The following is a 143,638-nucleotide window of genomic DNA, read 5'->3' on the forward strand; positions in this document are numbered from 1 at the left end:
ATAATGAATGTTATCCACAGGCACCATGAACAGGATTAGGTGATTAAGAACCAATGGTTCTGTATCACCTAATCCTGTTCAATATACATATATTGGGGGGGGGCATAAGAGAGATTGAAATTCATTTTTTTTATTCAATGTACAAACCTAGCTGCAAACAGTGTACCCCCGTCTGCTGAAGCTCCCAGTCATCTGTTGTCAGCATGGGTTGCCTCTGGTCCTGACTGGCACTGCGATGACTGAGAGGTCCCAGTTGATTTATGGATGACTCTCCAACAGACTGACTCACATCTTCATCTGCTGGCAACTGAGGAGACACTTCCATCCTCTGTGAATCGAATAACCCAACAAAGTAACTCGCTGTCACTGTCCTCTTGTGCCATTTAACACTGCCTCAAAAGAAACTGAACAGTTTCTTTTGAGGCTTAAAACAACTTCTGGTAACAACTCCATAGCCTCTGGGATTAGCAGCAGAGAGGAGCATGCTGCACAATCCTTTATCCATCCTGGAAAATGTCTCACACCTCCTCTACAACCTGTCAGTCAAACAGTAGAGTACACTCAGCAAGGAACTCATTCAGCTCCCGTGTGACCACTACAGGATGTTATTCCTGACAGCTGCCGTCCCTTTGTATAACGATTCTCCTCTATGTTGGAAGAGGGTGGAGTAAAGCCTGAGGTTCCTCATATAACCAGAACAGACTGATCAACAGGACTTATGTTTATTTAGTATTCATTAAATCTTTTATATTACTGATCATCTGTTGTTTATTTTTCCAATACTGTCTGTTGTTCTCTTGCACTCCTCAGATTCTCAAGATAACAATCTATATAAGTATCTTTAATTCGATTATTGTCACTATCACATTGTTGTTCCTCTCTTTTATAGGACCTCTTAACTCTGCATTTTTCTGTAACAGACTACTATTAGCGTACACTGAATATATACTCAGCTGGCAGTTTATTAGGTACACCTACCTGAGATTAATGCTATCTAATACTACAGTCTTGCAATTAATCCTTTCTTTCTTGGAGGTTATAATGTTCAGTTTTTGTTTAAACTGCTTTAGAGAGGTGTTGATTTGACTGTATGGTATAATGACCAAGAAATCTCAACGCGCTGCAACTAAAGAGAACACATGCAAATTAAGAAACCATCTTCATCACTTTGACAACACGTGCTACACTTGCCAATTATGAGACAATGTGTTTCCTATCTAGATTCCTATATAATATAAATCCTTACCTTTACATGATGCATTTTCTTATGTAAATTTGTAAAATTCTGAACAAAAAAATTACAACAAACATTGGGGCAGTAAGGGCCTACAGTATAGTTTTGCTCCAAGGTATCTTAGATGGTTAATCAGGTCGTGGATAACAGTGAGGAAAAGAGATTTTAAACCATTTAGAAAAAACATTTCAACCTTTAAAAGGGAATGCATACTACTGTTAAAGTAGTTAGTTAAAACATTAGCTGCGTTCTCCTTTTTGTTTTAGAAAATAGCGATCCACTGTGTATAAAGCCAAAAATAGCTAATTAGGAGCACCACTTACTAGCACAAATCTCGTAATCAACACCTGACAATGGGATAATTTCTGGGTGTATGTCTCCATACAGCCGGCAATCATATACAAAAACGCATAATTAGAGGAAATAATGAAGACTTTTGTTAATAAAATTTCAGACTTTACTTCTAATGCTCTATTTGAGGAAACTGAATTCAGTGCTTTTTAAGACTTTTCAGGCCTTGCAGGTACCGTTTCATATGAACCACCTTTTTGGCAATGGTTGCTGTCGCGAATAAATTACTTCTCCAAAATTTTAACTACATTATTTTATACATCGCGGATGAACTCGTTGACAAGCATAGTAAAAAGGCAGCTAGGGGCAACAGGTTTTGCCATTAGTTAGCTTGGTGAGAAACACATGACTACGCACTGTACAAACGGCATACATACTGTTAACGTTAACTTGGAACTGGGTAGCCGGCAGGCACTCATGCTACCATCATTATTAACACCAGAAACGAAATATTTCGTCCGACAATGACATTACGTTTTAAAGTTTAACAGTCTCTCGGCCGATAAACTAGCTAGCCGGCTAGCAAATCGGTTAGCAGCTAGCTAGCCGCTGACAACCGCCAACGCTGGATAAACTTTAGCCACACTTCCGTACCTAAGGACGGAACAAAAACTCTGCATAACATAATTTTCACTCCAGGAATTAAGCCAAAGTTACACAATTTACCTCTGGGGGCTCCATGTTGATGATGATGATGATGATGATAGTCTTGACGGTGCTGTTGTTGTTGTCAGTCCGCCACTGTGAGCGCGCTTCCTTCCTCCAGCTCGTATCCAAGGAGCGTTGCTAGGAAATGTACTCGCGCGAGAAGGGATTTGAACTGAAGACCACCGAAGATCGTGTGTTGAAAAGATGGCTCACTCTCCCGCGCTAAAGAGAAACGTGAAACTCCTCCGCTTCAAAAGAGGTGGGAGTTCCTCCCGTCCAGAGCCCTATGGACGACCCCACTGGCCCCACTGACCCCGTCCGCTCTTCTGGTGTCTGCAGTCACTGTAACATTTCATATCACTATTTTTACATGTTGTTCCTCTGTTTTTGGCAGCTGAAGTCATCGACGGATTATGAGACAACGGGCCCCTGGGCACAGACATGTAAAAGGCCCCCCACGGCTCCTATATTACAGCAAGTTAAAGCATGTTGTCGATTTTCAAATCTTCATGGGCATCTTGTGTCTTGTAATGTCTCTTTGTGGTCATTTTGAGCATCTTTGTACTTGTTTTTTGTCAATTTTTGTTCATTTTGAATCTTCTTGTAGTCATTTTGTGTGTTTCTGTAGTCATTATGCGTCTCTTTGTGGCTGTCCTGTGTTTCATTTCGTGTTGCTATCAAGTAATTTCAAGTCTTTATATAGTCATTTGATCAAGTTCCCAACAAGGAATGTTAACAGACACTTCTGACAGAGGCTCTGGCCCAGTACCCCCCCCCAACCTATTGGGCCCGTGGTCCTGTTCCCCGTGGGCCGGTTCAGTTACCTGTCCATGGCTGAAATGCCGAAACAGTGGGGTCCACTTTTCCTATCATATCTCAGAAATAAAAGAGAGTTGAAGCTCTCTCTTTTATTTGCCCTTCTCAGAAATGAAAAAATGTAGTTTCCCCTGACTGACCAGCAAAAATAAAAAGTCCAGTACAATCTGGTGCAATCCAATAAAACAGCCCAGTAATAAATCCTGTCACCAAGGAATTTATTTACATGGAAACTGTGTGGTAATTCTCTATTGGGATTTCTGAGGAAGCAGTTTGTGTTGTTGTTTGACATGAATGTTTATTTAAAAAAAAAACTGTCCCCCAGACAATGGTGGTCAAAACATGTAAATAAAAATATTAGAAAAACGTTCACATATGATGCAGCGGAATGTGTTATCACCACAAACGGGCACTCAGAAATGACCAAATCAAACAGAATACAGTAAGCTTCGTAAAGGTAGAATTGATTGCTAAGATTGATTATGATGGGTCATGTTTCACTTTACACACAGATGTTTCCATTTAGTTTAAGTTTGGGAGTTATTGCCAGCTCTGGGCATCTAGCCAAATGTATCTCTGAAGTCTCCAGTGTGGAAATGCTTTGTCTGCCTTGCAAATGAAAAGAAACCGAAGCCGGGGCCACTGGTGTTTGTGGTTTGCTCACCAATACAGATACAGTCCAGTACAACACCACTTTTTAACTACGACCTTGGTAATAAATCAACATAATCCAGAAGACGTCACTAAAACCTTTCCATTATAAACTTTGTAAAGGTAGAATTTATGGCACAACAGTTTTGCTGAATTGCATTGGATTGTGTTGGACCAACTAATAAAGCAATAAACCAAATACCTATAAACCACCTGACAGACAATGAATATGCAGTCCCTGAGGATCTGAGGCACTGGGCCAGTTTCCACGTTTCCTCGTTGGTAATAAAGCCCTGCTGGTTTTATCTAATGACGTTTAATATAAATACAACTGATAGATATTATATGCATTTACATATTTGAATAAAATTTTGTACAAAACTTTATATCACTCGTTTGTTTTCATTAGTAATTAATTATTCACATTGTTTCAAATTTGGCTAAAAGGCAACACTAAATTTTCATCATAGCATTTTTTTTATAATTGTTCATACCAGATATACAGCATACATAAAAACAGAAAAATAAAGGAATACACTAAAACAATACACTGCGTGTTATAGACAAAACAATGAATGAAGAAAATAACTGGCCGATTAATCAGTTAGTTGCAGCCCTATTTCACAGCCTTCTTATTTTTAAGGTCTCTATCATCTTACCATATTGAAGTAGTTCTTGACAAAAGTGTCCAGAATCCTGTTTGGGGTCAGTCCTTTTCTTCTTATGAATACGGAATTTTCCCACTGATGAACCAATTGTACAAAGAAAATAAAAATCCTTGTCCATTTCGTTGGATTCAAAACTAATTGAAAATGTCTTTAGCTTGTCAGAGCCTGATTAACCTCCTTAGGGGCCCCAGGGCAAAAGATTTGTTGTTGGGCCCCTATTGACCTCACTATACATATATGTGTTCATATATGTATATGTATAAACTAGTACTCTAGATTAGTGAGTTGACAAAAATTAGACTGAATAATTGTTTATGTAATTTTTCAATCATAAAATAGCTAAAAATTCGCTGGTAACAGCAAGTTTTCTACAACAATTAACTCAAAATTTTTGCGTTTTTGACTGATGGGTATATTTCAGTTTTGGTTTTTTTTTACATTAAATACAGTAAACAATCACTTGATTATTAAAGAAAATAACACCTACTGACCTACTGAAAATAATGGTCGGTTGCAGCCTTACAGCACTTCTGTGATAGAGTAATACTACCTCGCCCGAGGTTTTCTCTGTGTTAATCATTGTAATGATTTGATACAACACAACTTCGCAACAAATGAGCTCACTATAAACTTAATAAATGAAGGTCATCAAACTAGATTTTGACACAAGACCAGGGCTTCAAGATGTAGGATCGTTCAGTGTTGATAATCTATTTCACTGGTGCAAATTCCGTATAAATTTGCGATTGATCAAATAAGGTAAATAGAAATAGAGTAGATTAAACCTGGGACTTTAGGGGCCCCTGAGGGTCTGATGCCAGCTGGTAATCCAGCCTTGTATCTTTGGATTGTTTGCTCAGTCTTCCTCTTTATAAAGTGTTGGACCTCCGCCCGGGATATTTTGGCATAAAATACAAAAACAGATGGCTAATCGTTTCTTTTTCTAATCCACAGAAATCACAAAAAAATTTCAATATCAAGTCAGGACCTCTCCAGTATTTGTTTTAAGGGATACATTCGATGAAAAATTCCCAACTGATAAGAAATGTTTTTTTTTTGTTTGTTTGTTTTTTCCCTCAATTTTGGACTCCGGCACCGCGGGCGCCCAAATCCCGCCTACTTTACCGTGATTGACGGACGCCAAATCGAATCAGTGCCCCGCACCAAAACAAAGCCCTGCCATTGGTGGGCATCGCCTGGAGGCGGGTAGCAGCCTGTGTTGTTAAACTCAGGGCAACAGAAGCTCCACGAACCCAAACGCGGAAAGAGGAAGAAAAACAGTCATTGTGGTGGTCTAACACTCGCCCACAAGACAGTCACATTCAGCGTTAAACACAGCCGAGAAATAAGTTAACACCATGTCAAGAAGGAAGGACCTTGTTAAAGGTAAGAATAACGCAGCAGTCGTAATTTGTTATCCCGATAGCCCAGTCATTGGGGGAAGTTTCATTTACTGAGGACTCGACCTGTCCCCGCGAATGTGCCACCAGTTAGCTTTCCAAGCCAGCTAGCCGACGTTGTGGCACCCGACTCAGTCGTGATGTACGAGGGTCAACCGAGGCTTTATATCGTCACGGTCGTACGTGTCATAAAATCCGCGTCTTTCTATGTACCTCAACGACACCTCGTCTCTACTTGTCAGGTGGCGCTCCTATGTCCAGAGCTCGTGAAAACGCTGGGCTTATGCGCACACAGGTGAGTATGATTTTCGCGCACCTGAATACTTAAGGTTTTTTGTTTTTTGTTTTGTTTCTGTCGTGGCTTAACTGGCATTTCGGGCCGTGACAGCGCTGCTGGTAACAGGCCGAAGGGTCTACGTTTCCTAAAACAATAAGTGATGAGAATGTTAGCCGCCATGGTTCCCAGGCAGGGCATCTCATTTCCCCAACAGTCAGATAAAATTGGCATCCCGGAATAAAGAAAAACACCAAACTTATGGTATTATTAGTATATATTACAGTAAGTGAAATCGATTATCGAACTAGTTGACGATTGATTTTTATCTTGATTCATCTAGTAATGTTTCCAGCTCTAGCTGCATTTAAGAGTTAAATAACTGATGGATTGATTGTTTGGTCTATATAATCTCAGAACACTGACAATGCTCAACACAGTTCCCTAAAGTCCAAGTCCAAAACAGTCGCGTTTACAAAGACTTAAGACAGAGAAAGGCAGCAAGTCCTCACATTTGAGAAGTTGTAATCAGAGGATGTCGAGCATTTTTGCCGGATGGTTTACAGATGACATCCAGTCTCGACATTATGATATGAAGATTACCTCCCAGCAGCATCTTATGGTAGCTGCAAACATCACACACATTGAATGATGGAGGGGAAAACACAGTTGAGGCAGTAAGCAGTTTACACTTTGACACAGGAGACAAGCTTTTGTGTGCCTACAGCGTGGGTAGTCATTATCATGATCATGTTGACGAATCATTTCCCTATTATTAATTGTTTGGTTTATAAGATGTTATAATATAGTGTGAAAAGCTCATTTTCACAATTTCTTATGGCACAAGTTGACCTTGTCAAACATTTTGATCTTTCAACTCTTGCTTTAAAAAAAAAATATTTAAATGATTAATCAATTGCTGTTTAATTTTCTTTCGATTACGTCATCAACTGCATTTTAAGTCCCTGATCTTTCTCCATTTCAGGACACTATGGTAGATTTTATAAAGGCCACCGCTTCCCCCATAAATGGACGTCATCACACGGACTCCTTTCTGAATGTCTTAACTTCTGGCTTTTTAGGTAAGGGTTTTTCTGAATTTGCTGTTAAAGTTTATTTCAAAGTGACGGTGGAGAAGAGAATTGTAAATAATAATGGGTGGATAAAACACCACCCATTATTATTTGATTTAAAACCACTGAAACAAAATGGAAAATTTAATTTACTCTCCATTTCTGTGATTATACAGTTGGGTCTATAAGTTTTTGGACAGTGACACAATATTTGTAATTTTTCCTCTGTACACCACCACAATGGATTTTTAGTGAAGCCATCAAGATGTAATTGACGTGTAGACTTTCAGCTTTAATTCAAGGGGTTTAACGAAAGTATTGCATTAACCATGTAGGAATTACAGCCATTTTTATATATTCCCTCGTTTTCAGAGGCTCAAAAGTAATTGGACAATTGACTGACATTCAAGGTGTGGCCTGTTCCCCTTTTATTTCGTGACAAATTAATCAGATAAAAGGTCTGGAGTTGATTCCAACTGTTGAATTTGCATTTGGTAGCTGTTCATGGGAACTCTCAATACGCGGTTCTTCACACAACTGGCCAATTACAGCGCGAAGTGGGTGTTAATGTCAGATTGACGGTTTCAGAGAGTTACAACGATGGTCAACTACAGCCCCCTCGTAATCCAGCGTTGGAAAGGTGCGGGTGGAGGGGGTTTCCGTAGCTATAGGACCATCTGAGAAATAGTTTTGATGAAGTGTACAGGTGCTCTGCAGAGATGTTTTAGCACCATGCCCCATCAAGATCAGACTTGTTGGAAATCTCTCAAGAAGACAGAGAGAAAACAGATTTTGCACTCTGTCCTTTTTAATATTATGATTAAAATCTCTTTGGGGGTTCAGATGATGTGTATGTTCACTTGAAATTAGACCACTATAGTAAATGAATGGCCCTTTCTGTGTTTTTCATATGTATCAGGTTTAGATTTTAGGACGTTTGACTTGCAAGACGACCTCATATATTCCGATGATGATGAATATGATGATGATGATGATGATTTTTACAATGCTGCTCAAAGGCCTTTAGAGCCACATCCGAGAATAAGGCTACTCACAGATGAGGTAATGCACTGTTTAAATTTTTTGAAAGTGAAATTAAAAAGTTGATATCATCATTTATCCCTAGTTTTTAAACCGATATATAACTTTCTGACTGACTCATGTACTTTGTCGAGAATACACTTAATAACTGTAAACAATAGTATATCTATCCTCAAAACAGAAATGTAGCACTTAGCACATTAACTTGTGTATATCCTCAGTGTGACTTTTTAAAATTAATTTTTAATTCTTGAATTGGCTCAACACAGATTTTTTTTTTTTTTTTTTTTTTTAGGAGGCTGATAAACATGAAAAGGAACTTATAGCAGAAGATAAGCGGCGTAAGGAAAAGACGGAGAAGAACAAGCGTAAAAAAATGGTCAGTGTTGAAAATCCTGAATTTAAATCAATGTTTTGTTTTGTTTTTTGACAGCGCCTCACAAGTGATTTTCTTCCCTCTGTTATAGCGTAAAAAAGAGAAGAAACGACTAGAAAAACAGAATGCAGTTAAAGACATTTTACCTGTGAGTCTTGGTTACTCATCGCTGTGAAATACAATTAATCTACAAAGAGTGTTATAGTCTGGAAATAAAACTCAGACAGGAGAGTCTGTTCAGGGCAATTCTGATTAATGCAACGTCTCTTAATTTATTTTATTATAATTTTTTTTTCTCGTTATTTCAGGAGGAAGAGAGAGGCAAGTCTGACTCCTCCAAAAAACCTATAATTGAAAGTAATGCAGAAGTAAATGAATCTCCTGAAAGTAATATGACTCGAAATGCAACCGAGGCTGCTGGATGTGATGAAAGCAGTGGTAATATTAAAGAAGAAAATCTTGTGAAGATGTATAAGAAAGAGGAGGAGGAGCAAAAGGTTTGTGGAGAATTTACATTTCTTTTTGTGTCACACTGTGGAGCAAAATTACTGTGTTGATTTTCTTTTAATGTGCTTGTGATCTTGAAAGGAAAACGTATTGAGTTGATGGATGGTGTCCAAATCGAAAGTTGCAAGGTTGAATGTCCAACTCAACAAGGAAAACAATTTGAGAATGTGACATTATGACAAAGTTCACTTTCTTAATAGCTTTGGAAAATGTTTGGAAGTGATGTGAGACTGATAGTTGTGGTTTAACTGATTCAGGGTAACATGTTATCAGGCTTAAATGATCCTTCAAACGCAGTTACAGGACTGATTGTTTCATCCTGCATAAAGTGGGCACTGAGTGTAATTTGCAATAAATCCAATTACCATAAACCAACTGGCAATGAATGTGCCAGTTGACTGCTTTGCCCTGTTGTGGTAATTCAGCACTGGTTTTATCCAGTGAGGTTGAATGGCAATATATTGTGCAGGTATACCAAATAATTGGCCACTCAGTGTAATGTCTAACTTTTTGTGTTTCAGAATTGTTACTGGCGTCAGTGTTTTTATATTCCACAACGTTTCCACACTTCCATTGTTGCTTTCCAGTACATTTTTACAAGTGAATGTGGTTATAGCATCGGTGAAGTTGTGTGCAGAGTTAGAGAGATTTAGTACAGAAGGCAAAACTAACCTAGGTTTGTCCAGTCTGAATGCGGTCTCACTAAATGATGCAGGAAGCAGCAGTGGAAAACCTCAGACAAACATTGAGTCCAGTTGCGTCAGCATCTGTTTGACGTCATAAAGTTTGCGGTGTCAGGTCCATTTTGTCTGGACGCCGTGCTGTCTATTCTTAACCATGATTTTAGGAATGACATGACATTACCTTACAGAGGATTATCCTCAAACGACTGCCTTTGTCTTATCGTCCACAGGATTTGGATTTAAATAATTCATATGCTTCTGCTGCTAAATTGGTGCCTGAGGAGAAGTGTAACCAGAAGACTGCGAAAGAAAGAAAAAAGGAAAAAAGTAAATTACTGGAGGTTCAGCTGCTCAAGGAGACAAAGCCAGAAGTTGTGGAAAAACCTGAAGTTCAAAAGACAAAGGAAGAGAAACATAAACCCATTAAAGAGGTGGGAACACTGAAAACATAGTATTTGTATTTTATTATTCGCAGTGTTATACAAATAAAGGGCTGAAATTCAGAAACCTACTTTGATTTCTTTCTTTGACTGTTTTCTTGTATTATTGCAATATGTCAAGATTTGAAATGATCAGTTTAGAAACACAAAAACCCAAATTATCCTCAACAAGTCTGACCCTTTTTTAATTTTATATGTGAATATACCTTTTATGAATAATAACTAGCTGGACCCCAAAATCATCATGACTTGTCGTTTGACAGAAAGCTACATGCAAATTCACTGTTTTCCTCTACTGCTCGACATGTTTCACAAAATAATGTACTAATACTAATTTTAGCATTACACACTGGATCCAACTGCAGAAGAGTATGCAAAAAGAAGCAGAGAGCTGGCGAGTAAGTTTTTATAATTTTTATATATAATAATTGTGACTTTTACATAAGACACACACTTGAAATTCCTGACTCACCAGCCACAACTGTCCTTCCTCTTCCTTCCAGGTACAGGAAATTGTTTAGCAGCCTCTGGAGAATATAAGATGGCAGTGAGGTACTTTACTGACGCCATTAAATTCAACCCTAAGGAATTTAGGTAAGAACATGGATTTAAATCGATTTCAGCCTTTATTAAAGCACCAAGAGGCAGTGACTATTAATGAATTATGTTTCAGGTTGTTTGGAAATCGATCCCTCTGTTATGAAAGAATGCAGCACTATGAAAACGCTCTCAGGGATGCTGATCTAGCACTCTCCATGGAGCCAAACTGGATAAAAGGTTTATTTAGGAAAGGGAAAGCTCTGTGTGGGCTGAAGGTAAATCACTGCACCTGTATCCAGTTAACACTGCTTATACTGTACTGCTACTGTTTTTGTTATCTCTGCTGCCAGATACTTAGGATACTTGTAATGTTTTCTTTTCATTTATAGTTCCTCTAAATGTTGCAACAGGCTTGACATTTTCACAAAGACACCTGCACTGTAGATTTACAGTGCAGATAAAACTTAACTTGCAATGTGCACAATATGTCCCTATTCCCTGCTCCATGATACTTTGCATGAACAATGGGCACAACTTCTGGTTATTTCTCGCACCGAGTCGGTGTCCACTTTAAAAGGGGTAATGTTACGTCTGATGTCTACTACCGAGTGATGGGAGGACGACCTGAGGCCTGTATCACAGAGCAGGCCCTCTTTGGGTTGAGCCCAACATTGACTGGCCTGGGAAACCAGTACGACAACAGTGGATTTTTAGAGGCCAGAGTAGTTAATTACAAGTGACACGTTTCATTCACAGTCACGAGAAATATCTAATAATGCGTGGGTCTTATTTTTCTAATAAGAGAACAGACGATTCTTATTTTCAGTTATCACAAAGTTACCTTGTTATTCTGAGCTGCAACAATGAAAAAAGTGTGAAAGCATCAAGACTGTAAGGAATTAAAGAATCTTTGCACATTTAAAATGTAATATTCACTAAAACCTATATTTAGTGTCAAACTATCCCTCAGTTTGTTTTAACACCAGAGTGGACACATAACCCTCCAACAGTAAAGAAGTTGTACTGATCTATAAAAATATCTACTGCTATTTATAACTTGTCCCTTTTTGTAAAGTTAGTACTTTTGTCCCTGTTATGATCATGTAGGAATGATAACTCATTGTTTTTCCGCTGATCTCAATGGCCAATAGTTGGGCTGTTGACAGGATTTGATCTGGTCCTCTGAAGTGCCGTTCAGCATAGGTTGCCATGGTGATCTGCCGGGCCAAAAGTGAGCCAGCTTTGTGATGCTGGAAAACCCGGGTTAAGTCCAAATAGAGCTGGATAACTCACTACTCAGTTGTGTAACTCGTCTCGTCTATTCAGTCATTAGCAACAGAATTACTCAAGTAGTTAAACATGTGACTGTACATTATCAGATGGCACTTCTTCAAGTCGTCCTCCCATCCCTTGGTAGTTGAAGGCAGAGATATGATCACATTATCCCATTTAAAGTGTGATTAGGTTGCGTGCACACATCATTTATTTCCCAAAGATGGCATAAGATACTTAGAAAGCTGTAGCATAGCACTAGCTTTCACGTACGCCGGTTCAGTGAAGGAAGAACTATGTAATTCACGCAAGGTTTCATGGAGCTAGGAATAAGTTGGATTGGTGTAAGGTTGCTACTCAATATATTTATTTTCAAGTCAAACATTTTTGTTTTGTTGTCTCTGCGATGGAAATTCCGAACATTATCCACACTTCAATAAAGGTTTATGTGCTTTATTACTTGGTCTAAGACTTTCCTTACTTATTGCTTGTGATTCCTCCTTAATATTTTTGCAGAGATACTATGAGGCCTCGCTGATCTATAGGGAGGTTCTGAAACTGGAAAGTTCGAGCGCTGAAGCCACGCAAGAGCTGAAACGAGCACAGACATTGCACCTCATGGTGGGAAAACTCACGTACAGCAATTTAACAAGCAAAATGTGTTTTGTTTTTTTCAGAAGAGAGGGGTAAAAATTCTTAGTTCCTGTTAAAAGGAGTTAAAGTTAAAAATCGTTACTCACCATAGTGACGGATGGAGCTGAAAACCTGCAAAACTTGAAATTAAAACTTTTTTTGGATGCTTGCAAATCAGTACCGGTAATCGCCTTCAGGTAAATACAAAAAGATTCCAAACTGACACAAAATCTGCCGTTGGAGTTTTCATTAGACAGAACGCTGGTTGAGGAGTTGGATTTCATGTGTTTCCTCTGCCCTGTTTATATTGAACAAACCAGTTTCACTTGCTCATGTCTTCCTGGTATTTGGAGAAGTGAACACACAGCACATGGATTTCAGTTAGTGTAGAGGTACAGGGTCTGACTTTGAGGCAGTTACATGCTTTTTTTCTAATAGTTTTTGTGTAAGTTTTATGTGCTAATGAATAAGTCAGTGTATGAGTCATTTTTGGCTTTAATGTCTGCACGCTGGTATTATGTCAGCTTTAGAGATTGTCTTTGCACTTCCATTTTAGGAAATGGGCTTCACCTGGGCACAGAGCACTGAGGCATTGAAAACTCACACCACATTAGAGGAAGCCGTTGAAGCTCTGTTTGGTGGTGACAGCAACCAGGGTCCTGGAGGTAAATGTCACTAAATGTTTCTCAAAGATGAAAGCTGTGAAGATGAGTCGCCTCAATGATGTTCTGGCACTTGAAGTTATTTACTGTTCACTCTGCTCAGATGCCAGTGCCAGTGGGGACAATACGGACCAACCGGTGGTGCAGGAAGAAGAAGAAGACGACGACGACGACGAGGGAGAGTGGATCGTCCTACAAACGAGCCGCCCTAGAACGCAGCAGGTCAGACAATCTGATGCTCTGGTCCAAAGCAGATCGAAATCTCAGTCTCCAACCCCTCATTCAAGGAATTCTGTGAAACCGTAAGTTCACTGGTTATTATTTGTCAATAAAGGTCTTCAAATAACGTTTAAACTCTGCGATAAGCTGTGAGCTTTGCTGCATGCTAGCAGCAAGTTTACAGGTCTCGGTTTCACCTTTGTCAGTTATCTTGTGTCTCACTTTTGATAGTGGAAATGTTGAAATATGCACAGATGTACTATAGTTATTTGTTGCCATTTATACTGTATTTTGTCTTTAGCAGTTGTTTGCAGTCTTGAACAGAGAGCGCGGTACTTGATTACAATACCAAAATATTCTTAGTCATTTTACTTGTTCTGTAACAAGTGATTACTTTCTATCGTTCAATCTGAAAATGATTTTCTCGAATAATGGTTTGGTCTATAAATCTTAAGAAAATGGAAAATTCCCATCACATTTTCTTAAAGCCTAAGGCGACGTCACATATTCAACTCATTATCAAATAAAACAAAGCAAAGCAGCAAATCGTCACATTTGAGAAACTGGGACCAGAGAATTTTTATCATTTTTACTTGAAAAACAAATGCTATGATTTATTGATTTTAATAAAAGACAGTCATTTTACCTCAGATTTTTCATTTCAAAACTGAATTCAAGGTCATTGCTTCATAGAGCAAGGGTGAGTCCCTGACTGTGCAGGAACCAGACAAAGTGCAATATCATTTTTAAACTCTCTCTTCTGTTTTGCATACAGGGAGCTTTTCTCCATTTGGGTTGGATCCTTGGCTCCTGCTGTCACCTACGCAATACTTCATGAGCTCTTCAGCAGGTGAAGTAGCACAGTCTGAGCTTCTTCTGGCCTCTGAGCATGTTTTTATTTGAGGATCTCATTCAACACTTTGTCAGAATTAGATACTATCCAAGTAAAGTTAAAATAAGAGGCAAACATGATTTTTTAAAAATTTAAGATGTTTAGTTGCAGCTTGAGTTCCTGGGTTGTTCAATGTCAAATGCCTTTTTGAATTTGATTCAATCACATATTTGAGATGGAGAAAAAAAAATCCAAACAAAATAAAATGTGAACACAATTCCCAAATTTTCAGAAAATTGTCAAAAGACAATGCATATTCTGTGGAACGTTGAGTTTTGTTTTTTTTTTTCTCCTTTTTTTTGGGTCTCTTCAGTAGATGTGAAAGTCACCTGCGTGTTTTGTGATATCTTGTTTTTTAGAATTTTGCAAATTGAAAAATTTAAATATGCAAATTGAAAATATTTGCATTAAAGACAGGTTGACACAAGCACCCTTATTGACATATGCTGTGTTGTTGGTATTTGACCAGCACAAGGCTGCAGTCTGTTGACTCTGAGCATGTTATTCATTATTGCTGCTGAACTGATGTGTTGTGTGTTTTTTGCCCTTACTGACTCCAAGCCACTTTGCAAGCTGCTCCGCAGGCATATTACAGATTTACTCCAGTTTGCTCAGCTCATGTACTTACACTCTCCCTTTTCGCTCAAACAGAGTCGGAGCGATCTACAGCATCAAGATGCTGCTGGAACACCAGTGTGCCTTTGTGAACTACACAAGAAGGGAAGACTGTGACAGAGCCATCCAGTGTTTTAATGTATGTGTCTGTTTACTTACTGAAGCCCCACTTGGATTGGATTAACATTACAGGCAGAGGTGGGGAATGAAATATTCACTGTGCTCTATGATAATTTAAGTCACCTTTCTGCACAGCATTTTAACCATTGGGAAACTGCAGGATATGGACTGCAATAGACATGGACATTCAGCAGCACAAAGCCAAAAGTGAATGCCGGTGCTTACCTGTAGCTGACACTACAGCAGCATAATTGATGAGCTTTTGAGTCACTCTTCACACTAAGCTCATCTATTTATATTTTTAAAAAAAAAAGAGAGAGGAAGAAAAAGAGAGGAAGAAAGAAGTAGTGGGACAAGCAGGGTTTTTTTTTTTGTTTTTTTTTTAAAACAGAAAAAAATCAGAGATCCAATTTAAAATACAACACCCTCGTTCCAGAAGGGATTTAAAATTACAGGAGGACCAGCGAGTTCGCTGTAGGTAATTGTGGCTGTTTATAAAAGCTCTGGACGGGATTAAAATCTCTGACCAGCAGAGAAAATGTTAAAATCAACCCACCTACCCTAGAGAAATAAATCCAGTTCGAATGGGGCTTTACTGATATTTAGGTATAATATGTTTAGGTATTTAGCTGATGTACCAACAAGAAAAGTAGAATGAGCTTATGTCATGTGATATGTTGTGATATTTCTTGTTTTAAACCATAATCTTCATTTAGGGAGTGGTACAGTATGACCAAGTTGAAAGGCATGTTGTCTATCCACTATCGGCTGCAAAGTGTTCATTACACTGAACACTGACCAAAATCTTCAGCTGGAGCCACAAACATAAGGTTTAGAAAAAGACTGTACATGGGTAAATTCCGTAGATATTAGAAACAAAGCTCAAAGGCACTTCAGTCACACGCACATGAAAAATATTCCTGGAAGAAGGAGAAGTAAACCAGAAAATATTTGAAGTTGCAGGAAGTTGGAGAAACTTATTTTGATTGTGTTATTAAAGCAGTGACGGACAACTACACCACTTTAACTCTGTAAAGGTTTTCTTGCTTCTCTAAAACTGCAGCAATATTTCCCCATTCACTTAAAGCAAGTATTTTTCATCACTGATTTTACACTATGCAAGGAAATATGTTGTGAAAAAGAGGTAAATGACAGTTATCAGAAGTCGAGCTTCTCTTGTACTTTAGCTATCGGTTCAACACTTGTTAACTTACACTCTTCCACTGTGACTCACTTCCTTACACTGCTGTGTAAATTAGCACAATAATAGTAATTGTCAAGCCACGATGGATAAAACTAGAGGTGAAACAATTAGTTGATTTAGTAAACAGAAAATGAATCGGCAACTATTATGAGAATTGATTAAATGTTGAAGTAATTTTTTAAGCAGAAAATATCAAATTCACTGGTTGCAGCTTGCATTCTGGTTTGGGTTTTTTTTTCTTCTTCTTTAGTTCTCTATGGCAATAAATTGAATATCATTGGGTTTTGGACTTTTGGTCAGATAAAAACACATTTAAAGGTGTCACTTTGTTCTGGGAAACTGTTATGGATATTTTTCCCTATTTTCTGACATTTTATAGACCAAATGATTGCTAGATTATTTGATTAAAATCATGGCCAAATCAGTCGATAATGAAAATAACTGTTAATTCCAGTCCTAGAGAAAACACTGTAAATAATAAATATGCATAGTTGCCATTAGAGCTTCAAGAATAAGTTGATTAATCGATTAGTTGAGTGACAGAAAATTAATCAAAAACTATTTTGATAATCAAATCATCAATTTTGGACAAAGCTAAAATGCCAAATATTTACTGTTCCAGTGTCTAAAATGTGTTTTTATGCTTTACTTTGTCATACATTATAGCAAACTAAATATCTTTTAGGTCTTGTTGGTCAGGCATTTGAAGGCATCGCCTTGGACTGTGGGAAATTATAAAGGACATTTTTTAAAAGTTTCTGACATTTTAAAGACGAAATGCTAAAGGAATTACTCTAGAAAATAATCACCAGATTAAGCAATGTAAAATAAAAATAATTGTTAGACATAATATAAATAGCTAAATATTGACAGAGTTTTGAAGCGTTGTCAGTATAATGGGAATTTTTTTTTTTCCAGGCCTGGCCAGGAGTTTTACTTTTAGAAACATGCTCGAGTACACAGCAGTTGAAATTTGTAATTTTGCTCATTTAGTGCATAAATTGACAGAAACTGATAAGAAGTACTGCAGATCTTATCTGTGTTTCCTCTTCAGGGAATGGTGTTAGAGGGGACTCCGCTGTCTGTGCGAAATCCCAGTAAAAGCCACACTGGACTCGGCATGTCCAAATCAGCCGCCACTGACCCCTTTTCACGCCCTGGGTAAGAGCATGCTCGTCATTGTACATCGTAATGATAAAAGCACTTTTTCACTGTTTAGATTTTTACTCATCTTCAGCTGTAAAATTTATTAAAAGCCAAGGAATGGGGAAAAATCTAGATTTTTCTCCCCATCCCCTTGACTTTGTCATTTTTTAAAATTTTTATTCCTGTTATACAACTTTGAAACATAGTGGATGGAAGTGGCAGTCATACTGTGGAGCAGTAGTTGCCAGTCCTGGCCAAGATTCTTGTTAAACCTTGTTCTAAAAACATACTCCTAATTTCAACAAATGCAGAGTATATAAGAACTAATGTTACACTTTCTCTGTCCATATTAGTTATTTTGCTTATTATTTTTTACCATTATTAGGAAAAGAAGAATCCTGTCATTTCAGGGCTCCTGCTCTTGATCTTAAAAGTAAAAATAAAAGTAAAATTTTGCTTTAAAGCATTTAACCCCACTAAACTTCTACATATATCCCTAAAATTTAATCTTAAATTGACCAGTTGGTTTTTTGTTTTGTTTTGTTTTGTTTAAATTGTAGCCCATACAAGAAGGAGTGCTTTTTCTGGAGGACCACAGGCTGCACGAGGGGGGACTGCACCTACAGACACGTCCCAGAGCACAAGAACATTGACAGGGACAAATTCACTAGTAGACTGGGACATATTTAACATGTAGGATATCAAAAATAACAAAACTCTGAGGTTTGGCACTGTGGTGGTGCCAACCACGGCTGTTCTATAGTCACCTCTGTTTTTGTCTTGACTTTGGTACTTGTGACAGTTTGACCGCAAAAAAGAAAATTTGTGTTTTTTGCACCGTGATGGTCCACTACTGTTGTATGAATGCAAAGGACACAACCGACCTAAATTCTACTACTGTATTATAGTAATAATTCATGTGCCTTTTACAGATACATTTAGACTGTGCATCAGGCTATGATCATTCCTTTGCAATAGGATTTTGTCAGGGATTATTTGAGATCTAATCTGTTAAGATTGTGTTGAAACACTTGTTTTTTTTTTGGTTTTTTTTCATTGTTTTAAAATAGATTTAACAGATTTTTCTGTTGACTTTCAGTCACCACTAGGTGGCAGCATTACCTCTGTCCCTTAACTTTAGGGCAACAAACTGTTCTGCTTTCATTTTAAAGGCTGTGATTGATGAGTAGTTATGCTATAGGCACATTTAATGTGCTACGTTTAATTTCGAATCTGTGCTCTGTAATCAGATTGCAGGGACACTGGGTTTGTTTTATGTGTGGGGTGACTAATGGTTCAATTCAGTAGTTATGTGCATTATGTATAAATTTTTAAATGCCCAGGCTGTTAGAGGATCTGTTTAAGTGGAGTGATGTTTGGACACAAACAATAAGTGCCTTTTAGTATCGCTATGGCTGTAGTTTTATCATGAGTCAGCCCCGAGGGAATTAAAGCCTAAACTCTTGTGTGTGTATATTAATGTGGAGCAGTACACATTAATATACACAGTACAAGACCTAAGACTGGGCGTAGGTGGAACAGTATGCATGTGATTCACTACATAGAATAAATAAAGTCGGTCTCAAGGCTACAGCACGATTCATGAGCAGGATTATTCAAGACTCAACGTGCGGCTCGGTGTAATTTGGGATATCACTATGAGGTCAGAGGAAGCCATGACTTGAGAATGAGAGAGGCTGTGGGGTTTTTTTTGCTGTCCCACCAACAAAACATCACCGGATTAATCCGGCAGCAGCTGTGTATCCTGTTGCAGTGTCCTTGAGTGAGAAGCCCTTCACAGTCGTCTTAGGTTAGCCTGGGTATTAGAGTGCCAGTTAAATGCCTGAAAGTAACTATTGTCCCTGAGATTTTATCTAAAGCGAGGTTCTTCTAAGCCCAAAATGCCTCATTTCAGTCTCCCTGGCTGTGTCTCCTCGCTGTTAATGTGTGTGGGATTTGTGTAGATCCCTCTCTGCTAAAGCTCAGCAGGTTTGTTGTTTGACTCAAGCAGTTCAAGGTCACTTTTGTGACTCCTGTTACGCAATGTTTGGGGTGTGAATTACAAAACCTTCGCAAAGAGTTGTATAATTACCTAAAAACGAGGCTGGAGCAGAGAAAAAAATTGAGGTATTTAGTTGCGAAAAGTGCTTAGTCTCGTTCTTACAGGCAGAGCAGCTGTACTCGTGGGCATTAATTGGCTGATGGTGGCATACCTCACAAAGCCCTTTTGATCTGTGTGAGATCTGAGAGCATGGAAGTTTTGTAATACTAATAACATGAACTCTGGTTGAACCCATAGGCAGCACTGGGACATGCGGTTGATATATTACCAACTTGCAAAGTGGGTCTATATTTAATCTTATTGGTCCGCTTGACTTTCTGCCGCTAGAAACCTGTTCAAATGCAGATAAAGACCGATAAGAGCTTAGGGTTCACAAACTGGCTGGAATCAACATCCCGCCACTCCAGGCCCGGACAAAGCCAATCCCTTACTTAACTAAAGCAAACACCAGGAAGATTAAGTGCATCTTGTTAAAAGGCTGCCCAGTTTGTAGAGCTTTTAACAGATTTCTCTCTTTTTCTCTCTCCCTACCAACAGGAGGAAAAGAAAAAAAGAGAGAAAACACACACACTAACAGAAATTAACCAGCAGACATTACATGTTGCTCTCCCACTCTTTGCTTTGTGATATATGGCTATGCAGTAAAAATCCTCCTCACTCCCCCTCAAGAGAAGTTTTCAGTCAGAGTAATTGAAAGCATTTCTTTTAGAGCTGGGATACGTAATCTAATTTTTATTCTAATTCTGTGGTTTCTCTCCGCTGGTAAATAAACTATTGATGTGACGAGAGGGAGTAGATGAGTCATGCTGTATATCAACAGCCTAATTTGCTTCTCAGGAAGCCAAAGTAAATGCTCCACTGCAGCTCTACAGCTGCTCAGCTTACAGGCCTCTGCTCGAACCCCATAACCTTCCCAGCAGGGGTTGCTGCTGTTTGATTGTCTTCTTTAAAGGAGTGACACTTCAAACATGAGTGTGTGTGAATTTTAGAGCAACACGCCAAAGTTTTTTTTTTTGCTTGTCTTTTGTTCCATCTTTTATTTACCCACACATTCATGCAGGGACTTGGCCTTTGCAGTTTAAAGGCCCTGAAAACTTATTTTCTCAATCAGCTTCGTACGACAGATGTGACCCAGCATGCTACGCAATTTTCAGCCAAAGTTAGAGCTGTTTTGGTTATTTCCCAGGAGAAGTTTCTGTCTGAGCTGTTTTGTCACTTCTTTTCTCACTGGTTGAAGTTGGCAGGGTATTTCTGTGCAATAATCAAGATTTAGCAATATTTAAATCTATATCTGATGCCTGCTGTAGGGGTATTACCTACTTCTTTCAGTCAAATGTGATAACATACCCATGCAGTCCTGAAGAGGATTAGCTGGGTGTTTGAGTGTTCGGATCTTACATATAGCACCTTTTATGTATTTGTATTTTTTTTTTTTTTCTTTTCTATCGATACGTAGCCACCGTTGGCATTAACAACTGGTTACTTACCAATAACTTCAGCCATCATTGCATTTTTAGGAGACTAGGTTAGAAGACGCCCTCTGGGCAGCGCTACTTCTTCATCCTCTCATGCTGAACTGAGGGCAGACTGGACGCTACAGTGACTCACTATTGCAAAGTGGTATTATGAGACTGGAAAGGCTGGGGCTAGCCGGTTAGCATGCTAACTTCAGTAGTAGAAGAAAAGCAAAACAAAGAATTAACATTGCCATAGCTTTCCACTGCTGGAGACAACTCCAGCTTTCTTCTAGACTGTTAAATAAACAGCTGTTAATGCTAACGTTGGCTATGTAGTGATAGCAAACACTTACATATAGCACCTTTTTTTTTTTTTTTAAGGGTGGGGTTTTTTTGTTGCTCCAAAAAAACTTAACTTGAACTTATTTAATAAGGAATATTTACTGATATAGAGAAATACTCGAGACTTGTTTATATTGCCAAGAGTTAGCTTGGAGTCTGTGTGTACACCAGAGTAATCCAAGACCCTTTTGCCCTTTTTTCATCAGAGCTATCCTCACTCTTCCCTGATAGAGGAAAACATTTCAAGAATTTAATATCAAAAAAAATATCAAGACTTAAGTTTGTTGCTGTCAGAAATTCTGCCAGAACTGTCTCATAAAAATGCCAAGATGACTGATGATTAAAAAAAGTGTCCCATAATGTCCTTTTATTCAAAATGTAGATAAATAATTTTGGGCCAAACCATTGTGTCTGAAGATCTTAATGAGCATAACTGAGATCAACAAGATGTTGTGGCGGTGGTAGACTCTCACAATGGGGAGACATCTGGTTCTCTGCAGTCTCTTCCCACCCCTGGTTGGATTCCTTTGTTGCACTGTGAAATGAATACAGTAATTGTCACAATGAGAAATTGACCTTCCCTTTAATCTAGACAGAGGCCCCCTTAACAAGTTAAAATAGCACAAACCCAATTAGAGAATTGATTGCTTGCTTTCATTTTCCTCATTTGCATCAGGGTCATATAGAGAAGATAAATTAATGTCTAGTCTTTTGTCCACACTGTCATCCCTGCTCGCGGAGTATCTATTTCCAAGAAATGAACAGGAGAAAAGTCTTTTGTCTACACTTGACAAACTCATCACTGATAATCTGCTGTCAAACAAAGACCTACAGAAGAGTAAAAAGTCCTCACTCTTTCATACTGCTGTACATATATTGAAGTTTTTATGTTAATGAGATAATCTGATGGATAATTAAAAGGACAAATCAGTGTTTATGTATATTTTCGCTCATTCACAGAGGTATGCTTAATTTGCCAGCCATGTTTAAAGGCTTATTACAGGTTCCAATGTGGCTATCATGTTTTTTATTGTTTTTTGTTTTGTTTCCATTCATTTCACTATGGTAAGAACCTCAGCTTATAGAGACTTAAAGGATAAGGCTGGTGACATTCAAGATATTTGTTACTGTCGTCAAATCCCATAAAAAGCCCAAAACCAACAATGCATCGGTAAGTCCTCCCTACGTTGTCTGTGGCTATGACCCCTCAGCCTATGGGTTCCTACTAAACATTTCAGTCTTTAAATAAAGCTCACAAATGTATAGTTTTATTTTTAAAAATGCTCAGTAATTTTCTAAAACAGCTGTGGACTGTAGTTTTTAGGAAATGCTCCTCCAATAGAAGAAAATTGTGCATTTGATGGGAACTTTTTTTCCAGCAGCAGGATAATATATGTCAAACTGAGTAAAAATAAATGACAGTGGCCATGTTCATCGCAATATGGAACATATTCACCCAGTGCAACAGTGCGGCTCACTGACGTGTTTTTATTCGTTTTGTCTGTTAATAAAAATGCAAAGAAATGTGGAATCGCAATAAGGCCAACATAAAGTGATACCCAAAATTATCAACACTCAAAAGTATGATAGTTATGATGTGAAATGTAAATGATTGGCATCTAAGATCACAGCTTCTGTTCTGTTACTTTTGGTTTGCATGTTTTTCCAAAGTTTTTCCTTTGCGCTTATCAATTTTTTTATGACTTTGGTCATTTTGGTAAATGGGGGAAATGTTTCAGGGGTGGGGATTTTTGAATTCTAATTTTGGGGTGTAGTGGGTTTGCTGGTTTTTATTAACTGGAAAATCCAATATAAATATTCATATAAGCAGAACTTGTAGTTTATCAAATTTTGAAAACCACATTTAAGCATCCCTTCAATATAAATTACTCACTGTCTGTGTTATAGTTCCATTACAAAACAGACTTGTCCCTCAAAATCTTTACTGTGTGGGTCTGCAGCCCATCAACAACTCTCATCAACTGTTCATAATGTCTAGAGGAATATCAGATAATGAAAAGGATTAATAATCAGCTCCCACTGAAATGTGTCCAATGAAACATTTCTTTAAAAAAAAAAAAAAAAAAAAAAGATCAAACCCACAGTCAGTTTGGTCTATTAGATAACTTTTATAATAGCTGGTACGGCTGATAGAGGTCAGCCGGCAGTAATAATGCCAGAAGATCAGAAGAAGGAAAAAATATAGAATATCACAAGAATTATCCTTTTAAATTTATAGATTTTTGCCTGAAAAGAGAGGGGGAACAAAAAGCATTTAAACCACAACACTAAAGAATGTTTTAAACAGTGGTCAGCAGTAATATAAAGATTACAATAGTTGACATTAATGGGATAACATTAAAAAAAAATCAAACAAAACAAAAAAAACATTTCTACAGTCCTCTCCACACCCATGTTTTGATGTTTCTGCACATACAGTATGTTCAATAAAACCCTTGGACTGCATCCATAATGTGCATCCCTGTGTATATTTTCATATGAATAAATTATTCAAGTGTGCAGGTTTTCATGTGTATATGTGAGCATGTATGTTCACACTGGCAGGCGCGCGTGCACAGTCTGCAGAGCGACAAGAGGATAATGGCATTGACTCCCTTTGTTGTCTTCCCTGATAAATGGCAGTTTAAAGGTTGAATCTCCGCATCTCTTTCATCTCCTTTAGACGTGCACAGGCACAAATTCTGAGTGTTGTCACTTTATTTTGGTCTTTGTCACTCTGATCGATAGAGAAATGGCCTGTATGGGAGCACAGTGTCATTAACATGATTAGAGGCTTGTAAACAAAAAAGGCCTTTGGGTTTTCAAGGCACCACTGCACACAACGTGATGTAAGGCTGGGCATGCCTCAACTTGCGTTTCTTTCAAGTATTTATGTGACTCAATGGGGGGACAAATATGTGGCCTGTGTGCGTTGTAAACATTAAAACCTCCAGTCAGGTTGTATTTCATCGTACTATCGACCCGCATATCTGGAGGTAACATGTTCAAGGGCATGAAAAATGTGATGGCCTGTAAATCCTCTCATTGTTGCCTCAAGGAGTTTGACTTCCAATAATTGACGCCCATTTCCATACATCACCAGTCCTTGTTCCTGCAGCACTCTTAATGCTAAATCTCACATGGGCCTCTTTCACACATTGTCCAGTGCCTCTCTTCCGTTTTGCGTTATTCATTTTTCAAAAACCGTAGATTAACCTCTACAACACTGAACAAAATAATGTCGCCATTAATCTGCGGGTTATTCCCTGGACAGTGATTTATAACAGGAGACACTTGTAATAAAACTTTGCCCTCCAGGCTTCACCAAACTGTGTGCTTCCTGTACAAATGAAACCTGCTTCCTTTAATACAGATAATGCTGAGTGTTGTGTCAGCTCGGTTAAAGTCTTCTATTAAAAAGGACTGGTGTTTATGAATGGATAAGGAACAATGATTCACTGCAAATTTTTGTCACTCATTCCCGAAAGGAATAAATCAAGTCAAATTAATCTTCATTACTTAACCAGTTTGCACCACGCCAAGCTCTATTGTTTAAACACCTTGTGTATGAGTGAGACAAGGTAAACAAGGCGGTCTGCTGTGTAATGTTTACCAACCATTTAAGAAGCACTGAGGAGGCTGTTTATCTCTCTTCTGGTTATAGAGGCTGTGTAGCCATCAGGATGTCTGGGACAATTTAAGACTTCCTCCTGCTCGCCTGCTTGCCTTCCCTGTTTGAAAATGCTGCAGAGGATCCATCTATTCCTCCCGTTGTAATGAACCTCCCTGGGGGCCCGGGCGCACCATGTGAAGACGCCTTAGTACCAGAGCGATTCATTACCTTGGAAATGTGAGCTTTTGTTCCGTTTTCAGCAGAGCCCCATTAATCTTGGGCTGCCTCCTGGCATGCAGGCCAGGTACTGCTTAGGTAATTACAGTTAATCATCATTCAGACGTGCACATGGACTGTGGGCTCCTCAGTGGTTTCTGTGCAGGGGCAAATCTACCCCAGTCCACCGTTGTCCCCCCCCCCAACTGTAGCTCTGCATCCCAGTTGCACCATAAAGAGACCTCATTTCTTTCTTTTTTTCCCCTCTTTCGTCTTGGTAACCAAACCGCAAAAGTTTTGGTAATTGTATCCAGTAAGATTTGGCTCCAATTATGCAGCCGCCTCACCTGCAAAAACAAATAAACATCCCAGCTCCGCCTCCCTGGCCCCAGCCAAACATTTACACTATCCAGCTGTCAGTGTTGCACCGTTACAGGAGCCTACTGTTCACCAGCCGATTATGATTGTGATTAATGGACAGACTGTAAGGAGGATGATTTTCAGGAGCAACAAGCAGAAAGAGGCCATCTGTATCTTCCTGCGGCAGAGGAACACGGAGAGATGGATAACTTCATCATCCAGGGTTCCTACTGTCTATGAAAACATGGAGAGCTAAATATATATTTAGAGCTGACACAATAAGTATATTTGATCAGCAAAGATTTAACTGGCAACAATTTTAATATTTGATTAACTGTTCAAATCATTTTTAGATACACTAGCGGTGTGGCTCTAGGAGTAGCAATGGTGGGCTGTTGGTCAGTCCACCACTTTAGTCCAAATTGAAATATCTCAACTACCATTGGACGGATTACCATGAAATTCTGTACAAACATTCATGGTCCTCGAGGATGAATCCCACTGACTTTGGTGATCCCCTGAGTTTTCCTTTAGCGCCACCGTGAGGTTGGTATTTATGGTTTTAAGTGAAATGTCTGAACAGTTATGCCAGGAAATTTGGTTCACACATTCACCAAACTAACGACATTCCCATCAGCCTCAGCTGTACTATGTGTTGAGTGCTTATTAGCAAATGCTTGCTGACACACTAAACTTACATGATGAACATGGTAAACATTACACCAGATAAACATCAGCATTCTCACACAGTCACTGTGAGCATGTTAGCATGCTAATGCTGTGAGTGTGGCTGTAGGCTCTTAGTCTTATTTTAAGTAATGATGCCCAAAATTAACTGGTTCCAGCTTCTCAAATGTGAATATTGGCTTATCTAAGTCTTAATATATTTAGGTTTTCAACTGTTACTTGGACAAAAACAAGCAGTTTAAAGATGTCAATTGGAAAATTCCAATGGTTTTCACTATTTTCAGACGTTTTATGGACCAAAGCATTTAAATGAATGAAAACAATTGTTAATTGCACCTACTTTTATACTCAAATGTCAGTAAAGCAATGGAGGACAATAGAAGCTCAGCTGGATGTAGTTGAAAGTGTAATAATAACCCAAATTGCATTATTATATAATTCCATGGGAGTGAAAAGACCGTTTCCATTCTGAAAATAATAAAGCACGACCTTAAGTTTCTTTCAATATCTACAACATTCAGTCAGTAAAGCTTATGATTTTTTATGTTATGATTTGCAAAAAAAAGGCATAAAGAAAAGATTTACTCAGTACATACTGTGTTACGCTTCATCACCGTACATGTTTTGCTTTTTGGTGTACCCATTTTACTTTGCTTAAACTACCTCACCTACTTCTGCTAAAGTTAGTGATTACCCGTGTTTCCCAAAATCCCTTTTGGTAGGTTATACTCCACGTACATGTGGGATGTACTGATAATATACTAAGAGAAAGAGAAACAGGGAGAAATTCATTTTAGAAGAGGTATAGAAACCAAGGTAACGTAAGCATGAAAGGAAGAAATGTACCAGAATTTTTTTTTAAGGGTCACAATGGTCTCATTACAGTTAAATGTTGATGCAAATGTGGGCAGAGGCCTTTCTGTTTTGACTAACTAAATGACAGATATTTATTGCTGGTAAATGAGAGATTTCTTAAGGACATATTTTTCCTTTTGAAACAAACCCTATCTTGAAAATTCAACCTGCTATATTGGTTTTCGTTCCTGCAATGAGTCACCTTTGTAAGAGTAGGTGTCACTTTTTAGAAGCGTTTTTTTTTTACAACAAAACCCTTCAGCTGTGTAGTTCCCCAAAAGAACATTGAGTCAGTCATCCATTCAGCAGATTAAAAAAACACCAGCATCTAGGGAAACTGTGAAGACTCTTGATCAGCCTGCTGTTCCACATTCCTCTCAAGACCAGCCACAAGCTCTTGGGGTATTGATTAACATTTTAGATATGTGCAAAGAAGAGAATCAATGTGTGCTGTTCTATTAGCAAAACATGCCCTTAGCGGTTTGTTGTTTGTAATTTGAATGAAGATAAACCAAGCGCTTAAAGGCCGTAGCAGCAAATGAGATAGTTTTAGTCTGGTTGACCTCCTTCAAGGAGAACAAAAGCCAAATCAAACAAGACCATACTGTTGTTTGCTTTGCTTTGATTAAAAAAAAACAAAAAAACCCTGAGATCGTAGTAATAGCAAAGTACGCTGAAGACATCTGGGTCTCGTCTGTAGGAAATGAGAATTGAGTGAGGGCAGCAGCCTGTTATCTGATGTCAGAGGAGGGGGGAAAGCTTTTCTCAGGGTTGCTTACACCTGTTGGGTTGTGTACCGTATACAAAGTAGGAAGAAGCTAGAAGATGTACTGACAGTGCCGTCATCCAGTGTTGCAGACACACGTGGGCTGCGGCTGTTGCTCAGGAGGAAGAGCAGGTCGTCCCACTAACCGGAAGGTTAGTGGTTCGATCCCCGGCTCCTCCAGTCCGCATGTCAAAGTTTCCTTGGGCAAGATACTGAACCCCAAATGGCCCCCACATTGATGTAACATGTGTGTGTGTGTGTGTGTGTGTGTGTGTGTGTGTGTGTGTGTGTTTGTGTCTTAAAAGTGCTGTGTGAATGGGTGAATGTTGCAGTGGTGTAAAATGCTTTGAGTGGTCAATAAGACTAGTAAAGCGCCATATAAGTGCAGTCCATTTACATGTATGCACAAAAAAAAAATTAAAAATGGTACAGATTTGGTCTCTTTTCTCCACAAGGACTTGCTGGAAGCCAATGTGAAGCATTCATATTCCTGTGCATGTCACCCAACGGTATTGCTTGGACATCAATCTTTAGATAAAGTGACACCTTCACTCATTTGGGTCAGTGAGATGAGTCTGTCGATCTTCTATATTTTAAATATTGTCCAAAAAATCAGCGTGCTGAATACAAAAACATCTTTTTTTTTGTTATTTCTGCCAAAGACTCACAACAACATTGAATGCTAGCTTTAAAATTTCTATTACATAAAACTAGAAAAAAGTACAATGCTGCCTCTTTGTCATGTACAGACACGTCAGTACCTCAATACATTCGCATCTGACGAAGAGCCAATCTGGGTCCAAAACATCGTACCTTTTCCTGATGTAAAGTACGACTCCACAGTCATGCCAAGTCATTCCACATGGGAAGGTGCATGAATTCTCCACTGGTGGAGTTTACAGCCGTGGAGTGCCAGCCATGCTATCTGCGGAGGGAGTTCACCTCTGTTCTCATTGAAGCAGTCTACCTTCAAGGGCCGTACAGCGGCATCAGGGATCAACAAACAGCACAGTCTGGCAGATTTTTCATCATCGCCAGTGTCTACAGTCAGATTTAGAGACTATTTTGCCAAAATTCCACCAACATGTTAAGTTTGCTTCAAGAGGAGAAAACGCACTGGACCGTGTTTACATCCAAGTTGTTAATGCTAATGTAAGAGTGGTCACTCTTACCCTTAAGCGGTGTTTGTATGTCTGTTCTATGTCTGAGCTCAATGAGGAACGAAATTTCGTTTCCCTGTATGTACGTCAAGGATGTGTGGAAACGACAGTAAACCTGAACCTGAACCTGAACTTGGACGACACTGACGAACCGACTTGCCCTACAGCCATGCTGCTAGCATTGCTAAGAACTAAAATTATAAAAGGAGCTTTCAACAGTATTCTAAGTCCTTGGAAGACACACATTCAAGTCAACAAACCCGATGTAAGGACAACAACTAACAATGACTTGATCCTACTAACAGCTATTGTCTGGGTATCCAAAGCCTGGTATATCTTCTTCCTATGTGCCGTAGAGCTCCATTGTTGTCTGAAAACTATTACAAGTCACACCGTTGCACTGGGTGACATGTTCCTTCATTATCATGAATACACACACTGTAGTTTATTTTGAGTCAATCCCACATAGACGGTCCTGCTGCTGTAAATACTCACTGGGGCACCAAATGTGTATTAATCTGGAGATGAAAATAATCCTCAACAAATACACTATTTACCTCCATTTTGAGTAGTGTTTGCTAAATACTCCAGCGCCCAGCTGCTTTAGGAAACGATTTTAGCTTTTTAAAAATCTAACCGTGTATTTGTGACCTGTGTTATCTTCAGTAAGAACCAATGGTCTAAGGGAGAGGGAAGGGAAGGCAGATAGTATGGAGAGACGAACTAACACATTGTTGTGTTTGGTCTTTTCATGGGGTTTGTACACAGCAGGAAAGATAAGGAATAATGCCAGCCTTGTCCTTGAAAGTTTTAGGGATACTGGATAATCTTCTCTTCAGGTATAATGTTACTTTGATTATGGTTAGTATGTAATGCAGAAACGAACTCCAGATTCTTCCACTGATTTCAGAAGAACACCTTTCTCAATAAGGCCTCACTGATTGTTTGCTTTTACCTTTGTATTCTCATCACCCCTGACACCTTAAACCGCAAGACACCTGTCCCTTTGTGTGACACTTTCCACACACACACACACACACACACACACACACACACACACATACAGACAGTACACACACACACACCCATTGAAAACCTCTGGGGTTTTCTGCCCAGTCATTTGGCACATTTTTGATGTTGAATCAAAAAAGACAAAATGAGAGAGCGAGGGGGGAGCGGGGAGGTAGAGGGAGCAATCTACGCTTTCCACTCCAGTGAAAGGCACTCTTTGTTGAGCACTCCTGTGTCAACCCCCACCACCACCCCTCCCTCCATATCCACCCTTCATCCCCCTCCCCTCGCCTCACCTCCCCTCCCCTCCTCTCCAAAGCCCGGGTGGATTTTTCATTAAATGCTATCAGAAATGTGACTGGTCCTATTCATGGGCAGATGGAGGGCTGGCTGTGCGGCTGGAGACCAATACCTTCACTGGAGAATGACAGGAATCTGGGCTGTAGGTGAAGGTCCGGGTGGACAGACCAGGCAGACTTTAGAGGACCTGACAGAGGAAGAAGAAACGAAAAGAAAGCTGCAACCTTTATTTGCCTTTTATTTCCTCCTCACATTCTTATTTTCTTTGTGTGTAAGAGCCCCTTTTCCCATTCTAAATATGTCCAATGTATTCCTCTGGACCGATGTGTTCTTGCTCTGATTTTCTCCAGTTAGACCTCTTTTGTTAGCAGAGAAAAAAAAACAAGCTCATATCTGTTATGGGCAATGGCTGCTCAGTGTTTTCTCTCGCTGCTCTGTGGGTCCTCCAAATAAGACTTCCCTGTCCTCATTTTCAAAAAAAGCTACTTAAAGAGTTAAGAGCACTCTGCCTAAACAAAACAACATATTGTGCCACTGTTAAGTCAGACAAACAAGGTGACTAGATCCATTCGATGTTCATTTCCCTCTAAAGGGACAAGATGGACCTCTCATATTGTTAGAGACCGGTTGATTATGTCACAGGACAATGGGAGGCAGCGGGTTGGAAGAAAACACAAACAATGATTTCCGCAACAGCAATTTAATCCTCTGGCGTTAAAACCTGACACAAAGTGGACAAAGGCGGGGAGGCTGGCACGAATAAACCCCCAAATCTGAAGATTAAGGGGGAAAAAAAAAAAAAAAGAGGATCTTTTGGATAAAAAGACCCTTTATCTGCTTTTGAAGTTGGTGAGACCTGCCAGCCATCCTCAGCCTCTCTTTGTAACCGGCCCCCATGTCCCACAGCAAACCACCACCTCACTTTCATCTGCCCGTCATCTTATGGGGCAATTAATGCCATTCAGGTCTACCCACTACACAGAAGGGGGGGGGGGGGTTGTGGGAAGGCTCATCTACTTGTTGAATCAGGGACTTGACAACAGTTTAGTGTAGCCTAATTTGGTGCATATAAGGCAAGTGACATTTCTTGATCTGATAAAATTCAGCGGCGCTTTCCTCTCCTGTTATTATTTATATTTGATTGGGCTTCTGTTTACAGGCAGGCAGTGTGGAAACCAGCCAGGCTGTTGCTTAATGAATATTTCACTGCCTTCACACAATAAGCCTCCCATGATAGTCCTGTGAATAGCGTCCCGCTCTGCAATTCTACCGTGCAGCATGCAATAACTCCAACTCATACTTGATAAAGCTGCATGTGAGGAGAAGCTCCAGGTTTTATCGTTGACCTTTTCACTCTCTGCTGTAGTTCCTTTTCTCAGGGGACTCCCACTGTTTCTCCTTTGCTGTTCTAATACAGTGGCCCTGGCCCCAGCGTCTGCGAGAGGCAGGGGAAATAAAGCCTCCATTTGCATTACGTAATTTCATGCATTATTCAGAGCTTCAGAGAAGCATTTCACCTAGACAACTCCTCAGAGGGCAGTGAGGAGATAACTGTTAGTGACAGGACTGGCTCATGAAATGCAGAGTGACTTAACCACCCAATCTTCAGATATTACCCCAGCCTGAATTGGAAATAGAAACCGGCAAACTCACACAGATGCGCTCTTACAAAAGTACACACTCACTGTTATTTTCACTTTTCTTTTTTTATCTCTGAGGGCGAACAAGAGATATCAGATGCACATTTTTATGGTATATCTGTTTTATGATCCTCTTGATATTTCAAAGGATTTCAAAGACCATGGAAAACTACAGCACAGATGAATAGTGCTACATGGGTAGGAGTTGATCTGCCTTTTTCTTCCTCACACACCAAACCACAAAAGAGGCAAAGATTTTGAATTCAGATACTGTTAGATAATGATGTTCTATTTCTGCTTGAGCTTGCTTTTTTCAACGCAGCTCTTCTGCAGCCTGCTATGTTGTAGTCTTTTCAACGTAGGGAACGTATAAAGATTTTATTGTCATAATCAGTCTTTTTTTTTTTTTTTTAATAGGCTGCATTAGTTTGGAAGCAGAATTCACAGCAGCAGCGAGACCATCACAAGACAAAGACAGCACAGACAGGCCAATTAGTGCAATCAAACAGCCACTGTAGCACATAAGCTGCATAGCAAGGCTGCTCACAGCAACTGGACATTGTTTCTTTATTGTCCGAAGCCCACAACAGAACAGAGCCTGAAAGAACCCACAGCTCCAATGGTGGTGCAGTTGTTATCGTAGCTAGGGAACACTGCAACACAAGACTACGGAGAAATAAAGCTTTCTCCTTCTAATCATAGACAATAGAGTGTATTTCATTAAGCCAGATAATGGTGTGTGCATTTCATTACCATAGATAACTAGGAATATTTAGATGAGGGATGAGGTGCTCATAAAGCGCCAGTTGGTAGCCATGGTAACCTGGATCTTGGCAAACAAAAGAGTCGGGGAGAAATGTTTGCTAGGGGATGGAAAGAAAAGGAGAACCAGAGAAAAGAGAGAAGGAAGCAGACTGAGAGCAACTGCAGAGCTAAACACGGTCCCAGGCCAAAGCAACCAGGCCGAACACTTCCATTTTGCCTTTCTCTCTGCATCCAAAAAGAGACTCAGGTGACCACTGTGATCCTCCTTTGTTCTCAAAAGTTAAATATGCTTTTCTCTGTAGGATACCAAGGATAATCACATGCTAATGTAACAGTGGGCCAAATAATAAACTTAACCACCCAAATGTGGAAATCAGTGTGCAGTAAGAAAACCTATCCATCCATCTTGCTCCGCTCCTGTGAATATTACAACCCCCACATGCCCCGCTTGTGGTGACAGTCAAACCTGGCTTTATGTCGTGTGAATTTCAAATGAAGATGCTTTCTGACAAATAAGAAGGGCCTCGGAGCCTAAATCACCCCAAACTGGGACCTTGACCTTGGGAGATGGTTCTCATTCATCCTGTTTCAGAGCTGTCAGATTGAGGACAAAAACCAGGACAGGTTATATTACTGTGGATGACACTAAGGCAATGGAAATCCATTTCATTTTGGCAGCATGCAACATTAAGCTCCGCTCCTCTGTTATGAGTCTATCATTACTAATGTAAAAACATAATTTGGGGCTGCAAAATGAAGGGTAAGAGTGAATGACAACTCAATACAACTGGTTTGGTATTTGCAAAATGTATCATTGATTACAGTTGCTCACATTTTTCATCATAAATTGGCCAGTCAAGCTTCCTTACACTGTAATTACAAGTCAAGTCACAACTGTGTCATTTAATTTAACAGATTAAAACACATATTTTACACTATCTTGACATACTACCCAAGTGATTGAATACTTTTCTACTAATGACAACCGAAAAGACTTGGAGAAAAAAATACTACTGTTTCCTTTAATTTTCCATTTTTAATTAATTGCACTTCTTTTTTCAGTTTATTTGTTTATTCTTTCTTTTTAAATGCTCCTTTTTTACTAATTGTTTTAATGCCAAACAAAAACAGTTAAGAGTATGCTAGTGGCTCTGTGATGTAGTAGTAGTAGCAAGACTAACGCTAACATGAAGTTCTCACAATGACAGTGCTAACATGTTAATGTTTCCCAGGTATAATGTTTGCCATGTTCACTATCTTAGTTTAGCATGTTAACATGCTAATTAACACTAAACACAAAGTAAAAGTTGATGAGAATCATGTCATTATTTAATAATGTCATGTCATTAATTAAATTTCTGATCTGATAGTTATGACGTTAAGTTAAAGGATTTCCAAAGTTATAACAATTAATCCTGAGGGAACATGAAAGCGTGTACCGCACTTTACAGCAATACATCCTGTAATTCTCGAAACATTTATATCTAAATGTTCAACCTTGTGGCGGTGCTGATGGAAAAGTCAGGGGATCACCAAAGTCCTTAGGATTCATCCTCTGGGAACCATGAATGTCTGTCCAAATTTTGGGCAAATCCATCTAGCACACGAGATATTTTTTTAGTATAACTCAAAACTTTGACCTGTTGGTGGTGCTACAGGAAACGTCAGGGGATCATCAGGATTCATTAGAATTCATCGTCTCATGGATATCTGTACCAAAATTTCTTGGCAATCCAGCCAATAGTTCTTGAGATATTTCCATCTGGACCAAAGCAGTGGACTGAAATGCAGACCGCCTGACCTACATTGCCATCCATAGAACTATCTTGCTAGCATGGCTAAAAACCCTACAACAGATGACACACAAAACAGAAAATAACTACATATGACCTGCAAATGGAGTTCAGCCATTAGCTGAAAGCAGATAGGACTCCATATGGACAACTGTGTTCTTGTTACCCCCATTACTCCACTTTAACAGGAATGTAGCACTGCTGTTAGACTTTTGATCTAAAAAAAAAAAAAAAAAAATCAGCTTTTTTGTTCTTACTAACACACTGCTTGACATTCACCAGTGCCATTCCATATTTGGGAATCTCAAATTCTCAAGACTGCAACCTTGATATGAAAAGCTCCAGGAGCAAATTCATTTTTTAGAGTTTTGTTTATTAACATTTTAGGACTGGATTTAAAAAAAAAGGGGGGCTGGCATTCTGACTATGTGTTGAAGTATTGGCACTGTGAAAAGAAAAAACAGAATAAGGAAATAAGGAATAAGGGTTGGACTGACTATGAGTTTGCAGATATTGTATTTTGATATTTATTGGATATCAAATATCATCCAGTGGTAGTCCACAGCTAAAAAGATGCAGGTTGCCTCACAGAAAACATTCTGGGGAAAGCAGCGCTCACACCCAAAAACAACAGTAAACATGGGCATGTCTCAGAACAAAAACATATCAGTTTTGGCCTTCAAAGACCTTGTTGGAAAAATGACCTTTACTACTATGTAGCTGGTTGCACGTCCAGCCTTCCCCTATCGCAAGAAACCTGAGAAGACACCGTATTCCAGGTACAAGAATTCAGTTTTTTGTTATCTAAACATGGTCCCCCACATAGAACCTGATTTTTCCAGTTTGAACAGAAATGAAAACATCTGACAAACCACATAGGTGAAAACACACACACACACACACACACACAATGGGGTGAATCCAGCCTACAACAGTCAGGCATGATAATGTGGATTCCCCTGATAATGTATATGTGTGTGTATGTGTGGAACCAGACTCCAGTCTTGGCCCACAGTAATAAGATCAGCCTGTTTGGGCCTGACAGGCTGAGCCTCTCTCAGGGTGGCCCATCTGGCCAGCGCCCAGGTTGCGGCGCCAGCCACCGGCTCCACTGTGTGGGGACCCATCTGTGGTCCTATGTTGTATCGACCATTACACTGCCAGGCCTGTCCCAATCTGCACATGGGTCCAGTGGTCTGTGTGTGTCCTGCAGATGGGATAGTGGGTCAACCAATTGCAGAAAATCACTCTTAGTCAATGTCTTAACCTGCCTGAGGTATACAGACGGGCGGGATTTATAGCAGCAAGATGTTTCAGGCAGACAGTGTCAGGTATGTTGTCCAATGCAAGAACCACAACTGGTAAAATTTGGTAAAATTGGTAAAATTCACTCGATTGCTTTAAAAGCAATATGTTCTTAAACAGTTAAAGGAATCTTTCTACACTTTGGGAAATAAAGTTATTCTATTTCTTCGATTTATGTACAGATTAAACAAACAAGCTATAATATGTTAATTGCTGAGCTTTGGAGATGCTGGTAGGCAGATTTTGTTACTTTGGACAGAGCCAGGCTAGCTGTTTCCAGTCTTCATGCCAGCATTGATTTCATCATGGCGAAAAATAATTATTATTTTTATTTTATTCCTTTTTGTTATGACAAAAACACGACTAAATCTAAATTAAAAAAGTAACCTTTGAAAATTAGAACTATGATGAGATTTATAACATTAAATTTATTACATAAAAAATAAAACTAAATAAAGTGAAATATGGACGAATGGACAAATGAACTAATTACTGTTTCAGTGCAACGACCTGTCCTACAGGCATCTGCAGTATCACACACTGCAGCTCCTGCTTAGTAAAACCGTATCATCCGCTGCTGAAAATATCTCTTGTTCAGAAGTTGACAAGCCATCTGACTTGTTGCAATGCCAGCGAACAGCACAGGTAGCTGTAATAATGCTAGGTGAGCAGGATCGACAGAGAGAGTGTGGTTCTGTTCAATCAGCCGGAGTTTGAAAATGACAACTGGATTTACTGAGGAGAATCAGTCTGTTATATTACTGTAGAGCAGAGTGACATCGACGCTGTGTATGAAAATAGGTAAACGGCAGAAAATGTCCCAGTGATCGAAGATGCCAACAGTAAATATCAGGTTTTGGGTTCACTTCCTACGAATCTGAATATTTTTAGTCAAACCCATTCCACACAATGTCCAATGAAGAAGGGCAGGAAGAGAAAAACTGGAAATTAAAACACTTCATCAAATGAAATAGGCCAATAAAATCAGAAATTTTCCCTTTAGCATTTTTTTAAGTCACTGTATTATAATCACTGCACCTGAGGTAACATTCTGACAGACAAATACATTTACGAGATATATATATGATATTCAGCTAAAACCCAAGCATGTAAACCTCATGTTGACACTAAAGGAAAAGTCAAGGATCACCAAAGTTATCAATATTTGTCCTTTGAGGACCATGGATGTCTTAACCGGGTTCAATGGCAATCCATACAATAGTTGTTGAGATTTTTCAGTCTGTATCCAAGTGGTGGACAGGCTGAGCGATCAACATTGGAGGCACACCAATTGCTTGGACAAGTGCAAAAGGCAAAAAGAGCACAAACGAGGCTTGGGCTTGAAGTTACTCCGGTTGTAATGTGTTTAAAGCTTGGTGCTCTTTCTCAGGCAGCATCAGGACATTTATGCTGTTACGTCTCTCTTTGGAAGCCCATTCCCAGAAGTAATTTTACTAAAATACAGTTATCTCTAAGAAAGTTAGCTAACAACTTTCAAAATGTATGACTGATTGTAAACTGTAGTTGGCATTTGTTTTTCATATTTTGAGTAGTTACTTATGAGGTTTGCTGGTTAGCCATGACTCTTTGGCTCCGCCTGTTGAGGTTTCAGCCAGTAAGAGTATTTCTCTGCAGTTTAGCTCTGCTACTAATGAACGTTTCACTTATCATTCAGTCTGCAGCCTAATGTACAGCACAAGGACAATGGGACACCACAAGGGGACAACGTAAGATAATTTTTGGACAGTATCTATAAAAAGTTTTACATTTCATATACACATTCACCACTTTAATCTCTGTTATAACCCATTAAGCTCCATACTACTCCGTACATATTTCAGGTATGGATGGTCACAGTGGCAATTAAAGCCCTGGCAGTGCTAGTGTTAGCATTATGCTCCAACCATAAAGTAGATGAAGATATCAGCATTGTTTTAGCAAAGGTTATTTCTACCAGGCTAAAATACTACAAGTAGACTTCAAAACGCCTTGCAGTCCACTCGCCTGGCTGCACAGTTTAAAAGCTCGACATGGTGTGTGGGACAATGGTGGCTCTCGAAAGCATTGTGGTAATCAGGGCCAATGGAATTTTCCCTGCATCATTAAAAAGGGATTGGTCTGTTCTCTGCGTTCATGGGAAGTGCCGTTAGTTAACCCAACAAAGGTGCTCTGGCTGTGGACCCCCAGAGATGAAGGGCATCGCGGGGGCTCAGTGAATCCACTTTTAATCCTCTCGGCCCCATTGTACCGATACACTCTAAGCCCTTTGACCACTTCCCGCTCTAATCTCTGCAGATTTGGGTGAGTTAACAAGTTCCTGATCCATGGGCCCACAACTTCCCCCGTCGTCGTCGTCGTCCTCCTCCTCCTTCTCCTCATCTGCTCTCCTTGCTTTGATGACAAGTTTAGTTACAGCAACTGGCCTCAGCAGAGAGTTTTTAGTCCCTTATTTAACAGTAATAATACAAGTAATTTATTGAGACCTTTTTAAACCAGTATTACACAGTACTTAGCAGTCTCACTCACAAAAAGAAAATGATTCAATCTAGAGCTGAAACGATGTAGTTGATTTATCAGTTAGTCAATCGACAGAAAAATATATCTGCAACTGTTTATTAATCGTTTAAGTCATTTTACTAGCAAAAATACCAAACATACCTTTTCTAGTGTGAAGATTTGCTGCTCCTCTTTACCCAACGTGATGGTAAATGTAATATCTTTAGGTGTTGGACGGTTGGTCAGACAAAAAAAGCCATTTGAGGACATCATGTTTGATCTTAAATATGGAATGAGCTAAAGTGTGTCTTTTCTGCATAACTGACAGTCTTGTTGATTTGAAATAGGGCTACACTTAATTTATATTTATATCACCGAGTAACCTGCTGATTATTTCTCGGTTAATCAGTTTATCATTTGGATTATAAAATGTCAGAAAATAGTGAAAACGCCCATCACAGTGTCAGAGGAACTAAACAGTGCTTCTTCAAATCACTTGCTTTTGTCCGACCAACAGTTCAAAACCTAAGGATATTCAATTTACGATTATATAAAATAGAGTAAGGTGGCAAATCCTCACACTGGAGAAACTGGAACTAGGGAATGATTGGTATTTAAATTATTCAGAAATTACTGAAATGATTAATTGACTAAATAGTTGCTGTTTAATTTTCTGACAATTGACTAATCGATTAATCAACTAATTGTTTAAATTTTAATTTGCAAGGATCTAACATGGATCTGACCCAAATCAAGATTTAAAAATATCAAAATATTCAACATTACATACATGAATATACAGTGTAAATATTCAAGCACACACGTCTCTAGCTCTATGGATGATGATCTACATTCCTCTCAGTCCCACCACTTCTACCATGTCAAGAGTATATTGTGTATATGTGTGTGAATACATGAATGCCTAGCTGCCGGGCGGAGGGGGTGGAATTTTGGGGTAAGTAATAGCAGGCCGCGTTCAGGGAGCTGGTGGTCGTGACAAAGCACTTGACAGGCCGAAAGCCACCCCTAATTTCTGGTTGACCTTGGCTTGTTTAGCATTCCCCATTGCTGCTGGTGACACTGACACGTGTCTGGGGTTGGGCTGTTTCTGGGAGCTGGGGTCTGGGGGCGGCAGAGGGTGTGTATGCATTTGAGTGTGTGTGTGTGTGTGTGTGTGTGTGTGTGTGTGTGTGTGTGTGTGTGTGTGTGTGTGTGTGTGTGTGTGTGTGTGTGTGTGTGTGTGTGTGTGTGTGTGTGTGTGTGCAGATGGACGGACCGTTAGGGATGCAGTCTTATATTCCCCAGAGAGGAGGCAGAGGTCAGGGATCAAAGCCCCAACTGACTCCCCATCCAGCTCTGTGTCTGGGGAGGTACAGAGATCCAGAATGAACCTCTGCTCAGGCTGGCCGCATTATGCAGTTCATGCAATTAATGCAGCAGGGGTCTGTGCGTTTGTCTGTGAGTGTGTATGTTAGCATCGAAGTGAGTTTTGTGTGTGTCTCTTGTGCCAGGCCATTGTAGCTTGCTCAATGTAGCAGTGCAGCTGGCACGTGGTGCACGTGGTACACACACACACACACACACACACACACACACACACACACACACACACACAAGCTCATTTGTGCAGCTATCCGTATTAGGACATCGCATTGACTTTCTTTCAATGTGGACAGCTTAACCCAAACCCTAATCCTAACCTTAACCTAACCTCAATTCACACTTTAGGGCTACTGGTCCCGACAAGGTTGGTGTTTATACTGGACAAGGTCCCAAAGAGGTAACAAAAACGCATACAAACACACACACACACACACACACACACACACACACACACACACACACACACACACGCACGCACGCACGCACGCACGCACACACGCACACACACCAGAGTCTAGAAGGGTCTTTTAATTAAGGGATTTGTTAATTTTCTATTCAACTTGACAGTGATGAATGGGGGAGCAGTGCCTTCCCATCTCAGCCTCGCCTGCTCAGCAGACAGAGCTGCCTGGGAGGGCCTCTGGGTGCGATCATCACACTCTGAAACCGTATTTACACATGAAAATTTTTAACCCTTTGGAAGCCAGAGTCACTGCATTTATTGAAGCGGAAAAAAAAAAAAAAAAACCCTACTAGATATGTCTCCCGCTCTGTGGCAGCCTGTGTAGATTCCAGATAGAACTGAGAAGTAAACAGAGTTAAACAATGGCCACACATTGTGTGAACAAAGAAAGATTTGCTGCTGCTATTTGGCTGCAATGGAAATAACTCTTAGACTCTCTGCTCTTATCTTGGCGAGTCACCAGTTTAAACTTATCATGGACTCTCTTTAAGTGCCTCTGTGAAACATCAGCTAAATGCCTAAAATGTAAATCATACGTTTCATTCCTTTGTGTTAAAACTTGAGAAAAAAAAAAGTCAACATTTTTTTTTTTTTTTAAACACTGATAGTTATATACTCAAATACCAACCCTGTCCCCTACAAATTATATTCATATACTACTAGTTTGCAACAGCATAATCAGTTGAGAGAAACATAGTGTCACCGTCACCTGAATTATATTTTTCATCAGCATAATTAGGAAACGTTTTTAATGAGCACATCTGCCAAGTCACAAAATGCTTGCAAAACTTTCACTGCCAAATTATTCCCTTTTGTTTCCCTACAATATGTATCCCTCTTGTAAGACAATCTTATAGCAACTAAAGCCAGAGTAAAGTTTTCATGGTTATGATTAGCACTTGGTAAAGGTGAGAAAAAGACTGCTGTGTAGAAAAACCAAAGTCTTTCTGTTGCCTAAACCTGACCGAATGTAGGATTTACCATGCAAATCGCGGTGTTTGAACTCATAGCCTGCACATCAACTTACAAACACAAAGCTGTTTGCAGGCAACTCTGTTAATTCAACCAGTCCTGCTGAAAGCCTTTTTTTCTTATTTATGTTTTTTTTATATGTGTCTGTTATACAGTCTTCACCTTGTGATGCAAAACCAATTTCAAGGAAATCTGACATTTAAGTAGATTCTAATCTGATTTCAAATTTGGACAATCAGGACGTATTAGTTTGTATACAGTAAAATTACCATTTGACAACAGGAGCACGTGCAAAATGAATGTCAGTGTCTGCAATTGACTGCCATTTGGTTTTAAGATAGAGTTTAAAGTGCTGCTGCTGGATTATAAATCACTTAATTGTTCAGTGCCAAAAACATTTCTGATATGGTTGAAAAATATAAAACTAGTGGGCTCCTCATACTGCATCTATAGGGAGCAGTCAGCAAGTGCCATTACCGGTGACAGTGAAGCCGCAGTTAGCTACTATGCTGCTGCACCCAGATGAGATCAACTTCCTTACGATCCTAAACATGCCCCAACTTTGGTTTCTTTCACATTTAAATTTAAAACTGTCTGGTTTCCGTATGTCTTTGACTGATGAATTTTTTTCAACTGCACTTAGTTTCATTTATTAAATTTGGGGTGATTTATTACTGCACTGTAGCTACACTGAAACAGTTCTCCCTCTCTATTATTGTTGTCCATTTTTATTTCAAATTGTGTTTTTAAATGTACTTTGGCTTATGTAAAGCACTTTCTGAATTTTAAAGGTGCGTTTAAGGCTGCTGGTTTTTTGCTAGTGGTGGGACCCAGAATGAAAGTCCTCAAATGTAAAACTGAATGTATTTCATATTCATTATCAATAACTTCTTTGTTGCTGCAGAACATGTTTTGCACTGAAAGTAATACAGGTACCCTGAAGCAACAGAGCCACATGTCAAATTGGCCCTCTTGCAATTTATCTATTGTGATATGGCAGCCATTCATCTTTTAAATGCTCTCTCATGATTTCCTTTGTGCATGCAGAGCCGGAGGTGACCTTGAAAATGGACCATGTGGTGTATTCTGATGATAATTTATTCTCACATAGAAGAAACTGTCTCGCTAACATGATTTTCTTCATGCTTTGTGCCATCTACACCCGCTGGAAACTTTCTATAGCAGCAACAAATGTATTCTCTTCTCAAAGAATTCTTTTCAGGATTTATAGGGACCGGCAAAATTTTGGACACACACTTTTTCTCAAAGATTTTGACATGATTTCAAGTCAGATTCATTCCATCAAATACAGGTCTCTTTCTTCAAAATTTATAGCAACTGCCAATGTACAAAAAACCAAGAAACAAACATGCTCATAAAAATTTGATACATTGATGTGAAAAAAAAAAAAACTGAATCCAGAGGACAAAACCATGAATTTAGGTTTTCAGATAAATTTCCCTATAACACTGAATCACAGGCTCGTTTTCAGAGACTCACTCTAAAGTCTGTGATGGACTGATACTGATTTATTTCATCAATGAAAACCCCCACAATGGCAGCAAACTGGATATTAGCTCCAGTTTTAAAATATAAGACGTGCAAATGACTTTTGTCTCAACTTTTACTGTCCTTAATATTTCACTCGGGAGTCTGACAAAAATAGTAACATAGTCATTGTCCTGGCAGTCAGGTCAGTCATCAAGCTTTTTTTGTGAGTCTGTCTTACTGGGATTTGACTGACACACACACGCACGCACGCACGCACGCACGCACACACACACGCACGTACACACACACACACACACACACACACACACACACACTGTTTTAATGCATATTAATGAAGTTAAACGGCCCGCTGTAGAGAGGAGACAATGGAGCAGAGGAGGCCTGGTTGTGAGCACAAAGCCGTGGGCTCAGGGGAAGCAGAACAGGTGCAGGGAGGACATGGCAGCTCCATGTGGAACGACTCACTATAGGTTCATCAGTGGAGGAAAGGATCTGTTTAAGTGTTCAAATGCACAATGCAGATTTTTCATTCTAATGTTTCTGTGCCAAAAGGTTGTTGTTATTGTGTTACTGCACTTTGTGCCCTAGAAATCTCCTGTCAACCAAACACAGACGGCTGTGCAACACTATTTACGTGAATTTTTATTGTCGGTGAACTTTGAGTTTCTGTAGATGGCGCCCTTATCTTTGTCTTGTCGGCAATGGATGTTGCTGGGGCTAGGGCAACTAACGACTATTTTCTTTATGGATTAATCTGCCGATTATTTTTTTTGATTAATCGTTTGTTGAATCTAATGTCAAAAAGATAGTGATAAGATGCCAACCACAACTTCGCAGAATCCAAGGAGACGTCTTCAAATGTCTTGTTTAGTCTGACAAAGGGTCCAAAATCCAGAGATTTACTATTATACATGACAGAGATAAGAAGCAAATCCTGCCATTTGAGAAGCTGGAACCCCGAGAATGTGTAGAATTTTTCGCCTTTTTTTTTCTTTTGTTTTGCCTGAAAAATGACTAAAATGATTAATCAATTATCAAAATAATAGCCCATTATTTTTCTGACCATCTGCTAATCGCTTGAGCTCCAGATACTGCTGCTCATTTTATCTGCCTAGCTCTTATATGTGTTTTTGTTTTATCCTGAAATACTAACTTCCAGGACTTTTAGGATGCAAAAAAGCATTCATCTCAAAAGATATGCTCAAATATTTCACTGAAACGGTTTTAGGTCACCGTAATTAGTCCTCCTCTCCATACTGGCCATGAAGACATCCTTTCCTAATGTGATCCCAGTGTATGAATTGTGGGAGAAAATCTCTTCTGTCACAGGTTGAATATTTCTACATGTTTCGACCAGTTCAACGGTGTGACTCTACCTTCTCAGATGGTTCCGTTTGGATTTTGTTTACTTAAGAAGCCAGGTAAGGATGACTTTTGACAATGATAGAAACAATCCAATGTGATCTACCGTACATGCATGCGTTACTGTCTATGATGCGATCAGGGGTGCAAGAGACTGCAGCTGCAAATTCTTACATTCTGTTGCTATTGGTTTTAAGTTATCTGAAGATCTTTACTGGGAAACCTCACAGATTTTACACACGAAGATCGGTTTACTAGTCGTGGTTACTGTTCAGCCTGTGAAAACAGTTTTATGATGTTTTCTGTCTTTGAGTCAGAGAAAATAACCCTGATGAGGTCGTCAGGGTTATCTGAGTTTATCCCTAGACCAATATCTGGACCTGCACCAAACATTTACGATCACGTAATATGAGAAAAATGAAGGCTGCAGTGTTTTTGGAGTGTGGAGTAGGGACAAAAAGTCAAGGTGTCCTGGCCTCTGCTTACTACTCTTTTTAAATCCATCCCTTGAAAGTCCTCAAGCTTTATACAGAATTACGGGAGTTTCCCTTCACACAAACTGCTGTTGCGGCCTCTGGAGGCAAACAAAGCATCTGGTAGCAAACACCAACAGGGTGTTTAGACACATTAATACATTAAAAACCCTTTATGTCCTTGCTGTGAATTAAATCACAGTTGTTTTCTATCAAGTAGCAAAATAGACATTTGGGCTGATTTCTATCCAAACCTTCCTCTTAAATTTAAAACTGCCAAAAAGCAACAAAAAAAACAAGGACAAAACAACCTAAGAAATAATCATGGGAATCAGGGAACATGTCAACATCAGTCTCCCAACCGGCAGGATAAATAATGCACCATTAACACAAAAAGATACCCTTTTAGAGGTGATACTCAGATTCTGGGAGGGAAAATGATTTTCCCAGCTCAGCGACTCCCTGCTGGGCTCTGTAGACGCTCCTATCATGGGGCCAGAGAGATAATCAACTTGAACCAAACCACGCCCCCCCGTTTTATTCTGGGGAACTTATCAGCGCCTACATGTTGAGTGCTCTGCATACTAGACCCAGCGAGAGAAGAGAGTAGATCACCTCCACAGACTACCCATGCTGACAAACACATCCTTCCAAACACCCATTCAGCTCTGTGGACATTAAACTCTGCAGCTCTGACAGGATGGATTTTCTGGACCGCGGCTACCTGGACGCGCGGTCTCCGTATGATTACACTTTCAATTTTTGGAACGACTACCTCGGCCTGTCGACACTTGTCGCCAAAAATAAGATTACCAGCCCGTCCTGCAGCCCCAACTCTATCACCGAGTCCCTGAAGGCGACTCTTGGCTTGGAGGACGATTCCCCGGTTTGCTCCTGCGTAATTGGACACGGCAGGGACAGCGACGGACACTTGGACTGCTGCTGCGCGGCCGCCGGCTCTCCGCCGATCTCCATCTATGATCTGAAGGAGCGCATATCGCTCCTCAGGCCGTACGAGCACCTCGCTGGTGACTCGCCGCTTGGAGACAGAGATTCACCCTCCTACAGGGGTAGCTTCGCCGGCCTTGACTTGCTCTCCATGGACCGAAGGCGCAAACAGACTCAGAGGGGAAAGCCGGAGCCAAAGGTGTGCGTCTTCTGTCGGAATAACGGCGCACCGGAGGAGGTTTACGGCACCCATATCCTGAAGACAGCGGACGGTAGAGTCCTGTGCCCCATCCTCCGGGCGTACACCTGCCCCCTCTGCAGTGCCAACGGCGACAATGCGCACACCATCAAGTACTGCCCGCTTTCTAAAGACCAGCCGAGCCAGAGAGTGGCAAGGGGCGGCAGAGCGATTGGTAAAAGGCTGAAAATCTTCTAAGCGAAGGAGATGAAGGAAGTTTGCGTTGCACTGGCTGAAATTACCAGAGTGTATGGCAGTCATTTTGCCCCATTTCATGCACAAGACAACTCTGGAGAGAGATTTTAAGAAAATAAGATTTTTATTGATTTTTTTGGTACGTGTCACTGCTTCATTTGTAATGTTTTCGTCTATCTTGTAACTCTATGGGCACATAGTTTACATTCGGAAGCATTGCGCGCAATATATAACCCCCCCCCCAAAAAAAAAAAAAAAAATCCCAACCCCAGCACTCTAAGGACTTGGTGATCAAAAATGAACCAAAGTACTGTACAGATCGACCTGTGAATGACCACCTTCATGCTGTAATCAGAAGTTGCTGTGTTTCAAGAAGCGCAGTGCCAGTGCAAACAGCCCCGTGCATGTCAGGGGGCTGCTTTGGGTTTATGAGATGCCAACGTAAATGAATATGCAGCACTCCTGATATGAGATGAATGTTTAGTCCCCATGCAAGATGCAAGATATACTTCTCAATGTCGAGCACATTTTTTTCTTGAGATAAATGTTTTCTACCAAAGGAATAGACTTTTGTATTTAGCCTAAAGTTCATTTCTGTATGTTTATATGTTGGATGTCTTATATTCTTTATGTGACTTAATGTGGATAGCATTTTACAGATTTTAACGGAATGGAAAACAGTGGAAGGTAGACCTGACAGTTCACCTACATCCTCTTCGAGTAGCTCCAAGCTCTATTATATGAATTTCCTTAGTTCAAAAAACACAAATGCTCAACTGATCTTTTTCTTTTTTTCACGGTGTAATGTGCACCTGTAATTCTTGTAAATGTGTAAAAGGGGCAAACAATTTTAGCAATGAAAGCCTGACATTCCAAAGTCTTTATCTGTCAATAAAAATGTTTTATGTACTTATTTTTACCTTATGTATCATTGGGAAATATATTCACTGTAAATAACCTCTGAATAAACATGTAATTTGCATTTTCCTTTAACTAGAACTGACTGCAACTGATTTTTAACATCCTGCCATGAATCAGTCACCTCACGATGGTACCTGTAGGTATCAGAGCAGGATAGAGCCGGACACATGGTAACACCACTGAATGTCACTTCGAGTTTAGAATATTTTGTCAGTCATGACCGAAAAAGCATTTTCACACAACTGGGGTTCATCTGAAAACGTCCAGCAGCCACACTGACGTGCAATGCTAACACGCCACCTAGTGATCAAAACGTTCAACGACAGCACCCCTTTAAAAATCTTAACCAAACAGATATGCACTGGCTTGTTTCATACAGATAAGAAGCAGTGGTGGAAAGTAACTAAGTACATTTACTCAAGTGCAATTTTGAGGTTCTTGTACTTTTTATTTCTACTCCACTACATTTAAGATGGAAATATTGCACTCTTTTTTTTTTTTTTTTTTTTTTTTTAAATGGCACTACATTTATTTCAAAGCTATAGTTGGTTATTTTTCAGATTAACCCTGTAACACACACAAAAAACAAAATTAAATCTATAATGAGCACATACAATTCATTGTTAAGGATGAAACTTGCTATATACAAGCTCTTTGGCTTTTGAGCTATTACAAAAAAGCAGCATTGTCACATTACAGATGTCTATGAGTTGTTAACAGTTCCACCAAATAATGATTTTCCTTCTAAACCTCTCCAATGGTTTTTCTTTAAGTAACCATTCGATGTTCACAGAGGTGAAATGATCCAATACTTCACAAAACAAAGCAAAAATTTGTCTAAAAGTAAAAAAAAAACAACAGAACGTTTTTTTTCCTCTCCTCTCCCATTAATCATTTCACGACCCCTGAGATTTATCTGATGACTCTTTGGAGGGGCTCAGCCCCTAGGCTGGGAACCACTGGACTAAACTACCTAACTGTATATAAAGTAGTTAAAAGTAGCTCAGTCTCAACCAGCAACAACAGTAAAATGCTGCCTACACACTGATGCATCTTTATTAACATTTTAATAATGTCGTATATAATAATGTATCGATGAAAGGGACGACACACAAGGACTTCTACTTTGATACTTAAAGTATATTTTACTGCAAACACCTCTGGTATTTTACTTTAGAAGAATTTTTCATGCAGGACTTCTACTTCTAGTGGAGTTGGTTTTTTTTTTTTTTTTTTACATTGCTGTATTGGTACTTTTACTTACGTAAAGAATTTGAATACTTTTTCCACCACTGTAAATATGATCTGTTGTAATGGAGGGTGTAGATTAATCAAAATTTAGTACACACAATACTGATTATTATGATTTAAGATTTATTGAGACGAGATCGGGAAGGTCTTTTAAAGTCAGCTCTGATTAGAAAGGTATTCTATTTGAATTGTCCAGATGTGTTGAACCCCACAGATGTGGGACAGACAACTGCCTTGCATCTCAAAGACTCTGCATGTTTGCACGTCTGTAAATTAGGTTGATTTAGTTTGCTTCTTAAATCATGTTTATGCGCCTCACTATCTCATATCAAGGAATGGTCCACCAAAAAAACATAATAAAATATTTCCCCCTTTCATATTTCAAAAGTTAAACATCGTACATGTTAATTCACAGATCTTAATGGGGAGAGTTTCTTCTTTCTGTGCATAGAAAGGCATCTGGTGGTTGGCTTGAAACATTCGTTCTACATAAAACTTTTCAAAATGTGAGTAACCGTGTCATATTTGGAATAAGGCTCTGCTGTTGGGAGTTTGTTTTTAAGTCACTTGGTTTTTGGTGCTTAGAGCGCGAAAAAAACTCAGATTGTTCACTCAGGGTAATTGAGTGAACTACAGCTGATGGTTCAAATAAAAAATAATCAGGCAGTGGCACCAAAACTCTCTTAGGGAATGTAAAATAAGTTTTATTGTGTTTCTGGGCGAGCTGTCCCTTTAAATGTGAAGCAATCACTGAGTTTCATTGACCTCTATTGGAAACTACTAAGAACTGCAACAACACAAACAGCCCTCATCCCCCTCCTTGAAGCCTTTGGATGTACTGTGAGGATCTGCTCCAGCTCTAAGTTCTTCTGAATCAGGGCTTGAGACTTTTTTTGGTTTACATCTGTCTTTTATTAAATCCAATTTGGGACTATGTATTCATCCCCTGCACTGCACTGTAACTGCGCTCTGATTTTTATTCACCTGTTTTATCTGTTTTACTGCATTGTAGCTTGTTTTTATCTTCTATCTCATTCAACTCTTTTAAATCCTATTTAAAATTCTCTTCTTATTTTTCCTCGTGTTTCTTTTCTTAATGCCTTTTCTGTAAAGCGCTTAGAATTGCCTTGTTGTTAAAAAGGTGCTATACAAATAAACCTGCCTTGCATAGATCTGTGGAATGCTGTGAGTAACCGTATCGTATTTGCAAAAAGACAAGCCCATCTGAGTTTATTAAAATAATTTGTTTGGCACTGTTGTCACCACAAATCAAATGCCACTGAGACAAACTGTATATGAGTGAACGACACCTTTAATAATCAAGCAGCTAAACTGAAACTACCCCAGCCACCACAAAAACCAGGGACAGGAGCAAATTGTTTATCTGTATTGTCCCTGTTAAATACCCTGACAAATCAATTAAGTAATTACTTACAGCTGTAAGAAGAGAGAAAAAGTGTTTTACCTTTTTAGGTGAACTGATAACAAAAAAACAAAAAAATGTTAAGCGATCAGTGAGCTTCATTGACCTCTAGTGGCAGCTGCTGAGAACTACAGCACGATAAACACAACAAAAGCCTTTGGCTGGAACTGACACAGTAATGTCACAGGAGTCAACTATGTAACAAGACCAGAGACAGAAAGGAATTTCTCATCTTTGGCAGAAGTGTCTGTCCTGTCTGGGGACAAGAACCTCAGCGATGGACTCTACCTGGCTGTGTGGTGTCACCTACTGGCACAATAACTCTGCTTTATCATTTGCTTTTTTTAGGCTTGAGAACAAGTGTTTGTACCTAAAGAGTGATGTTGAAAATACTGGAGGCTGTGTGGTAGGGGCACCGACAGAGTCACGATACTCTAGGGGAAGCTAACATTTTCTTTCCCGGTCCCTTCTCCAACATGCCACACCTTATTACCCCAAAACGAATTAAGCATGTTGCCCATCTTTCTTTTACGGGGAAGATAATTTTAACGTACTCACTGTGTGTGCATTCTCAGTGTTTGTTTCCCAAACAGACATTTCAGCAGCTGGTGGGACTTTGGTTGAATCATCAGTATTGATCAGGAAACTACATCGACGCTGCTGATTAATTATGGTCATTTTGTGAAACGCTTAATAATACAGCCAACGGTTTACAGTATAATTTCATATATATCAGTCACATACTAATAAAATACTGACTGGTTCGTATTGGTACTTATATGTAGGTACAGTGGAAGGAGGGATTAACAACTGGGCATTTTGTTGAAAAGGAGAAACTTCAAGTATTTTTGGAAATACTGGGTACCTACTGGGTGCAGTACTAGGAAACCAAATTGAAGTTTGGGGAAAATGGTGTTAATAACAACGTTTTTCTTACTGTGTAATTAAAAATTTAAAAAAGGGAGAACAGCCACAAGTTATACAGCAGCCCACATATTTTATTCATTGGAATAATGAAATATTTTTTTAAAAATTTAAGAAAAAAAAATTAAAAATATATTAAAATACAAAATTAAAAGAATTAAAACAATTACTAAGTTCTTCATTAACCAGTAAAGATTAGCTATGTTGGATCCACCTGCATCTATATGTTGTGGTACTAAATTACTCATTATTATGTTATAGTGTTTTCCTGTTGGATGACAACAGAAACCTTCTGTAGCTGTACACCCACCAAAGGTATGTTTGTGTTCTGCTCCAGCCTGCCCGTTATGAGCTGCATGCAGGGCCCCTTTTCTAGCCTCGTCCTTGCTCCAAATCACACAGCGAAGTAGAAGACATGATAATAAATCCCTGCGGTGTGGGGGTGTAAGTGAGCTCCCCTCTTTTATATTGTGTTTTTCTCCCACACTGCAATAACGTGTTAATGACCGAAACTGCAACGTGCATTTCACATCACACAGTAATGATAAGGTATGAGGTCTGTAATACAATGTGTGGCTGGCTCTTCGTCTTTTTATTCTTTTATCGCACAGTATGAGAAAGCTTGTTAATACCATGTTTCCCAAACATACTACCCTTGTACCCTGTAGGTACCCAGTACTTGAATAAATACTTAGATTAATTTATTTCTCTCGTCCTGTAAAATGCCCAGTTGTTACTCCCTTGTACTTTATAGTCTTGTTTGCTTCCACTGTACCTAAATTTAAGTACCAGAGGGAACCAGTCAGTATCTGGCCTGATATCTGCAGAGACAGATGTGAGCCAAGGGTCAAATAGTCAGAGCTCGCAGAGCAGCATGATGACAAATCCGGACACCCTCCAGGAGTATAATGTTGGCTTTAAAGAGACTGTCTTGCAACTATCACCAGTTTGTCTCCCAAGATATGTCCTTGAGCAAGAATCTAAGCCGCTTGCTGGTTAAGAACACCAGGTTGATGCCCCCGTTTTTCCCAAAAAAAAAAAAAAAAAATACTAAGGATGATTTACAAGTGCCCTCTGATCTCATCTCTGGATGTTAAACAGCAGGAGTGTTTCTCTGTGTCGGCAGAGAAACACATACTGTTGCACTTTCTTCCTCTGTGGTGCCTCCCACACACACTGTTAGAGTCAGGACAGCTCAAGAACACCAGTGACTCATCAGTTTGCAAACTAAACAGATCAAATAGATATGTCTGAAGACACTCTGGGAAGAATAGCAGTATCTAGGGCACTACAAAGGGGTATATATCTAATACCTATATCTACTATCTAATTAAGTGAGAAGGTGATCAAAAAGAAAAGTGGACAAAGAAGAAAATGCTATTTTTTTTTAAAAAAATATCTCAAAAAGTTACAAACTAAAGTCAGAGTCATTGATGTAGACTTCAGTTTGCAGGAGAGGATTTTGGTATCTGTAGTACAGTATGTAGGTTAATGTGGGATTGTTCATCTCTCATATTATTCAGATAAAGTAGTGGCCATCAATATACCACATCAATCTATCTAAGTACCACGTAATCTCTGTGGTAATTCATTTCTAGTTTTCTAGAGCATTAAAACCTTTAAGTGCCTGGCTGTTCAGGTTTATGCCCCCCCCCACTCTTTCTTTATGCACTATGTATTGATTCTCTGCAAGTAGGTTGTGGAAAAAGACTTTGTTTCAAGTCATTTTCACCAGGTTTGCCCCAGTCTTTTTTCTCACTTTATGCGTGTGGTTGTGTTCATTGCTTGAGGAATGCATCTGAGCCTGCATTGAGGGCATAAAACAGAGTAAAATATGCCTCCAGAAACACAAAGTAATGAGCGTAATTGATTGCAATGCCATTTCTAGGGCAGATTAAACAAAAACCTGCTCTACCACATGTACTCTGCCTGCCACGGCTGAGAGTGAGTCTGAAACCCAACCTCTCCTCTCCTCACTGCAGCAGTCTGCTATTGGCCCAGTGGATGCTGACAGTGCTGATGTTTTCTGTGGCAGATGGGGGGGGGCAGCCTCACTCTATAAAAGCCTGGGATCCGCAGCATCACTGAGCTGGTGCAGTGCAAAAACGCTCGCTCATCCTCACCGATGGTGTGCAGAACAAGGGGGACATAAAAAAAAAACCTTCTGAAACTAAAAAACATCCATATCCTTTTCTTAAACAAACAAAAAAATCCACAACAAAAAATTCATCATGAGCTACGATTCCTCCTTATCCCACCGCCGCCCTTGGGATAGCTACAGAGGCTCCCGAACCACCACCAAATCCTCCATGTCCCCCTCTTTCTACTCTTCTCGAGCTCCTCCGTCCGGGAAGAGGATCGTGAGGCTGGCCTCCTCTTCCCTGCCAGATGGGTCAGAGAGGATGAACCTGGCTCAGACCAGCTCGCTCAACACAGAGCTCCTGGGCCTGCGTTCCCAGGAGAGGGAGCAGCTTGTGGACCTGAATGACCGCTTCGCCACCTACATCGAGAAGGTGAGACACCTAGAGCTGCAGAACCGAGCCCTGCTGGCCGAGCTGGAGGCACTGAAAAAGCGGCAGAATGACCCGTCCCGTCTACAGGGGCTCTACGAGGGGGAAGCGCGGAGTTTGAGGGCATTGATAGATTCGGAGAACGGGGAGAAGATGCGGATGGAGGCAGCGAGGGACTACCTGCGTGACGTGTATGAGCAAATGAAGGAGCGCTATGAGGAGGAGGCAAGACGGCGTATGGATGCTGAGGAGGCCCTGCAGAGGGCCAAAGAGGAGGCGAGCAGGGCCGTGCTCTCCAACTGTGACGTTGAGGCCACCGTGGTCTCCCTGTGTGATGAGATGGTGTTCTTGAAGAAAGTCTTTGCAGAGGAGCAAGCAGAGCTGCAGGCCCAGTTGCAGATGGCTAACATCAGCGTGGATGTGGAGGTGTCCCGGCCTGACCTTTCCACCGCCCTGCGAGATATCCGGGCACAGTACGAGCGGCTGGCGAACAAGAACATGCAGGCCGCCGAGGACTGGTACAAGAGCAAGTTCGCGAGTGTGGCGGAGATGGCCAGCAAGAACAACGAGGCCGTGCACGCCATCCGGGAGGAAACCATGGAGTACCGGAGACTGCTTCAGACACGCTCCTCGGAGATCGAGGCTCTCCGGAACGTCATCGACTCCCTAAATAAGCAGCTGGAAGAGCTGGAGGAGACGCAGGCCAAAGACGTGGCAAAGTACCAGGTGAATGAAGGACATGCTAGTCTGCATTAATGTTCAGCTAACAGGAAAATGTGCACTGGCCGAGAAGTATTCTGCTCTCAGATCAGAGGCAATCCTCTTCTTATGCTTATTTTTAGAGCCTCAGACGGAAGCACAAGGATAAAGGGGCAGGAGAGACAGAAAGATGAAAAGATGGTGTGTAGTATAAGCTGTCTCTCCACAAGGTTAGACAAGGAGCTGAGATTGAATAACGTTAATCCATCCACCCAGAATACAGGAAAACACTCCACGTACAGAAAAGTAGAGAAACAGACAGGATGACACTTAAATATATTCTCTGCAGCAGCTACACCCTTGACACGCTGTAGTTCTCAGCAGGAAATGATGGCAGGGCTTACAGCAGAAGTGAAAATCTGCAAGTTTACTGTCTGAAAGAAACTGAGACTGCACGCAAGAGCCACGAACACAAGGGAGAAAAAACCAAAGAGAGAAAAGAGAGAAAAAAGAGACCAGAGATTTCCAAAAACTGTGTGTATTCATTTAGCCCTTTCTGATCAGTTTCGAATCCTTTTGGAGCAAATCTCTTCAAAGAAAAAAGAACATAAAACACTTATTGTGGAGTTGGAGTCTTATATTCTTGTATGTGTCGACACTGAACTGCTGTTTTTTTTTTCTTTGCATTCACAGATGAGGATAAGTGAGCTGGAGCGGGATATCACCGAAGCCAAGCAGGAGATGGCGCGCTACCTGAGGGAGTATCAAGACCTTCTCAATGTGAAGATGGCCCTTGACATTGAAATAGCTGCATACAGGTAAGACGTGGGCTTTGTCTGCTGATCTCCAGCAACACAAAACCCTAATTACATGTAACTAATATAGTATAATTGATACTGCTGACATTTAGTTTAGGACTTTCGCCGGGGCAACATGTTGTAAAAAGGCCAAAGTTAAGTTGTGTAAATATGCAAATAAATGAACAGTGAGCTCAAGGAAAATCTGTTTTCCTTTCCTTTTCAGGAAACTTCTGGAGGGGGAAGAGATTCGCCTGGCTTACCCTTCCCTTCCTGCCCTAAATTAAAACCTAAATGCCACCAGCCTGGCATGAACCTGAATTCTTCATATCCCTTCATTCCCTCCCTGACCTAAACATCACCCCTCTCCCTCCCCACATTTCTTTTACGTTCCTCCCTCTGTCATCTTTTCCCCCAGAATACTACTTTCTTTACTCCTCCCAAAACCAAACCGCAAACCAAAGCTCATTATTCTCAAGACAGATGCGCCCTTGTGCTCCACAAGAGGTCCACTAGAAGTCCCCCTTCTTCTACACACGATCTGACACCACACATCAAGACGACGGCAAACTGTAAAATGCAGAGTGGCTGCACTGCATTAGTTCTGTGGCTATGTCGGACAGCGATATTGTTTTGGCTGAGTTCCTGTCTGTCATACGTGTTAAGATCCAACTAGCAGAGTTAACCACTTGACTATTCTGACCCCTCGTTGTGCAAACATTTGACCAATTGTTTGTGAAGGAGGACAAAAATTCTTTTTATCTCTCAGTGCTTGGCCTTTATCTGTGTTTGAACTGATGCAAGAACCCTGCAGCATTACTGACCAGGAACTCTACCAATCAATTACGCAATGTCCTGCACCCGGTTCTGTACTAGTAGTAGTCAGTTAACCAGTAACCTTAAAAGTTTTTTTTCACTATACCCATTTTTGTCCTTTTTAGTTATTCTTCCTCTGCATTTACATCTACACAAATACTGCAAGCTTTGGTTTGTTTGAAAATCAGTGCCAGTCTGGGTCATCCTATTTGGCTAGTTATTTAAATTTCTAATTTCTAACAAAACTGTGTTTTTTCTTGCATGACCTTCTGGATGTGTAAATGCTTTGGAAGACTAATTGTTACTGGTTTCTCCTTATAATCATGCAATGTGTCTCTCAGCATATCTGCATTAGATTTTTTTTTTTCCTTTTCTGTAAGTTCATTCAACGCTAAACAAAGAAACTGGAAGATAACCGCAGTAGCTCCTTGTTGTTTGTCTGCTGATCTTAGAGCTGATGGTGCTTTACATCTGTGAAACTATTACAAAGCCTGCACCATTATGCTTGGTGTACCTGTAACAGTCGACAACAAGCTGAATAAACATATAACTGACCTGCAACCTGGTTCACATGTTGAGTTTTCCTTTGACACGTTTCAGGATATTTAGTAGATATAACAGCATTTCTAATAAAACCAGGCTAAACACACTCGCTGAGCACAAAACATCATTTCAGTGTTGCTTCTCCACTTTAACTTTAATGAACACTATTAATATGCAGGGATATTCTAAAACAGGATACGGACATGAACTGCAGCCTCACTTTAGGTTTAATGTATAATTATTAGCCGCTTGCTCAGTGGGAAAGTTATAGAAAAAAATACATTTTACAAAAGCAAAAAACAGGCCAAAACAGGGATATTTTATGACCGATGATCACACGGTGTGGTTAATCAGTTACGTGTTTTCATTAGACCTTTGTGAACTTTGCTCTAATCACAGACCAGGTGAATTTTCACAACATTATCGGCCCAGTTAAGTGTAATTATGAGGCCCTCTTTACGACATCATTCAAATTAATATTATCTTTTATTATTGAATTTATTTTAACAGTGGACCTTATCCTGAATGTCAGAGGTATCTTTAAGTAATAAATGTGTAACTGAAATATAGGAATTATTAGAATAATTACTAATAATAAAATTCACTGCTGAAACAGTGAATATTTTGTTAGTTGGATTTTTGACTTGTTTGAGTTTAGGAGGCTGATGTAATTGTTTTTCCCTTGGAATAAATATAATAATACTGAAGCAGGCATTTTTTCATTCAGACTTAAATTTCTCCTTACTTACAGCTCTCAATGTCACCGGAACAACATGCAGCGGCACTGCACCATTTCCCATCACTCCATGTTCCTGGCAAGCTGGCTGTAGCTGTAAGGCGGTGGTGCGCTGCCTCAGCAGGATCGTCAGTCAACCGGGCTGGCAGCAGGCGTCCCACCGAAACCCTGAGGAAGCACACAAAACGTTTAGTTTTCAAAAATTAGCCCACCGTGAGCGCAAATGCAGTAACGTAGCCTGTATAATATTAAGTGACGCGTTGTGTCACTGTCTCGTCTGAACAGTCACACAGTCTTTTCTGCACATCAAACGCGACATCGGTGAACTGAATAGCTTTTTACGTACTTGTGCTTTAGATGGACAGATTGATATTTCTATTCTTACCTTAGTGGTTCTCAATACATGTAATCTGACTTCTGACTGAGTAACATATCTGTGGACAGCACTAACCTGCTTTTGCCGAGGTAGAATACTCTCGCATTTTTCCATCCCAGCTCTATATTCTCCTCCACACCTGGGACTGGGTCGTGGTGGGGTCTAGAGGTGGGCGACATGTTGATACCTACCATGACGTGAAATAAATTTGTCAGCTGTCGGAGAGTTTGCCATTGCGTTTATGCCATGGTAGCTATTCCTAAACACCTCTGTTTGCATATGACTATTTCAATCCTCAGGACTTTTATATGGTCATACTGAACATATATACGATATTTTGATTTTATATGAGATCAAATACATAACTTTGATTGTCAGGAATGTCAATAGCTTGATTAGTGAAAACACACATTCTCATCTAATATCTAGTTGTCTAGTTATTTTACCCATTAACAATTATTCAATTGATGTTCTAGAAAAATCACTCTATCAAGATCTATATTGATGCAACATTAAATGACACGTAATTAACTAAAGCTGTGATCATTCTTGAACTGGCGAACATTGGTTGGCAAAATAATGTCACCACAAGGTCCATTTAGTTGCTTTCGATCAAATCTTCTTCAGCAACTAGAGTTCAGCCAGTTGTCGTGGAATTGCGGATGGTGAAATTTCCATTTTTTTTCCTGAAGGGTTGAAATTGAAAGTTCACTCGTGACCTTGGAAACAGCAGTTGAGAAAAAACAGTCTCACCACAGGTTGAGGGAAACCTGTTAACTACCATCCACTACCTTTGCCACCGGAGTACCACAAATACGGATTACCCCCTGACAAGGTCTGTGGTGGCAGTATGAGAAAAACATAAACATTAAAGGATGAGTTCACAATTTTTCAAGTCTGTCTTAAAACAATAGTCAGGTGCCTGTTCATACCGGACACTGAAAGATGCCTCGTCTATGTCATTAAAGGTGGGCACAACCCTTATTCTGTGCCAAAGTACGCTCATGCTAATACAAGGCTTCGGTACTCAAGTCAAATCAAGTGGCATCTTCCAAGGTTACAGCCTTTCTAGTGCCAAATTTTGAAAAACTTTTGAACACATTTTACCACAAATACAGGCCTTTTCCCCCTACATCCCTTACACTGACAGCGCGTTGGAAAGGGGTCTTTAAATGGTCAGCGTGAGCAGGAGGAATGACTACAGCAAAACAAAAAAAACAAAAAAAAACCCTGTTCCATTGAACACATGGGAACCTGACAACCGCTTGAAGACAGATTTGAAAAAAATTTGCGAGCCTGTCCTTTAGTGACAACACAGGAGAGACGCGAACCGGGGCCAGGGCCAGGACATCATGCACCAACACGGGGATGTGTAAGTGTTCGACCGCCGGACAGTTGTAACAGCGGCTTAGCTACCTAGCTGCCACTAAAGCGAGTTACACTGGAGTAGAAAAGTCATGGACTGTAAAAAAAAATATAAATTACATTTTAAATGCACCCAAGAGGAGTATAAACTGCTACAAAAACGCCTCTTCTCACCTGCAGATGGCGGTAGCTTCTAAACAACGTCCCCCTTTGCTAATTACTTCCCCTCGGTCAGAGGACAACAAAATGGCCGCTGCTTCACGTCGCTAACACTTCTGCCTCAATGTTACAACGTTAAGTGCAACGGCGTGCGCTTCGATTAACCGTCGCATTTTTTTTTTTTTTACCGTTTGCGGACCCCCGCACCTGTGACCACTTATCGACGCCGCCATGCTCCAGGTTTTCGGCGGCAGGAGCGTCCGGGCGGCCGGGCTCCTCGCGCCCAGGGGCGCCGTGCTCGTGGAGGCCGTCCGCGGCCGAAAGTCCCGCAGCGACCCGGTGGCCAAGTCCAAAGAGGGGCGGATCAAGGTGCCCCCCCCGGTCGATCCCGTGGAGATGGTGGTGCTCAAGGAGAGGTACACGGAGTACCAGATGATCATGAGGGCGCTCCGGTACGTTGAAAGCACCGGCCCAGGGTGTGCGCGGGTTTTAAAGAAGTGCTAAACGGTGTTGAAGTCAGTTCTCACAAAAAGGGTTAAATTTTATTATCAAATGTATTCTTTGTGTTTCTTCTCAGTCCTTTCGAGTAATTTTCGCGGTCGCTTTGCGTCTCTTTTGTGATCCTTTTGGGTATTGTTGTGTCTCCCTGGGTCCGTCTAGCTTTTCCCGTGTTTTTTTTTTTTTTAGTCTTTTAGCTGAGCCTCTTGCGATCTTCAAACGAGAAAAGCACGACTCGCTTCACACCGAGGTTCAGCGTATTCTATTACTAGGAACTGCCATCATGTCCGCCGGGAAGCACTGACCGCGATGTGATAACAAATGTCAGTAAATTCGGAATCGTAGGCCTCATGTTTTTTTTCCTTTCCATCGTTCTTTGACTAGTGTGACAGTAAAAAAAAAAAAACAGGTTTGAATTGCATTAAATTATGAATCTTTGATCAAAAGGGAATTTAAAAGTTCTTAAATTGAACTTGGTCGACACTGGAGAAACCCTGCTGGGTCACCCTGCAGGTCACCTGGTGTTGTGGTAAATTAAAAAACTATAAATACAGTTTTTAAATTAAAAGAAACAAACAAACACATATAACAGATTCCTATAGAATTAAACGCATCATCTTTAAGTCCAAAGAATTGAAATCGTAGTGGTGTCTTTCAGACCGCGGGGGTCTCGATCCAGGTCTGTTCCCATTCGGTGTTAATCACTCAGCGGGGTCGACTTGACTGAAATGCGCTGGCTCTCTCCTCTGTTGTTGCCTGTCAGTCTGGAGTTTAAGGAGGAGGTGCTGCGGAAGAAGTACGAGGAGGAGACGGGCTCTCAGGCGGAGGAGAGGGCGAGGCAGGAGGCGGAGGAGCACCGCGCCCTCATGGCCTGGAACGACCAGGAGAACCTGCGCGCGCTCAGAATCAGGTGAGAGGAAGTCAAAGCCGCGGGATGGGGAACGCGGACCTCAGATAGACACACGGCGTGGAGAGCGAATGCATTTGGGTCTGCACTGCTGCTCTGGGGGGTTTTTTTGGTGTCTGGTGTCCATCGATTTCGTGTGGAGACAGTGCGGATCACTCGGCTTCTCCTCTCTGTCCTTCAGAATGACGAGGATCCGGAGGGAAGAGGAGGAATCTGCGCGCGAGAAGTTAGAAGCAGCCGTTAAGCGTGAACAAGAACAGCAAGAATTCATCAAAGAAAAAGAGAGGGAAATTTTGCAGTTGCAGGTACAGTATCTTTAAGATGCTTTTTTTTTTTTTTTTTTCTGGAAATGGTATTGCACAAGCTCCTTTGGCATGTTCTTGTAGTCTAAGAATCACGGTTATAACCCTAAATACTGACCCCGGGCTCACTTTGACTGTTGCACTCTCACCGTCCTACAGGAGGACGCAAAGAACTTCATCACCTTGGAGAACTTGGATCAGCGTATCGAAGCGGCTCTGGACAACCCAAAGAACTACAACTTTGCCATCGACAAAGAAGGCAGAGTTGTCAAACAGACAGTGCTGCAGTGAAACGGCGGAGCAACCTGTGCGTGTCTGTCTCAGACGAAAAACAAAGGCTGACGCCCGTGTTTGGTTTTTTTTTTTTTTTTTGTTAACCCTGGAAGCGAATTTTCTTCAAACACGAACGCTGGAAAAAACTCTCGGGGTGAGAAGCTCTGCGGTGCCCGTAAACTAAGAAGTATTTTTGAAATCATTCATCAGCAGATAACTCAGATAATCTGCATGAAATTTGAAGTGATTTAAAGTAGTTGTTGTTGGTGGTGGACAGGCATCGTGTCATCAGAAGAGTATATGAGCTTGGACTCGGTTTGGCTTTTGACAGAATGAGACCATATTTCCAACTTTACCCGGACACTTCTGTCATGTGACCAGCCGTTTAACCAGGCTGCCTTTATTTTTCACACGTCTCCTTTATATTCTTCCTTATCACCACAGCGTGTTCTTTTGATCGTTATCTTGATATGTAATGTATATAAAGTAAATTAATGTTTCTTGGAGTTTCCTCTAAATCTTATCGGATGAAAATAAGATCACCTTTTTTTTCCTTTTCTTTTTTTTTTTTTTAATCTACATTTTCCGTAACTACTCAGCCTCTAAACCAATGAATACTTACTTAGGAACTGTCTATTTTCATTTTCCTTTTTACAACATAACGTCAAAGTGCGAGAAACCATAGCAAGACAAGAGGACTCCGTTATTTTACAATGTCCATTCAAGAGATGTTCCACAATATGCTCATTGGGTTCTCAAACTTTCCACCTTTAAAAAAAAAAAAAAAAAAAAAAAAAAAACAATAGGAAAGATAACATAGGAAACTAGTGAATTTCTGATTCTGTTTCAAGTAAAACTGGATTACCACCTGAGCAAAGTGGGAGACCTCCTCTTCAACCTCAGGCGGAGGTGGAGCCTTCGCCTTTAAGATGACAGAATGGATTAGGGCCCCTTAACGGGTTTTTAGAAGATCTTTATCTACAAGTCATGGTTTAATGTATAATTAATTAAAATAAAGAGCAGGGAGCGGGAAACTCTACACCGACATTTTCATACATTCTTCAGTGGCAAAAGTTCTCTTCACATCACACTCACGTCCTTCATTCCTGCGCTTTCAGCAGCCGCCCTCTAGGTGGCGCCCCACTTCTCCCCATGTTGTCGCGTTTTACTGTCAGACAGGTATTACCCAGCCCGCGCAGGCCAACGCGCCGCCGTTACCAGGGGAATCCTCTCACGCCAGGCGTGCGGGGTCGACGGGGACGATGGTGACCAGAGGCTGAGGCCTCAAGAGAAACTCGGGCAGACTCATTTTTAACCCCCAGTGTTCAGGCCGCAGGCAGGGTGAACCAAATCGTGAGGAAAACATACATTCAGACCCTCTGCACAAAAACCTGGAAACGAGCAACATTCAGTGAATCTCAGTGATGTCTTCTTTAAAGTCCTTCATCTGCATCTCCTCTTCGTAAGTGTAATAAATGTTCACTGGAGCTGAAACAATTAGTGGATTAATTGATACATGTAAAGTCCCTCTGCAGCTATTTTGATAATTGATTAATCTTTTTTTTTTTTTTTTTTTTTAAGTAGAAATGTCAAACTGCCCCCCTTTCCAGCTTCTTCAATGTGAGGATTTTCTACCTTTTTTTCAATTTCCATAATACGATAAACTGAATAATATGGTGGTTTGGAGTGTGAGTGTTGGACAAAACAAGACATCTGAGGATGTTACCTTGGGTTTTAGCAAAATAAAATGTTTGGGTTTTTTTTTTTCTATTCTCTGGCACTTTTTAGAGAAGGTGAGTACTTGATTAAATAACAAAATAATCAGCAGATCAACTGATAGATGCAGCCCCTGATTGGAGGGTAAATCTATTCATATTAGATTTCATATCATAAAAATCAAATGAGTCATTTTCTGAAGGCTAATTCAGGATTGCAGGTATTCTACTGGTTTTATTCTTTGCAAGCATCGCTGTCTGGGTTTCGCACCAACTAGGTGCGTGTTAATGCTGCTGCTGTACGCTGACTCGGCCTGTTACACGCCCTGAGATGGGAGTCGACTCGCTGTAGTGCTGTGCACGCGGTTAATGGGATTGTTGGACCGTGGCAGCGAAGACCGAGATTAGCGGTGGATTGAGATGAACTCTCACCACAGCGGCTCACAGCTCGCACCAGTTCTCACGGATCAGTCAGTCCTTTAGATTTCAGTGTTCTTAAATATTTCTTAGCCAAGCAGGACTCAAACGATTAATGTACAGTCCTTAGGAAGTAGGCCTGCAAAAACGATTTTGTTTCTCTACCAGGAATTTAAAAGAAGTCCCTAAAAAAATGAAAAGTCAGTCAGTCTCTATTCACTTGTATTGTAGTGGAAACTTCAACCTAGCCTCCATATTTCCACTTCAGGCCTATTCCCAGCTGTTCAGGTTAATAGGCCGTGTTTTTATGGCATCAGAAATACCAGAAAATGTCCATGGGATTTTGCCAAACTGATCGTTTATCATAATTCCAGTGTTTGGACCCAAACAACTTCACTGTGCGTTGCTGTAGCAAAGACAGGCCATAATAAGGTCAGTATTTTTGGAGTTCAGTGCAGTCAACTGGTGACACTAGTGAAGAAAGAAAACGCATTGTTCTCGGGGTCCGGAGGGGTAGTAAAATAATTAACATGGTAGGATTACATTAAAAAAAAGTCCCATTTCTGCTATACAAAATACTTTTTTTGTGAGGTTTCAGACCTTTTAGAAAATAAAACAAAACAAGGACAAAAAATCAGCCTCAGTTTAAACTGGTCACAAGTTTGTAGACGTTTGTGGTCTTTGCTTTTTGTTTTTTAGGGCTCACAAGCCCAAAAGGTTGAAAACTGCTGCTTTAGACCTTCAAGAATGTGACCTAATACAGTGAAGAATTACTAATCAAATAAGTCTCTTAAATACAGAACAGTTATTGTTCCTCTCCTTTTTATTCGGTGCAGCGGGTATGATTACATCAGCGTATACAAACAGCAAATCTTCAGGGAAATTGTAGTTTTTCATCTATGTCCAGTAACATCTACGTCTTGACTCTAAAAGACTATTAAAATACATACAGACTAAAGCTACAGGTGGCTTCCACTGGCTCCAAAGCAAACTGACAACAATCCTAGTGAAGAAGTTTTGTTCTTGAGCACCCAGATACTGGCAATAAATACATTCATAAAATATCGTAACTGTGGAGGCAGGATTGATATGATTTGATTTCCATTTCTCTTGAGCAACACGCTCATTTACATTCAGCCTTCATGCTAACAGTCCAGTCCAGAGTGAGTTATCCAGGTAAAGGGTTTGATGTTTTGCTCAGAGACATTTACAGGTTTTTGGTGATGGAAAGTCTTTCACTTTTGCCCATGATACCCAGTATGAAATCGCATTTAAGACCAGTAAGACTTTCTCAGAGCTGCATCTGTTCCTGTTCATGCCTCCGATTTCTTCTTTTTAGTGTAACGACACTAACACTTGGAAACAGGTAGTTCTAAACCTGCTTGCTCCAAGTAAAAATAAACTTGGTTATAAAAAAAAAAAATCAAATATAACACCTCATTCATAACTCAGAACAAAAACATTCAATAGAAGGCTGTACATTTGTTGCACACAGACTGTGCAACTGACTTTATAAAATCCTATTTTGTGATAAAAATACAGCATTAGCTCACATTAGACTGAAAAAAGAAAATCCATAAAAACATTAGCACTTGAATATTCAAGTATAATAACTCAGACATACAACACATTCACCGGAGGAAAATACTGCTGGCTTCTTCCATGATTACAAATAATCTGAGACATATTGTGGGGGGGGTGCGGGCTGCCTTTTGCTACTTGAAGACAAAAGGTTTGTGTCTATCTCTTTGAGCTAGTGAGGTGTGTTTATTACTTATTCAACTATTCAACCCCCACTTTTCTTCTCATATAGCTGCAGAGTTACTGTTGATTAAGAAATCTGGTTATTCAGCTGTCCGGGGTATTTCTCAAACCTCCTCTCCGCCTCCTCGCTGAACGCATCACCTGTAGGGATTAGATTCCATTAATAAATCAGTCACAAAAAAACAAAACAAAAACCTTAAACAAAAGCCACATTTGACATTAACGTCTGGTCGTTTTAGTGTTTTCGACTGCTTACCAATATGGCAGTTGTGGAACCAGATTCGATGTCCATCATATTTGCAGTTGCATTTCATGGCGTTGTTGGTGAAGTCGCTCTCGGCCACTTCGAAATTGGGATTGATCACAATCTGAGCAGGTGAGAAACGTAAAACAGCATGAATAAGTGACTCAGTGGTGGCTTTCTCATACTATAGAGATACAGTTTAGATGTTAGGCCTGCGTCAGACAGCTGTAATAAACCTTTTTCATCTGATTCACACTACTCATCATAATACACTAACATGACAACACGTCTTAATACCAGTCTACAATGACATGTAAATAAAACAATGAAACTCGACAAAATTAAAACAATACAGACAGAAACACAAAGAAGTAGACAGGCTCTGACTGAATCTACCCTGATCTAATGTAGCCATAAGTGTCATAATTCAACATAAAATACTCATGGAAACCTTTCACACCAACGATATACTTATTAATAACCAATATTTCTTCTTAGATAATACTCTGTCAATATTTCTAAAACCATGAATATGATTTTGTTCTTTCTATTCCTGCATTGCTCGATATATTACTGTACATTGAACTGATGGGGTTTTGGATTTTGGTAAAGTCTTATTAAAGAACTGCTTGCATCTGTGCTGAAGGATATATTTTGTGATTCATAGATGTGTGGCGTCGTTATGACAAACCCTGAAGAAAACCATCAAGGAAGACAACAGGCAAGTTCTTAACTTCAATCCAACAGAGACATTCGTGCATTTTCACAACGTATTCTCTCGATCCCCAAGAGAGAGCTACACGGGTCGCCCTGTTCGGGTTTCTGTGTCTCAGACGTACTGTTTTGAGCTCTCTGCGGCCGGCAGTATATGCCCCGTGATCCGCACCTGCATAATGTAGTTTCCTGGCTTGACGTCTGTGATGTCGATCCACTGGCAGTCGATGTCGTGGCGGTACAAATCCCAGCAGCCCACAGTGATTCCCTGATCGCCAAAGTTAGCACACTCGTACCTCTTAGAAACACCTGAGTGTCGCGGACAAAAAGATTCAGTGAACTCATATAGATTACACGTTGTTGAGTTTACACAAATCCTCGTTTGATATGAAGATGAAGCTGTTTGTTCTATTTACTACTACAGCTGGTTGTGCATGCCAACTAGACTCACCCTCTTGACAATCTGAGTCCTCCAGACAGAAACTGGCTTTGTGTCCCTCTGCCACTTTGGTGCCGTTGGCGTTCAGCAGATCGTAGTGGGTGAAAATATCCATGCTGTGGTAGTGGCTGTAAAATACAGAGGAAAACTGCTATTACAAAATCGTGAGATATTCACAGCATTCGAAAAACTGACACTTAATACTACATTTAAAATGATTTGCTATGAACTTTAGATTGTGATTTTTGTCATGGCATAAGACATACTGAGAGGGTCTGGATTTGAGAGGTTTGATTCAGACTTGACTGAGAACAGTTGTCCAACGAAATGTGATCAGATGAATATTGGAGGACACCAATTACTGACATACTGTATTTTTGGCATATAATGATTTAAAAAAAAAAACCCAACACATAATATGGCACAGAAAGGGGACTTGTTAAGGGACACGTATACTGTAAATCCTGGCAGCAGGGACACTGGAAGGTGTGTTTTTAATGGATAAATTCAGGGCTTTGGATCACTTGAAATGAGTCATATCAGAACTGTTAACAGTTGGCCACATTTCCACTGCATTTGAATCTCACACATTCTGTAAGCAGTTTCATTTCAAGCCGGGAGAGCTGTTACATAAACAGAGTCTGTCCCCCACTGTTATCATAATATCCTCTGAGGCGATATTGGGTCTAGATTGGGTTAGACGATAGCAAACATTTCAAAGATGTTGAATAAACACTGCATTGATTTCAATTTTATTTTTGCTGTTTCTTTTTTTTTTTTTTTTTTCAAGCTCTACGGTCAGAATGAACCAGTTAATTTTAACAGACCTTTCTCCCAGAGAATATGTTAAAAGCTAGACTCCTTAAGGAAGACAACATTACCCATGGCAGGCGTGCCAGACCCACGAGTGCCGCCCAGCCTTTGGCTTGAAGTCCGCCCGGCCGATGTTATTGATCTGGGAAGAGAAGCGGAGCAGACGTCGGTGTCCGTACGGCCAGTTGGCCTTGGCTGCAGATTTTGACAGGCAGTCCTCTTCGGCGGCGCAGTAGAGCATGTGCAGAGGGCGATCCTCGATGTAGACCGTCTGCTGGACCAGAGGGGCGTTCAGGACGAGGTCAGAGGCCGCTGGATACAGAGGGAGAAGCAGAATAAGGACTGAGGTACGGTATCTTCCACATTTTATGACAGATCAGAAACAGAAACAGAATCCATTTACCTGCATGTGTAAGTTAGGGATTTGTCTTTTGGGAATTACACTGCGAATCACAAAACTTAATATATGCAGATTACACTGGACAGGAAAATGACCACGACCATCTGGATTTAGACACTGACGTGCCAGCTCAAATCAGATTTTTAATCCATGGGACAAAAACCAAAACCTCGACCAGCTGATGATGTAATACCTGGGGATGAAGTGTTGTTATAATATATAATATATTTACCTCTAAATGGATCCAAATTGTAATAAAAAAACGGTTAATACAACATAATTTCCATATTTTCCTGCAATAACCATCACATTGTTTTAACTGACTGTGAGTATTACTTCACAAGAAGGTTAACATTTTTCATTGATCATGTAATAAGAATGTTGATTTATAGTATCCTAATCTGAGTTATTACATCCTTCTTAGTTCATTGCATTATCATCAGTTTAAAATCTTTAGGTAAAATAATGATAATGTGATGTCATTTCGCTGTCCAACAATATTTATTTTTAACGTGTCAAATTAAATTATGGGCTTCACGGACCCAAGTTAATAACTTTCCCTCCTGACAAAGCCCGAGCTCCCTATGAGGAGAAAGAGATTCAAAGAGAAGCCCCCCCCCCCCTGCAGGTGCACCAGGAGCCGTAAATGGGTAAAGGCCAACAATTAAAAAAGAAGAGCAAGTTGTATAAATGACAGACTTAGAGAAATGCAGCAGGATTACAAAAGCACAGTTTAGATATCTCTCATGAAATTGTTAACAGGATGAATATCGTCAGGCTGAAATGTATTGTTTGCTTTTTTTTCCCCGCTGGGTTTGTTTTAATTAAAGCACTTCACTGGAGACGAACAAAAGTCTTTACTTCTTTTTTCCCTAATCTTGGCAGGTTTATCTCATTATTCCTGTTACTGAACTGCAGTGAGAATGAAGTCTCTTATGTAATATGACTTGTATGAGCAATTAAGCTGCAACATTTCCATTTGTTTCTCTCGTGGTTCTCTCTTGAAAAAAACACTTTAATCTCAATGAGACTTTTATCTGGTTAAATAAAGGAAAATAACATTTTTGAACAAGTTTCCTTTTTTGTTCGCTCACTCTCAGAACAGATGACTCCCGCTGCAAACTTGGCTGCCGCTCGCTGGCAGTTGACAGTTTTGTGATGCTGGCACTGGGTCAGGGCCATCTCGGTCCCCGTGCACTTCACGCCGCTCATCACCATCTCTGTCACATTACTGCCGTCCCAGTACCAGGTTTCCTTAGATTGGGTTAGACAATAGCAAACAAACACAAACAGTGCATTGATCAGAAGATAATCATTCACAAATGCAGCTGCAGAGAGCTCCGTGTGATGTTGCTGCTCTGAAAAGCAGATGTTCATGACTCAGTTTTGGCTGATCACTGTGGACACAGTGTAATGCTGAGTTTATGATCACTGGAGGACGATAACTTTGTGCAGATACTGAGCGATTCAATGACCATACTACTCACTGAAAGGCCTCTCGATTACAAGCCACTGCAAACATAATGACAGACTTACTCTAAATATATCAGCTAAACCATGAGCCACTTTATTTTTACATACAAGAATTTTATATCATGTTGCTTTGGCCTGCAAATTGCAATTTTTTGCATCCAGTTTCTTGCAGTTCTTTTTAAACATATCAGCGATGCTTTAACCTAAAATATTTAACACTTGATTTTTCTTTGTGTTCTGGGTGACTGACACCAAAACTTGGTATTTATTGCTGATGTTTAAAGATAAACCCCCTTATTTTCAGTACACCCAAATCCCAATTTCTTCCTAGTTTACAGCTTCAAGGCAGTTTCAAAGCATCAATCATCAACAACAATGAGCTGAGATTAAAGTTTGAGTGTTATACCGAAATCAGAAGGTGTATCTTTAAGATTGCTGAAACGCTGTCTTGTTGTGCATTGTTGTTGTGCTGGAAATATCTCATACTGATTCCACTGAAACAGTCATAATGGACCCATAATTAAAGGCTATTATCACCAATAACTCAATTTTTTTGGGGGGTGGGGTGGCGTTTACTTTAAAAAGAATCAAAACTTGCTTCAATTTATAAATCATTAAATTCATTTTAAGCACTATTTGAACTAAATTGTTTGTCACATTTTCAAAAACTGGATACTAGTAAAGTCTTTTTTCTTCTTTTCTCTCTCTTTTCTTCTTTTTTTTTTACCTTTAAATGTTAATTACAATAGTTTATGTAGATTTATTTTGAAATGGTCATTTTATACCCATCATCCCCTTTCATACACTGTGTTTAATTGTCTCAACATCCATTTAATTGGTTTTGTATTCATTTTTAAATGCATTCTTTTTAATTAGCCAGTTTATTTGAAGCAGGTTTTATTGCCATGTACCTCAGTACATATTTATTAAGATACTCTGATAAGCCTCTGTTTGCTCAGTCTCTACATAAAAAGATTAAAAAAAAAAAAAAAGCATTTCAAAGTCCTATTTGACTGGAATAATTTATAATTACACATTAAATCCATAACATTTTTGGATTATTTAAAACCAGCTTTATTTCTCACTTAAAATCCAGTTGCTCCCACGTCTACTGATTATGACTGATGATGATAATTTTGTTAGAATGATCAAAAGTCATGACAAAGAATCTGTCATGCTATTGTTTCTGTTTACTATTTGTAATGTTTCATCTCTGTGTTTTTGAGTGTTTATTTTTACGTGCACCACCCAACAGTTGGTAAAATATAATGACTTGTCAAGACCCTCTTAAAACTAGATGATGCATCTCAAGAGGCTTAACCTGTAAACAACAAATTGGTTCAGCATGTCACTGTGGAGCAAATCTCTTCATTGAAATCTTTGGTCCTACTTACAGTTATGGCATGCAAGGAGTAGCCGAGCCCTAGCTGCCTGCACACCACCATGGCTTCCTTTGTGGTCCAGCCTGTGCTGCACACTGTGCCCCACTTGGACCCAACCTGAACCTCCACCCGGCCCTCATAATTGCTCCGGCCGCCCACTATCCGGATCTGTAGAAACGTCCTGCTGGGAGTCAGTGAGGGGACACACTTCCTGTCCTGTCGCTGCACTGTCTGGGCTAAAGCTAGCGTGTTCATATACAGTCCTCAGGCGGTGGAAAACGTGAAGCAGCAGTGTGGTTAGACTTTACTAGGTGAGGAAAACGTGAAGATGGTTTCCAGATGAGGTCACCCCCTTTGGCTCCAGTGGTGAGTGGCTTTGAGTTCGATTAGAAACTTCACGTGTAGCTGCTCTGCCCACATGGAACAGACTAAATCAGTGTCTGGTTCTTCCATGTAGGAAAGGACGCAACTACTCCATATGGAAATTATAATGTACTGTCATACATTAGTGCATGCATGCATGTTCAAGTATATTCCAGAAATAAATGGACCAAAAATTTAGCATTATAGCCATGTTTAAGGAATATATTTGAATGTTTCACCAATACTGGCGGCAAGTAAGTAAAAATTAGTACAACCTGCACATTTTAACAAATATGTGACAAATGACTGAAAATGGGATATATTTGAACATATATGCACAGAATTAGAAAAAAAAAAAAAAAATTAAACATACAGTGGCTACTTTATAAGATACACCTTCCTATTTGCACAAACAGCTCACTCCCCTGCATGGCTGTTCACACGACAGGAAACACACTTCTGTCGCTGCTGCCAGAGAAGCTGGTTCCTGTACTGTCAAAACCAGACATCCACCTGGAATCTTTAATCCATTTCAGTCTCAGTGTCTGGAGTTTACTAAGCTGCCGGCCTCAGGGTGACAGAGTCTTGGTGATAATTCAAAAATAACAAGCAGGTTCCAAAACCCTCTCAGACAACATGACCTGTCCACCACCAAAGCAGCAGAGATCCGTGGGGGCTACGAATATCAGATGGGGACCAACATAACATGATCTGACAAATGATCAGAGGTTTCTGTTCATTCTCTGTAAGAGCTTCTATGGATCCATCCTGCATGGTTCCAACAGTATAAGTTGGTTTTGGTTATGTAATGGAAATAAACATGTTTGTAGATAATATTGAGCCACTATTACGAGATGCTTCAATAACATGATTCCTTAGATATCAACCCAACAGAACACCTGCATGGGCAAAATCTCGGTGGAACATTTCCGGCACTTTTTTTACTCCACATGTTAAAAGCATCTCAAACTTATCGGTTCATTTCTGCCCCCCACTGAGACCTTATTTTCTTAAAACAAGTAAAAACTTCCAATGCATATGGGATTTTGCAACCTGTTTCAAATACAACTTGTTTTCTTAGAAATTTGTTTCCGTATCCTAAATCAGTAGTTCCTAACCTTGGGGCCCTAAGATAAATCTGAGAGGGTCACACACATCTTTAACCTAAACAATTTTCCCCAATTCATTATTACACTTAGGGCCTAGAAAGCACCCCTCAAATGAAACAATCTAGGAAGGAAAATTCACCATTTGGTTGAACTGCTCATAACTGATGTGCACACTGAGGCAATAACATATGATGAGGGGTCACAAGTGAACACGGCCTAATTTCAGGGAGTCATAAGCCAGAAATGGTGAGAGCTCTTGTCCTAAAGCAAGGACGTATGGGCCATGTTGCTGCATTAGAATAGAGGTTGAAATATGCACAGACATAATTTTTTTTACTTATTTTAAGATTTTAAGGGCTCAATTACACACTAAAATAACTTTAATGGAATCATAGGAAAGATATTTTCTAGCGTATTGCAAAAAAACCAAAAAAACACTTTGTGTTCATGACAGTATATCATATTTGCATATGTCAAAATATCCCAAAAGACAACCCGCTGATAAAAGCAGCCCTGCTCTGCTGCAGAAAGTTGCCCCTTGTGGTGTTAATAACCTACTTGCAGACCCTGGTTAGCGTAGCCCAAGCCCAGCTGCCTGCAGGCCACCATAGCCTCCTTGGTGCTCCAGTTCTCGCCACAGATCAGACCCCAGCCCTGCGTCCCGTTAGAGTCTGAACCAAGCACCTCCACACGGCCCTCGTAACGGGTCCGTCCTCCTGTGAGTCGGATCTGTGTGGGGCCGAGCAGTTAGGAACCACAAAGCAGAGCGTAGATACACAAGGGCCGGGCTGAATGAATACTTTTTTTCTCTGTTGTACTTTCTTTCATTGCCATAAGTTGTAAAAATGTAGTTGAAACATCTGTGACTTGATTGATTTGATGAAATCAAATTGTTGCTTTTATCCCACTTAGCCCGGCCTCTATGTGTATGTAAGGGAGAAATGGACGAGTATAATCTGGTAAAATACAAACTGTACAACCAGAAATACTCGGTGTTAAAGGGAAAATCAGTGTTGTCAGAAAAAGGTACCTGGAAAAGTGCTGTTTTCAGGAAAAAATAAAAAATTACTCAAACCCAATAAAATTTGGTCTGAGCTGGTTTCAAGCAATTAAACTAATTCACTACATACAAATATGAAACTTGAAACTACGAACGAGGCAAAATGACATTGCAGTTTTTTGTGATGGCAGTGAAGAAGCATTGGTTCAGAGTGAAAATGTGAGAATTCTATGAGTATTAGCTCTAAATCTCACGTGTTAGGGCAAAACAAAAAGACAGTTAGATCAGCAAAGAACTAGATTAATGGACAATGAGCCAATATTCAAGTTCTTTGCTATGCTACATTTACCAAAGCAGAAGGAAGCAAAAAGCCCAATTTTCACAAGTAATGTACATAATTTCGTGTACTAATGCAATAAATTGTAAAAGAATAGTCTAAACAACTCAAATAACTCTCTGACATTTCCTAAAGGGAACAGCCCAGTTTAAGGTGAAACATATTATCAAGGAGGTTCAGCTCTGACCGAGTTCTCGAGGCCCATGTAGGGTACGTTGCAGCGGACAGCGGCGTCCTCCGTGTGTTGACAGTCCTCTGATGTGATGTTTTTAAAGGGGCAGTTCCAGATGGACTTCTCCTCACCGAGGCATTTCACCTCATTCATGTAGATTGGACCCATTCCTGGACAGACAGGATTTAAGACAGTTAACAGTAGTCTAGAGGTTAGACAAAGTACTCGGAATTGGTCCGATCTGATTTCATATTTTTTGTAATTTGATTTTTTCCCCCTAAACTGAGCAGTATTTAGTCCAAACCTTTTTTTCAGTTCTATATTTTCCAAAATCTTGAGCAAACAAAACATTTACAGTTTCTCAAAAAATAACATTTAACCATCAGTAATCACACACACATTTGTAGTTAAAATGTGGAAACCCAGAATATGGTTGTTCATTAAATGAGCCTTTCAAAGAATATTTGTGTTTAAAAAAAATCTGTTTTAATGGGGTACAGGGTATTTGCAAATTGCAACCACTGCGGCATTTAATGAGCCTGAACCCATTTAATATGGTGTGGTTACATATACAGTAACTCTGGAAACTAACACCCAGCTCGCTTTTTAACCCGAGGCGTGTTTGCTGAGCACGCATGCTCTCTGTCAGCGACACCCTGCTTTACATTCACTCTCCAAACTCTCACTCCATCACGGCAAGCCATAGCACCATGAGGTGATTACATTATGCAATTTCTATGAAAGGAATTCCTTCAGCGGCGCTCGTTTCCGACTTCAGTGACGCTCAGGAATGTTCCTTGGATTAACTCAGCCAGGTGGTGGTCTGACATCCATCTGAGCACAGAGCTGGTATGCTGCCGCCTCAAAGAGATTCTGTGATGAGCCTCCTCAGCCAACTTCCTCTGGCGTGGAAATCATAATGTACACACACAAGGGCAGACAGTCCCACCAAGCTGCCCTTCAAAAGAGCGCTTGTTTCTGCATTGGTGGAATCTAAGGACGGCCAAATACTACACACACTTTCATGTTCCTGAGGGACAAACACACAAAGATAATTTTCTTCTAATAATATTTACTTATTTTGTTTGGTCAGAGAATAACTATTTAGAGCAACCCTTCATTTCCAGTGACCTTCCTCAGGCTGCAAAGACAGCCAGTGACACACTCCACTGCAAACTGAATCGTCCGGCACATGTGTGGTTCCTAATGTGCAATCAGCAGGTGAGACAACCTGGTCACACTCATTTTAACTTCAATATTAGACGATCGCAGATATTTTCTTATACTTCACAAAGTACATATAGATCAATACAAGCCCCAAAAAATTTTGAAAATGAAATATAACTCATTAAACAGAACGTTAAAGGAACAGTTTGACAGTCGCCTTCTCGCCAAGATTTAGAAGAGAAGGACTGATACCACTCTCATGTCTGTCTGTTATAGAATAATAATTAAAATATGAAGCTAGCTAATTAGCTTAGCACAAAGACTTGAAACAGTGGGAAACACCAAACGAGATATCATGTGTACATTAGTGAACTTTCGTGATTCTGGCAGGTAGATTCATTTTCTCATCCGACTCTCATCTATTTGAAAGCAGATAAGTGTATTTCCCAAAATGTCGAAGTATTTCTTTTAAAGATCAGTCAAACTTGAAAACAAATAAGTACAGATATTTTTGTACTATAAAGGATAGTACAAAAATAGATTTACTTGTTTGTCTGTTTGTTTGGGTGTCCATCTGCCAGCTGACTTTAAAGAAAAAGAGATTCTTTGCTAAAGTAAAACCAAAATGTAAACCGTACAAACATGCTCTGTTCTCTTGGTAAAAAAAAAAAAAAGGATTTGTCGTTTTGGCCTGTTTGGCCTGTTTTCAGAGCGACAGGAAGTTTTTTGGTAGAAATAAAATCAGTGAGCCTTTACACTCACACTTAAATACTTTGTTCAGCTTTAGGGTTCCCATCCTCGCGCGCTTTCAGCTTTCGTCAATTTTGAGTCAAATTTCTGAGCAGTTTCTAACCAACTGACTGAGGAAATGAATATGCTTATTGTGTGTGTCTGTGCAGGTTGCCAGCAAGGACAAGCGACGACGTGAACTGAGGAGTTTTGTTAGAAATTCGGAAAGTTAGTCCAAAAATGTAGCTCCTTTTTTGATAAATTATTGTTGGAATTTTATAAAAATTAAAGTTTTATTCAAGTTTTTTTTAATAATCTTTTTGACAGAGCTCTGCAAGCTCATCAACTGTACTTTTAAACTGTTTGTTATTAAGTCTAAGCTCCAGTCATCAGTGTAAAATGAACAGAAAAAGGGATTTTTGTCTTAAAGCTGATTTAAAATTGAAATTGACTGCCTCATTTTCACATTAAATGGTCCATAGCCTAACTGGAATAACAAAAAAATACCTGACAGACATTTAGGAATCAGAGCTTAACACAGTAAAGAGCAATCTAATGAATACGGAACTGTACGGGAGGATTAATGTCAGGAATGTAGTGGGACGATAGATGGAAATGATAGACTAAGTTTTGTCTATTAGTGTAGTAACTTGGTCAAAAAATGTATATCTATTCACTGGGGTGGGTGTCATATGGTGTTTCTTTCTTTGTTTCTTTTCTTTCTTCGTGCACAGCATTCCTTTACTAATTAAAATAAGCTCCAAATGAGAAATCTTTGCAGGAATGTGGACTCTCTGAGATGAAGAGATGACCTGAGAGATAAGACAGGCTAAAGACAGACAGCTGATGATTGAAGTGCTCTCAGAAGACAGTCATGAGGGCATCCTGCCTCAGGTCACGGGTTTGGTGAGGGATTTAATTCAAAGCTTAGAAACGACCGGGCTAACCTAAACAGCCTGATTAGAGCTTACAGAGTAGCTTCTACGAACATCTGTGGATATGCAGAAATAAAGTCACTGGTTGAGTTAAACCTCTGTGGGCCAAACATCTAATTTTTTGAGAGGTTTGCTAAATTGGACCCTATGATTGCAGGGTGAACCTTTAGATGAAGCCACTAGGGGAGGACATAGCAGACTGGCCAAATCACACTTGGGTTGAATATTGCCAAAGTTGTCTGGCCTCCTCTCAAACAGTGGGTTGACTACTTCCTTTTGACTTTTTCACTGGACTTCTGTCTGAACTAAAAAAACTGAAAAAAAAAAAAAAAAGATTATTAACGTCCAATCAAAATGCACATTGTACCAAATGTACATTTTGATTGACAAGTCAGCTGACCAATGAAGCATGCTGGATCTGTGCTAGCTCCATGACTTGAGTCACAGAAATTAAAGACCTTCTTGTAGACTTCCTACATTAGAATTGTTTTAAAAAGCCTGAGCGTTTTATGCTGGATAAATCCTTATCAGCATTTAAATTTGGTCCTCAATTCATACAGACTGGCTTGTATTATGTAATGACCTTTATTTACATATTTTTTGTCATCTATTATTGTTTTTTTTGGTTGTTATTATTCATTATTATAATTATCAACATTTTCAACATCTGTTTGGGCTGGCACAAACCAATACATTTTTGACACTGTACCATTTTTTTTTTCCAGCCACGGGGTTTTATTTCCTACCTTGTCCCATGCGTGCTCCGGTGAGAGCCTCCTTGGCACTACCAAAGCCGAGCTCCCTGCAGACGACGCTGGCTGACTGCAGGCTCCAGCGATCATCGCACACTGTGCCCCACTCGTTGTCTTTCAACACCTCCACCCGTCCCTCGCCCAGCCTGGCACCTCCCTTCAGCCGCACGTTGTTCTAGACAACAAACAGACAGATAAAACAACTTAATCTAGGTGTGGCAGGCTAGTCTTCTGAGCAGGCTTGGCAGGAATCTACAGTAATCTGACCAGGGTATGAGACTACTAAATATAATCTAATAAATTTTAACAACTGTGTACAGAAGGAAATGTATTATCCCTAATTTAGACTGCTTCCAATCCTAAAAATGACAAACATTTCACTGAGATTTCACATTGGAAAAAAGAAATCAGATAATCATGGGACACTAAAACATTACTTAAGCTCCACTAACTAGCTTTTTCTGGAGCTTTCAATCACCTTTCACAGTATCATTTGACCAGAGTTCCAACCTGGGATCACGTGATATAATCTGTTATCTCAATATCAACTAAGCAAACTCCTTCTGTTCAAGAGGACTGTAAGATGTGGTTGAAAGCTCTGGATAAAGCTAGAAAGTGAACTTGAGTTTTTTTGTTTGGTTTGTGTTTGTTTTTGTTTTTTTGACAAACTACTGTGTACAAGGTCAAGAAGGAGTTTTCACACTCGACAAACTAGATAGGTCAAAAATCAAGTTTTGTGAAGGTGTGGTCACGGTGGAACCAAAATTCTCGTAGTGTTGGATAAGATGTGTAGGTGATATCTGATGTTGTCACATATCTAGCATAAATATGAAGGGGGAATATTGACTTTCGTTTGTTGCTTAACGTTCAACTTAAACTTCAGAACACCCACTGTATTGGAGCAAGTTAAAAACTACTTTACCGAAGTTTTAAGTTTCTTTTTCAAGCCGCTGTTTTGCATGAAGAGCGGTCCCGGCATGCAGCTGACGACAGCTGCCATGCCGCCCTCGCAGGACGATGTGGCGTTTGGCTTGTTGAACTCCAGGGGGCAGGCTGCCAGGTGGACCTCTGTGCCTGTGCACGCCACGGAGTGGATGTGGAAGTGGTTCTTCTGACGCTCCAAATACAACCTGGGGGGAGCAGAGACAGGGGCAAGGACTAGGACTGTAATAACTTAAATATTGACTGAATGAATGCATTAGTTGTGTTTACAGTACAGTGAATGACCACACAAAAAAATGAATGAATGAATGAAAGCAACGCTACACAATCCTCCTGATATAAAAACTTAAAAACTGAACAGATTGGCCTGCATCCAGAAGTTCAGTGTGGTTTTTTTCCAGGTCATTAAAAACACACACACACACACACACACACACACACACACACACACACACACACACACACACACACACACACACACACACACACACACACACACACACACACACACACACACAGAACACACACATCAATTCATATAGCAGGTTAAAGTGTCACTCAGATTCATAATAACTATCACAGATATTATCTCACAGTAAAACATGTTGGACAAAAGGAACATTTTTTAACCTGCAGACCAAAAATTTCCAAAAGTTAAATGAGAACGTTAATGCCACTCTCATGTTTGTACGTTAAATATGTAGTTGTAGCCAGCAGCCAGTTAGCTTAGCATAAAGACTGGAAAGTGGACTGGGAACAGTTAGCCTGGTTGTGTCCAAAGTTTAAACAATGCCTACCAGCACCTCAAAATTTTACTAATTAACACGTATATCTTTTTTAATCTGGAAAGACATCTGAAACAAACTAGCAGTGGTTTAATGGGGAGTCACAAGCTAGCCAAAGACTGGAAAAAGGGGGATATAGCTAGACTGGCTGTGTCCAAAACTCAAAATCTGACAACCAGCATCTCTAAAGTTTACATGTTAACATGTTATATCTCATTAGTTTAATCCAGGGTAGTATTTGACTAACTGTTTGGCAGAATGTGTCAGTTTCGGACAGAGGTCAGGGTAGCTTCTTCCCCTTTTCCAGTCTGTACGCTAATCTAAGCCAACTTCATATTCCCTGTACAGATGTAACTACTGGCAGTAGGAGGCAATAATTGTTTTCCCAAAATGTCAAACTATTCCTCTAACATTTCTCCAGCAAATGGCTCTTTGTAATCAAATTTCCTTGTAATAATGTGCATAGTGCACACACACACATACAGTGTTTTAAAAACCATTTTGAGCTTATTTAGCACTTGGACATTAGGTTTTTGTTCTGAAAATCATGTATATTCCTCCTACCCAGCCACATGTGCAGGGTAGAGGTGCTCATACTGGAGGGGATGGATGTGGCTTGAAAAATTAGCTTTTTATAATATTGGGAACATCCAACTTTTTTTTTTTTTGCGAATCCTGACCTTGTTATTACTTTAAATGTCAGTTCTTTGTGAGGTTTGTGGAAGAAGCATGTGTGTGGGTCTTTTCAAACAGGTTGAATTTACCCACTTAATTGTTTATCCTCAGATTACCTTTTGCCAGGGCTGCTCTGTTTAGACTTAGAGTTAGCTTTAGCTTTGGATGTCTGCCTGCAAGGTAAACACGGCTTAGACTGCACAGTTAGGAGAGAACAAAATGAGATGATGATGAGGAGAAAAATCAGAGTAACAAAGGTTACACGGTTCATAGTTATGTTAAAAACTGTTGTAGGATGTGTCTCCTTCAACATGGTTGTTAAATGCAGTTAGCAACACAAACATGTAATTCCTAATATACTTGTACATAGTATATTGTGTTCAAGTCGCATAAGACACACAGATTTGTTGAAAGCGACACATTCTCCTTAAATGCAGGTAGAAAAAAGACAAATTTGACAGAGAAATACATCACTTAAAACTCTGACATTCATCGGTTTCATCAGCACAGATCACATACACGGCATGGCCAAAGGTATGTGGACACACACAATTCTACATACTTTTGCGTACTTTTGGTCTGGGCCCGTTTTTCAATTAAGGGAAATCTTAATACTAATACTATAGCATAGTTTTAGCGTAGTTTTAAACAATAGCGTGCTTTCAACTTCGTGCAAATCGTTTTGGGAAGACTCTTTCCTGTATCGACTTGACAATACCTGCATGCACAAAGTCAGGTTCATAAAAGAAATGGTTTTCCCCTGTTTGGTGTAGAGGAACTTTTCTGGCCTGCACTCAACTCTATCCAAAACCTCTGGGATGAACTGGAAGTGGAACGAATGGGTATACTGTTACGGTGTCCATATACCTTTGGCCATATAGTGTATGACATGTAAAGCATGATCATTAACACATTGGTTAGTAGAAACTACACTACTCTGATTGTAGTTTTTCTGTTTTGCCAATGTGAACCTCAAGTTACCACATTGATTTTGTTTGATGTATGGCATTGCTTTTTGTTTGGATGGGATGTAAATAAACTACAGAGGTAGGTGTAATAATTAAAACATGATGTTACGCTGTACACTCTATGTAGGTGGGTTATTTAACTTTGTCAGTACAAGGCCGAAGTAAAGAATTGTAGTTTCTCATCCTGCAACAAAAGCTCAAATATTTTGTTGCTCTGGTCCATACCTGAGTCAATTATAATTTGTAAAGTATTATTATCTTGTTTTAATATGTCAGAAGCAGAATGTAAGTATGATTCCAATACAACAGCAAACTGGGGAAAGCTAGTGGTTCAGCACTGAATGAACTTAGTCAATTTCTTGTGCTTGCCTTAGTTACGCTAAGTGCCTGAGCTACATGTAAGTGAAAGGTGACTCAATTTGAATTTATCAATTTATCAGGCTGCTTAAATTTTTAACCCTTTTTGCCAGGGTCTTCTCACTGCATTCATCTTTTTTGTAAGCTAAGTACACGTGGAAAAAAAAAGACAAAATTTTAAGATGAAAATTAGATGAGACAAAATAAAACAAGGAAATCTAAGGAAATATTTTTTATAATTGATTTTTCGCTGTAATAATTTGTTTTAATCTCCTTTGGTGTCTAATTTTTACGACCTCAGGACCTTGATAGTGAAACGTAATAACTGTCAAAAAACTAAAATGTGACACAGTCCATCGTGGCAAACTCCACCTGTCTGGCACTGTGAGCCGGCTAAAACAAATACTGTCAGTCCTTGTCATGAGACTGAGGCCTGTGACTATTTCAGTTGAAAGACCCAGGATGAAAAGTTACTGGCCACCTCCAAAAAGCATGCCATAATGAGGAATGGGATTTTCAGATGTTGCATTAGGTTAAAGGGACTAATCTGTTGAAAAAATTAAGCAATGGTCACTGACACAGCACTGATTGAATAAGCACCTAATTAAGTTTGTTTGTTTTGAGGGGAAAGAGAGAGTTGCCTAAAAAAGAAAAATGATCCTACCGTACTTCATAATTAGCCATTTTAATTTAAAATGGTTTGTGCAGTAGAAATAGAAGCTAGAAATTTTAAGAGACAATGCCCGTGATCAGGTGTCAGTCTGTACAATCTGTGCCATGTCAGTACAAATGTGAAAGAAAGACAAAAACAGAAATAAAAAGAAAACTAGCCCTCAACACAAGACAACCTTCAGTTATAGCAGGATAAAAATGAAAATATCCAACCCATTCACATGCTGCACATCATAATAATATGATATTAGAGAGAGGGGAAAGTGGTCAACCATCTAGAAACAGAAGCTAAATGGTTATTGTGTACTCCAACAGGAAACCCACTGTCAAAATTACAGTAAACACAGTTCAGACTGAGGTGGACGGTGGGTTTTCCCGTGACTTTGTACCTTCCACCAGCGGAAACATTAACCTTTGGCCTGGGGACCTTCTCAGCTGCTTGCTTTTTCAGATGTCTGCAACAGTGAGACAGCCAAATTCAATCACATGCAGGATAGAGACTACATGCAAACACACACCTAAACACACACACACACACACACACACACACACACACACACACACACACACACACACACACACACACACACACACACACACACACAGTCTCTGGGCTGCACACACACACACACACACACACACACACACACACATATTTCTTTCAGGTAAAGCACTGGAGGATCAGTGGTGAATAACATTTTTGACATTCCACAGGTTTCCAGTATATTATGTTACAGACTGTTTGTCACCACTGAATGATCACAATTACAGAGCTATTCCAGCTGTGGAGAATTCAGCACTGTGGTGGCCTTTTGAGTCTCATTCAGCAGAAACAGTATAACACCTCATCAGTACAGTATCTATCTGTTATTGGCTGGTAATAGTCACTGACTATGCTGTGATTTTGTAGTGATAGTGACGGGATAGCCAATTAAACCTTTAGATTTCTCTTTAATGCTCATTTTAAATTACGTTAAGGGTTTTTTTTTCTTTTTAAAGTCCCCATTTAGTCTGTTCAGTGTTTTCAAGTCCTCATAAACTCAAACTGATAACATGCAATGACTAGATGCTGTTGCTTAGTGCGGGTTGGCTTCACTCCTGTCGTTGTAGTCTGTCTATCATGTGAGCAACCAAGACCCCCCCCATTCCCCAGAGCCTCAGCCTTCACACACGCCTGAGAGAAACCACACACGTTTCCCCTCGTACTACTGTGAACCATCTGCGGGAGATGAATAAAACGCCTTCGACTGGAGTGCAGCCAGGAATGTGTGCAGTCAGACTGGGAGGACAAACTGGGAAAAAGAAACTAGAAGTCAGAGAGTCAAGTAAAGAAATTATTGTCTTCACACACATTTGAGGGCTAGAAACATTTGGACGATTAACTGATTGACAGAGAATCAGCAACTATTTTGATCATCGATAATTGCTAAGCATTTGCTTGTTCCAGCCTCCCAGTTGTGAAGATTTGCTGCTTTTCTCTTTGCTTAATATCTTTGGGTTTTTAGTAAATAGTGATGGGCATCTTTCACTATTTTATGACATTTTATAGATCTAATGAATAATTGATTTATCAAAAAAAAAAAAAAGGGAAAAAAGGCAGAACACAAGAACTGAAAATCCAAGGTCATGTCTTCAAATGTCTTCTGTTTTCCAACCAACAGAACAAAATTCAAAAATACTCAATTCAAAATGATATACAACAGAAAAAATAACCAAAAACTCATATTAGAGAATCTTGAACCAGCTTGACATTTTTGTTTGATTAAGCAAACAATAAATCGATAATAAAATTTGTGGCCTATTAATTTTCTGTCAATAACTGTCTCAACTCTACCGGTTTTTATACTTAAATATTGAGATTTGAATGCAAATATCTCAGATTTTTTTTCTGAACTGTCATGCTGTGCCACACAGAGCCCTGCAGAGGCGAAAACACAAAGGACAGAACAAACACTGCTTCGTACTTTTCCATCTCTGCAGGCAGTTAATAATCGCTCTTCAACTTCCTCTGCAAAGTAATGAACAGAGGCAGAGAACGTGAAATATGTGACCCAACCGGGACACAAACAAAAAACATGGCTTTCCTGCCTGTCCAAAGGAAAAACAAAACCGTTCTCGGAAGGAAGAATTAATAAACAGAACAGGACAATCAGAGGCTCATCCAAACACTTCAACTTCATGAGTGCTTTTTTTGTAGAACTGCAGTTCTGGAGAACAACAGAGAAAGTCTACACAGACAGTCACTATCATATATCCACTGTAAACAGCAGCTCTTATAATATCCACTCTTTACCAAACAAAGACTAAGATCCTGCTTGTGGTTTGGTCAAAGTGTTGCCTCTTTCCTTAAACAGACTAAAACCATGGGAATGTCAAACAGGCTCCAGCAAACATCCCATCCTGAGTGAATGAGTAAATTATAGCCACTTTGCTAAGTGGCTGTAATTCCCATTGTTGGTACAGGGAGTAAAAAACTTTCTTCAACTTAAGACCTGCAAATGTGAAAAAGAAGGATCTTGCACATTTCAATGGAATGTCCAAAAGTTTAGGAATTTCCCCTTTGTTGCCGATTTTATATCATTTTAAATTTGTGGATTAAATTTGTTCTTTAAGGCTTTAACCTCATGAACCAACACCAGAATCAGGTTTTAATTGTCGTAAGTCGAGCGAATCACTTACTTGTAGAAGTTCTTGTTGACTTTCCTCTCATGTGGGAATCCCAGCATGCCGCAGACCACGTGGGTGTTTTTGATCGTCCATCCCCGGTCGCAGATCTGCACCCAGCCATCTTTATATTTCACCTCCACTACACCCTCTGAGACGGGCAGCTTCTTTTTGGCGACCACGGGCCGGAGTCGCACCTCCTCTACTTTGTTATCATCCATTTGGGCCTGTTGGGAGCGAGATATCTAACATTTATACCTGTTTATTAATGAAGTAATTAGTGATTATCAATAAATAAATGTGTTTTCATTGGGCATTTTGAGTTTATTAGAAGAAAACTAAACTATTTACACAACTTTATGTTGAATAACAAAGCAATTCCCAGAGATGTAGTGAAAGTAAATTGTTAATTGAGTTTACCACCTTACTGCAAACCTTTACATAAATCTTCATTTTTAATGAAACTCTCTTTCTTTATTTATACCTCACAGATTTCTCATGAATCATTATTTAGACCACTTCTTTATATAAGTTCATAGTACATACAGAAATGTTTGATTTAGTATAATCAAATATCGTCGGGTTGTTTTCTTTATATTCATACTTACAGACATATGCTCACACATGCACATCTCTTGCAGACTTCTGAATGAGTGGAAAAGACTAAACAGTGAGTCATGGCCATTACAGAAAGTAATTTTAGGCCTAATCCTCTCACTAACAACTCATACGTGGTAAATCTGACCATGTCTGATTGCCAGCTTTGCAATGACTCACTTCAACTGTTATTTAGGGGAAAAAAAACTGGCTGCGATCACAGATGGAAGTCTGAACGCCACATTTGACTGACCCTGAATCGCAGCAACAGGCAGAAAGTGGGAGAGTAGTTATGAATCTGAAAGTCCGCCCCCTTACTCTTACGAAACATTTTTTCATAAGATCCTACTATGTAACAGGGACACCTCATCCAATCATGCATTCATTCAGGCTGTTTCCAGTGGTCTGAGGAGACGAGTCCCCAGTCTAACCTTGTTCACCTCGGACCAGTCAGTTACACAAATGACTATCAGAGAGGACAAATGGAAAATAATGACCAGCTGGAAAAAGCTCAGCCAACATCTCATCAGACTGTGTTAAAATTTCCCTCAGTTTTTAAATCTCTATTTATCCAGGGAGGGTTTACGGAGCATGACTGATTTTTAAACACTCTCCTCCACACTGAGTCAGCCATCAGTCCGACCTGGGAGTACATGAATTCAAAGACTGCTCAATAATTCCCCTTTAAGTGTTGGAAGTCGAGTATCTCCTCTGGTACCTCCAGTGGCACAAACAGTAAGGCTCGACAATAATTCTATATTGTTTACTGCTGTCTACATAATATTATGATTAGATAGAGTATCTTATACATTAAGGGAATTTGACAGGAGCTTTCATGAAGAGAAACTTTGAACACTGCCTAGTATTCATGATTAAGACAAAACTGAAGATAGATGACTGGCTGCAATCAGATCATCGCAGTGATCAATGAACCATAAGTACGAGAGGTCACGTTCTCATCAAGTTCATGGATTATCATTTATAATTCCGTAAAATACACTGATGCCAACAAAAAAAAATATTTTTTTACGATACTTTAACAAAATAAGATCAGGGACGAACTCATACCGGGATCAAACTACAAAGTGTATTTGCCTTTTCAGGTAACTGTTTCAGATTAGGAGATTCTAGGGTCACAAATGTTTGCCGGGACTTGGCCGAGGTACATGGCAGACTACACACATATCTTGGTGCCTTTCACATTTGCGGGGCATACAGATGGGATTGGAAATAAGGTGCCAGAACAGTCAATTTGACTGTTGGCTGTTATCGGGCTGATGCCATATACGGTACTCTGATCACACCAGATCAGCAATTGAATGTAATGAATATCGGTTCTCTGAAATGTTATGTAAACCATCCAGACTGTTTTTTTGAGTTTCTAAGGTTTGGAGCTACGGATGACCTTTAATGGCATTTAGTACACGATGCTATGAAAATTACATTAAAAAACTAAACAGCAATATCCGTTCATAAAAAATACACAAACCTAATTTGAAGAGTGAACTGAACCGTCCCAGTGCACTTCTGTACTTTGCCCAAAGTATCCCTGCCAGATTTTCGTCTCCATACAAAAGGAGGAAATGTAATAGAGAGATGGAGAGAATGGAGAGAAAGTACTTTGGCTAATAGGAAACACAACTTTGTTTGTGTTTTTGGGTGCTTTAAGATTTGCCTATATTACCCAGCCATGACTAACTGTAGCAGCTAAATCATCCAGTTTCATGGTGCAAATTTTCCCTGGTGGCCAAACAATCAGTCAAGGGATCTGATGCCGCTCTCTGTTACTGGAGGACTGTCAGGTTTACTGAGAAAACTCTCCAGTCACTACTTCACCTCAGGACAATACAGATGGAGAGGCAACTGCTTTCAACAGGTTCAGACACATGGTATTGAGCAGAGCTAATCAGCACCATGTGTGTGGCAGCTACAGGTGGCGTTGCACTGATGTAGGAAGTGGACTTATAGCGTCTAGAGCAGTAGGACTGTTAACACAAAAGCCAAGTTTATGGGCTTTTAACTGTGTCTTAATGAACTCGTAACTGAACATCACTTTTACCACAACAATTTTACAAAATCACTTTAAATCTATTTTGGTAACTTACATCAATGACATTTGAGTCCAAAAAGCCGGGAATCCTCTCATCTTTGCACACAACTCCAGCATCTTCATCGTGAGTGCAGTCACTATTGCCCCAGCCGCGAGACTTGCAGAATTCAATGCTCTTCTCACCTCCGTTACACAGCACATTGTCCAGCCAGATTTTCCCTGTACACACAGCAAACTGTCAGTGCGGCTCCACCACACTCACTCAGTCCAGGCCAGGAGAGGACACTTGGTTGCTTGTTATACTGGTGCTCTGGGAACCAAAGGAAGCTCACCCACAGTTGCTTTTAGCCTTGAAAAAAGCCTCAGCTAAATCCCAGAAAGGAGGTTTAAAGTTATTCTTAATAAACATGAGGGTTTCTACATTACAAAACTTTGTGGGGATCTCACTTTAATTTTGAATTGACTGGAAGTCAAATTAAATTGTGTTTAAATCTGTCAAATATTGTGAAACAAACTTAATTCCTCTTCTTGTAAATATTTGCAAGGAATGGTCCTGATGTAAACTGTAACAAGACTATGAGCTTACAGCCACATTGGCAGCTCTTTGAGGTGGAGCTAAAAGCTAATGTCAACTTACTAACACGCTGATGTTTGGCAGGTTTAATATTTACCGCATTTACCATCTTAGTTTAGCGTGTTAGCTTGCCAACTTCTGCTAATCAGTGCTTAGTTTTGCAGGTATCTGGTCATAAAGCAAAGTATTTATCCATGATTGGCAACTTATTTCAGAATATCCGAATACCCCTGATGTGCGTGAATATTAAAGCCTGTAATTTTGAGCACCATCCGATAAATACCCATGTGGCAGAGCACAGTGTTTTAAACCAGAAACTGAAACTCTGGAAGTGGCTGCGTAGACTCTTACCTTGGCCCTTGCCGTACTTGGCACTGTGTGTCCATCCTGTGGCTGACACGAAGCCCATTTGGCGGCAGAGCACGTTGGCGTTAGCTATTGAGAAGTCATCATCACAGATGGTTCCCCACTCTCCCTTGTAAAAAAGCTCTATCCGACCCTCGTTGTGTTTTCGAGGATATCCGGCCAGTCTGACCTTTAGCCGCTCTGTCTGGGGCCGGGGGGATGGCGATGGTGTAGGTGTTGTTGTGGCTGCATTTGATGGTGTGGTCTGAGTTAAACAGCAAGGTAACCACAACCAAAACAGGAGGCTGAATGCTAGCTGTTGCCCACGTCTTGACTTCTCCATTACTTCAGCTGCACATGAACAAAAGGAAAAGACAAAGTCAAGACAAGTCTAAGGACACATCTTTAAATGAGAAGACTGGGCCCATTCCGGTAAATTTTGTGAGGAGGCGAGCAACAAACATGCAAATCTGCAGTGTATATGAAAAAACTGAGTGAACAGCAGGGATGCTTGAGCACCACTTAAATTGAGGAGGAAACAGCTTCTGCAGTCAAGAAGGTACAGAGCCCCTAAGGAGAGCAAAAATGTTTTTTTCCACAAGTTTCTGGTGCACACCAGGAAGTATCTCAGGGGGATGATAAACTATTTCCAGAGCTGACACGAAACCATTAAGCTTTTCTAATTACCCAGAATGGCAACAAACCTGGCTGCATATTATAATTATATTTATATTTTGTAAGAAGACACCTCTGATTTTTTTTGACCAGAAAGAAAATGTTTTACAAGTTCAAACAAGACACCTGTCGCAGTGGATCCTCACCAGCCACAGCAGCAGTGTTTGAAGCACATTATACACAATATACAAAAGATTCCTATATTTCAACCTAACGTATTTTAAAAATAGCTGTAGCGACAACCAAGAGGGCTTACACAGAGGCAGTGAAAATATGCACAGTATATGGAAGTAGGATTGATGTAAGGGTGTAGAGTTGCTCCAGCAGTTTGATTCAAACCATCTGGTCAGCGTTTACTTGATTCTGACACTGGGGAAGGATCACAGCGAAAATTAAAAATGTGTAGGCCTCAATGACCACGCAATCAGGCTGATCAAAAAGGTTATATGAATGTTTATATTTATGAAATTAACAGTTGCACTTTACAGTGTGTTGTCCCATTTTGTAGTTTTCTGTTGTTTTTTTTTTTTTTTTTTTGGTGTCTGGGTGCTGCTGTAAAGTTTTACTAAGCAGACAGCACATTTTTCCTCAGGGTTAATATTCCTTCATATTTTTCGATTTAATAAGCCACCTTTTCCCTACAAGATTTTAAGTCTGCTCTCTTAAACCTTCCTGCACAGCTCTGGTGGGCACTGAACGCTAACATAGAACTGCTATTGATAACTTGACAGCTACACCCCTTCCTAGCTTTTAGCGAGTGGGGTGGGGGGTTGGGTGGGGGGTTGTCCATCAAGAGACACAAATACAGTAGTGTGATGTGTTTGTACAGAAACCACAAACGTAAGGTTCCCTTTTCCAAAACATGTCTCAGACTGACTGCGGTGTCTGAGTCCAGTTTCACAGTGTGTGGAAGGCCCCCGTTCACACTAAGCTTTAGTCAGCAGAGGTTTTTAAAGGCAGAGCCACCACGTCTGAACTGAAGACAAGTAGTGCCACATATTTTTGCTAATGTTTTATTTTCTTTAATCTTAAAGATTACTTTTTTCCTATATTAGAATATTGAAGAACAAACAGTGAGAGATAAAAAAAAAAAAAAAGATACTGGGAGTTAGAAGCTCCCCCATTACCTGTGTTTGTGCTAAGCTAGGCTAAACATATTCTATGCCAGTCTCTACTAAGATAAATCCCTCATCTCTCCTCTCATCTAACCCCTGACGAGAGAGTAAATAATTGTTTCCCATGATGTTAGAGTATTCTGTTAGTGTATTTCTTTTTCATGTTTAGCTTCTCTAGACAGCTTACAAAAAAAAAACCACACAATTGAAATATCCCTCACCCATTCACTCATCCTTCAAAATATGCATCAAATACATTACACATTGATGGGTGGTAATGGGTGATTGATAATTCATTTGAAGGTCCTTTTTTTTTTGTTGGTGTACTGTTTTCTTTGGTATTCTCAGGTATTTTCCATTGCTACAAAATATTCTGGTTTGGTGTTTGTAACAGATGTTAATCAATTATAGAGGTAGACGTTTGTTACAATACAGGAGGTGAGAAGAAGACGACATTATATAGAATGAGCGAGGGGCAAATACGCAATCGTGCTCCAGTCGAAATCTTCCCCATTTCGACTGGATCAAGCTCACGACTCCTCTCTGTGGATGAATGAATGAAGTTCTGGGAGATGTGGGGACTTTACTAAGCGAAGGTTATTAATAAATTGACAGTTTAGCCAAACTATGTGGAAGAGAAAGGCCAGCGCTAACATGTTTACCCTAACTGTCTGTTGTAAGCATCAATCACAGTTTACTTCCTGCTGCAGCTTTTCCCATGCTGCATTTACCATTTATTTGCATAGGCGCAGGTTTCCAGTGCAAAGTGGGAATATTACCAGCTTTTAAGGCTGTACTTTCGGATATGCCTCCAAATAAATTGGTTTAGATCACCTGGCTAAACTGTTTACAACCTTTTTGACTATCTTAACTCCTGTGTGTCTTGCCCCATGGGACTGAATTGCAGCAAAGTCACCATGTTTCCAGATCTCAGCAATTCAACTGGTTAAGTATGATGACCAAAACTATAAAAATAGAACCCAAGTTGAACCACCTGTAATTATCCTGTGACGGGAGACTAATCCACTGCAACCATTCAGTGGGAAATGGAGCCTGTGCTAGCTTTAGATCTTTAAATGAAAAATTACCGAAACAATGAGCGGATCATTAATTAAATAAATGAAATATATTATGCATGGAATATAAGAGATTATTTCATTATTAACATTATTGTTACAAGGAAGCTCCATCACATCAGGCGACACAGACTCCCCAGTATCTAATTTCAAAAAAAGGCCAACACTTGAATGGCGTATAGTTATCCCTAATTCAAACCGACCCGCCCTCTCTCTCTCTCTCTCACACAGTGAACTGTTTCTCTTCCTCTCTCGCCCCTCACTGAAGCAGGGAGTCTCCATACCAATGTGCTTATGGATCAGGTCGTGTGAAAGGTTCAAATCAACCAGACAGCAGTTCCCTGGATCAACGCAGCTCTTTGCTTCAAAGTACAGAGCAGTTCAAACACTTTGCTCATCACAAAGTCTTATCCTGAGAAACCGCACGTGCACATTCCCACCAAAACACACAGATACACACTCAATCTGTTAGCTAATCCCCACCAGAGGTCTGTACCTTCTGGTTTTGTAGATTTAAATAAACTGGTATTGAAAGCTCCCTGGGCGACAGAAAGGATTTCCTTCCGTGTTGCAGCATGTTGTTGACCACGCATGAAATCTGTGAAACTTTAAACCTAAACCAGTCGACATGAGCATGAGCCATATCACAGGGAGTTGGATGGGTGATGGACAAGACAGGATTCAAAACGAGCGCTGAAGGATACGTTGGCATTCAGAGGTTATACTTCAGTAAGATCGGGGAAACAGGAAACTGATGTTGCCCGAAATTAAAACACACAGCGGTCGCATAGATTTTGAGAAAGTAAAGTTTGGGTTTTTGGGTTTTCAGGTTCACCTAACTGTTTTCTGAATAAGGGTCCAGATACACATCTTACACCCCAAACACAAGGATGCAATATGAGTATTTCCCATGAATTTAAATCAAGTCAAGTCAGGTTATTTATAGAGCACATTTATAAAAAACAAACGTTCACCAAAGTTCTTTACAGAGAGATTAAATTATGGGATTATTTGATTGATGGTTACAATCAAACAAAAACAGAGGAATTCAAATGTGTTGAAGGAGCCGAGATATGTAAAAGAATTAAAATAGTGTGAATTCCTGAATATAAAGACAAGAACAGATCACTCGTCCCCATCAGGAGAATGGACTCTGTGCTATGGTTCGTCCTAAAACCTGACTGAAATTTGTCCAGTGTACTGAATTTGTCTGAGAAGAAGTTAAATTGAGAGAAAACAACTTTTTCGAAACTTTTGGATCAAAATGAGAGATTTGAGATTGGACTGTAATCATTAGGACCGGACGGAGCTAACTGAGGTTCAGAGGGTGAATAACAGCATGTTTAAAGGCAGCTGTGACGAAGCCGTTGACCAGTTACCTATTAATAACTGATAAAACAGTAGGCCCAACAGTGTCCACCAATTCCTTAACTTAAATTTAACAGTGAGGCTTCCTAATAAGGCACTAAAAGCTATTAAAAAGAATAACTTTTGGGGAGCCATGTTGTCCCTTTCGCCAGTGTTTTCTTCTCTTCCGGCACGACACTTTTTAGCTCTTTCAGTCATCAGTAAAACCCCCACCAATGCACCGTGTGAGTACTTACCTCCCGGGAAAACAGCTGCACAGCATCTGGACAAAAATTCATTTGTTAACATTTACTGTGTAAGTGCAGGTTTTAATGGGTTATTATAGACTAATAACTCCAAGAGGATTTACTGGGTTATTACAAACGAGAAAGGATAAACAACACTAGGGCTTAAATGACTGGTCGATTAATCAATTAGTTGATCGAAAGGGAAATAATCAGCAACTATTTTGACAAGTGATTAAACGTTTCAATCATTGCCCCTTTTGTTTGTCATATATCATTGTAAACTGAATATTTTTGGGTTTTAGAAAATCGGACTTCATCATGGACTCAAAGAAGTTGTAAGGGGCATGATTTTTACTTCTGTTTGGACATTTTATAGACAAACGATTAATTGAAATTATTGGCAGACTGACTGATAATGAAAATAATTGTTAGGTGCAGCCCCAAAACACCATCAGAGGGACTTTTTTATTATTTTTATTTTTATTAATAGCTTACTGCTCTATAAAACAGTAATAGATGATATATTGTGCATTAATTAATACAGTTACAGTTTATTTACCCTTTATGGGAGGTGCCTTTTTAGAAAGTAGCACCAATCTAAAAGCTCCTCAGTCGGTGGTTCTTCTGACCCAGATCAGAACACCAACCGACATTTCAGACTCTTTTTAGGCTTTCCTGTTTCAACATTCCTCACATTTTTTTTAATCTTGTGTATCCTACAGCTGCTCAGAGAATCAGCCTGTCTGTTTTACCAGTCTGAATATTATCGGCACATACAAGTGGAGCCTGAGTTCGTTTGAATACAATGCATGATGTGTATTATTAATAACCAGGTTTTGATTTGGGCATTAAATGTAGCTCGTTACTTTCTACTAAATAAACTAACGAGATTTAATGTTGAACAACAGCCAAATCACTTTGACAGTGACTCGTGATCCCAACTCTTTGTTCTGGTCTGAAAAAACTCAAATCAGTAACAAATAATCTGCTTTACCTTGTGTCGCCAGTATGAGGAGGTTATAACGGTTCCAGTGGAGAGAGGGGAGCTGAATCTTGAATTTCGGTTTTCCAGACGCTGGCAAACTGAACCCCCGAAAGACAAAAGAGGAATAAATATCCCAGCACTTCTGCTAATACATCTCCACGATCAAACACGGGTCCGATTTGCGGGGCGGTGGTCCACCTAGCAGCCAATTACTCCTCTCAGCGTTATTGTCTGTAAATTGCCAGCTGTACAGCCCTCGCCGGGGAGGAGGAGGGCTGGAGTGGGCTGGGTTTTTTTTTTCCCCCTGGAAGGACACTAACTCTTTCACGGATGACTCTGTTACAAGAGGCTGCCCTCGCTTGCATGAGGCCAAAAAACGTGAATTTCACAGGCGCAGCCTACGTGCCTGCCAAAGCGCTCAACGTGTCCGCGGAAGATTTACAACAGGCGTGACACAAAATCCGTGACCCATCAGGTTATGTGACCCGACCAGGAATTCCAGCTGTCTGGCCACTGCAAGTAAAACTTTTGTTTTTTCTTCTTACATCGGATTTAATCACATATTTTATTTTGAAAGATGTTGCCAAACATGGTGCCCCCGCAGTATTTGGATCAGAGCTCAGAAGACTGAAAAGTGGATTGATCCATTAGTCAATAGACGGAAAAATAATCTGAAAAAAGGGCAAACGTTTACATATTTAAGCCTTTCAGAAGAGAAAATGTGCAGCTTCTATTTGTCATGTATTACTGTGAACTGAATATTTGAGGGGTTTAGGTGGGGGTTTTTTTTGTTTGGACACATTTTTTGATGCTTCACAGACTTAACGACTGACTGATTGCTCTGAACACAAATCGTCAGGTGAATTGGTAGTGAAAATAATCGTCAGTGAGCAGCACTAATTCAGAGAGGGTCGCTCGTTGTGAGTTCTGTGGGTGTGAGGTGTCAGAGCCCTATGGACAGACACGGTCCGTCCCATCACAACTATATCTGATGGTAACACCCATCAAGATAAAGCATGTTAAAAACAATAGCAATGGAAATAACAGGTAAAATATATCTATTTAAAAAAAAGCTGCAAATGAGTTTTCTTGTGAAAACATCTTGAACTTAAAATCAATTAAATGTCCTCACCTTGACCTGTGGTTAAGGGAGGCTGCTTTTAGTAGGACTTTAAAAACAATAGCTTGAAAAATACCTGGGAAAAAAACGTTTCTTGTGAAAACATCTTGAATGTGAAATCAATTAAATATCCTCACCTTGACCTGCAGCTGACGTACTCTGCTTAGGGAAGTCGTTTAAGTGACTTCACTAAACTGCTCTATGTCCCATGATATCTGTGTGATGGGTGGAAAGGGCAGCAGAAATATCTTAAATAATATTACATATGCAGCCAAAAAAAAAACAAAAAACCCTACACTTTGCGCTTTCACTTCAAGGAATAGTTCAACATCATTCACTCCCTCGCTGAGAATTAGTTAAATGAGATTAATACCACTCTCAAGTCTGTAGTTAAAAACCTAGCTGAGGGTTAGCTTAACGTTAGCTTAGCATAAAAACTTTAAAAAGGGGGCTAGCCTCGTCCTGTCCAAAGGCTACAAAACAAATTCCGCCTACCAGCGTCCCTAAAGCTCCCTAATTAGCACGTTTGTTTAATTCCTAAAATAAAATTACAACGATACGACAATACAACATTGTGGCGTTTTCTTGGATTTATGTTCGGCTCTTTTAGCTATGGTTTGCCGGGTCCCGCTGGTTGCCGGGCAACTGGTCCCAGCCAATAAAATAAAACATTCTTGTTAAGGCTTAAGCTAATGTCAGCTGGCTGCTAACTGTAGCTATTTAGCCTGCTGTTATTTAAAATAGAGGTGTCAGCCTTCTCATTTACCTCTCTCACAATCAGTGGTGGAACGCAACTAAGTACACACACTGAAGTACTGTACTTAAGTACAAATTTGAGGTACTTTTACTTTTCTTGATTATTGGCTTTTCATGTCACATTATACTTACTCTCCACTACATTTCATGGGATAATATTGTACTTTTTAACTCTACTTACTTCAGAAATTAAGATTTTACAAATGAAACCTATGAAGAGGTTATAGTTTATGATGCTTTTTTTTGTAGATTAAAATATCCAAGAGCATATACAATATGAATTGAAAAAATTAGTTGATTAATTCAGTAGTTTACTGACAGAAATTTGACAAAACTATTTTAATTATCATTTAAAAATTATTCATGTGAAAATGCCAAAAGCATTTATGGCTCCATCTTCTCAAATGCGAGTATTTGCTGTTTATTATAATTATTTATTTATTTAAAGTCAAATAATTGCATAAAACAAGCAATGTAAAAAAAGGTGTCATTTTGGGCTGTGGGTAATTGGGACGGACATTTCTCCTTATTTTCTGAAGTTGTACAAATGAAACAGTTGTTCAGTCGATTACTCAAGAAAATAATTAGCAGATGAATCCATAATAAAAATAATTCTTAGTTGCAGCCTTATATATAAAAAATATATATATAGCTCCACCTCAACCAAGCAATTTAATAATAATCTAATGCTTTAATAAATAAAAGTATATGCATATCTATCTATTACATTCCAGCAGTGAGTAATTTACTCTTGATACTTTAAGTACAATTTTCTGATTATTCCTACATCCTTTAATTAAGTAACACTTTCAATGGTGGACTTTTAACTTATTTAGTAGCTTAGCAGAGTATTTTTTTTACAGTGTGGTAATAGTGCTTTTACTTAAGTAAAGGGTTTGAACTCGTCCTCCACCCCTACATATTTCCGAAAATATTTAAACACCGTGAGTAGTCATAAAGATGTGAGAAGTTCATATTTAATAGGCAACCTTCAATAAGAAATCTGAAATGACTGTAACAAAAAAAAAAAAACATGTACAACCAAACAGTAAAGGGAAACCTTGAGAATTACAAATCAGTTCGTCTTGTTTTCAAACACATTGCTGAACACATTATTGTAGTCTATACAAAAACATGACAGGCACTTTATTTAAAATCAGCTTCCTGTATATACAAGTTGAAGATACCTTATCTCTAGTAACTGACGGCTGAAAATCCTTCCGCTGAGTTTCCAACCATTATTATATTGATTTCCTCATTAGGTAGTTTCACTATGGTCCCTGTAATCCATTAATGGACTGATGACTGACCAAACAGGTGACATTAAAATGGGACGGATAACCATTAAATAAAATGATGGGACAAATAGCATACTTCAAAGACACAATGTTAAATTTTCTTCAAGTTCAACCTTGTTACATGCCTCTTAAAAACAAAAGCCTTGGGAAGACTGATTGACCAAGACGTACATTAAATTTAAAAAACACCCATATTTAAAAACAAACTGAACATGCTAAACACAGACAGCACGGGTCTGGAGTCACGGGGTTTTAAAATCTCCATTGGAGGAATGCATTGAGTTTCTGTATAAAAAGAACTTTTTTTTCTTGAATCCTGGGAAAATTCAGGGATATAATGCCCCAATTTTACTTCAATTGTCTGTGCACATTTGTAAATATCCATCTTTGCACGTGCTCCGATTTCTCTCTATAAGCAGAGGGTTGCAGTGGCTCGAGGGCACTTCCGCAAGGTAGATGTTTGAGGGTCAGTAAAAATATTAACCGTTTATAGGAGGCAGAAACAATATGCAAATGATAAGACAGTAATACAGTAAATTCTGCAAACAGTAACAGTTAATGTATCTATTACAGAATAGGTCTGATGACCTCTTATGCATTTTTCTCAATTATGGTTTCAGTTAAGAGAGACTGAAATGTAAGTCTAACTGTGTATCAACATTGAGTGAGGACAACGTGCAAGTTTTTTTGCAGCAACTGTCTTAGAAAAAAAAAAAAAAGAAAAGAAAAAAAACTACCAATAGGTGGTCGTAAGTGATTCGCATGTTTAAGCTCACCAAGAGTAGCAGGTGGATGGGAGTACTATTAGGACAATGACATAACATTGATCACATTACAGTAGACTTAAAAATGGCACAATCAGCTAGTTAATTATGAAGATTTCTTGCTTATCTTTGTCTTATATGATAGTAGACAGTATTTTTGGGTTTAGAACTGTTGTTTTGACTAAACAAGCATTGCACTGTGTGTATTGGTTGTGTTTCTTTTGTCACAACCTCAAGTCCATGCTCTTCTAGTGTGGTCTTTAATTATCTTTACATCCTACCAACCATATACTCATACAATATAACCCGAGTAGACTGGTCAAAATCCCACCCATCTGGTACCTAAGTATGGTAAACTCAACCCTAAAAAGTACTTGCAAATATTTGGCCCAGGACCTGATACCCATTGAGGGGTATTTGCAGTCCACAAGACAAGACTACGTGACGACAGGTATTACTTCAGGCAACAGCGGTGAATTTCCTTGAGATCTTTCAGACCAAACCTGGCTCATTTACTGCAAATTGCTGCACACATATAACTTTTGTCTACTTTGCTGCCACAAACTAGGCCAGGGCAAGGAAACTGACTTCCATCCACTGACCACAATAGCAGGTGTGTGTCAAAATTTAAAGTGATACTTTTACCAGTTTACAAACAAGTTTGATTTCTGAGAACATAATAGGACCTCCAAATGCTGACAGTTTGTCTGCCACAACCAAAATTTACCAGCAACTGGCTAGTGGCCAACTTAACAACCCACCGTGGAACAGTCTACAGTGCTATCGATCTTTGCAGCAGATTGACAAGTACTTCTTTGGATGTAGTTCCGACAGCTTATGATGGATGCAGAAGCTCTAACAGGGCTCCGACTGCTCCAAAGTAACCCTGAAAAGAGACGACGACAAGAAAAGCAGCACAAAAGAAAGTAGTGAGAAATCAGAGCCATCAAAGCAAGAAACTCCATGTCTGGTCTCTGGGGGGCATGGTTGGTAGGGTCACTTACCTCATGCCGTAGGAAGAGTGCTTTGAGCTGGCCTTTGGACCAGTAGTCCATGGCGTAGGCCAACAGCTTCATAGAGAGGGTGTTCACTCTAAGGAAGTTCCCAACAAACACCACTCGCTCAATGTTCTTAGTAAAGAAAGAGAACGGGCATAAAATAATTAAGGTAAATAGGTAAGTTTATTATCTCAAAACAGTAATAACACAATTGATAAACACTATCCATGTGTCAAACTATGGCTAGTTTCACCCCTCAACCCCAGCTCTTGCAATGACTATAAAACCAAGTTATCGTTGTTACTTTTTTCTTAGTTATAGATAGTATATGAATTTATCCGTGGCATTAAAAAAAAAAAAAAAACATGCCATGATAATGAAGCACTGCTTACTTAAACACATTATCGTTCCGTTTTACCTAAATGCAGCAGTAAAGGACACTCTTGTCTGCATTATTGCACAGGTACAAACTTCATACCTGTTTTTCTAGACACTACATGTCAACATCTTTGAAAGGTAAAGAGTGTAATATTGGATATTTGCCTGTATAAAACAGATAACTCAAAGAATAAATTACATTGACATGGAGCTATAATGCCTATATTATTGGTTTGTCTCCAAGATGCATTTTTTATTTCTACGTTTTATTAATCTTAATGATCTAACTGCATCTTTGACTTATTTGTGAAGAATTGTGTATTTGCAACTTCCTGCTCTGCTAGATTAAAACCATATCTCATTCATCAGTGCTGGCTTTTTAGATTTGTTCTTGTGTCTTTAATTAGTTTTTGAGGTCACGTCCTCCTGCTTTGGGCCGTGAAAGGCTCGTCGGAAATGCAGCTTACCTCCTCTACGCCTTCATAGCCCTGTACAATGCTGCTTGATCAAGACGCCACAAGGCAGCACCGTAAAGAGGCTGAACGCAAAGAGGAAACCAACGGCAGGCACACTGGAGGGGAAAGGATTTTCCCACAGACTGGTTCAACCAAAGACTTTTCAAATCCTTTTATAACGGCAACATTGACCTGATACCCAAATTCAGACTTTGATACAAACACGAAGCAAACAAGAAATCATTTGTATGTCACCACACGAGATTATTTAGCACCTTTGTAGCAAATTCTGCACCAAAATGTTTGATTTCTTTTGGGTATCCCATCTTTGCTGCCTATATAACTAAAAGTATTTTACTCCTGGAGCCAGTTTTTTAAAAACACTTAAGGCGACTGGGATTCAGCTCAAGACTGTGACAACTGTTTTGATGCTGTCACAACATTATCAGCTGTGTTTCCTGCTGTGGTCCACTTTTAAGTCGTTAAGCAACCCCCCCACCCTACTAACCTCATTGAGAGCACACATCCTGGTGATGGAGCCGATGTTATTGGTGATGGTAACCAGTGTTGCCCTGGCCAGGTCCTCTTTGGACACCGACTCCCTCTTCTCTTTGGACATCATGTTGCCAAAACTACCAAATCAGAACACGAGACGTAGACAAACAAGTACTTCAGAAGTCTGTTGAAATTCATCTGTGCTATGCTTCAAACTGTGGATGAAAAGGTCTTGCTCGAAATGCATCAAACTGAAATCAAGGCTTCTTGTTTTCACCCTGGGATAGGAAACGGACGAAATTTAGCACTGTCCTGGATCCCAGTTTCATTAAGGCTGTGATTCTGTTTATGCTGGAATCCACCACAAACAGGCTTGTGACCTACAGTATGAACAAAAAAGCTGCTGGAAACCGCACCTTGAGGCTACAGCCCAGCCTGGCAGTCCAAACCTCTCATAGTCTCCTCCATAAATGTCCCGAACCAGCTTGTCCACACGGGTGCTCTCCCCCTGAGAGGCCATTTCTAGGGCTTCCTCGAAAGTAGAGCAGCCAGTCAGCAGGCAACACAGGCCCAGGAAGGTCCCACCACCGAGGCTGTAGATGCACACAGATTAACAAAGAAATGATACATAAACTATTAATACTTTAGAAATGTAAAATACGTCAAACTGGAATACAACTTCTCATTTGGAGTTTAAAATTAAGGACAAAGGGAAATGTAGAACAAAGTAAAGTAAACCACTTAAAAAAATATGCACATTCTACAGACCCTCGATTCAAATGCACTCATCTAGTTTTTTTTCCCCCCAGCACAGAGGACAGAAGGCTATTATGTCAAGGAAAAACAAAGCACTCATGATTTCCTTGCAAAGCCACCAGACAGAGAGACCGCATGTGAAAACAAACCAGTGGAGAGAGTAGGCGGCGGGAAAAAAGAAACTTACCGATAGCCAAATTGTCAGTTTTGGTGACTTAATTCAAAATTTAAACCGAACCAAAATCAAACTGACAAAAGACCATTTTCCTTTGGCTCACAAGCAAACAGTTGGTAAAAAAAATCTGCTACTTTTCACACCGAGGCACCAGGGAGACACAGAGGGCAGACGTCACCAAACAGGCCACCCACTTCAACAGACTGCTCCCTCCTGCAAATCCCTGAATCACTTTAACCTGACATCAGCCTGAGTGTGCTTGGCTGGTGTCACATTATGGCTTCTGTTTCTGTTATCTTTTTCTGCTGACCTCTGGGGCCAGTGGCAAGCAGAGCCAACATGTATTTCTTAAATGTGACAAATCAAGTTCTTTTTTCCTTTTTTTTTTTGCTCATTTGTTTACTATTATTTATGACTGCAGAATATAATCTGACCTTGATACAACATCTTTAGTCTGTCATCAGCATCAGATGAAAGCTGGACTCATCATTAAAGTAAACTGAAAACTCAAGATTATCTTATGTGGTATTTTTATACTTTGCTTTCTGTGTTAATTGCTTTGTAAAAATGCTCTACACAGAGATATTTTTGTAGAACTTTCCCTTAATTCTTTCTATGGGAATTTGTTTCTTCATATGGGCATGTAAAATATACTGGCCAATTACATTATAAACAAGAACTAATACAACTTTGCTTTATTAACCAGACTCGGTTTTGAAGGATTTTTAGTTTTAAGTTTGACTTTTTTGGCCACTTGGAGGCTGAGGAAACCAGCTGTTTCCCCAGCTCCAGTACTGACAGTATCATCACCTTTTAGGCGGATATGGCAAACTTTTTAGCAAACAGTTGCCTATACACACATTCGTCAGATATAGAGCAACATAATCCTTAATTTAGTCATTTCTTTGGGCATCTGGAGAATTGAAGACCAATATTCACTGTTTTTGGTCTTCTCTAACTCCTGAGGGAAATATCTGGCTTTTTAGATGTGAATGCGCCACATGTTCGCTGTCTGTCTGCTGAAGCTGAAAAGACGAAGAAGATGATAATTCTCTGTGGTTTCATTTCTATGAGTAACCCTTTTTATATACAAGAAGTGTGTTAAGACTAAAGCTACTGCAAAGGCATCATGAGCACAAAGTACTTTAATTTAAACAATTCAACTACATTTAGGTCAGTTGTGACCCTGTAAAAGTACATTCTCAAATAGCATGTCACTGTGAGAATCTAAACTCAACAGCCAGCTTTAGCAGATATTCAACCAATTTTGAATATATCCTCTCCTAAAAACCTCTATGAACAGCAAAATGACTAATAATCAGCCCCAGTAAATCTCCATCACTGATAATTACCTGGTCCCAGTGACTCGTTTGTAGTTATTCTCAGAGTAGACAGCCAGGATGCTGACCCCAGACCCAATGTTGACCAGCAGCAGAGGATAGGGGTTCTCCAGTGTGTAGGGCATCTGCATGCAGTGATCTGGGTCTGTGGGGTTTTCAAAGTAGTAGCACTCAGAGGGGCCACTGGACACCACCGAGTCGATGTACAATACCCCCCGAATTAAACAGTCCAGCTCATCCAGCTTGTGAAGCTGCAGGTCTGCCATCTTTTTTTATGTTGACAGAAAAAGAGAACATGGATAGTATCACTGAGAGGATGTGGTAAGCCAGAGGCAGGAAACTGGGGGAGGAGGGAAAGCAGGTGGAAAGAAAAACAAACAAAAAAATAAATAAATAAAACAATACAGGAACCTTCGTTACAAATCAATAGGAGATAATCTCACTTGAGAAAAAAAATGATAACATCTGCATCCTCTTGCGATTAAAATTTAAAACAGCTAACACTGCTTTTTTTTCTTCCCTAAATTCATCAGTAATTGGATAATTGTACGTTCCTCTTTACGATCACAAGAAAGCACATATCTGCCTCTGTATGCAAGCTAAAATAGTGCAATAACTACGATTTATCTTATTGTCACTGCTGTTAAATTTGTCGATGTAAATTAATGGATGAGTTATAACTGTCCACTGTGCTACAGTAGAAAATAAATTAGGTTAACAATGTGGTAGAGAGTGAATTTTCTTTCATTTCTTGCTCAATGCAGGACAAATCTTAATCCCAGAGAAAGCTAATGCAATGTCCTTTTTGTCCTAATATCTGCTATCAGTATTGCTACATCTTTAGGTCTAGATTTCAGGTGCAGATATGTTATAACCTCACAATTCTCTCCTCCCTGTCCTTCTCGTCGTTCCTCAATGTCCAGCCTGTAAAAGCAAACGAAAAGCATGACACTGCAGACCCACCGTGCGGAAATCAGACTCAAACTTGTACGCCCCCCCTCCAGTGGCGCACAGGGTGGTGTGGAGGCTGGAGAAGTGCTTGTTGCGGCCCATCTGCAGGAAGGCTGGCAGGTCGTGCGTGGGGAAGCGGATGAAGTGCAGGTTGCCCGTCCTGCCGCACAGTGTAAGGTCCTGCAGCTCGAGGTGCACATCCCTGATGCCTGTTTTACCATAGGCGGTGTTGGAGGTTAGGTAGCGCCGGATGCTCTTCAGGTTCTCCACCTCTTCCTGCTCCTCCTCTGCTGTGATGTCTTTTGGCTCGAAGTACACAAGCTTCACCAGAGTGCCTCCAATGTCCATCCCAAACCAGGGAAATGCTGCATTATGCGAGACAATATATGCAAAGAAAAAAAAAAAAAGAAAAAAAAGATTCACTATCCAACATTTTGTCAAAAAAAGTGTAGTATGTTGAATGATACTAAAACCCCATCTTTAATATCTAAAGGCTTAATGACAGTGGGGACAAATAGAGATGATATCTCAATGTTGGCCCACATAAAGGCAAACAGCTTCGTCCACAGGAGCAACAGTACAGTGTGTACCGCGTACGCCATCTTGTTGCAAAATAGATCCTGGCTATTTACTGCCACCACTGCTCCCGATATTGCCTTGTAATACAAATATCAAAATAGCTGACAATTTTAGCATCATCCCATCACATTAGCCGGCTTTTATTTTATTTTTTTTATTTTTTATTTTTTTGAGGAATGTATGCGGCCCATTACATTATCTTCTTTTCAAATCCATAATTTCACCGACCGCCTTTGGTGGGGAACGCCTTTGATTTTTTGTATACATGCAAGCGTGCCTTTCCCAGTAAATACACTACGCCCGCGGTAGCACCGTTAACACCTACGCGGCCTTGTTTTCTTCACCGAGTCGATCCGATGCCTCGTCGTCGAGTTGGAGGTCCGCCGGTCGGATGTGCTTCTTCCGGCGGACGCGGCTGCCTCAGTGCTGGGCTCATTTCTGAGATAACCGGCAGTCATCTCCTTGTTGGACCGCGGCTGCTTCGTGGGCGTTTCGTCTTCGTCGATAGTATCATCGTCGCGCTGCTGGCCATTGAGCGCCATCGAAATGACCGATTAACTACATATATGCTTTAGTCTATGATAAATTAAACCATTAAAAGTCACTGATTTACCTGGACAACAATGTATAGAAGCTAACTAATTAGCCAGCTATGTGGCTGTACCGTTAGAAACGACTGAGGTACATGTCTTATTTATCGTCGCTGTCAAGACCGCGGAGGCGGGGTTAGCAGGTGATTGAGAGGAGCCAGAACCAATCAGAATGCGAATAAGCCAGACCAGAGTTTATAAAATGAGGCTGATGTCACATTTTCTTGGTATTTTGATAAAAAAAAAACATGATCTACAATTATTGGCAATAGCTTAGTCGGCCCTGGGCAAAATACATATTTTGTTGATTTCTGAAGTGAAAAGAAGTAAATAAGACCCCCCCCCCCCCCTCACAAACAATTGTAATTTTTGTTAAGATGAAGACACAATAAAATATTTGTCATATGATACACAAATCGTAATAATACAATAGGCCTTTTTTCGCTCTAACGTATGGGAGGAAAGGCACAGGTTTTACTGATATCAACAATGACTGCTCTGTTCAAGTGTCCCATTAAGTTTTGACGATGTGAAAGTGAGTCAGCATGAAGGAGCTGAAGCTGAAGCCGCTAAATGGAATTCAGGAATTCATTTTACTAATTATACCTGTGCTTTTGCTACTCTGACTATATATTCAGTGAAAAGGGCCTGTTTATGCCTGATTCAGTAAGTTCTGTCACCCTTGACCTGTGTGACAATCATAGAAAGTTGGGGGGAAAAAAAAAAACTTCATAGAGCTGACATTAACTTGTGTTTTATCTGAAGGGAAATCAACATGTCATTCAATAAAGGAATATAATTTTTTTTTTTTAAATAATTTCAGGTTTATTGATGTGATTGCACTTGCGTTATATTGAAATGCATAGCTAGTGACAGTGCAAATTCGGATGAAACTTAAACTGAGATTACAATTTCCACTTTATATGTTTTTTCATACCGACAATACATTTCTTCTCTGCCGCTCAAATATCCTCTTCAAATGTGCAAAACCTTCTACATTAAACTACTGGGTTCCTGACATTTCTTGTATTAAACTCTCTCACCTCGCAGAACATGACACAGTCAGCTTTTCTCTATTAAAAAAGGAGGAAATCCTATGGAAAAATAAAACGTCATCTCAAACATTTACACAGGCTTTCCAAAGGACCTGGCATGCATGCAGCGAGATGTGGTTATTTACATTTTTTATAATACATTTTTAATAATGTCTAATTATGATTAAAAAACACTAGGCGATATTTACATGACCCACATTTTTAAATTACCTTTTCAAACTGAAGACATGAGTGACAACCATCAGAATAAAAATTTTAAAAGCCACTTAAATATACAGCTAATGCAGCACGGTTACCATTTGTCATGTAACACAACACGTTTACTGGCTCAGAAAGAAACTGGGGGATGGTGACATGACGGAAAAATCAGTGTCAACCAATGCCATGGTTTAAAAAAAAAAAAATCTGAATACCACCAGTGTAGATTATGAACCAGATAAATGTCCATAATATGTGATGAAATTATGCACCGTTTGGCTGACTGATTCTTTGAGTGCTGAATATCTGAGACAGTATGAGTGCTTTCCAATGTTTTTTGACACAACTGTCCATTCTTAAAATACATAATTAGATACCTATTTAGTGTGTGTGTGTGTGTGTGTGTGTGTGTGTGTGTGTGTGTGTGTGTGTGTGTGTGTATGTACAAATAAATACAGACAGTGCACTAGGCATCATTTGCAGCCCATTTCCCACTTTCAGCAGGAAAAGAAAATGTGTGTGATGCTGGTGCTCTTTCTCCCACAGTGTGCATTTAGTCAAATTCAGGTCCTTTATACACTAATCATCACTGGATGACAGCCAACAGCCTTATCTTCAAAGTGCTTGTCAGACAAGTGAACATAAAAACGTTTCTATCATTAATACACAGTCACGTGACGTGAGATCTCAACCCAGCTCCATGACGTTCCCTAACTAGAATAAGAAAGGAAAATTTGGTTTATGCTCACTAGGGTCAACTTCAATCAACATTAACACGATAGAACACAGTCCAACTTTACAACAGGCTTGAACTAGATGAAATGATCAAAGGTCTGGCAGCTATTATTACTATAGATAATTATCAAACAGGTGCCTCACGCCATCACAGTCCAATGACTACAATAAGGCACCGTACCCTTAAGATCCTTTCAAGGCCTTAAAGTCTAATCTTCTCCTCCTTTAAAGGTATTAAATCCCCTTAATTCTTAAACCTCCAAGCCATCAGCAGTGCAATGGCGCCAACTCCTGCAGCAGTCACAATGTATTTCGTATTAGTTTGCAGGGTGCGAGAGGCCGGCAGTGTTTTCGGCTCTGGAGTAATATCCGCTGGTGCAGGCTCAGAGGGGTGGTAGCTCTCACTGGGTGGGGTGTTTAAACTCGATACAGTATCAGCAGTGGTGGTGGAGGATGTTGGGGAAGGAGTGATCGCTCTGGCTGCTTCACCATTGATGATTTGATCTCGTGGTGCTGAGGTTTGGCCGTCTAGGTTAAGGATGGACGGCTCCTCGGACACTGTTACCACATTCACTCGCACCTCCTGCGTATCCAAACTCTGACAGGGAGATTCGTAGGCGTTCTCCTCGGGTTCATTATGGTCGAGTGCAATGCCGTTCTCCTGGCATGACAGTGCAGAGACTGTATTCGTGGTGGCGGAGGTGACGCCAGAGCATGCAGGAACGTGGGCAGAGGTAACAGCATCCGGTTCAGCCTTGCTCATTTCCAGACGCTGACTGTCACCTGAGTAGGGCTCCGTCGGTGAGTTGTGTGCAGTAGGACTGTCGTGATTTTGTGGTTGGATGCTGACGAGTTGGCCAGGCTTGCTCAGACACAAAGTGCTGTCATCAAAGGCAGAGGCGCTCATCCCAGCAGCACCAGGCAGGGGGGAGGTTGTAGCCGCTGTTTGGGTCTGTGGGCTGCTTTCGACAACCTGCAGGAGAAATTGATGTCACGTGTCATTTTCATAAAGAGGCTGATGTAGAAAATATATATTTTTTTTTTAATATTCTGTGCGTCCAATGTATATGAATGTGGGCTGACAAGACAAGAGAAACAACTTTAAATACATACTGTATAATGCAATCTAAGGCCATGTACCGACCTACTTTAACCCTGTGTGGAAAAAAAAAACAGCCTTCTCATTCATCTGAATGAGGCCAGTCCAGCAACACAGCAGGGTTTGCTGAAACAGGGGGCTCCAGCAAAGCAATGCAAGCTCATAAGGAAAAAAAAAAAAAATAAATAGAACCTGCCTTAATTTTTGCTGGATACACACAGTCACCTGGAAAGCCACTGTGTTGGCACATTAAATATGTGTAAGCACACATTCCTGGTAGATTTCTTTGTATCATGAACTCTGTTGCTGTTTACCTCGCGGTCTCTGTGATCTTTGCTTTACATTATGGGTTTGTTAATTGAAACTTTATCTCTGTATTTAGTTTCATTAACTTTGGCCTCAGAAACACATAAAAAAACCCAAACCCTATTTTAAAAGGGGAATAATTCAGCCTAAAATATTTCACTATATCTCACTAAAGTAGATAGCTAGTTATAACTAAGTCTTAACAGGTAACAATTACCTCAAAGTTCGTGCAAAGTCTTACTGGCAAGTGTGTTGGATCAAAAACTCTTTATGGGAAAAAGAATTCACTGTTGGTCACTTGTGCTCTAATAATGGTATTTCAGTCATCTGGCCCTCATAAGGTAAAATTCATGAATGAATCAACTTTGATGAATTCAGTGAATTTTACCTTAAAATTCACTTTAAATAGCGTTAATAAAGTGAGTAGTAGTGAGCGACATTGTGCCGGATCTTTGGTTTTTCATAACTAACTCTTAAAATTTTACACAAAATATCATAATTTGATATTCACCTGTGTAGTAGGAGGTTCAGATATCTTGTCAGGCGTCAGGACAAAAGGTATTTTGTTCACAAGAGGGGTGGTGTCCTGGACCGGAGGCCTCTCTGGGGTCAGTGTGGGGAAGGAGGATCCATCGGTCACATCTGAATTTGCCTGAGTTGGAGAGGGACTCTGTGGTGGCCTGACCTCTGCAGTTGCCGTTGTTTGGAGAGTATCTGGATAGGACAGAGTGCCTGTTTCACACGGTTCAACGGGACGGGACAGTGGACGAGTCGCCACAGAGTTGACTGAAACCTCACCCTTTCCTGTGCTCACTTGAGCAGGACTCACACCATTATCAACAAAGATAATCTGGATGTCTGACTCAGAGTTTTCCTCTGGCTCCTGGTGTGCATGAACCTTCCTCTGTGGTGGTGCGCTGGCTGGACTGTGTGGTGTCTCACGGGAAGGAGCAGGTGTCAATGGAGGGGGCGCCACTTCAATCTGAGTTGACTGAGGAGCCTCAGGGACAGGCTCAGATGGGCCTCTGGCATCTGGTACATGGGCTGCTGAGGTCTGGGCCTGTGGACGCACAGGGGTTTCCTGAGGCAGTGAGGCCTGAGCCGCTGGCCCAGGACGAGCTGATGCTTCAGCCGGCGGAGCAACAGCAGCCTGAGCATTTCCACCGCGATCTGGAATGGACAGAGGACTGGCAGGTGGTGCAGCATGGACGTGTGCCCTGACGACGGTCGTTGAAGGGGAGCCGGGGTTGGAACCTAGGGCCAAGCAAACAATGCTGTCATATAAATCTGTCATGACTGCACATGACTGAAGCTCTGGGAAATCCTGAAGGACTAGCCAACCCTGAAACCACGCAGTAAATAAATTATCATATAAACATTTACTGGAATCTTTAATGTCAGACAAAACAATATCAAATTTCACAGGACCAGCAAACATACCTTAGTTAATCCCTGCAGCAACTTGTGGAAATATAGCTTCATGTTTGATATATTATGATTTTGATCTTTTATTACACATTAGTGAGTATAAAATAAATTTGAGGGATACACTGAAATAGCAGAGAATAGTAAATATAGATAGTAGACTTAAAGGGTAAACCAAAATGCAACCAACTGTGAAATATGAACTGAATATATAAAGAGTAAAGCTGATCCTTCCACCCTTTGCATCTCAACTTCGAGCTTTTGTCTTCAGGTAGTTGTTATAGACAGGTAAGAGCCATCAAGTCTGTTTTGCCAAATGAAACTAGAAAGCTGAATGCAGCTTCCCTAATATTTCATAAATATCCAGTCATTCCCCCATTTTTTTTTTTTGTTCATACTGTGTCTGGTGGAAATTTTATGTTTTTGTAGATATAACAATAAGGCCTTATTCTACAGTTTGTGAGAAGGCTAAGTTTAAACTGTGGTTTCCAACACACTGTGTGGTATTCCAACAAACTTTAGTGGAGTACTAAATGGACTCAACAGGTATCTAACTACTTTAATATCTCACATAGTACTGAGCAGATAGTGAAACTGAAAGATAAAATTAGTTCTAGGTAGCATATCATTTCAACAACATTGGATACTTACACTATAATCTACAGTACTAGGTAAATGAACTTGCTGACTTACTGTTAACTCCTCTCAGAGCGTTGTATTCAGCTCTGATCTCAGCTGCTATAGATGGCTGCTCACACACTTCAAGTGCTTCAATTAACTGCTCCAGCCAGTTTTCTCTCCTCTTCAGACACTCCAGAAGAAGCGCCATGCCGTCATAATTCCCACAGGTCTCTCTTTTTGCCTCTATATTTTCCTAAAATTAATCATAAAATAAAATGCATATGAAAAACACATCCATAAACTTATCGAAGTAGTAATCAGTTTGTTCTTGGTGTAGTGAAGATTTTCAATTAAGTTTATTTTTCAAGATTTACTGTTATGTGATCAGTGATAATAAACTTAACTGGCTGTCAATAGCCTGTCCTGAAAACTAGTACCAATACATTAAGCTATTCAAACATTACTTAAACGATCCCCTAGAACTTATAGGTCCTTCTACCTAATGAAACCTACCCTGTCGTGAGCAGTCAAGCATGGCAGATGGATGATTATTTCTCTCACTTTCACCCTGTTTACAAGAGTTGACATATTCCGCCGCAGATATCCATTGGCAAGTTTGTCACTGGCAAACGACATCTGTGAAGCGAGAGTGTGGACAAAAACACAGAGATAGTGAAGACTTCGAAAAGGTTATCTGATTTTTACTCCCAAAACCCATGCCGGGTTATTACAGTGTGACTTTGCGAAGGGGTATTTAGATAGATAATGCACTATCCTACGTTTAAATGCATCAGTTGGCAAGGCGCCCTGGGCTCATTTTACCTCCTACGTCACATGAGATGTGAAAGTACCCAAAAACACAATAAGGAAACCTGATTTTTGTTGTATGGAACAATCACAGAACCAGTAAGGGGAATTTTATTTCATTGTCAATGAAACTGAAAGTGTAAGTGAAGATCACCCATTGTGTTAAAAAAGGAAAATATTGATACTAATACCAGGAAAATACTTTCACTTTCATTTTCGTTGAGGAGAAACATTTTTAAAAAATGACGTGAATCTTTGTACAGCCACAACTTTTTTTTTTTCTTTTTCGGGGGGTAGAAAACAATCCTACTTTTCAAGGTTGCAGCTTGAGGTAAGCAAAAGGTGAACAGACCCGCGTTAGTCACTGATTAATACCCTCCACCTCCAGTTTATTATCTGAATTTTAAATGTGCAGCATGAAAGTCTCAAACGTGTTACTCCAAACACACCCACACATGCCCGCGACCGTAAAGGGATTTTTCCTTCTCTAGGTCTTTAGGTTGTATTAGGCAGCGTTTCCGCAGGTCACTTGCAAGTAGGCCCTGAAAGCCATAGTTTGTCTGTCTGTCTCAGGGACAGCCGTGGAGACACTGATAGAGTCAAACTGGTCCAGTCCCCAAGTGGCCCCAAGTGGCCGTTGTCATAACAACCAAGGTCGTATACGATGGACTGAGCATCCGGTCTGGGGAGTGAACAGGCATAACACAGCGGCCCTTCAGGTTTGAGATATACTGTCTTCCCTTGGGAAATTATTACATCAGAATATACACTGTGACTTAAGTGAACATGATTTGTTTGCGGTACCCAATAGAAAGAACATGCATGGATAGGTGCTATGAAGAATATCCGTATTTGGATACGTAGTAAGTTTTGTATGAGTTTTGTACGGGTTTAAATACGCACTGCAAGGAAGATAAACTTCAGAATTGGGTGGCATTACACAGTGTTACCTTGTGTTGCTCATCTCTATTCTCCTCGGCTGAGCTTCAATAAAATGCTTCTGTTTAGCACATCTGGCTCTCCTGAAGCTCCTTCCATCAGAAGTTAACCAGCTCACAAGATTTACATCACAGTGGCTTCTCCGGGTCAAATAGAAAGCCCGGGCAAATTTTTTTTTTGTATTGAATACACCTTAAAACCTTCTCTTTGTTTGCACCTAAATAGTCGGGTAAAGTAATCTGTTGTCAGGTTCAGTCAGGGGGAACGTTTTCACAGGATATCCCGTCACCATCGGTCACATCAAGAAGTTAAAGTTCAACGTACGTGCGGGACAGCAGCAGACTGACTGTGTCTCAAAATGAAATAAATGTCAAGGGCAATAACCGAAGAGCAAAGTCTTCCTCACTGTATCATTAGCCCACAGAGGCCATGGTTTACATGACACACACAGACACACACACACACACACACACAGACACACACAGCCGGCCAGGTAGATATGCTACTGTGCGTTCAGGCCTTTACAGGAATGTGAAAAGGTTGTGTGAGTGTGTATTGTGAGTTTAAAGCGATGAGAGACTGCAGATTAACAAGACAAGGGAGGTGGTGTGAGAATGGGAAAAGGCACCTTGTCACAAGGGCAAATTATGCAGAGCTGAGCCGAATGACTGACCTCTAAACTGGCAGGTCGGGACAGTCCTTCACCTGCCAGTGCCCTTGTCTCTCCGAGAGTCTGGGTCAAATTTCATGCACAGCAGATCTGTCCAGAGTAAAACCTCACAACTATTCCTCCTTCTAAACTCGCTCTGTTTGAATCAAACGAACGCTGACAAGAAACGGCAGTTAACCAGAAGTGAAATTCAGGATATTTAGACGTATGTCCTGACGCATGAGAAAAAGTTTTCAAGCCTATTTTTGGATAAGAAGATTGGGAGTCGTTAAAAAGGCTGAACGCAAACAACAAGGGCAGTGGCGACTGATACCTGCCGGTAAAATACTGAAATATGTTGTGAAAGATACTTTTTAAGCCTTTTTTTTTTTTTTTTTTGGTTAAAACAACTTTGTAAGAAGACTCTAGAAGAATTAAAAAAGGGTGTGTATAAACAACAAGGACAATAGAGACTGATACCTGTCTGTAAATTACAGAAATGTGTGTTTAAAAATACTTTTTAAGCCTATTTTTCAGATAAAACAACTGACCAAAAAGGAGAGGAAGAATTACAAAAGGCTGCCTTTCAACAACAGGGGCGACGGAGACTGATACCTGCCTGTAAATGATGTTTGAAAAATACCTAAACGTGCTGAATCACAAGAATTACTTAGCAGTTAGTAGTTAAAAGTTGTGTACAAGCTACTGTACGTGTATAAATACGACTCAACCTAGCTAATGTCACCGCTATTTCCTGACTCCGCAGGCTACTAAAAAACTAAAATATTCAATGAAACATGGATTCTATGTAATTACACACTTAATCTAGGTTGATTTATCGTGCTATCACATAATTTAGAGCTCACCTTTCGTCTTTTGGTGCCTCAGATGTTCGTGACTCGCTTTCGACTGCTATTCTGGCTCTCAATAAAACCTGCCCTGTCTTCTTCACACACATCCGCGCAGCTGTCACACCCGAAGCTGCCCGTTCTGCATCTCTATTGGACAGCAGTGCTGTCAATCAAATCTTGGCGCAATAGGAACGACATCAGGGTGTGGAGAAGGCAGGGCTTGCTCACTCTTGACCCTAACTCTGACCTTTCCTCTGCTGTGATAGTTTGCAGCAGAATTAGACTGGATCTGGATTTCTGGTTTACATCTGTCTCTAATCCCTGATCCTAATCCGTTCACATGGACAGAGAGAGAGAGATTGGGGGGGGGGGGGTTCTTTACTTAAGTAAAAGTAACTGTAATACTATAATATAGAAATACTCCATTACAAAAATTAAAAATGTCAAGATCAAGTTCAAGATATACTTTATTGTCCCTTTAGGGAAATTCATCTTGGGCTCAAAGTTAATGCCACAAAAAATCTTATTTGACAAACATAGATTGCGTTATCCATACAACAGTCACATTACAGCACATACATCTGATACAGCAAAGTGCTCAGGTATCTCAGTGCAGAAATAAGGAAGATCATATGATCAACAAATAAATAATACCAGCAGTTGTAGATTAAAAAAATATAAACGATTGCACAGATCTTAATGAAACCAATAAAACAGTACAACTAGTTGAAAGACGGGATAAAACTAAATAAGTAAATAAAAGTGTAACATAGGAATCAAAAGTTTTGATCTTATTACTACTGTTTAATACTGAAGCATTACTGTATAACTGGCACTTTAAATTTGTTGTTGGTCGAGGTTGAGGAGATTTGAACTATTATATATTTTTGGAGGTTAAATCTGTAACGATGCGTCGTATTTTCATGTATCATCATAATGCTTTGTATGTAAAATCTTGACTATTAGTAACTATCAAATGAAGCTGTCAACTGTAGTAGAGTAGAACTATAGAGGAGCAACAACAGTACTGAAGTAAATATGTACGTAAGCACAAATGCACTTTGTTACATTTCGCATTCTTCACAAGCGTAAAATCCTGCGTTTCAACATCATTCTGACGTAGGAGTATTTAAGTGTTATCGGCGAAACACACTTAAAGAATGAAAAGTAAAAGTTCTATTTATACAGAATGTCCCCCGTCAGTGTTGCTATGTTGCTGAATTATTATTATTATTATTATTATTATTGTGTTTGTTAATGCATTGACATATAAACAACACTTCAGTGTTACGGTTGGTGGAGGTGGAGGTGGAGTCATTTCAATTACTTTTCGTTGGGTAATTAACAATGAATCAAATTTTATAAACTGATTATGGGCTTTGTTAAGTAGAAATGTACAGTAGGAAATACTCAAGTGAAGTAAAAGTATCTCAAAACTGTATTTACATATGGTACTTGTATAAATATACTTACTTTCACCACATGTGATGTTATTACATTTGTGCTACTATTAATATTTTTGTACAGGGATGTATTTCTGTAGGAAGCACAGATTTCAGATGTACTAATCCACATTTAATCATGACTAATCTGTGTGCAACATCCACACGCAGCGGAAATGACAAGCTTTATTTATTCATTTAATTTATTTCTACGTACCCTGATCCTTAATCCATATCCCCTTCCCCATATTTCATACTAGTGCTGAGTTTTTAATCAATCTGAACTGTCAGACAACAAGAATTATGTTATATTACTGTGAAGTATATTACCATCGGATGCAGTAGTCCTGCAATAAATATTAGATTCGGGAAGTGTATCAGGCGCAGCTTTAGTAGGAAACTGTCAGTCTGGTGTGGATTCAGGTGTATTCAGGGCTGGATTAACTCACTATGTGCTCAGTTATCTTAAAGTACTCAAGTGCCCGTAATATACAGTGCACATAGAGAGTACATGTGGCAGCTTCATCATGTTTTGTCCGGAGCCCCAGTTAAACATAATCTTATTTAGGAGCAAAATATAAACTGAAATGATAAAGGTTTTACGACGACGTTTGACATTTGGGTTCACTGGGGCCGCAGATTCTCCACTAGCCGTGCATATTACCTTCAAAATTTACAGATTGGACTTGGGGCCTGGGGAACCCCTCGGGATCCAGAGAGCATCAGGCTACTTTTCCCGGTAGGTGATGCAGCCCGTATGATCTTTTTTGTGGCCCAGGTTTGTGGCGTTGTGGTCTTCCTGCTAGATTGCCCGCCTGGTCCAAGGCATCTGATTCCCTACCGGCGTCTGCAGATTTCTGCAGCGATTCAAAACCGAGTGGATATTTGGTCTGATTATCAGGCTGTTAAGTCACACGCACACCTTCAGCATAATAGCACTGCAAACTACAGCTCCATACGTCATGGAGGTTTGAATCAACACCTCACACGCAGCAAACGTTCAACACTGTGCACTGGCCCTGCAGTACGTTTAACAGGTGTTCACGCTGTGTCCACCACTCCCGTGTGACTTTTTCCTGGTTTAGATTGTATTTCTTGTTCCCGCAATGTCATCATTTCTTTTGTTTCGTAAATGTTTGTTTTATCTTCTCAATGTGGAAGTGCCTCTTTTATTGAAAACCATCCACATGGTTGTCATTTTTTGTATTACTGTCATATTTTTAAAAAAGATTTTTTTAAGACTGATAATTGAAGACTTTCCAACGGAAACAAGATAAGACACATTATATTGATCCCATGCAGGGAAATTAAAGAGTGTAAAAGGATAAAACAATGGGTGACACAACAAAGAGGTTTGCTATAGTCTGCCCCCCCCCCCAATATCTGCTTGATAATAAAAACACAATAGTTATTTGACTTTAAATTATGGGTAGGACACAATTTTATAGCACCAGAGCAGGAACATCAGTGTTGCTCATTTTAAACCAGAAGGTGGCGCCACTTACTAACACACTGACCCGGGGGGGGGGTCTGTGAATTATGCAGCGTGCATTTAAACCGACATTTGCTCTCTCCCGGGTGAAATGAGCGCGACTCCAAGCGGCCTGTGGTTACGAAGGGGGGGGGGTCTGACTTTGCACGACAGCAGCCCTTCGTCGACCGGCCGTGGGTTGATGACATGAACCCAAAAAATGTTCACTACTTGAATATGAAGGTTTTTCATGACAACTCGCTCCTAATACCCGCAAATTCGCCCGTAGACACATAATATTTTATTGTATTATACATATTACGTGTGTTGCCCGAGGTAAAACCACATCTCTCATGAGATTTACGAGAAAAAGAGGTTAGGAAAATTGCGTGTAATCCCCGTGGTGTCACGGGTGACCGTAAAAAAAAACAAGCGCGTTTCTGTGTTTTTAAGATCGTCGGCTCTTAGGAGGAACTGTCCGTTGGTAAAATCACAAGACCGGGAACGGGAGTGTTTGCAGCTCTGTCGCGCCGCGTCCCTCCTCCGGTTCCCTCGCCCCGAGCTGCCCAGTTTCCAGCTTGAGGCGAGAGAGGGGAAGAGATCGCGGTTTTGAAGGGGTTTTGAAGGGAGCCCTGCCAGGTCGACAACCACCGGGGGGAACTTTGTCAGAGTCGGGACAAATTGCCGATTGGTCGCCAACCTCGTTTTCTGGGCTTGGCCCCCTCGAGGTGGCACACTGTAGCTGCATCAACTGCATTGCAAATGGATGTGGGGTGTGGGGGACACCGGCATCGACCAGGGACGTGGGGACAAACAAATGGGCACTATCATAAAAACTGGAAGTGTAAGGTCCAGGGATTTGGGAGCTTGACCCATGTTAGGGACTAGAGACCAAGATGCCTCAGCTGAAAAATTCTGGGTCATTTCGAGGGCTCTCCTAAAGGTCACCGTTTCGCATGTTGTTGGTTTCTTTGGGGCCCGGCAACTCATCGGTGCCCTCGCGTTGTTATTCCCAGACGGCACCGGCCGAGGGGAAAAACCATGTGGGTTGTGTGCTGTGACGTCTCCGGTCCTGGTGAGGTCAAGTTTCTGCACGTACGCGGCGCTCTCTTCCTTGTCCGTTCAGCCAGGGGGACCGTTACGGAACAAACGAGCAAACGTGAGCAGGATATATATGTACACATAAAGTATTTGTGAGGAAAATGTGACAGGTTATTATTATAAAAATTACCTCTTTTCAGAAACTTGATGAAAGCGCTGCTCACCCTTGACCTGTGGTCTAGACAGAGTGGACAGTTAATAATGGCTATTTTCTCTGTCACAGTGATTAAAAACACGTAAAATGCAGCTGAAGCACCTGGCAGGACACGAGCAAAAATCCTAAGTGACTGGATTTCACCAGCTCAAACGGCAGGTGGAGCAGGGTTAACTGCGTGCAGCAAAAAAAATCTAATCGCTCAAAATCAAAAATCATGCGAGGCAATAAACTAGAAACTAAACCATCTAAAATCCCACCACTGTCACTCCCCAGGCAGCTCAGAACCAATTCTGAAAACTGTTAAGCAAGTCCCATTCGACTCGAAGCTTTCATATCAAACGCTCTTTAGGTGGAGGAGGGATACACGGAGCCACCGAATAAAGCCACAGAGAAGCGCCTGGGGCGGCATCAGCAATCCATCACGGTCGAGTGGGGGGGAAAAAAAAAAACACCATGCACATCTCGATAAAAGAGCAGAACTGTACCCTTTTCAGAGCCCCTTAGCTTTAAAACCACAGCGCAGCACGGGCACGCCGATAAGAAAAATATGTCACAAAAGATTCTTGTGTAGGGCCACACAAACATTTCAGCTCAGGCTGTTGTGGTGATCCAGTTTCTTGTGTAGCCGGCAGCGTTCTGTAGCTCTCAGTCTGACCCCCCTGACCCATCCTAAGTGTACATCAACATGAACTGGAGCTGGTGGCGTCAAAACGAGTGACGCCTTACAAGTCGTGTCAGCCAGCGAGTCACACCGAGTCGTTCCCTTTTTTTTCCCCTCCGCTGATGGACACCGACTTTTATTCACTTATCTTTTCTTATCTTGAAAGCTCGGCGGGAGCTAGGTTCCCCAGCTCGGTTAAAGTTCATCGACTCAGTCTTCAGCAGGGACAGACATGTGAAGTGGAAGTGGGACCTCGTGGCCTTTATCCCCCCAGGGCAGCTTGAATACTTTAATGCCAGCATTATGTTTATACGGCCCAGTGAAGCGGAATGTATTAAGCACCATGGTTGCATTGCACAACATTACGTAACAGGCTTCATTATTGCTTCCTAGACACTGGCATCATGGATATTGCCACATACTGCACCTCTGAGGACATTAACTCGACAGTTAGGCCTGTCTTTCATGAGATAGTGGAGGGCGGTTGGTGGCTACGGCTTCTCTTCATTCAAACACAGCTGTATCTTTCTGCGAGGGGCATGAGGAGTCGGCAGGGAGAAAGCTGCCTCGTCACAGGTCGCTCCGGGTTATGAGAAACTGTCCCGACCTCGGCCTAATCCTCTGCTGGCTGAACTGGAAGTGCTAGTGACCCGGGTCCTGGACGGGGTTGTGGGTCGCATCGCTACTGGGGTTTCAGCCTATAAAGGCAGCGGCACCCGAACGGCGGCGGTAAAAAGACGGTAAAGGCATTTCTGTCCTAGAAACCTTTATCTGGGAATTTACGATATATAGCAAATGGTTACACGGCTAGTTTTGGCAGGAAAATGCTCTGCTCTTTGAGGGAGCTCTCAAAAGGATCCGAGGACTTAACAAATCTCCCCTTAATAAACATACGTGAACATGGAATTTTAATTAAATGGACAATACAGCACGGGGGGGGGCTGCTGAGGGAGTGAACGGCACATTAACCCTGAAATGTGAAGTTACAATGGCTGTGGTGTCCACCTACAATGGATATGACTGGATGTTACTGGTCGGCTGGCAGCTAAACAGCTGCGACGGGTCCAGCGATAGGGAAACGTGAACGAAACAACTGATGCTAGGCAGCTGATGCCAGCCCAACTTGGATGCTCTGACCCAACGAGAGCGCTGTAATTTGAGGAACTTGTACTGTTATGCCAGTATTTTCATTTTATTCCACTCTCTTATTTTCTTTAAAAAAAAAAAACCCACAATCTTCATTTTACACTGGTGCTCCACTGCTTTTCCAAAGACAGTGTTATAATCTTAAACTACACATAATCACAACTACATGTACATGAAAGCTGTAGTTACTTTGTGAATTGAATTTTGTCGGGTTGATAGAGATTAAACTACCCAACAGGTTATAAACATTAGCTCAACCTCAACTAGCTCTAACATTACACAAAAAATATTCTTACACATTAATTCAACAATGGTACCAGTCCACAAATAGATATAATAACAGTCTAGTCTGCTTGTTCTTTTGATACTTGAGTATATTTTGACTGTTATCCTGTTCTCTTACTTAAAGCAAGTCTATTTAACATAATCCTCCACTTACAAATGAATTTATAGATAAAACACACCCTGGTTCGACTCAGTAAACTCCTGTACAACTCTTCTAAAACTAAAACTCTTTTAAACTCTCTGGTTTTGCTGCTACAGCCGCACTTGGTCTGGTATGACCGGTTTGCTAATGTGAGCCAACGTTAGCAAACCTATTCCTGTGTAGCTGACCCTACTGACTCAGTCTGCTGCCTGTGTGACTCTTCTCTCTACGCGTGCTACTGCTACGCCCCGTTTAAGCATGACACGGACAAATCTTTCGTCGGTCCTAAAGGAACACTAGACGTGAGCGCAGCGTACCTCCTCCTGCACCAGCAGGCATGTTTGTTGTTCCTCCGTGAGGTTGCCTAATAGAGTGCTGCGGGAAGGAGCCCTAAAACCCGGAAGTAAGGTCGAATTTTTTGTGCACCTTTTTTGCACAAAGTCGATGGGATCTTTTGGATGGGTTTTGCGTTAGAGGCCTGAAATAAGGTCTGTGGTGAACGCAAGCGCAAGACATTTTCACGTTTCACTCTACGGCACAAAATTACGTCAGCAAATACCCTGCTCGTGATTTTTAAAAAAGTTTTTACGTGTCTTAAAAAAGGCGATTGCTATCAAGTGGTCAAATGAGACTACAGAGGTTGTCGGGGACATTTTAGACGTCCTCACGCCGGAAGCGTTTACAGCCTAGTTGTGTTCATACTTGAACTCTTGCAAACTATTACTAACTTTCTAGGAGGAAAGGCTTTTTGTAGTAGAGGGAAGCGTGCTAAATCGAATTACATTGCATTTAGGACTTCGAAAATCGTAAAAGTGGTGTTCATTTGTGTGGATTATCTTGCTGAACAAAACGTGTAAGTATCATAAAGTGTCGTTTGTCAAAGAGCTTATTTTCTGCGATAATCCAAAAGCCAATGGAAAAATCCCATTGGTTTTAAAGTTGGCCTTAAAGTTACATAGTCTCACTAAATACTTCCACCACTGACCAACGATGTCGGTCAAATCTGCCAGACTCTGCCAGCGCAAGTAGGAATTTAGTCGTACAGCGCAAATGGCTTTTTCTGTCTTCATGTAACAGTTACCACCTTTGATGCTGACATCAAACTTAAGAATACAGCAGCAACGATGAACCAGGGAAACCTGGATTTACAAAGACACAACTTCACGCAGCAGCGACGACAACAATGTCTGCTACACTTCAGAATCTGTTTGATCAGTCTTAAAGCTGAGACATCCACCTGAGAATCTTAATCTTTGTCCCCGTTTTTTTTTTTTTTCTTTGGTGTGTGTTTTAGCACAGTTGATTGTACAAAACTCCCATTAAAAAACTGCCGAGTAGCTGTAGTCTTGATTGACAAGCAGGACCTTCTCCAAGATTTCTGAGCTTCCAGTGAACTTGACAGTGAACTTTACTTTTCTGCTGTTTGCCAACAAAGCTGTAAATGGCCTGGCTGTTATAAGTCGGAGTCTGTCGGGTCCTTTTGGCACAAGGATTAAGTCAAAAGCTGGTGGAGCTGCTTTTTAGTCGTCGGAATCGCCAGATGACTCAAGATGTGCCTCATCACTGACCTCTGTTTAAGAGGAGGCTAAAGACTTTCCTCTAAAGCCTTTGATTAGGTTTCATCCTGTTTATATGAGTGTTTGTGCGCGTTTTATCTGTAGGGGTTGGATCAGGGTTACTTCCGAGTGCACATAGTTCATCTTGATGAATTATATTTTTATGGTCCGTTTGAACTACACTTTGCTACTTTGCTTACACTGGAAGCAGAGCCGTGGCCAGGATTTTAGAACATTTCAGAATTTTATTAATTCAGCCAGAAGCTCAGTCATACCTTCTGTGAATTTTATCTCCCGACATGAACGTCCAAATTGCTGTTTCAAAACCCCCTTTACAAGCTGCTAGATTATTTTCTGAGTTAAATCAAGAAATTTTTCTATCTGTCAACTAAAGTTTATCCAGGCGAGTTCTTTAATTAACGCTGATGCAGTAAGCTGTTTGTTAAATAAGACAGAAACGGTCAAAACACAGGTATATCCCCCAAAGTAAGATATCATATAGGCACCAAAGACACGAGCTTGACTGAAAGTTTATGATCCTGTTGCCTATCAAAGCATCTACACTTGCTGATTTATGGCAATCTTTAACATTTCCACATCACGTTTGGGTCTGTAAGTGCTACACGAAGGCAACTGGACTTGCTTGAGGTTCTCGAAGACGTTTCACCTCTCACCCAAAAGGCTTCTTCAGTTCTGGATTATGTCAGAGATTACTTATCTGTTGTTTAGTTCGACCTGAGTCATTTTACCTGTGATACTACAGTATATCTGAATGTTAGCCAGGTATAATGAACCTTATTTCATGTTTCATACTGTATCAGTTTGTTAGAGAAGATCTGATTTGGCATTTTTCTCCCTTCTTCCATAACGGTGCTAAATAAAATACCCTGCTGAACACTGTGTATAGATGTGTGTATATGTACAGTGTATGTGGGTGTGTGTAAATGTGTATGTAAGTATATGTGGGGATACACGTAGGGGCATGAATGTATATGTGTATACATGGCTGTCATCTGTCAACTGTGTGTATTGCATTTATCTGTACATTTTTCATGTGAGATGTGGTCGTACTTAGGCTGCGAAAACAAATTTCCCTCCTGGGATTAAAGATCTATCTTCATGGTATCTCTTTCTATAATACATTTAAACTGCTTTGTTTACTTCTCTGTCATGGATGAATAACTGAACAGGCTCCCATGACGCAGGCCAAGGGTCCCGTGGGATCAGGGGGCCCCTGGGCTTCACCTGAAAAAAAAAAAAATCGTTGAAAGTAACAAAAAAACGACCGCAAAGAGACACAAAATAGCTACGAGAAGACACAAAATGACCACAAAAAGGCACAAAATGACTACGGAGAGACACAAAATGACCACAAAGTGAAACAAAACAGCCATAAAGAAACACATACTGACCATAAAGACATGCAAAACGACCTCAAAGAGACACAAAATAACCTCAAAAAGACACAAAAAGACAACAGAGACAAAGAAAAAGACCATTAAGAGATGCAAAATGAAAGAGACATAAAAACCACCGCAAATGACATATCAAGTCAGGGGGTCTTGCTCTCTTGTATGAGGGGGGGCTTTCCTTGTCTCATAATCCATGTTCTCTGCCGTCGTGATACTTATTTATTCTTATTATTTCCCTGCATGGGAGAAAGAAACTATCTCGTCTCATCATCTCATCTCATCTTATTTTATGCAGCTGTAAACAACAGGCTACTGCTCTGAAACGTTTGCAGCAATTTATTTAACGCCTGAGTCAATTAACTTTGCACTTCTCTCAGTCAATCAGCACTTTTTTCGTTTTACGTTTCTTAGATTGTACCTCGTCCTCTGAAAGGTTTTCAGCACATTGTTTTCAGCAGGACACAGTCTCTATTTTTTAATTAACGTAGGAGAAAAAATGGAGGGCAAAATGTGGGAGAATTAATTTTGTAGATTTGTCTATTAAATGGACCGTTTGATTGTCTGGGGGGAAAAAAGTCTGCTATTCAGTGTAGCATCCTCCTATAATGCCGAACTCTTAAAAAACACAGTGAATAATAGAATGAAAAACCAAGTGACCCAAGGGCAGAAATTTGGAGACATGGTCTATTGTCAATGAATAAATTATGCGTAGGAGCACAGTCATACTGAGGAGCTTTAGAGGCTCGTGTTTTTTTTTTTCCCTCACCAACCTGTAACCTTTCTTTTCACTCAGGCGGACTAAAATGTCAAATCTGCTGGGGCGTCGGAGCCACGGGAGGCCGCTGCTTTACTGGTAAACACACGGACGACTAAGAGCAGGGTTCCTTTCACGGCCGCTGAAAGGTCAGACTGCAAGCGCAGGTCACGGGGAATGGCGGTGGCGGTGCTGGCGGCCGTCTGACCCTCCACATCAGACGCCGTTATTACTGAGCTGAAAAAGACATTTTTTTGGAAAATCTAGACTGACCTGGTTTGTCATTTTTCACAGTTTAAATATGAATAAGCTGCTTTCATTACACAAGAAAACAAAATGAACTCATACTACAAACTCATGTGGTCTAATAAACCCTTTAATAATGACCCTGAGGCATTTACATGGCTTTATTTGTACTTTTCTTTACTTTATCTGTCTTTATCATGTTGTACGAAAACTAAATATTTGAATATAAATGATGTGACAAACCAAAAAAAGAAAAAACCCCAAAAACTTTAAACCACCCATTTACCATCAACATTTAATATGTTGTTTATTTTTATACACCATAATGTGGTTATAAGGGATATAGGGACCTCTCAACTGATTATTAAATGACAGAATTTCCAACCTTTAGAGTTCACTTCAAGTCCCCCTGTTTGCCATTGATGAGCAACATATAACCATTTGATAAATGGGTCTATAACACAGCCCTTACATCTGTAGGCAGATGTTTTCGTCAGGAACTTTAACTCCTCCTGCCAGCGCCCATCCGGAGGCTGCAGTGTGAACGGATGATAAATGACAACATTGGTAAAACATCAGCTGTGATGACATGAAATATGTCCTTATGGGAGAGGTCGGAGTCGTTGACAGACACTAGACATTAAACAAAGGGTTCCTCATATCTGTTACAACTACGTTTTAATCTGTTATGAACCATTTATTCAATATTTCTCTACTGCTTGTAATTTGCTAAAGAGGGGACTTAAAGTATTGCAGCTTCTCCCGTGGGGACGTACTGTGTATAATAATACAACTGAGTTTTTGTTGTTTTTTTTTAACGATACTGTCGTTCGTTATCTGTTGTAGAACCCAATTCACACCCACGAACACTTACAAAGACCTTATATCTCTGTGTGTGCAACTATATCGTCATTAAACGTGTTAAAATTGAATTAAAACTGTCTGCTACTTTCACGCAGTGCTGGAAAGTAACCAAGTACACTTACTCAAGTACTGCATTTGAGTACCATTTTGCAGGCGGGCCGCCCGCGGGTTCATAGATCGATAACATCGAACCGATCGATGTGATTTTTTTTTCAGGTCAAGGTGAGACTTTATTGATCCCTTTGGGCAAATGGGCGTGTAAACCAGCAGTGTGTGTGAGGTAGTCAAACTCCAGCAGCCGCAGCAGCCTTAAAGTGGCGTAAACATTAACGCATCGATAGTTGTGATCTAACGGTATCGAATATGTGACTCTAGAATGGGCCATTCTGCAGAGTCAGTACTTTTGGTACTTTGAGTATATTTTGATGGCTTTTACTTTTGTAAAATAGTGAATGCAAGGCTTTTTTTTTTTCCTTTTTTTTTTTCAACTGTAACCGAGTATTCGTACACTGTGGCAGCGCTGATTTTGCACAGGTAAAAATACCTGAGCACCTTCTCCCCAGCACCGTTTAACCGTCCCGAACGCCTGAAAGCTCCGAGGGCGGCACCACGCAGTGCACCTTCGCGGCCCCCCGGCAGAGCCGAGGCTCTGGGGTCAAGCGTGTGAGGTCGAACCGAGGGAGCTCGGCGCCAGCGACACCGGCCAGATGTCACGCCGCCGGGCCACGTTGCTCGGACGGCCCGCAGGCCTGCTTGGCCCTGGAATGTGATTACTGACTCGACCTAGAACGCGCGGCGGGATTAGTCGTCGGTTTTAATATGGAGAAGTGATCTTTTGTTTGCGCGGTGCAGGTCATCTCACAACCTCGCGAATTAAATGGAGAGATTTGATGTTGGGTTGTATTTTATCAACCATTAAGGCTGAGTGTTTTTATATAGCTTAAAAAAACAAAACAAAACAAAAACCAGAGCAGTCCGCATCTGAGAACTTTTTATTTTCCATGTTTATGCATCACACGTACACAATGACAACAAACCCTCAGGTGCTCGAGTGTCGTGGATATTTACATTTGATCCATCTTTCCACGGGCCTCCCCTGGCAAAGGTGTTGCTACTGGACGGCGCAGCGAGACTGCAGGGCAAGAACGAATATTCACAGTGGGCAGAAGAAACCGTGCGTAACATCAAGCTCGTTTCACATCTAATGAACCTCACGACAGCAAACGGGGCCGCTAGAGCCTCGCGAGTGGGGGTGTGCACTGTGGGTCAACACACTAGAAACCAGCTGAGAAGCAAAAAGAAAAACAAACACATTCACATCTGATTCTCTACAGCATTTTCTCCTCTCTCTCCCAAGGAATCGGATCCTGCTCCTCCTCGACGTGCGTATTCCTGCGCCCCGTCCAAAAGTGCTCGACATCTGGGAAGGTCTTCTCCCGCTCCCCACATACGGCGTTGGCGACGGCGTTTGCGCCGACCTCCGCTCCGTTTCCCTCCGTTTTTGGACACTTGTTGCCGCGGGCGCGCTTTGAGCCTCGGCAGGTGGCGACGAACCAGATGGCGATCAGCCCCTGGCGCACATCGTCGTACATGGTCATCAAGATCACCGGAGAGAGGGAGCTGCATGCGTAAAGGAGGACTTGCCCAAAGATGATCAAGCCAACGGGAGGTCTGCTGTACCCGAGCCTGATCCAGGTGAATGTCCCCCACTCCGGCAGCAGCATGAGCCCCAGGGTGCCGCTTAGACACAGTAACACCAGGGTAACCTTGCTCTGGTGCTGCGGGTTGGGTGCGTGGTTCACCGCCGTGTGGAGCGCTTTGGTGTAGTAGGCGAGCGTGAAGATGACCGGCACCACAAAGGTTGCAGTTGGGTAAATCTTGTAGAACAAACTCATGAAGTCAGACGCGCACACTGGCATCTCGGAGACGCAAATGGAGTTGCGGCCGTGCGGCAGCAGAGAGGCGAAGAGCATCTGCGGGATCGGGAACATCATGGACACGATCCAGATAAACGCCAGGGCTCCGTGAATCCACGTCGCGCTGTACAGGGGCCCCGCGGCGGCGCTGGGGACCAAAGTGTGTCTGGCTCTGGTGGTGACTGCGAGGATTAAAGTTTTGGCAACCACACAGGAGTGCTGGAACCAGTCCGTGGTGCTGCAGACAATCCTCCCCAGGGTCCAGGTCTGCTTGTAGTAGGTGACGGCGCGCACGGGGGCGCACAGTACCAGGAGCACCAAGTCGGTGGAGGCCAAAGAGGCGAGGAGCGCTTTCACCTCAGAGCCCTTTCCGTTCCTGAAGTCGCGGATGAAAATCAGCAAAACCAGCAAATTCCCGACCGCCCCGGACACGCAGATCCCGATCAGGATGACTGGCATGGCTGTTCTGGTGTCCTCGCCCTGGAGAAGTTGAACTCCTCCGACGAAATCGAAAAAGGTGACATTGGCTGGTCGATCGGTATCCATCTCTTTAGAGCCCGAGGTCTTCAAAGTGGGGAAACAAAACAAAACGACGCGTCTGTCTCGCAACTCGAGTTCCACGTCTGTCCGCGGACGTCACCTCCTGGTAGACGTAAGAGGCGGAGGAGCTGTCCGGGGCGCCGCGGTGCTGAGACGCTGCCAATGGGGTCGTGAATCGCATCAGCGAGTGGGCGAGCGAGCCGGCAGGTAGGCTATTTCAAGTGCTGCCATTTAGCATCGTCGAGCCACTCACGTCATGTCACCAGCGTGGCCCCGGGCTGCAGCCAGCGCCGAGTGCGAGCGCAGCGTGACGCGGTTTCCCGTCCAAAGCCCCGGAGGGGGGCCGGGATCAGCTGGCGCGGCGTGTCGGAAAATATGCCCGGGGAACCGATTACCCGACTCCTCTGGCGAGCTTCTCTTTGGGTTCAAAAAAACGCAGATTTGTTGTCGTGCGAAAACAGGCGGCGGGGCCGTGGCGTGTGCCGGAAGCCTGGACGAATAAACGGCATGCGGCGGCGCCATGTGAGTGGTTGTAAACAATAATCACATCACGCCGCAGAAACTGTAGTGGCTAAAAGGCGTGCGACTGCCCAACGGGGACAGGTGTCCCTTCATCCCATTACACAGTAAAATGCCTCAGTGCCATCTTAATATATGCACAGTATCAAAAACATGTAAAGTAAGGTTCTCTGCCTCAGATTTCCCCCTAAATTTGCAAACTTACCTCAGGTTCACACAAGGCCAGGCTTAATTATCAATTATTCATGTTAGGATACGCGACATTTGGGGCAAAACTCTGGTCTACTGAGGATCAAATTCAGTACTTTTGGCTCCTTGAGGTACCTTTTCTGTCCACATTTCACTTGTATCGTGTATAAAACATTTAAAGTTACTTTAAAGTACATTTAAAGTGAGAATATGCTACTTTTGAAAGAAGAAGAAAAAAACAAAACAAAAAAAAAAAAATCTTCCCCTCACAAATGATTGTTAAATTCATAAAAACATGCCTCTACAGCCTGACTTGGTCTGGTATGACCAGTGGCTCATGGTAGCTAACACTGCAGGCTAACTTCAAATAGGTAACGCTGTATAACTGGCGTTACCGAGTCGGGTTTCGTTGCTTTTTTTGTGACCCCTTCTTGGCCTGTGCCACTGTGTTACGCTGATTTTCAGCATTCACCGTTATCACCCCGTAGTAGCCACGTACGGATGTTGTGCAGGCAAACGTTGCCGGCGCGGTTTAAGCCACTCATTTGTTCAATGACACCATGAAGAATTTGCATCAGGAAAAATTTGCGGGCACCCTTTATGGAACTAACGGGGCCACCGGTGATAAGCCACCGCCGCTTTTTTGCGTCAGTTACGAGCCACTAATAAGAACAACTTTTTGGGTTGGCACTGGAGCAAGACTGATTGTCGATCGGGCTGATATACCGGCCGGTGCTGACTTCCCCCAGACATGTCGGTGCCGGTTTGTACGTTGGCTGAAAAAGTAGCAAAAAATGTTGTGAGAGAAACGTAAAGCATATTTTCGAGGCCATTTAACAACAGTGTCTTTATTGTTTGTTCAGCAGGGAGCACTGGCAAGTAAATTTTTCAGCTGTAAAATGTCCCGCTTGGTAGATAACTTGGTTTACGAATCACCCAATTTAAGGGATCCTTAACAAAACGTTTGTTTACTGGGTTTTATGTGTTTTTTTGGGGGGTGTTAGCAGATATATCATCATCAGATTTTTAAAACTCTCAAACATTCATATCGGTATCGGTCGAGAAAAAAATCCAGCAATGATCGGGCTTTCGTTGCATGTTGTGGAAAAGCCTCCTCCAGCGTGCCCCTTGCTTGGTCTCTTTAGTAGTCACTTCATCCGGACGACCTCTGCAATGAACCGTTGGACCGCTTCCGGAAAACAGCTGCAGGGAATCTGGTCCCATATCCGTTTAATCATGATGTATTAAACATTTACGACGTCCGGTGTGATTAGATTGTTGAAGAACCCCATTATTAGTGACTCCCTAACCTTTATGTTTACTGAAGACTTGATGGTTTATTTGAAATTGATTTACAAACACTCAGCCTACGACTGCTTTATTGCCAAACAGCAAGCGGAGACGCAGTGATCCGATTGGTAGTTAGTTGGCACTGAAAGCCGAATGAATGCGCCTGGAAGACGAAACATGATCACGACACTGACTGAAAAGAAACTGTATTTAATGTGGACTGGTCATATCACGGTCGATACCCGATCCACCTGATACAGTCAGGATCGGGCCTGATACCGATCCAACTCATCGGATTGGTGCATCCACTAATAGGAAGGATAAACAACGGCTGAAAAGGCTTTTTCACAACCTGGGAACCCCGAATTTGTTCTTATTAATGGCTGGCAACTGATCTATAACGTATTAGCAAAGGATTTATTTACAATTAATTAAGCCATTAGTTACAACTAATAAACTCTTTCTAAAGGGTGCCCTATTAGAAGGAGGGGAAAACACCAAAAAGAAAGCATTGTTTCCGTGAAGTAAGTATTACTTGACATGAGGAGCATCCGGATGGTGAAAGGGAGGGAGGGTGAGGGCACGATGATGGTGGTGGTGGGGGGTCGTTGGGTGGTGGGGGTATCTTGAGTGGTGAGGGTTCCCACTCAAATGCTGTTACCTCCCCTAAGAGGGCTGGTTGCTAGGCGACCGGTGCCACCATCACAGTATGGGGCTAGGAAGATGTGAGGCGCCATGAAGAAGCGAGAGATGCGGGTGGGTGAAGAGGCTTTAAAGTGACTCTGGAGCTTCATATCTAATGAATGACTAGCTACAACGGCGCGGTTGTTCGGGGAAAAAAAAGCCCTACGGTGGTATTTAGAGGGTTGAAAGCGCAAGCAGGGGTGCTGCCTCCGCGGCGTGCAGTAATCGGGGATAATTGATAGCTATGTTGTGGACTGTGCAAGGCTAACAAGGCAGGCAGCTCCCGACTGATTTCATTTCAGGAAAACTATCAGTGTAACAGAATATAACACTAAAATCTGCATTTCTCCACGCACATTTATTTCCTGGTGGGCCCCGACCTGACCAGGCCCGCAACTTATTTTCCTGAGCCAAGGATTAACACTAATGTATGGCACCTTTCGTGCTGAACAAGATTAAAAACTGAATTAAGCAGGAAACAAAAATGAAAATAAGTAGCGACTCCATGTAAAATGTTCAATAACAACGTCGTAAAATATTAAAAAATAATAACAATAAAACTGAGTAGCACAAAACAGGAAGTATCTCTGAGGCCACTAGCCTGCCTAAAAATTCAACAAATTTATAGTTTAGTGCGCTTGGATACTGATGTTAGACTTTATAAACAAGTAAAAGGACTCTGAAATTAATTGTAAAAGATACAAAGGTGGCCACTTGCAGTGTGATTTCTTTTTGTTGTTGTTGTTGTTGTTGTTGTTGTTTTTGCATTTGTCTAATTCCTGACGGTAATGAGAACAATCGGAGACACACAGTTGCGTATCATTGACATATTTTTGGCTAATAATGTTCCCCAGAGGAATCGTGAAGAAAGGTAAAAAAGAACGGGGCTCAGTATGGTCCCCTGAGGAGCTCCATAACCAGCATCAAACATCCGCGACAGCCTAAAAGACCTAACCATTTACCAAGTCTATAGATTAAAATGCCGTGATCAGTTGTGTCCAATGCAGCACTTAAATCTGAGAGGATGAGGACAGCCACTTTACCGGAAACAGAAATTCATGGGTCACTTACTACGTCCAAAAACACACGCTTAACAGAGCCGGTAACATGGCTGTAGACTCTTAGTCTGAGTCTTGCTGGTATGAATGAATGACATTCAAAAACTCCTGTTATTCACTTGAGGGGGGAAGAAACACATGGTCCTCGTGAGGTGTTCCCATTCTGTCAGTCATGACCGCTATTATCCTCTAAGAGGTGCATTAATGTGCTGTAATTTTCTACCGTGTGTCATATGAGAAAATAAGCGTCGTCTCGGATTCAAACGGTCTCTCGGCGTCGTCTCGCAAGGATGAAAGGCTTCTTTTTAAATTGTGCGAGCGCCTACGTGCAGCGTCTGGGTACTTCGACTGCAACTGTGTGGCTTTTTTCTTGGGAGACTGCGTCCGCCAGCCACTCCAGCCCAGACTGTATCAGTATTGTTGTCAGAGTCGGATGCCCCCCCAAGGCTTTTACAGAGCACAGTATACCAGTAAAAGAAAAAAAAGATGATAGAGAGGAGGGGGAAGGACATGAACAAAAACCCAGAGCCGGGTAAGAGTCTAAATGAGCTCCAGTAATGTTCCCTTTGGAGATATCCCACAGTAAAAACAAGGAAGAAGTACTTTTTCGACCACGGGGATGTCTGGCCTGAGAAGCAGACCTTGCCATGACAAATTTCTGTCCCAAATCCCTTGATGTAGAAAAGCTTTTTAGAGTATCAAAGCTAACAAATGCAGGGTTGTTTTTTTTTTTGGTTTTTGTCATTAGCCTCATTCAGAGACATCAAAAGGTCTCCGCAGGTAACCGCAGAGACACAAACCCTGTTGTTACCAGAGCCTCTGCTCACTGATGACATTGCTCGGAGGTGGAGGGAGCGATTAGGAAATTGTCTTGTTGACGTGGTGACCCTGTTTTACGTGAAAACTGACTCCTTTTCGAGCCCCCCCCCCTCATCGGATGGAGCTCAAGACGGAGAGTCGCCCCTGACATCCAGTTGCCCCCCCGTGAGCGGCGAGACTGACGGTTGCCACGACAACCTGTGGATGGAGACCGCTCGACTCGACGAGTCTCCGTGCTCCAGGCAGCAGACGACGGTCGCCTCTTCGACGGATTTTATCCCCCTGCCCGTGTGACTGAAAACCCCGTATTAGATCTGTCGTGAGCTGCAGGGAAGCGTCGTTGTGTTCGTCACTGCTTTTTCAGGCATCACGCGAAAGGGCAGACTCCCGCCTGCAAATTAGCAAATAATTAATGTCAGGCCTTTTTAAAAAAAAAAAAAAAAAAAAATAGTGTGTGGGAGGAGGAGCGGATGAAGATGGAGGCTTTTCTTTTTTTTTCTTCTTTCATCATAAATACCAAAAAAAAAAAGAAAGAAAAAAGCAAAGACATACGCAAACGACAGCCTGGAAATGCAGTGTTAGTAGATACTGTATACATTATGGGTTTAGTGAATATTATTCCCATTACCTGCTACTTAATGATGAATTGTTTTATTCAGTTTTTGTGCAAATGAACGTTAGCTGGACTGATACTGGCTCGGACAGTGATGGCTTATCAGGGGATTTGGCTGTTTTTCTGTTTTCTGTTTTTCTTAAATCCCAGAGTAACGCACGACAGCAGCAAAAAGTGGCGGACGGGCGACAGACACGAGTACTTGCGAGTACTTGCGAGTACTTGCGAGGCACTCGTGCTCTACGCGGCTGCCTCATCACTGCAAACGACCCCAGACCCAGAGCGTTTGGTTGTCACATGGCTCAAGCAATGTGTGTCGAAACCGGTGTAACGAAAGGCAGGGCGACGAAAAAAAAAAAAAAGGCTACCGTGCAGTGAAGAATAAGAATAAGAAAAAAATAAGCGACGAAAACTCAAAGGTGAAAGAGTAGAAGTGAATATGTCAAGTAAGTATTAAGATGCAAAAGTGCACATGGGCCCAGTGTGCTCGTGGGCTGTGGGCAGTTATTTCAGTTTTAAAAACGTAAAAATAACACGTGTCACAGCTGTGAGACTAACTGGACAATCAAAGTTTGTGATAACAGCCAAATAGTATAATATATGATAACACCACGCCGACGACCCAGCCCGCCATCTGCACAATGAGTGCGGCTCCTTCTGATGTCTGAAGAACTCTTGTCGATGATACTCGCGCAGTGTCGCGACGAGACCGACGAGGCACTGCGATCCGGATCGACTCTGCCTCTACCGAGAGTCCAAATGCTACTGGAAGCCGCATTTGATTCCCAAAGTAAAAAGGTGGTGCATCACACCGGAGACCTACCGGGGGGTTGATGAATTACTCCATTTTTTTTTTTTTTTTTTTTTGGTGTGGAGGGTTTTTTTTTTGTTTGTTTTTTTTAAGGTTGTGAATCCTGACGGTCTGCAGTCAGGATACCGTGCGGTTTCCTGGGCTTCACGCCGGCGGTGAGCTGCAGCAATACCAATACAAGAGCGCCACCAGGTGACAGAGGAACGGAAAGGCGAAGCGTCCACCGAGACGTGCTACCGGCACAGTTCTTCGCTCCCGAATAACTTGACGGTTTCTGAAATTTGCCCTGAGATGTAAAATATAATGTGCGGTACCGTGTAAAAGTTCCAGGCGCTCTAGGGGTTCGGACTCTCATCCGTCGGGGAGGCGTCTGGTCGGTCCCAGACTCATCCCCTAACACAGCCAGGGTCATCGAGAACTTTCTTCAGCGACAAGGAGGACAAGGAGTCCCTTCAGCAGGCGGTCTGCCCCCCTCCCCCTCCCAGTGTGGGATCACATGAAGAGACAGGAGACACTGAGACAGAAGAACTGTTCTCCAAGATGCTTGGAACAACCCGCCTGACAGGAGCCTAAGAAAAACCGGACTCAAGTGTACCGGGGGGAGCCGGGGCTGTTTTCGAGGGGCAAAGGACGGTCAGAGCAAATATTGATTCGATTGAGGTTTTTTCTTTCCGTTTGCTGCACTTTGTGCCGTAAGTTGATTGATAAATAAAACACTATCCGTGGCGTTATTTTTTGAAGTTTCCAAACGTTCATTCCTGGCCTTGGAAACGGAGTTAGACAATACTATCTCACCTCCAAGGTCCACTTCAAACGGGGGGGGGGGGGTCGCTCCGTCGGTACCCTGATCTCGAAGGTAGGCGGCGGCAGGTGATTGTCGGCGCAAACAGCCCCAAAGCATTTCAGCCTCTCAGCCACTAGATGGAGACTTTAGCACACGGGATTTTAAAACCGTCGATTCGCGTCTGCTCCAATGACAGAAAAGGGACAAACCAGCGGCATGAACATAAAGATTGTTAAACCTAAAGGATGGACCAGGTTTCTGTAACAGGACGGACTTGTGGTTTATTTCCTCCACCTTTATTTTTACCGCCACTTGACCTTACCCACGATGCATTAAGGCAATAAGCTGATTTAACTGCTTAAACTCAAGGTGCCTTACATGTAATGCGTACAACAAGTAGTGTGTACATACAAAGAATAAAATGCAGGAAAATGCCACAATACCAAGAGAAAGTGGTCCAGCTAAAGGCGGCAATAAGGCACTGGTTCCTTTTAACAACAAAGATGGTTGTTGAAAGAAATGGGAAGGTTCAAATCTTCCCACTTTTTTGTTTGTTTTTCCACCTTAACAGGTAATTGAAACAGCACCGAGCTCTGTCTTCCTCAACGTGCACAGTCCTCAGCGACTCTAAAAAGAGACTCTAAAACCCGCTCGAGTCACATCATCCATCACAGTGATGCCACGTCCGCTCTTCTCTCCGTCAAAAGCCGCACAAGTGTCGTGTGGTAATCACTCGGTCCCTCGTCTGTATCATCCGAGTCGAACCCGCACCCGCGTCGCCGGGTCTCTCCGAGTCTCTCTGAGTCTCTCCGAGTTCATCGCCGCACTGCAGTCACGTCAACGGAGGCCGGTGGCCCTCCGACACCCTCAAGCGATAGGGGCCGGGCATGTAGCCGATGCACCGTGAGACGGATGAGCACCGCGTTGGCTCTGATCCTTTCATGGGATTTATTGTCAAGACACATTCAGTCATCTGGCCTTCTAAGGAGTCTGTGTATCACTTGCATCAAAAGTGTGAAACAGCCACCAAATCACACTTAATTCTGGCACAAAGGGACCAGGTCTAACCGCTCAAAAACCAGGCCGGAAAGGCCTGGACTGATTTCGATCCGCACGTTGGCTGATAATCATAAAGAATAATTAGTTCAAATGCGTCTTTTCGCGATGACCTCTGACATCGGTGAGAGAGAAGACAAGCCGGACCGGTCTGTGTGTCTGTGTGCATGCATGTCTCAAAGACTATATTATAATAACACACACACGGTCAAACTGATTAAAGTTAAAGTTTTAATGCACACAATAAGAAACCAAATGTGTTTTGTTTATGGACCTGTGCTGCGGGGGGGGGTGTTTTTATTTAATCTAGATGACTTGTATGTTCTCGCCTTTATGCACACAAGGCCCCGCTAATCTTGTTCTGCATCGGCCCCCGTGCATAATGAAAAGGGGCTTATCGCGATGCTGGCCCCCGGGGTGACGTCGACTTTTTCCCCATTTCCGCCGAGAATAAGGTGAATGCCACTTAAACCACGTGACCGGCGAGAAATCTCCCAGGACCCATAGGTGCCATCGCTGGCTGGAATGGGAACAATAACTCAGAGAGAGTAAAATGAAGAGTTCAATTGGGAAGCGATTAAAATGAATAGAAGCTTTGACTAGATAAGAGACATACCATTTCCTCATCTATTTAACATTCATTGAATTGAATAATCCGGTCTTATTATCGTAAATAGTCTGCATATTTACCCTGAATATGCTAATTTATGTTTGCTGCAAGCGCTCTGCGACTTAATAATTTTTTCATCAATATATGCATATCTCTGGCTTTCTCCTATAGCTATTTTCTAAAGAGGAGTGGAGAGAGAGAGAGAGAGAGAGAGGGGCGAGAGACCTAGAGACAGAGACGAACACAGTTGTATAGTGCTCATTGTTTCTGTAACTTTTCTATTCATTTTTTTTTTTTTTTTTTTTTGCACTTTGCCCAGGGCCAAGCCAGTTACATTTCAATCAAAAGATTCATTGTAAAGTCATTATCCCAAACTAGGCCCCAATAATTGGCTGTCATTTTGCATAGTGGTGGCACTCTGGCTTTAGGGCAAATGACTGTGTTCTTATCTTTCACTTTTAAGGAAAAATAATGGACAATTTATCATTAATCTTCTCTGGGAAATAATAACAAGTTAAATGTCCTTCTCTGTGTCGCGCCTTACAAATAAAATTGTGTTGCCCTGGGCCTGGACTGATCACTCGCTGACCCATCCTCTTCACTGTGAAGCTAGAGGAGAGGTTTAACACTGGCAGGAGGGAGAAGGCAGGTTGGACCAGAAAACATTAACATAAGTCCTCTGCAATATGTAAATATACATGTAATATGAGTTATAACAACATTTTCTTTCGTATTCCTATTTTGCTTTCTCCTGCAGCTCTTACCGTAGTTGTCAACAGTTTTTCTACCTTTAAAGCTAGTTTAACTGACTTTCTTTTGGTCATTTGGAGGCAACAGAAACAACACGTGAGCACAACACTGACATATCTGGTCACCTGAAAGTGGGCCCAATATTCAGTCCCTTTTTAGCTCTGTTTTGGTCTCTACCAATATCTGGCTTTTTAGCTGCTAAATGCTCCACTACGCTCCCCAGCTGGTCTCTAACTGCGACTGTCTGCTGTGTGGAGCTGAGCGGGTTGCGTAACGGGTTTTTCAGAGGTTTTTTTTTTTTTTTTTTGTGGAAAAAAACATCTGCCTGCATCTGGATGCGCGCTGATAAGGGTGAACCAAATGATCAAAGCTGTGGGACGGGAAACCAGAACAACGAGCTGAAAAATGTCAAAATGCTAGATGTGGGAGTGAAAACTTTCGCATTACGTGTAATCGTTTGATCCATTGTTACTGTAAAAAAAAAAGATTGTAGCAGCTTTAAGGCAGCCTTTGGTCCAATTTACTTTCCATATTGTGAAAGAAAGCTCCAGAACAGCTACTAAATGGACATCGTGGTGACTGTTTTCTCCTTTTCTCTATTCATGGTCAAAAAACATGGATCTAAGTCCATGTTACTGAGGTTAAAGTGCGCAGAAAAAAAGTGGAAATCTGAACGACTCCATCAGCTGACGAAGATCATGCAATATGTTCAAAAGCTCCAGCATAGCTAGGCTTGCGGTGAGATTGTTCTCGAATTTAACTTCAACTTACGGCGATTTTGACTCGACAAGGCTGAGAGCCTACAGCCCCCGCTAGCGGCTCTGCGGGGCTGCACTCGGCCACGGCCGTGCTTTGCCCTAACGCTCACGTCAGCGCGCTCACAGCATGCTCACGGTTACAACTTTAACCTGCGGCTGTTGAGCGGGTGTAATGTTTACCATGCTCGCCATCTTGGTTTAGCTTGTTAGCATGCTAACGTTTCCTAGTGAGGACAGCTGAGCCCCATGACCACAGGACTCTGTTCCCTGTGTCCCTTTGCGAACCTTAGGGGAAGAGTTCAAGCTTAATTTTTTTTTTTTTTTTACCTGTTAGCAAGTTGTAATCTTCAGTTATTTTACATGTATACTCTTACTGCTCAGGTTGTTGTGTTTTTCCTCGAGACTTGCAATTTTTCTCCTTTTATGACAAAAGCAGCAGGCTTCAGTGAGCGGCCCTGACCCGTTGCGAGGGCCTCATCAGTAAACAATCTGAGACAAATGGCAGAGTGAAAGGTTGACATCAGCAGAGGACGACACTCATTCCCATTCGTTTATCGGATTAGGCTGCTGCGAGAGGACGAGGCGGAATGACTCGTTTGTCATTCTAAGGCAACTGTGGCCCAAAAAGGAGCCTGTTTGAACAGGGATCAATTATCAATCAGTCCATAGGCGAGGGAGGGGGAGATTACCAAAGCTATACGAGCCGTGTTGACAAATAACCTCGGAGATCCTGTCAATGAATGCACACGGACAAACGCCTTTGGCTTTGACTCTGGCCACTGCCGAGATTCAGATTAGAGTCCATCTCATCAGAAGATTAGTGCTGTTTATGTCTGCTCAATCATCACACATCACTCCTGTTGTCATTTCTGCAGCATTAAGACCCTGACTGGACCCTGCTCGGCCAATTACGTCCTTGTAAGCTCACAGGTTACTTTCACTTTGTCAACAAATCGCAGTTTTAGAAATATACTATTGATATATTTATACGTTTTCTAATAATGCCGTAATTGAACTGGCATAAGGAAAACAACCTCACTTTGAAAAATAAATACGGAATGGATAGAAAATTAAACTTTTAGAGTATGTGTACATACACTAAGATACGTAAGTATTTCGGACGGTGACACATTGTTTCATTATTTTGCCTCTGTCCACCAACACAATGGACTTGAAATGAAGCCATCAAGAAGGTATTGAAGTGTGGACTTTCAGCATTAATTCAAGGGGTTTAACAAAAATATTGCACTAAGCGGTGAGGAGTTACAGCCATTTCTATACTAACTGTATGTGTTTTAACGAACAAGACTGAACTAGACACGTGAAAATAAACACAAAATTAGCCACAGGTGCAGCTATTAAAAAACAGTGAACTTGCTCTGTGGGGCTGGGATTATAAATAATCTGGCATCAGACCGGAGGACACACTCCTGTAGATATTTATTTACTGCATGGATGAGAATTAATAAGGAGAAAAGATTGTTTGTCAGATGGGCATTAAATCAGTGAGTCAGTTTGAGAAGCCTCACCAGTTCATCTGATTATGATATAAATGCAGCCAAACGAGGGACAGAAGTGTTTTAAAAGTTGAAGTCACAGAGGAAAATCAGAATCAAGACTCGGAGATTTGGGCTCAGTCACAGCCAGTAAGGATAAACGAAAATGAACTGACCCATTTAACGTTAAATTTTCACTTTTTATGCCTTTTTCTGCCGTTCCGGCGGAGAGATCTCGAGCTTCAAACGTATCTTCTGCAATTTCTTTTACCTGGACCAGCAGCTGCAGTAGGTTTTCAAAGTAAAACCGAAACACACTCGTTTCTTTTCTCCTTCTTAACTATATGTGTGATTATGATGTTTAATCCCAAGTGTTGTTCAGGGTTAGATGCAATATAGCTGAAGTGTTGGTTCTGTGTTTTTTTTCTAAGGAAGGACAGAACTTTGGACTTTTATTGATTTTTTTAGGTACGTTTTAATAAAAAAATGAAGAAGTAAAAATACACTGAAACCCACAAACAAGCAAGTCATACAATGATAAAACACATTACCGTCATTAAAGGGGCAGAACAGTACTAAAATCAACCTGAACACTGAATTTTATTTTTTTTCATGTTTTTATTTCTTACAAAATCTTGTTTTCTCTCTTTTTATAAAAAGATTTTAAATCGTCTAATCTCATATATAGAACAAGTAGATATTGACAAACAAATGCAGGAACTTTTGCTTTTGTGAACTTCATAACTGCTGCTGGTTAAAAATCGTAGTATGGTCGAAAAACTTTTTTAGGTCGACAGTTTGGTTGTTTTTTTTTTTTTTTTAATTCTTTTCATCGTCATATTCATGAAATACATGTAAACACATCTACATCGTGAGATGCAACCATCGGGTCGTGACCTCTTGCACACAGACGCCGAACGTCTTCGTCGTGGAAAAGGTGCGACAGATGAGGTTGAATCTGACCAAATGTTGCTGTTTGCTGATGCTAATGTCCCGAGGTCGCCCCATCTCGTCAGCGGCCACGAAAGAGACGGGATCACAACGATGAATACAAAGAGGGATTTGACATTGTTCTGGGTGACGTCGAGCTCCATGAATGCATCAATAGCAGCGGTCAGTGTGTCAGTTTGGAGGGCAGGTTGAAGGTTACGGGGGTGGGGTTTGGTGGGGGGGGGGCCTCAGAGAGCAAACAGTCCTTCGTAATCCTGACCTTCTCTTTCTCCTGCAGCAGCCAGGAGTTGAACATGACAGTTAAGAACCGCCGCGACTCCTCCGGCACGTTTGGATGGCCCCAGAGTCGAGGGGAGCGGGGCAGGACGGAGGACAGACGGGCCTGTCGCGAAGCATCATGGGAAGATGGAAAGCTGGGGACGAGTTAGACCGATGTATCGTCGTGTGTTGCCGATACTGTCTCCTCGTTAAAAACCATCCAGTTACTGTATGTTGCAGATGTTTTGTTCCTGTGGGGGGGGGGGGATTCTTCCACCATCACCTGATCCCGTCCTATCCAACACCACTGAATGAACAATCACTAATTGAGGAATGAGGATGCTTCACATCGATGGGGTGTAATTGCCAAAGTCTTTCTCTGTTGCTAACCTCAATAAATACCGTTGCACGCCTCCATCAGAGTTCCCCTATTGAACTTCCGTTTTTCTCTGTTATAGTAGAGATGAAGTGTAAAGACATTTACTGTAAATGTCAGAAATGTGAAGCTTTAAGCAAAAGCTCTTGTTTGGACGCTAGACGTTGGTTTGGGAGAAGAGTCAGACGCTTGGTTTTTTTTTTTCTTCGTGCTCGCGACTTCAAGAGATTTTGACTCGAAATGATAGAATGACATAAACATAATTTGCTGCTCGTTGACTGTGTGTGTTTTTCCACCCCGTCGTTCAGCTGGCCTTTCCTGCCCCAAAGTTTTACAGGCGCCTTCCTCTTTCAGATGCCGGATTACTCCAGTTCTATAACTCCAACCCCACAGCTCTTCTTTCATGCATTCCAAACGAGCCACCGTTGCTGCGGCCGAAAAAAAGCAGACTGCGCCCCTTTGCCCTCCGTGGACGGCAACCCAGAAAGAGCGTGTTTAAAAGAACAAAGCTTTCCTGCCCTTTCCATCGCTCCGAGGTGAATTTCTCCCGTGTTACATGGATCAGAGAGCGATGGCTCACTTAAAGTGTCAAAGGTTTTTCCCTAAAATGTTGTATACACTTAAAAGAATTGTTACTCCCCCCCCCCCAACCCCTCTCCCGCCTGTGAAGTGTTTCCAAAAATCCTCCCTCTTCTCCGGACATTTATCTCAGACACACACTCGCGCTCCGTCCTGAGGAGGGTCACGCTGCTCTCCTGCCCCCATGACCTGCAGGGGGTCAACGAGAGCGGCTCTACAAATCCTGACTTTATAAAAAACACCGGGAGAAGGTCCTCATGGGAATTAACCCTACCCAGGCAACCCCAAACACTAAATTACAGGGGGCTTACATGATTTCTGCGTTCCCCGGGGACATCAAACAGTCACCCTGCTCGCTCCACTTTAGATCCGCTCCTCTCTTTTGTTCCACTGTATTAGCTCAGTCCCTTAAAGACCGCAGGGAGGCTGTTCCGTCTCTACCAGCCTCCTTTCTCATTCTGATTGTAGAGCCGTTTCAAAACTGATCTCTTCTTGGGTGCGCCGGGGACCGGGGACTCACCTGATCGAATGAAGTCTTACAAATAAAGGAAACGAGGCCTGGGTTCGTTGAGCGTGAGGGTTGAAAAACACAAATTTCAAGGGTAAATCCAGAATGAATCCAGAATAAATCCAGAATGAATCCAGAATAAATCCAGAATGAATCCCGCATAAATCCAGAATAGCTGCCGATCCGAGCCTTTTTGTGTGTGTGCTGTTGATTCTATTAAGTGTCTGTATTCGTGCATATATTTAGCATATTACACCCTTACATTTGTCAACTCCGCTCCCTTTTTTTTTTTCACAAAATACACACACACACAAACACACACACACACACACACACACTGCACTGATAGCGAGCTACAGTTGTTTGAAATTGGAAAACAAAAAAAATTGAGTCAAATAAAGCTTTTGTATGTGCAAAATACAGATTTCAGCTGTCGTCGTGTGATCAACTGTTGGAACTGACTTCCTTTGCGTACCTGCCGTACCTCTACCTGAAACCTCACCTGCCTTGTCTCTGCGTTGCACTCTGGTCCATTGAAGCTGGTATCAGGAGTCTCCTGCGTTATTTCCTACCCGAAGGTTGCTGCAAAATGGGGAGTCTAGAAAACCCCAAACACGCCACCTCGTGTCGTCTGACGTGGCCCGGTTATAAAAAAAAACACACCACCAAAGAAAACGATGGACGACAAACCGCCAACCGCGTCTCCTGGTCATGACGTTTATACACAACTGATCCGCATAAGCTGCTGCAGGTTAGTGGTACACGAACGTAGCTTCTAGGCGACGGGGTCGAAACCACATCGTCAGCGGCCATTTTCCTTACTGCTTTTCGATACTGGGTCGTGGTGCAGCCTGCCAAGCTAAGACATTTCTAGACAATTTTGCTTTTCCAGCGTCCACGGAATCCAAATCTTTGTGTATTTTGAGAGCATTTTTTTTTTTGGCCACGAAATTTGACGCCGACAGACAAAACGCGGGACACAAAGCTGCTTTGTCAGGAAACGTTTTCTCACTGTGGACAGATGTTTTGGGCTTTTCTCTCTTTCAAAGAACAAAAAAAAAAAACCTGCTGTTAAAACTAAGATAACTAAGATTCAGTGTGATTTTCAACTGCAAGTGTTTATGTCTCACGACAGGTTAAATAAGATTTCAGACCATGTTCATGTCTCCAATCTGCACAGAATCCAACATTTTCTGGCCCTGGGAGGCCTGTTGTTGTTTTGTTGTTGTTTTGTTGTTGTGGCATGAAAAGGTCGAATCTAGCAACACGTCCTCCTGGTGTTTTGTGTGACTACACACAACAGGTCATGTCACCCATCTTCTACCTGCCGAAGTCAGTCTGACAACGATTCCGGGGGGTTATTTGGGCTCTGATTGGTTCGCGGGGGTCACGGCGCCATTTGTTCGTGCAGAAACGACGTTGCCCCACCGGCAACAAAATATCAGCACAAGATATCGGCAATCTCCAATACGGGTCCGTGAAAACCCGCCTCCGTCTCCCCCAGAGTCCCGCGTCTCTTGAACTCAGGTGTGGTTTGTCACTGCCGACGCAAAAGACCGACCGGCTTGGGTTGGACTCCGGGGACAATGGGGCTCGTATGTCCGAGTGTGTGTTTTTTTGTTCTTTCTGTTTTTTCCTGTTTTTTTTCTGTGTTTCTCAGCTCTTCACTGGGAGGAGCCCTGCTGGGAGCAGATTAGCCTCTTCATGGGGGGGGGGGTTGACGCCCAGAGAGGAAGCGTCAGAGGGGGACAAACACCGGGGACAAAATCACCGTCACTTAATATTCACCACAGACCGGCAGACAGCAGGAGAGGACTTCCTCTGGGCTGGAGGCTCAGCCCCCCCTCTCCGCTCCCCCTCGCTCTCATCCATTTCCACCTCTCTGCGGACATGATTGTGGCTCGTCCTCGGAGACAGAACTGTACTGAGAATCTTCTGTTGGTATCTTTTTGTTTTTAAATCACTGTAGGTCAAATCTGTGTTCAGTTTTTTTTTTTTTTTTTTTTGGGGGGGGGCTAAAGGAAAAATCTTTTTTTTAAAAATGATTTCAGGGCTACAGGAGTAGACGCTATTACAAGACATGGCGCGGGAAATAAGAAAATGAGAAACGAAATGTAGGCTAAATATAATTAAGCGAAGTCGCCAATAAAGTAAAAAGGGAAATATTTCACGGTTCTTCACGGGGGTTCTTTGCGTCCAAACGTGGCCCCGAACATGGCTCTGGTTTACCAAACCACCGTTTAATCTCCTGACCACAGACCGGGGCTTGAATTGTTCTCCGAAATAACTCAGAGTTAACTACAGAGAAGATTTGCATTAGTAAACCGCTTTGTTCCAAAACACTAAGTTACATATCCAAGTTATATGGGGAGGATTTCCATGTATATTTGCTTTTTAAAGGGGAAATGTGGGCCCCAACTGAAATTTGGAGCAAGATAAACCACTTTGTGAAACATTTAGGAAAGAAACCAAAAAAAAAAAAAAGTATCACCATGTACCTTTAAACTCCTCAGACTGTAATTGATTGGCGGGTTAAGGGGCTGAGAGCATGTAGATATGCGACCTCGACAACGTGCAGGGTCCCGTGTCTGCTCAGTCTCTGGTCCAGGAGACGATTTCTCGACCAGCAGATGGCGTCAAATACAAGGCTATTTACATCCAACCCACATCGGTGGGTTTGGGTTTGTTTTTTGTCCCCCCCCACACACACACACACACATGATCTTAGATCACCACTCGATCACTGAGTTGGATCCGCATCAGGAACCTCAAATGTCTTAAACTCGGTCTAGTTTGCGGAGGATCAAACCCTGTCTAGAGGATCTAGTTCGCGGCTGCGTCGCCTACGTTTGGAAGGCGCCTGACTTAATATCGCATGGACCACGTCTAACTTTGTGTCTCGATTAAGTGCGACGTGGGCCCGGGCGACCGCCGAGCACACATACGAACGGACCCTCAGGGACCCTCCTCCCTCGCTGGGTGACTGACAGGCGCCGGGGTCGGTCCTCGGCTCTTTCCCACATGGCCCCTCAGCTGCAGTTTAGCAGATAATTAAAATATAACTCGGACAAAGACCACTAAGTCTCCGGTTGAGCGTTACAAAGGGAGAGCCCACGTCCCCAGAGCTGGTAAACCAACACCGTCTCGCTGAGCCCGCAAAGGAAAACACGCCGCCCTCCGCCAGCTGTTCACCACAAGTGTCGCGCTGCGTTCGCGGCCGGACGGTCCGCGGCCCGCGGGAAGCGCGCGCCGCGTTCAGGCGCTGGCGGGAATGTGGGAATCCGGAGCCTCCTTTTTTTTTCTTTCAGTTTTTGCTGATCATATAAAAATAAAAATGTTTTCCCGGACTCACAGTATACAACAATGATTACGCCCCCGTGCAACATCACCAAGACTGTATCATCTTTTAACAATTGTTTTATTTTTAAGTTTAAGTGCAAAGTATTTGATATTATTTATAATTAAAAACGACCATGTTGGTTGGACTGCGTTGAAAAACACAGGCCCCAAAGTGCAACCCCAGTGCCGCGAAAGCGAGTACACCTGTGATCACCTGCAACAAATTTGATTACACCTGTGATTTCCCGTCAAGGCTAATTGCACTGGGACAAAGTTGTAAAAACAACCTGTGAACGCCGCAGCTTTCTCGGTCTGGGCCCTGTGGCGGTGCCCAATGCAGCATGGGTCCGCGGGGTAAGGCACTGCCTGACCTAGTAAGAAACCAGACTGGAAGACTGGATGAGCAGCTGAAAAAAACAAAAACAAAACAAAACAAACATCTGTGAGCAAAGGCAGAACGTCCCTCCACAGATCTGTGCAAGACTGGCATCATCCATGCCCTGGAGGAGCGATTCGGTCATCAAAGTAAAGCTGGACATTAGAAATGTTAATGAAATAAAAGGCCAGAATCTCACTGATGAAGGGTGTCTGGACTTTTATTGCAGTTGTTTCATTATAGTTTAAATAGTCAAACATTTCTAGTTTCAATTGGCTTTATTTTTCTTGGGCTTTGGCAAAAAACCTAATGGACAGGGTTTATACTTTAGTGATATTGACCACTAAAGGTTATAAATCAACTCACTCATAAATCCAATTCACAAGCCGGAAACCAAACTTTTCTGAGCTTATTACCTATGTCACACAGTAGATTCTACCTG

The 143,638-nt window shown here is 41.1% G+C and overlaps 9 protein-coding genes across 15 annotated transcripts in view; 4 read left to right on the plus strand and 5 right to left on the minus strand.

Annotated features, from left to right (window-relative positions):
• Nucleotides 1-2,465, minus strand: part of alms1 (ALMS1 centrosome and basal body associated protein) — a 21,279-nt gene extending 18,814 nt beyond the window's left edge. For both annotated transcript variants that reach the window (XM_040138046.1, XM_040138045.1), the window contains exons 1-2: nt 2,252-2,465; nt 148-328 (exon numbers count right to left, since the gene is read on the minus strand). In XM_040138046.1, the coding sequence (XP_039993980.1) occupies nt 148-328; nt 2,252-2,266 (196 nt within the window). In that variant the 5' untranslated portion in view covers nt 2,267-2,465. The remainder of the gene's footprint in view (nt 1-147; nt 329-2,251) is intronic.
• A 3,097-nt stretch (nt 2,466-5,562) lies between these two features.
• si:dkey-33c12.4 (uncharacterized protein LOC560112 homolog) lies at nt 5,563-22,257 on the plus strand. Its single transcript, XM_040138241.1, has 18 exons — nt 5,563-5,754; nt 6,011-6,063; nt 7,028-7,124; nt 8,035-8,177; nt 8,452-8,535; nt 8,624-8,680; nt 8,841-9,029; nt 9,953-10,153; nt 10,503-10,560; nt 10,666-10,756; nt 10,836-10,977; nt 12,491-12,595; nt 13,164-13,272; nt 13,373-13,571; nt 14,264-14,338; nt 15,032-15,134; nt 17,374-17,480; nt 18,026-22,257. The coding sequence occupies exons 1-18, from the start codon at nt 5,727-5,729 to the stop codon at nt 18,153-18,155; spliced, it is 1,971 nt and encodes a 656-aa protein (XP_039994175.1). The 5' UTR covers nt 5,563-5,726; the 3' UTR covers nt 18,156-22,257.
• Nucleotides 22,258-45,058: 22,801 nt separating this feature from the next.
• LOC120795947 (nanos homolog 1-like) lies at nt 45,059-46,738 on the plus strand. The gene has a single exon (XM_040138244.1). It carries the CDS (start codon nt 45,159-45,161, stop codon nt 45,840-45,842), a length of 684 nt encoding a protein of 227 aa, XP_039994178.1. The 5' UTR covers nt 45,059-45,158; the 3' UTR covers nt 45,843-46,738.
• A 5,851-nt stretch (nt 46,739-52,589) lies between these two features.
• On the plus strand, nt 52,590-55,681 carry si:dkey-33c12.3 (uncharacterized protein LOC335380 homolog). The gene is made up of 3 exons (XM_040138242.1): nt 52,590-53,594; nt 54,261-54,385; nt 54,591-55,681. Exons 1-3 carry the CDS (start codon nt 52,590-52,592, stop codon nt 54,649-54,651), a joined length of 1,191 nt encoding a protein of 396 aa, XP_039994176.1. The 3' UTR covers nt 54,652-55,681.
• Nucleotides 55,682-58,396: 2,715 nt separating this feature from the next.
• On the plus strand, nt 58,397-61,139 carry mrps26 (mitochondrial ribosomal protein S26). Its single transcript, XM_040138245.1, has 4 exons — nt 58,397-58,811; nt 59,621-59,767; nt 59,946-60,069; nt 60,226-61,139. The coding sequence occupies exons 1-4, from the start codon at nt 58,591-58,593 to the stop codon at nt 60,355-60,357; spliced, it is 624 nt and encodes a 207-aa protein (XP_039994179.1). The 5' UTR covers nt 58,397-58,590; the 3' UTR covers nt 60,358-61,139.
• Nucleotides 61,140-63,261: 2,122 nt separating this feature from the next.
• loxl3b (lysyl oxidase-like 3b) lies at nt 63,262-92,622 on the minus strand. 3 transcript variants are annotated; one of them, XM_040136608.1, is made up of 15 exons: nt 92,349-92,622; nt 86,900-87,244; nt 86,030-86,193; nt 83,343-83,554; nt 77,187-77,394; nt 76,259-76,439; nt 72,697-72,851; nt 71,731-71,901; nt 69,713-69,868; nt 67,940-68,099; nt 66,514-66,757; nt 65,645-65,760; nt 65,366-65,502; nt 64,492-64,603; nt 63,262-64,376 (listed from the first exon to the last, which is right to left on the minus strand). In XM_040136608.1, exons 2-15 carry the CDS (start codon nt 87,234-87,236, stop codon nt 64,303-64,305), a joined length of 2,427 nt encoding a protein of 808 aa, XP_039992542.1. In that variant the 5' UTR covers nt 87,237-87,244; nt 92,349-92,622; the 3' UTR covers nt 63,262-64,302. The 3 variants fall into 3 exon arrangements, with proteins under 3 accessions (XP_039992542.1, XP_039992541.1, XP_039992540.1); XM_040136607.1 differs by lacking the exon at nt 71,731-71,901; XM_040136606.1 differs by lacking the exon at nt 69,713-69,868.
• Nucleotides 92,623-95,237: 2,615 nt separating this feature from the next.
• Nucleotides 95,238-103,104, minus strand: pank2 (pantothenate kinase 2). Of its 3 annotated transcripts, XM_040136611.1 has the most exons (8): nt 103,018-103,097; nt 102,730-102,928; nt 101,838-102,190; nt 100,887-101,140; nt 99,020-99,196; nt 98,617-98,740; nt 97,282-97,407; nt 95,238-97,163 (listed from the first exon to the last, which is right to left on the minus strand). In XM_040136611.1, exons 2-8 carry the CDS (start codon nt 102,860-102,862, stop codon nt 97,113-97,115), a joined length of 1,218 nt encoding a protein of 405 aa, XP_039992545.1. In that variant the 5' UTR covers nt 102,863-102,928; nt 103,018-103,097; the 3' UTR covers nt 95,238-97,112. The 3 variants fall into 3 exon arrangements, with proteins under 3 accessions (XP_039992545.1, XP_039992544.1, XP_039992543.1); XM_040136610.1 differs by having other exon boundaries at nt 99,053-99,196; nt 102,730-103,104; XM_040136609.1 differs by having other exon boundaries at nt 102,730-103,104.
• A 663-nt stretch (nt 103,105-103,767) lies between these two features.
• Nucleotides 103,768-111,797, minus strand: mavs (mitochondrial antiviral signaling protein). 2 transcript variants are annotated; one of them, XM_040138019.1, is made up of 6 exons: nt 111,695-111,797; nt 108,947-109,069; nt 108,506-108,686; nt 107,186-107,641; nt 106,899-107,101; nt 103,768-105,955 (listed from the first exon to the last, which is right to left on the minus strand). In XM_040138019.1, exons 2-6 carry the CDS (start codon nt 109,067-109,069, stop codon nt 105,227-105,229), a joined length of 1,692 nt encoding a protein of 563 aa, XP_039993953.1. In that variant the 5' UTR covers nt 111,695-111,797; the 3' UTR covers nt 103,768-105,226. The 2 variants fall into 2 exon arrangements, with proteins under 2 accessions (XP_039993953.1, XP_039993951.1); XM_040138017.1 differs by having other exon boundaries at nt 103,772-105,955; nt 106,899-107,641.
• Nucleotides 111,798-124,244: 12,447 nt separating this feature from the next.
• Nucleotides 124,245-125,378, minus strand: LOC120795488 (G-protein coupled receptor 151). The gene has a single exon (XM_040137427.1). It carries the CDS (start codon nt 125,376-125,378, stop codon nt 124,245-124,247), a length of 1,134 nt encoding a protein of 377 aa, XP_039993361.1.
• Nucleotides 125,379-143,638: the final 18,260 nt, after the last annotated feature.

The sequence above is a fragment of the Xiphias gladius genome, chromosome 10 (genome assembly GCF_016859285.1).
Source record: "Xiphias gladius isolate SHS-SW01 ecotype Sanya breed wild chromosome 10, ASM1685928v1, whole genome shotgun sequence".
Taxonomy (NCBI): domain Eukaryota; kingdom Metazoa; phylum Chordata; class Actinopteri; order Istiophoriformes; family Xiphiidae; genus Xiphias; species Xiphias gladius.

Coding starts and splice junctions, on each gene's coding strand:
- pank2 (XM_040136609.1), bottom strand. CDS start 102,946: ATGGCGCTCAATGGCCAGCAGCGCGACGATGATACTATCGACGAAGAC. Junction 101,141..101,837: donor TTGAGTCTGATTTCCGCACG/GTGGGTCTGCAG, acceptor ACATAAAAAAAG/ATGGCAGACCTGCAGCTTCA. Junction 97,408..98,616: donor GGATGTGTGCTCTCAATGAG/GTTAGTAGGGTG, acceptor TTCTTTACTAAG/AACATTGAGCGAGTGGTGTT.
- mavs (XM_040138017.1), bottom strand. CDS start 109,069: ATGTCGTTTGCCAGTGACAAACTTGCCAATGGATATCTGCGGCGGAAT. Junction 108,687..108,946: donor GCTTGACTGCTCACGACAGG/GTAGGTTTCATT, acceptor GATTAATTTTAG/GAAAATATAGAGGCAAAAAG. Junction 105,956..106,898: donor CTGAACCTCCTACTACACAG/GTGAATATCAAA, acceptor TTTCTCCTGCAG/GTTGTCGAAAGCAGCCCACA.
- si:dkey-33c12.3 (XM_040138242.1), top strand. CDS start 52,590: ATGAGCTACGATTCCTCCTTATCCCACCGCCGCCCTTGGGATAGCTAC. Junction 53,595..54,260: donor AAGACGTGGCAAAGTACCAG/GTGAATGAAGGA, acceptor TTGCATTCACAG/ATGAGGATAAGTGAGCTGGA. Junction 54,386..54,590: donor ATTGAAATAGCTGCATACAG/GTAAGACGTGGG, acceptor TTTCCTTTTCAG/GAAACTTCTGGAGGGGGAAG.
- loxl3b (XM_040136608.1), bottom strand. CDS start 87,236: ATGGAGAAGTCAAGACGTGGGCAACAGCTAGCATTCAGCCTCCTGTTT. Junction 66,758..67,939: donor GGGAGTCATCTGTTCTGAGA/GTGAGCGAACAA, acceptor CTCTGTATCCAG/CGGCCTCTGACCTCGTCCTG. Junction 65,503..65,644: donor GGACTCAGATTGTCAAGAGG/GTGAGTCTAGTT, acceptor CGCGACACTCAG/GTGTTTCTAAGAGGTACGAG.
- si:dkey-33c12.4 (XM_040138241.1), top strand. CDS start 5,727: ATGTCAAGAAGGAAGGACCTTGTTAAAG. Junction 6,064..7,027: donor CTGGGCTTATGCGCACACAG/GTGAGTATGATT, acceptor TCTCCATTTCAG/GACACTATGGTAGATTTTAT. Junction 10,978..12,490: donor AAGCTCTGTGTGGGCTGAAG/GTAAATCACTGC, acceptor ATATTTTTGCAG/AGATACTATGAGGCCTCGCT.
- LOC120795947 (XM_040138244.1), top strand. CDS start 45,159: ATGGATTTTCTGGACCGCGGCTACCTGGACGCGCGGTCTCCGTATGAT.
- LOC120795488 (XM_040137427.1), bottom strand. CDS start 125,378: ATGGATACCGATCGACCAGCCAATGTCACCTTTTTCGATTTCGTCGGA.
- mrps26 (XM_040138245.1), top strand. CDS start 58,591: ATGCTCCAGGTTTTCGGCGGCAGGAGCGTCCGGGCGGCCGGGCTCCTC. Junction 58,812..59,620: donor ATGATCATGAGGGCGCTCCG/GTACGTTGAAAG, acceptor GTTGCCTGTCAG/TCTGGAGTTTAAGGAGGAGG. Junction 59,768..59,945: donor CTGCGCGCGCTCAGAATCAG/GTGAGAGGAAGT, acceptor TCTGTCCTTCAG/AATGACGAGGATCCGGAGGG.